This window comes from Pinus tabuliformis, chromosome 1_1 (genome assembly GCF_031772625.1).
Source record: "Pinus tabuliformis cultivar Carrire ecotype Pingquan chromosome 1_1, CPIR1, whole genome shotgun sequence".
Lineage (NCBI taxonomy): Eukaryota > Viridiplantae > Streptophyta > Pinopsida > Pinales > Pinaceae > Pinus > Pinus tabuliformis.
Window position 1 is genome coordinate 281,014,661 of NC_142297.1, and position 144,179 is coordinate 281,158,839.

Sequence of the window (144,179 nt, forward strand, 5' to 3'; positions counted from 1 at the left end):
TTTCCTTCCAGCCGGCAACTCCACCAGATCCCAAGCCTCATTTTTGTGCAAAGATGCCATTTGATCAACCATGGCCTCTTTACAGAGTTTTCCATCCTCTGAATCCACTGCTTCCTTCACAGTTCTGGGATCATCATCAGTAACAGACAAAGAAAAATTTGAATAGAAAGTAGATGGACTATACCTTTCTAGTTGCCTTCTTTCTCGAACTGATCTTCTCACAGCTGGAGTTTGTGGCTCTTAATCTTATGATTCCTCCTCTACTACAGAGTCTGATTCTTCCTCCTTTAGTTCAAACTCTATCTTCATAGGTTCCTTTGGTTGGACTTCATGTTTAATAACATCTTTCACCTCTCTGAACACCACATCTCGACTATATACAACCTTCCGTGTGACTGGGTTCCAAAGCTTATAACCCTTTAAACCATCTTTATACCCAATAAAGATGCACTTTTCAGATTTAGTATCCAACTTGATTCGTTTCTCCTTTGGAACATGTACATGTGCATCACTTCCAAAGACCCTCAGATGTGAAGGAGAGGGTTTCTTACCAGTCCATACTTCTTGTGGAGTCTTATCCTCCAACGCTGATGAAGGTGACCTGTTGACCAGGTAACATGCAGTATCCACCGCCTCTGCCCAGAATTCCTATCCTAACCCGGCACCACTGAGCATGATTCTTGCCCTTTCCATCAACATCTTGTTCATTCTTTCTGCGACTCCATTTTGCTGAGGCGTATATGGAGTAGTCTTCTGTTGTGCTATACCACACTTCTTAGAGAATTCTTCAAATTCCTTGCTAAAAAACTCTCCACCATTATCTGTCCTTAGCACCTTTATCTTCTTCTCTGCCTGATTTTCCACCAGAGCCTTAAATTCTTTAAACCTGTCAAAGACTTCAGATTTCTTCTTAAGTAAATATATCCATTGTTAAATAGGGAATCCATACAGGTGAAGATGGTTTTAGATAGAGGAGGAATAACCTGTTGAAGAGTTTTGTGAACCCAACGTTTCGGACTACCAAGTGAGTCCATCATCAGGGGACGCGACAATAGATAATCTTCAAATAATGATGTATCCATGAGCTGGGAAGCTCTGGACAATCTTAATTTTTCGAAATCTGATGCGTTATCCATCATATCCCTTCCATGGTAGGATTTGATGTTGTTAAATAGGGAATCCATACAGGTGAAGATGGTCTTAGATAGAGGAGGAATAACCTGTTGAAGAGTTTTGTGAACCCAACGTTTCGGACTACCAAGTGAGTCCATCATCAGGGGACGCGACAATAGATAATATTCAAACAATGATGTATCCATGAGCTGGGAAGCTCTGGACAATCTTAATTTTTCGAAATCTGATGCGCTATCCATCATATACCTTCCATGGTAGGATTTGATGTTGTTAAATAGGGAATCCATATAGGTGAAGATGGATTCCCTATTTAACAACATCAAAGCCTACCATGGAAGGGATATGATGGATAGCACATCAGATTTCGAAAAATTAAGATTTTCCAGAGCTTCCCAGCTCATGGATACATCATTGTTTAAAGATTATCTATTGTCACGTCCCCTGATGATGGACTCACTTGGTAGTCCGAAACGTTGGGTTCACAAAACTCTTCAACAGGTTATTCCTCCTCTATCTAAAACCATCTTCACTTGTATGGATTCCCTATTTAACAACATCAAATCCTACCATGGAAGGGATATGATGGATAGCGCATCAGATTTCGAAAAATTAAGATTGTCCAGAGCTTCCCAGCTCATGGATACATCATTGTTTGAAGATTATCTATTGTCGCGTCCCCTGATGATGGACTCACTTGGTAGTCCGAAACGTTGGGTTCACAAAACTCTTCAACAGGTTATTCCTCCTCTATCTAAAACCATCTTCACCTATATGGATTCCCTATTTAACAACATCAAATCCTACCATGGAAGGGATATGATGGATAGCGCATCAGATTTCGAAAAATTAAGATTGTCCAGAGCTTCCCAGCTCATGGATACATCATTGTTTGAAGATTATCTATTGTCGCGTCCCCTGATGATGGACTCACTTGGTAGTCCGAAATGTTGGGTTCACAAAACTCTTCAACAGGTTATTCCTCCTCTATCTAAAACCATCTTCACCTGTATGGATTCCCTATTTAACAACATCAAATCCTACCATGGAAGGGATATGATAGATAGCGCATCAGATTTCGAAAAATTAAGATTGTCCAGAGCTTCCCAGCTCATGGATACATCATTGTTTGAAGATTATCTATTGTCGCGTCCCCTGATGATGGACTCACATGGTAGTCCAAAACGTTGGGTTCACAAAACTCTTCAACAGGTTATTCCTCCTCTATCTAAAATATATCCATGTATTTCTTGAGAAGTCATCTATAAATGATACATAGTACACAGACTTACCCAGTGATGGAACCTTCACAGGTCCAAACACATCACTGTGCACAAGCTCTAATATTTGTTTCGTCCTCTTACCACCAGAGGGGAAACTCAACCGATTATGCTTCCCATATACACAATTTTCACAGAAATCAAAATCCAGAGAGCTATTATTCATACCTTCTACCATACCTTTACCATGAAGTATTCGAAGGCCATTCTCCCCAATATGTCCAAGCCTTTGATGCCACAACATGGTCTTCTCTCCAGAGACCACTAGATTTTCTACTCCATTTTCAGGAACCATAGAACTATTGCACCCATCAACAATAGTGCTACCTTGCAGCTTGTATAGAGTTCCAATCCGAACTCCCCGCATTAATATCAGTGCTCCTCGAACCATCTTGCAGGTATCTTTCTCGAACACTGTCTTTACACCTGCATCATCTAACTTGCTTACAGAAATCAGATTTCTGGCCAATGCAGGAATATGCAGAACACCCAGAAGTGTTCTAACCCTTCCACCTTGCAACTTCAACTTTAATTTTCTGTGACCAATGATTCTAGCCTTCCTATCATCTCCTAAGAAGACATCACCACCATCGTATTTCTCATACTCACAGAACCACTCTCTATGGGGAGTGAAGTGAAAGGATGCACCTGATTCAATCAACCATGCCTCATGATCTACATGTGTACTTGAAGAAGCCAAGTACACATCCCCACCTTCATCTGAGGTTGTTTTCACCTCTGCAGAAGGAGCATCATCAGATCCCTTTCCTTTATCAGGAGCTTTAGATTTACAATCCCTTCTGAAGTGCCCTTCCATTCCGCATTTCCAGCACACCACCTTTGTAGGTTTTCCTGGAGATTTAAATATTCCTCTAGATCTAGATCTCCCACTCAATGACTTATTTTTGTTTATGTTTAGGGACCGTCCTCGTACAGACAATGCATCACCATTCTGGCTCTCCATATTTTTTCGTCTCATCTCCTCCGTCAGCAAGGCTGAGACTATTTCATCAAACTGCAAAGCAATTACATTGCTAACTATTGCAATAACCAGACTATCCCACGAATCTGGTAGAGAACACAACAAACTGATGCACTTATCTTCATCTGAAATTTTAATCTCAACAGATGATAACTGACTTACCACAGTATTAAACGCATTCAGATGCTCTGTCACCGAGTCTCCATCTTTCATCCTCAGGTTATATAGTTTTCTCCGCAGGAACAGTTTATTCACCAGAGACTTAGATTGGTACAAAGTCCCTAACTTGTCCCACAAAGCCTTCGTCATAGCTTCCCCTGATACATTCAGCAATACTGAATCTGAGACACACAATCGTATTGTTCTCTTTGCCTTCCGATCCAACTTCTTCCATTCTTCATTGGTCACTCCCGTTGGTTTAGTACACGGATCTACCGTGATCCATTGATCTTTATCCACCAACAAATCCTCCATCTTGAGTTTCCACAACTCAAAACTCTGACCATTGAACTTCTCAATCTCTATCTTTCCACTACTCGCCATCTTCCTTCACCACCCGTATCGATCTCGCAGATCTCCCACTAAACAGGGTCTACCACAGGCCCGAGCAAAAAACCCCTCAGCAACAAAGGCGTCCCCTTGAATCCAAAATAACTCTGATACCAAATGTAGGTTTTAACCCTGTACAGAAATTACCTGCATACGAATTCTTAAACAAAGAAAATAAACAATGCGAGAGCATAACACATAAAACACATATGCATAGAGATTTTCCCCTGGATCCCAAAACTGGGACTACCATCTTGATTTTTCATTATGTTCCTTTCAACTTTACAATACATATTTATACATGCCGAAGCATCCAATACCATGGACCGAAATCCATCGCGTCCAATACCATGGACTGAAAACCATCGCGTCCAAAAATCATGCACAGAACCATAGGTGGGCCCGCCCAATCTAACATAGGGTCCAAAACCAAAATTTTCCGGGGCGCTGCCCTGGACCCCATAAAGTGGGGTTATGGGTGCCCTTCAAACCCCCTATTAACTATGTGGAAAGAATATAACACAACCCAACACTCGCTAGTAGATGAAAAACTACCAGTAACTTCGGAAAATGAAATAGGTTGTTGGCTTTAATCTGCTACTAAGGCTTGGTAATCAGGATGTACCACCAAAGAAGACTCTCCTTCTTCAGGTGACCCTTCTCTACTATCACTAGGAGTAACAAGGGCTCGTAGCCCTTCTAGCTGGCTTGGTGAAAACTCAGGAGGTTGGCCCCGAAGGCGACGGGACTTTCTCAGTAATTTAGCCACGATTAAAAAAATTTAACTACTTCACACACAAACAAAGTAAAATCTCAATGAAAACCACCTAAAGCTTCTAAAGAACCAAACAATTTTGAAACACACGCCTAAAGAATTTAAGGAGTCAAACCACTCACAAACAGTAACTTTCCATACTGAAAACACTAGTTGGTGATGAAATCCAACGTCGTAGAATTCAATACAGAAATGGCGGTTGGAACAGTTACCCCAGCAACCTGGTTAATTAATAGACTGGCACAAGTTCATCCACAAAACCGTCTCGAATGAAGAGAACCCCCCAGAAAATCCAAGTGAGTCTAGCCGACGTCTGCTCCAGGTACAGTGGGATCTTCCCTCCACCGTCACCTTAGGAAGAATCCTATAGATTATGGTCACTATGGTTACCAACGGAAACAAATATACTTGGGGGAACAGTCTACGATCTGATACGCATGCAAGGGTAGAGTAACAAGCTCAATCCCCTTGAAGGCTCCTTGACAATAATCCAAAGTTTACCAACAAGTGACCCCAGGCTCCTCAACAATGGTTAATCCGAGTTTTACCGTTTTTAATACGTGAATATCTGGCGTCATTCCCAATGGAGGAGGATTGATTCCCTCACTGGTTCGGACACGATCTCGTGCTTCTCCTTTAAGAGGAGCTTTCCCAGAGCATAGATGTAACAATTGGATTTAATCCTATCGCAAGATAAGCTACTTGTTTGTTTTACTATCTTGGATTGTTAACTAAAACCTATTCCAAGGCACTAGCCTAATCTAGTTGGTGATAAAAAACCCTAAGAAATAAAAGCTTACTAAGTTGATTTTACTTTAAGCGTTAATTGTATTGGGTTTTCTTTAAGCCAAGATGTGGCAAGATGAAACTCGCAGTGTAAAGACTCGACTCGAAATCACTAAAAAATATGCACTTAAGATGAAAAGCAATCTTTTTCCTTCAATGAACTTCTAGCTAAGAGAGAGTTTGAGAATGCAAAAATTTGTAAACGCAAATGTTTCCTTAACAACGAAATTGAAAGAAGAGTTTTCGTCTTTTCCAAAGCACTCAAAACGAGACGACTAGTTATTTTCACAAAAAATTTCCTTTTCTTATCCAAAACTCAAATACTACAAAACAAACCTTTTCTTCAAAAGAGATTTTTGTATTTTAATAAAACACTCAAAACTATTAACAAAACTAATTTCGAGATCTATAAAAAACTAAGAAAAATGTTATTGAAGTAAAAGCTTACAAAAATGACTTTCAAGGATGTTTTACTTAGCTATCATCAAACTAAGGACCAATTTGTCCATAATCACAAATCAGTCAAAAAACAATCAGATGTTGTTTTCTTTCCTAAAAATGAAATCCAAACTTTGAACACAAGCTTTTCGAAGTTTTGCAAAAGAGAAAAACAAGATGAGATTCCTCAACAAGGGCAGACTTTACCAAACGATCAGATTCATAAGAAAGCCAGTCAAAACCCAGGTAATGTAAGGTATCTATGGCTCTCAAGCTCTAAGCTACTACAAGACCAAGATGAAAATCAAAGCCCACGCACAAAACTTCTATGAATTTCACCTAAAACCCTAATGCCAATGAAATCAAACCAAAGAAAGTTTCTGACAAGTAACATGCAGGCCTGGGCAGTGGCCGAAAACCTATAAACAAATTCTAAACTGATAAAAGGAGAAAATTTAAGATTTTTCAAAATTTTGACAGGGTATGCAGGCACCCAGTTTACACAGGTACGGTCCCGCTCTGTACACAAAGCAAAAGTGTGGACAAGTCTGCACTGTGCTTCAAGCAGAGGCTGCGATCCTCTCCCAAAACTAAGAAAAATAAAAAATAATTCAAAATCAAGTAGATCTACCCATTGCCACAATCATCAAGCCAAAAACTAGAAACAAAGAGATAGTTTCTCAGGTCAAACTACAAACAAAGGGAGAAATCAAACAAATCCGTTCCCTAGCGGAGTCGCCATTTTGTCACACGGAATGAGTCGTTCTTGCGGACAAGATCGACCTCCCTAGTATCTAAAGATATCTAGCGACAAACACACCAATCAAACCCTATCTTTCCCTAAATATGAATTTTATTAACAGAGGCAAACAAGAGTTCAGGCCTACCTTGGATCCAGTGCAAATTTGTAGAAACCAAGCTTCTTTGATCCAAATGAGCTCCTTGATGTAGAATCTGCAGACACAAACGTGCACAAAAATTAAATAGCACCTGAAAATCCAATATAATAAAGCATATCCATCATAATGATCAAAGAATTTATGAAACAAATCACATAAGACAACTTGTTGAGAAAAATGAGCTTGATTGTATTAACTTAAATCAAGAATAACTTTACAACCTGTGCCTTGATGCTGTACAAGTTCCTCCCAGGGTCTAGCAAGAAGTTTCCTCTACTTTGACAAGTTCACTCACTTCCCAATGAAGCCAAAATGTGTGTAATCTCTCCTCTCAAGCTTAACTAGGAAGTCTTAATTTCACTGGCATTTACCCTTAGAAATGTTCAGCTTCTAACCTCTTCAGCAACCAGCCCAATGCCTTAATTTATAGTGCAATGGAGGGACGTTACTAGGTCCACCTTCAAAGGGATAATCTCCTTATTCAAAGGGATAACTCCTCTCATCAAGGGATTAGCTCCTTTAATATTGGGATGCATGAACCACCTAGGAGCGAACCATCCACTTCAAGAAACCTTCTAGAATCATCCAGAATCAACCACAAGTAAGTTTTTTGAAGTTAAACTTGCACCTTTTGACTTTTACAGGGGTCCGCACCCACCCCTTTATAGACAGAGCGGGAAGGTCCACAGGTAACACGAACATGGGGTGCGGGACCGCAGACAATACTAGGAGAAAGTGCGGAACCAGAGATTTATTGATTTTAAAGGACTTTCTCTCATTTTCAAAGCTTGACATGAGGAGCTTAGGTATGAGACTTGCCAAGGAGGATAGTATGGTTGACGATGAACCTATACTAACTGTAGATAGTCACAGTGACAATATTTTGTGTAACAAGTTGCTAGATCCCGCTCTTCCATGCTTTATCTTTGCCTCCATTTTCCTTCTTTTTCCTTCCTTTTCTTTCCTTGATCCAATTCTAGAATGGTCCAAGACTACTCTAAGTTTCTAAGACTGTTTGAAAGAGGGAGAATAGAGAGAGAGCTCCAAAATTGAACTGAAAAAAGGTACTAACTGATCATTAGAAGCACTTTTATTAATTAGGCCTCTATATTTCTTCATTTTCCATTATTTTCCTTCAAATACAATACAATATTCCAATTGATATAGGAAAAAAAATATCAGTTGTATTACTATGACAAAGAGGAAAGTACAACCTTCGCCTTAACATTGCAGCTTTCCTTTGATGGGTCTCGATACCAAGCATCACTCTAACATATCCTCAAACACCTCAATCATGGGAGTTTAAGGTCTCTTTCTCCTTTTTCACACAAAAACATTCTACAAGCTATTCTCTCTTTTACAAGCTCTTAACAAGCATGAACTTCATATTATTCCAGCCCTTCCATTCGATAACTGAGGTTGGAATACAAGAATTGGAGCACCTGATAGTGACGAAGAGAGTAAAATAATCTAAAGGCACCTTAAGGTGTGTCGCAGATAGTAGATCAGGGTATTTCAAGAATATCATGTCGAGGGAACACCAACAGAGTGACTTGGGATGAGTCATGACTTTGTGTTGAGGGCCTGTTGGTACAAGGTCCCCTAGGGTGAATTTTTGTAAATTTTTGTCAATTATTGTAAATTCTCCACATTTTGAGGAGCGGAGCATGAGTAGCGTAGGTTGATATGAGTCAAAGGGGTTTTTAGAAATTCAAAGCCCCTTAGTTTGTTAAAAGTTAAGTTGTTTTGTGACCCTCCCAAGGTCCGCGGACCATGGTATTGTAATGAAGAATAATATAAAAGGAATTCATAAAGGATTCATAGGAGATATAAACAAGAGCATAGAAGGGAAACTTTTGGGTTTATTTTGTCTATTATGTACTTGGGCAAAGGGGAAAGTGTTGGCTTAGGGGGTCTTGACCCAGGTTCAAAGTTAGCTGCACCAACCAACAAAACCATACACTACTGGCCCTTTCGACAAAAACCTGTGTAGCGAAGTTTGTAATCTCACCTGAAGTAATATGGAGGGATGAAAGAACCAAGTTTCTTCATCCAGATACTAGTGTGATGTCTTTCAACGCCTTATATCTTACTTCGTGCAGATCGATAAAATATTAGGGCACATTGCTGCAACTTTGTTAAAACAGCCTTCAAACCTTTGAAAACGTCTATGATTAGTCCTTGCAGACCTCTAACCGTCAATTTCCCTACTTACGCGCATCAAAGTGCAATCCTAAATTAGCCTTCGCGCAAATATACTTAAGTAATTAGTAAACATAAGAGAAATCACCATAGTCTTAGAGAAAGTATTTAAACATGCATTGCATACATTATTAAGACTTATTTAAGAGAATCGTGTAACATTCAATCATATCTTATAAAAAAATCATTCATCAACAATATATAACAATAACAAAGATAAACAAAATACTCAGGAATTATTTGGAAAATTGTCTTTATTGATCTTCAATTCAAGATTACAGAATCAAACTACCATGTGCACACAGCTGTAGGGGTCCGCGCACTCAGCTGTGGACTCTATCTAGGCCTCCATGCATTCAACCGTGAAGCCTTTCTTTCCCTATATAAGCACAGGAACAAAATCCTTCCTACCCTAGCTCCTATCCTAGACTCTTCAATCAACTCAATTCTCTATATTTTTCCCTGTAGTTCTTCTCTGCTACTGCTTTATACTTTTTAAGACACACCTATTTGTAGACTTTTCATACAATTCCATGGTCCATGGACCATGGGTGAATCTCAAAACCGACTCAAAACTTTACATAGAACAAGGGACTAAGCCCCTTTGACCCCTATTCATCTACGCGCTCTACATCCACAAATCATGGATACTTTACATTATTTACAAAACTGTAACAAAATTTGTGTTCTCTTAACCCCAAACTAACCCAGGTGACCCCATCCCAACAGGCCCCCAAAAAAGATCGTGACTCGCCCTCAAGTCACTCTACTGGAACTGTAATCTTACTATGAAGATCCTCCAGCTCCACCTGGATTACTGCAACTTCAGCAGCGCTTTCTATCGTTGCCTGTTGAACCTCCTCGATCAATTTCTCAGTGAATGTTCCTTCTACTTCCAACCTCACCATTTTTTGTGTCAGCTACAGTCCCTTAAGATTATCCTGAATGGAAATCGTGACCTGATAAGCCTCCTCCAACCAAGGCTGCAGCCTGCCCTTTAGCAATGCCTCCTTCTTCTGCACTTCCTCTACATATGCCAGTAGTTGTTTTCCTTCCTGTAACTTGACAAGGTCTTGTGTTGATGCTAAGGTACGCACAGTCGCCCTGACCTCATCATATTGGCGCTGCATTTCCCTTACCTCTGTGTTCAATATCTACAGTTTTGAATCCTCTTATAGATTGGTCACTAGTTCCATAGCCTGCTCGAACAATGTCGCACAGTAAGTGACTATGGAATCCAAGCTAGCCATGCCTTCCTTTATTGCAATCCTGGACTGCTCTCAGACCTCAGGTGGAGTCGTGGGCTGCAACTTCAACTACAACTTTGTAATCTTCATGTTGAACTCAAATGTTACTCATCCAACTTCTACTTTAGTTTCACGCACACCAGCAGCTAGTTTTCTAATTTTGGCTTCTAGTTGTGCATCCTCCAGGATATGAAGCTCAAGCACTGTCTTGCATGCCTCCACTACTGCTGACTCCAAAAATGAAATATGTGCCTTAAGTGCCTCCTTTCCCTTCAGAGCCTCCGTATTTTCAACGAAAATTTGTTCATTGTTAACTTTGTACTCACTTATGAGGTTGAGGGCGCATTTCTCCCTGGTTCTCAATTCATCTGCCACCCCCTTATGCAGTGCGTGGAGGGTTCCATTGGAGAGCACCACTATATTTAGTCCTATGTCCTTGATTGTATTAAGTATAATGCGATCATCGACGAACTCTGCGCAAATGGTGTTGGCTTCAAGGGTCCTGACCTAATTTCATAGTTAGCTACGCCAACCAACAAAATGCTAAACTACTGGCCATTTCAGCAACAACCTACACAACGTAGGCTGCATTCTCACCTGAAGCAGTATGGGGGGATCCTAGAACCAATTTCTACATCCAGAGATTAGTGTGATGTCGTTTATCACCCTAGATCCACCTTTGCATAGATTGATAAGCCCTTTGGACATGCTACTGCAACTCTATTAAAAAAGCCTTCAGACCTTCATAAAGGTCTAAAATCAGTCTTTGTGGACCCTTAATAGTCGATTTACCCACTTACACACATCTGAGAACAACCCTAAACTAGTGTTTGCGCAGATCTACTTAGGTTATTAGTAAACAAAACATAATTCATCAAAGTCTTCGTGAAAGTACTTAACATGCATTGCGTACATTTATTACAACTTATTAAAGTGAATCATGCAACATTTGATCAATATTCCATAAAAACACATTATTCATCAATATCATAAACATTCAAAGAAATAAGTAGAAATACACAATAATTCTTCAGAAAACAGTCTTTATTTATCTTGAATTCAAGGTTATAGACTCAAAACTTCCCTGTGCACACAGCTGCAGGTGTCCACGCACTCAGCTGCAGACTCTACCTAGGCCTCTGCACACTTAGCTACAGAGCCTTTCTTCTCCTATCTGACCCACTTCTTGATGTTGTATCTTCTCTTCTATCTACCCATTTCATGTCAATTATTCCTTAGACTCTCTAAGACACACCGATTATAGCCTTTTTCATACAATGCTATGGTCCGAGGAACATGGTTGGATCTCAAACCTGACTCAGTATTTACATAAAACAAGGGGAGAAACCCCTTTAAATCCTAATCATCTACATGCTCCGCATCCACAAATCACAGAGACTTTACATTAGTTACAACAATGTATCAATACTTGGGTTATCTTAACCCCAAAACTGACCCATGGGACTCCCTCCCAATAGGTCCCCAACACAAAGATCATGACTCGCCCTCGAGTCACTCGACTGGAACTATGTTCTTGATGTGAAGATCCCCCAAGCTTCACCTAGATCACTACGACTTTTGCAACACTCTGTGTTGCTTCCTACTTGACTTCCTCAACTTATTTTTTTGTAGCTAGACCCTTGACGGCTAGCCTCATCATTTTCTATGTCTGTTGTAAGCCTTTAAGCTTATCTTGAATAGTAGTCATGACTTGATAAGATTCCTCCAACCATGGCTACAACCTGGGCTTTAGCAAGGCCTCCTTCTTCTATGCTTCCTCTACCTGCACTAGGAGCTGCTTCCCCTCCAATAATTTGGCAACGCGTTGCACTGGTGCTATGGAGATCACAGTATCCATAACTTCATCGTATTGCTATTGTAGCTCCCTTACATCCATGTTCAACATCTATAGGTTTGGATCATCCTGCAAATTGGTCACGATCTCCATAGCCTGCTCAAACATTATCACACAGTCAGTGGTTGTGGCATCCAATGTTTCCATGCCTTCCTTTATCGTGGTTCTGCACTGCTCCTAGACCTTAGGCAAAGTCGTGGGCTACAACTTTAACTGCAACTCAGTAATCTTCATGTTGAGCTCAAAGGCTACCCATCCAAACTCTGCTTTGGCCTCACACATACCAGTGATTAGTTTTTTGATCTTTGCTTCTCGTTGTGCATCCTCCGGGATATGAAGCTCAAACACTATCTTACATGCCTCTGCTACTGCTGACTCCAAATTTGAACTGCACATCTGAAGTGATTCCTTTTCCTTCAAATCCTACATCTTTTCAGTGAACATTTGCTCATTGTTCATTTTGTATTCACTAATAATATTGAAGGCGTGATTCTCCCTAGTTATTAACTCATCTACCACCCTTTCATGCAGTGCATGGAGAGTCTCTTTGGAGAGGGCCACTATATGTAGCCCGATGTTTTTAATAGTACTGAGGATGATGTGATCATCATTTTTCTCTGCGCGAAGGGACCCCTCTAGAAAAGATATGGTTCTGAGGTCAAGAGTCCTTACTAACTCGGCTACTTGGCTTGTCCCAAGTGCTAGGCTCACTTTCTCCATGCTGGCTCATTCAGTGCCCATCTATATCCTACTTTCTTGGATCTATAGCTCTCGTAAATATTTTTAGAAGCTTCCCAATGCCTACACGTACTGCTGCAACACCTCGGTTGTGGTATCCTTGATTTTATCCCCGATCTCATCAAGATCACCTTGTGTTAAGACCATGGGATACATTTGTGACTTATATAATTTATGCTTTTTCTTTGTACCTTCCTGCTACTCCTTGCCACATTTCTTCAAAATGAATGGGGTGTTATGCCCCTTATCTCCTCTGCCACATTGCCCTAAAATTTCTTCCTCCTATATTTCTGGCAAAGGTGACTTGTCACCTTTTTGTGACTCATGTTGTGCCTATTTCACCTACTCCTTGGTAATGTGTTCTTTCTCCATAAGAACCTTTTCAGCAGCTTCCTTATTTTCTATGCTATGAGGTTACGCACAACCTTCTTAGCTTCCTCCCTCCTTTTCTGTGTGGCAGAACTCTGTGCACCCATGCTTGTTGCAGCCTCTAAGTCTAACGGTGTGTGCCGCTGCGGTCCATTTTGATACAACCTCTGATACATCTATTTTAGTCACCAAATATGGAAACCCATGCCACTTCTTCTCTGAATCCTCCCGCTCCTGAATGTATGCCATATGGAAGTCAGCCTTGAATGTCATGTAGGCTGATAGCTACATGAACAAGGTTGGGAACAACCTCGAATGTTGATTAATGGCCATGAAGTAACACATTTCCATGAGAACTCAGAATATCTTTGTCTTTGTGATCCGTGCGGGATACTTTTTGGCCCATAAGGAAGTGAATTGCGCTACTTCCGAAAATCCTTCCTCAAGCAGAGGGAATTTGTTGTCCTCGGTAATTCCCATGCAACAAGTACGATCGACAGCAACAACCAAGCATAGTGGAATAGCCTGTTCTGATCCTCGGCTTTGCGACAGTTCGCCAGTAGCTCCTGATAGAGGTATTGTGACCAATTATTCTGGATACCTTTCATGCACTGCGCAGCAAGGGAAACTACAAGCGTCGAAACTTCATCTACGTGACATTTTCTTATTACTTTCCTGTCACACGGAATTTGTCAAGGGTGCGGACACAGCTGACCTTCCTAGAAGTCTAAGACATTCTAATGACAAACAAGACAAAATGGAGTGATCTTTCTCTAAATATACCTTTTAAAACATGAAAACTACAAGTGTTTAGGATTACCTTATTCCAAAACGCGGTTGTTGTAGTCCGTCCTTGCCGATCCGGATGAGCTCCTCCTTCAAGTCAATTCCTGCAACCACAAACAATCAAACAATTACCAAGCACTTGCATTTCATATAATAAAACATATATTTAACATGCAGACCAAGGAACACATGAAATAACTCATTAACACAAGCTATTGAGAAAAATAAACCAGTTTGTATTAATAACGAAACAAAGAAACTCTTACAACCTGGCCTTGGTGTTGTGCAAGTTCCTCCCAGGGTCCATCAAGGGTTTTCCTCTACTTTGACAAAGCTCACCCACTTCCAAGTAGAATCAAGCAAAGACAATCTCTCCTCACAAGGTTCTAAATGGGAGTCCTAATTCCTGCAGCATTTACCCAAAGAAAATGTATAGCTCCAACCTCCTCTCCTTCTGGCTCAATGTCTTTATTTATAGTGCTCTAAAGAGGTTATTCAGGTCCACTATCAATGGGATCATCCCCCTCTTTGGGTGGGATAGCTCCCTTATTGATGGGATAAGTTCCCCCTTAATAGAGATACATGAACCAACTGGAGGCGCATCCATTTCATCAAACCGACCTCTAGAATGTTCTAGAAGTAACCACAAGTAACTTTTTCAAGATAAAACTCGCGCATTTTGCCTTTTACAGAGGGACGCACCTGTCCCTTAACATACAGAGCGTCCATGGACGTAGATTTTGTGAACATGGTAAGCGTCCCCGCAGGTAAGGCTAGAGAGAACCTGCGACCCCAGAGATAAACATAGTTTTTACAAGACTTTCTCTCTTCTTTGAGTTTGAGATGGATATCAGAGGCATAAGACTTGCCTAAGAGGGTAGCATGACTATTGATTTGAGCCATACTAACTGTAAGTAGTCAAGGTGACATTTTTTAGTGTAACAGATTGCCCCCTAAAGTGCGAAGCCTGGAATAGAGTAGGGTTTTGTAATTCTAGGAAGGGTGAAGCGCTTTATCATTTCAAGGATTGTCTTGTGGATGGCCTGGTTGGAACCTGCAATTTTCAACACAAAATACATGGATAAGATTATATCATCACTGAGGTAGGCATCCCCATACTCAGATTCAAAACTTTAACTAATGGACTAACTATTCTGATACAGGAATGATCTTGCAGTACATCATTTTTATAGACTTTTGTAGACACAGTATGGACGCAGCCATCTGTTTATGATTAGTCTACATAGATAATGAATACAAAACTCCTCGCAGCCTGGATGGTAGAAACTAGATCCAGGGTCTTCACTTCTACTTCCTGAATTGGTACGATTCTAGCCATGTGATTAAATGATTCGATGTCGAACATGTTAGAAACCACTTGATTACCAGTCGATGATGCAAACTGTTAACAAGTGTGAGAGAAACCACCAGTAATGTCAATGGTTCTCAAAGTACCAAGCACAACCCGTGAAATGTGAATAGATGTTTTGATGTCGAACACTTCACGGAATCCTTTGATCGAAAGTCTATGATGTAAACTGACGTCAAAGGCGAGAAACCTGCCATTGATGCATGCAGACTTCAAGGTACTGTCGATTCCTAAGTCATATTTCTAGATAATGTGTCGATGTCGATAGAAAGCGACCCGTTGCAGGCAAGCCCACAACACGAAACCATTGTTCAAGTTGAAGAAATGTTGCTGTAAGGACTGACTCAGGGATGGTCAAATGGATGACAAGTATTTTGCAGATGAAAGTTTTTCTTGCAGACCTCTTGAACACATAACGACACGATAGATGGCTTGGTGATGAATAACTCAAAGTTAATCCCCGAAACCCGGTTAAAGACTTTCAAAGTGATTTGGTCAACTGTGAGGTAAAAGATCTCCCAACCCAGGTGAATGAAAAGTGTCGTGTTCAAGAGTGGTAATAAAGTTTCTTTTGAGACAAAAGGTGACAAACAGGTTCATTCTTCTCTCTTTTCCCCCACCATTTCTGGCAAGTACCTCTTTATTTTTAACAAGCTTGAGGAGGATAACATATGCTTGATTATAAGCTCATCCTTCGGACGAGTCCAACCTAGTTTAAATTCGAACCCTAGGAAGGAGTGGTTCGTTCATGTTTGTAATTGAACAGGTCCTCTACTGTAAAAGTTTAACGAGCCAAGTATAGGAGAAACTCGGCGTTTTTCAATTTTAGAGAGTCTGAAAAAACTAAAGGAGACTCCACATTGAACTTTTTCGTATATTTGTGTCCCTCAAGCCCGAAAAAGTATAAAATAATACCTGGGGGAACCGCTTGATCTTGCGACCAAGGAGTACTTTCATAATAGTGTCGTTGACCTGAAAAGTAAAAAGCGATCAAGGACACGTCGTTTTATTTCCTTATCGAGTTTGAAACGACAAAAACCCGGCAATCTTTTCCTGATTTTGCGGTCAGAAAAGAGCTAAAAGGGGACCGTCTTTTAATTCCGTTTTAACGAGTGTAAAAGCAACGCTCGGCGATCTTTTCATGTTTTAGGAGTCAGAAAAGGGCTTAAAAGAGAACTCCAAGGTTTCAATTTTTCGTAAGTTTTAACGAGTTCGAAAAAGGGATAAAAATGTACTCATGGTTTTCACTTTTTCGTAAGTTTTAACGAGTTCGAAAAAGGGATAAAAATGTACTCATATGACCGAATTTCAATTTAATTTACAAGCAGGAAAAGACGGAAAGAACTCGGCATTTTCATTTGTTTTACGAGAATGAAAAATAGCAAAATAATCTCGGGATTTTCATGAGTTTAACGAGTCTTGAAAATAACTAAAATTGACTCGAGATAGGTTTCATTTTTACAAAAGCTTGAAACAGATAAAAACTATGCTTCAAATTAGTTTCATTTTTACACAAGCTTGAAACAGAGATAAAACTGTGCTTGATGCCCCCTAAGCATAACTGTTAGAGCGCATGCCCCCCCAGCTTCATTTCATTCAACTACCGTGGATGAAATGAAGGTTCAAGTACGAGATCATTTGAAAGACTCGACCTAAAACTGTAAGAAAATTATGCAAAACACCGAAACAACTAACCTAAATATACAACTTAACATTTACGAGATCTAGTCAATCTTTCGACTCAAGTAGAGGAGGATTTGTTTCATTTTTTAAACGAGCTTGACACAGGAAAAGAACTATGCTCGGATTCGGTTTCATGTTTACACAAGCTTGAAACGAAAAACTATGCTTGTTACAAGTTCACATGCCCCCAGCATAATGATGCAAATCAAGGTACATGCCCCCCAAGCTTCATTTCATTCAACCAGTTGGATGGAATGAAGCTTTACTTTCAAGATCTTGTAAAGATTTGACTTGAAAAGGGAGTTGTTTCATTTTTTAACGAGCTTGACACAAGACAAAGAACCATGCTCATAACTATTCTCTACGATCTACCTAACAAAAACTCTACTCTAAAAACCTTGATTCATTTTTTAACGAGCTTGACACAAGACAAGGAACTATGCTCTAAAATCCTTGATTCATTTTTTAATGAGCTTGACACAAGACAAGGAACTATGCTCATGACTACGCTCTACAATCTACCTACTTAACCTACCCTTGTTTCATTTTTTAACGAGCTTGACACAAGACAAGGAACTATGCTCAAAAAGTTCGCATGTCCCCAGGATAATGATGCAAAGCGAGGTACATGCCCCCCAGGCTTCATTGCATTCAACCGGCTGGATGAAATGAAGGTTTACTTTCAATATTTAACTTGAAAAGGGAGTTGTTTCATTTTTAAGGAGGTTGACACAAGAAAAGAACTATCCTCATACCTGATTCATTTTTTAACGAGGTTGGCTCAGTAACAGGAACTATCCTCGTACCTGATTCATTTTTTAACGAGGTTGACTCAGTAACAGGAACTGTCCTCGCAACCCTACTTTCTACAATCTATCTACATATCCTAAAATCTACCTGATTCATTTTTTAATGAGGTTGACTCAGTAAAAGAACTATCCTCATGCTCACTGATTCATTTTTTAACGAGGTTGACATAGTAAAAGGAACTTTCCTCACTACATCCAGTTTCATTTTTTAATGAGGTTGAGACGGGAACAAACTATCCTCATGCTAGCCTATTTCATTTTTTAACGAGGTTGATAAAGGAAAAAACTATCCTCGTAAACACTGATTCATTTTGTAACGAGGTTGACACAGTAAAAGGAACTTTCCTCGCACTCCTTGTTTCATTTTTTAACGAGGTTGATACAAGAAAAAACTATCCTCGCACACACTGATTCATTTTTTAATGAGGTTGACACAGTAAAAGGAACTTTCCTCACAATCCTACTTTCTAACTATCTATATAACCTATCCTTGTTTCATTTTTTAACGAGGTTGACACAAGACAAGGAACTATCCTCGAACTAACTGATTCATTTTTTAACGAGGTTGACACAGTAAAAGGAACTTTCCTCGGACTAACTGATTCATTTTTTAACGAGGTTGACACAGTAAAAGGAACTTTCCTCGGAACTCCTTGTTTCATTTTTTAATGAGCTTGACACAAGACAAGGAACTATGCTCATGACTTCCAGTTTCATTTTTTAATGAGGTTGAGACTAGAAGAAACTATCCTCACGCTAGCCTGTTTCATTTTTTAACGAGGTTGATACAGGAAAAAACTATCCTCGTTACAACCTATTTCATTTTTTAACAAGGTTGATACAGGAAAAAACTATCCTCGTACACACTGATTCATTTTTTAACGAGGTTGACTCAGTAAAAGGAACTTTCCTCGCTACAGCCTATTTCATTTTTTAACGAGGTTGATACAGGAAAAAACTATCCTCGTTACAGCCTATTTCATTTTTTAACGAGGTTGATACAGGAAAAAACTATCCTCGTAAACACTGATCATGGCTTCCAACTGGAGGAAAGACATGTCAATGGACACACCTTGATCATGGCTTCCAAGAGGTCTTCATCCGAAGGAAGAATACTTCTTGGGAAGGAACACATGTCAAGGGACTCAAAAGGGATAAGAACATCGTGTTCAAGTAATCCCATAGAGTTTTCCATGTCAATTACCGGAGCTAAATCAAAGGAAGATGAGCAAGCAGTGAGAGGCTCACTTACATCGGTAACTGAAATCATGGGACCGGTTGCCACATAATTAACCCGTGGCAGGGTAGATACCACTTTAGAATCAGGAACATTTAGGGGTGTCATATTATTAGTAGTTGAGACAAGACTAGGGAACGAAAGCTGGTCTATAGTCACAATACTGCCATTGTGAGGGAAAGACATCACGCGAAAGAGTGTTGATACGACAGCTTTCATTGCATAAACATAGTCTCGCCCAAGGAGTAAATTGAAATCCAAGGGACCTCGAACTACCATAAGATCAACACAAACAGTTTTACCTTCCAAGGTAATAGAAAACTTAGGAAGGATCCCTAAAGGTTCACTAATTGTTCTGTTAAAAGCTTTCAGATTCTGCGTAATAGGCGCAAGTTGAGGGGAACCCAAAGCTTTCCAAACAGCTGAGGATAAAATACTAACAGAAGCACCTTCATCTACCTGAGTACGATGTATGTCCCTACCACCAGCCTTGACAATGATTTGGAAAGGGATGGAGGAAGGAAGACGAGGTTCTGTCAGTCTATTCCAATCAAAGGAAAAGACCTCAGTACTTGGAGGGGGTTCTGTAGAAACAGGTGAAATGCCCCCCGGCATAGAAGAATCCGATGTAACCAGAAGAACATCAGCGGTATGAAATTTACTCTCGAAAAGGAGAGTGTGATCGACCGAATGTGAAATTGAATCGACCACTTGATCAACTAATGGATCATCAACCTGAGTGACATGAGTTTCACTCTCCAATGGGAGAGTGTGATCGACTGTACTTGAATTTAGATCAATCACTCCGTCAGTTGACGGTAGGTTGGGAGAAAGTTTACGGTAACCAGCTGGAAATTCTTGCTGTGGAACAGTAAGGTTTTCCAACAATGTTGAGGCTTCATCCATGTGAGGGCAAATGTGAGTTTGATGACCCCCTTTGCATAACTTACAAGGAAACCTAACTTTACCCTTTTTCCCAGGAACCTGACTATCACTGGTCGATGGATCAATGGAAAGTTGATAAGATTTTTCTGACCATACTTCCAAGACCTTTGGAATACCAGGACAATTGACAAGGAAGTGGTCACCCTTACAAAGTCTGCAAGGGTATTTGGGTTTACGATGCATGTCAGAATTTTCCTCAACACAACTAACACTTACAGCCACGGTTGGTTGGTTGACTTATTTCTTATCTTGCTTCTTCTTCTTCTTCTTCTTCTTCCCTTTCTTCTTCTTCTTAGCCTCCTAGTTACTAGCATCAAGGCTTTTACCAGGTGAAGAGAAAGAAATGGAGGAAGAAAAATTAGGCGAAGAAGGTAAAGGGTCAACAGAAGGTTGGTGATGGTGAGATGGTGAACTCTGTTGAGGTGAAGCATCCGGTTGAGATGGAACAATTGGAGTATTTTGGGCCAACGAAGTTGAAAATAACCATATTGGTAAACCTATTGTAAATCCAGGTAATGACAAAGTAGCCATATAAGGAGGACCAACATTTCCAAAGTAAGGAAAAGTACTAGGATTCTCATTAGGAGGGGTTCCTAGGTTGATAAATTCCGGAACATTTGCCATTATATTCAACTTCAGTGAATTTTATTAACAATTTAAAACTAAAATTAACAATTCACAATTCACACTTAACAACTAAAATTCACAATTCACACCTATGGTCTCTAAAAGTAAAAACAAACAAATTAACACGCGCTATCAAATCTAGGAGTCAAACCACACACAAACAGTAAGCTCTCCGGACCGAAAACACTAGTTGGTGATGAAGCCCAACCTCGCAGAATTCAGTACAGAAATGGCGGGTGGAACAGTTACCCCGGCAACCTGCTTAATGAATAGACCGGCACAAGTTCCTCCACTTTAACCGTCTCGAAGTGAAGTGAACCCCCCGGAAAATCCAAGTGAGTATAACCGACGTCTGCTCCAGGTACAGTGGGACCTTCCCTCCACCGTCACCTCGGTAGAACCCTAAAGATTATGGTCACTAAGGTCACCAACAGTAACAAATACACCTGGGGGAACAGTCTAAACTCCGACAGCACGCAAGGGCAGAGTAGCAAGCTCAATCCCCTTACCGGCTCCTTGACAACAATCCAAGGTTTACCGATAAGTGACCCCTGGCTCCTCGACAATGGTTAATCCGAGGTTTACCGTTTGTAATACGTACTGTCTGGCGTCGTTCCCAACGAGGGGGGAATGATCCCCTCACTGGTTCGGACACGAGCTCGTGCTTCTCCTTGAAGAGGAGCTTTCCCAAAGTGCAATTGAAACAATTGGATTTATTCTACTCAAGATAAACTATCTGTTTGGTTTTGTAGTCTTGGAGAGTTAAGTACTCACCTACTCCAAGACCCTAGCCTAAGCTATGTTGGTGTTTCAGAGCCCTAGAAATGTAAAAATTACTAGATGAATTTTAATTAAGCGCTGTGTTATTAAGGCTGTTATTACTCAAATGGGTAAATGGAGATGAAACCAATGGTGTTATGACCCGACTCAACTGAATGCAATCGAATATGATAATGCAATCCTTTCAATTCGATGAATCCTAACTAGAGTAAGGAGAGAGTTTCCATTCACTTCCAACAATGCAAAAAATTGATCATTAAGAGAAAATTTAACAAATTCTCTAATGCACTAATTTCATCAAGAAAAACTAATGCAAATCAATTCCAAACCAATTTTTATTTTTATTTTTGTGTAAATTCAAATCAAAGAAAGCTGATCTAAATCTACGATTGATTTTTCAGAATGTAAACTATGCAATTGTAATCTATGCACAATTCACATGAAAAGTATGCAAATGTAATCTATGCACATTTTTCATTCATATTCTGAAACTGAGAACTCTAATTATGCAAATGTGATCTATGCAAGAGAATTCTCAAACACAAGATGATTCTAATGTAATCTAAGAACCAATCAAGTGCAAGTCGAGAAAATTGGGTGAGAGTTCCAAAGATCAAAACATAAAAACACTCAAAGGCGATTAACACTCATACACAATTTAGCCCCCCCCCCCGGCGAATGAGGGGGAAATTTTTTTGCAAAAACACAAGCAAAAAGATGCAAAATTGTGAAAAGAACTGAGAGAAATCTCCAAGTAATGACCAAAGGAAAATAAATCAAGAATTTCTCAAAAAGAGACTCAAAACACCCAATTGATGAAAGCTAAGAGCAGGAACAAGCTTAGGTGAAAATTTTTGACAGGGTACTAAAGGATCTGGGCAGAAAACACTAAGAAAAAACAAAATCTAAAAGCAATTAAAGCAAAAAATGGAGTTTTCCTAAATTTTTACAGGAAGACGCAGGCAACCCGTTAGAACAGGCGCGGGCCCGCTCTGTGCAAACGGCAACAGCGCGTCCAAAGACGCACTGTGCAGTACTCAGAGGGTGCGTCCTTCTGGAAAAGTTAAGAAAAACCAAATCTAACTAAATCTAAAGCTAAGCCACCCAAATACTAATTCTCACAGTCAAAAACCAGAAAATAAAAATGATTTTCTCAGAGCAAAGTTCACACAAAGGAAAAGACTTTCTCATTAATGGATTCCCCAGCGGAGTCGCCAATTTGTCACACGGAATTTGTCAAGGGTGCGGACACAGCTGACCTTCCTAGAAGTCTAAGACATTCTAATGACAAACAAGACAAAATGGAGTGATCTTTCTCTAAATATACCTTTTAAAACATGAAAACTACAAGTGTTTAGGCTTACCTTATTCCAAAACGCGGTTGTTGTAGTCCGTCCTTGCCGATCCGGATGAGCTCCTCCTTCAAGTCAATTCCTGCAACCACAAACAATCAAACAATTACCAAGCACTTGCATTTCATATAATAAAACATATATTTAACATGCAGACCAAGGAACACATGAAATAACTCATTAACACAAGCTATTGAGAAAAATAAACCAGTTTGTATTAATAACGAAACAAAGAAACTCTTACAACCTGGCCTTGGTGTTGTGCAAGTTCCTCCCAGGGTCCATCAAGGGTTTTCCTCTACTTTGACAAAGCTCACCCACTTCCAAGTAGAATCAAGCAAAGACAATCTCTCCTCACAAGGTTCTAAATGGGAGTCCTAATTCCTGCAGCATTTACCCAAAGAAAATGTATAGCTCCAACCTCCTCTCCTTCTGGCTCAATGTCTTTATTTATAGTGCTGTAAAGAGGTTATTCAGGTCCACTATCAATGGGATCATCCCCCTCTTTGGGTGGGATAGCTCCCTTACTGATGGGATAAGTTCCCCCTTAATAGAGATACATGAACCAACTGGAGGCGCATCCATTTCATCAAACCGACCTCTAGAATGTTCTAGAAGTAACCACAAGTAACTTTTTCAAGATAAAACTCGCGCATTTTGCCTTTTACAGAGAGACGCACCTGTCCCTTAACATACAGAGCATCCATGGACGCAGATTTTGTGAACATGGTAAGCGTCCCCGCAGGTAAGGCTAGAGAGAACCTGCGACCCCAGAGATAAACATAGTTTTTACAAGACTTTCTCTCTTCTTTGAGTTTGAGATGGATATCAGAGGCATAAGACTTGCCTAAGAGGGTAGCATGACTGTTGATTTGAGCCATACTAACTGTAAGTAGTCAAGGTGACATTTTTTAGTGTAACATTTCCCTGCTAAGATCTGGGTGGCCAACTGAACTACTAGGTGTATTAAAGATAGTGTTGAATGTCCTCATGACTTCTTCACGAGGTTGTAATCTCTCTTCATTCATTCTATGAGGTCCTTTTCCCCCGTCTTTCTGCCAAACTCCTTGGACGGGTTCGTGCTCTTATAAGGCAGGTGTGTGATTCTGTGAATAAGCATATCAATGATGGGTATAGGCCCTCCTAGCCATAGACACCCATCTTGCACCAATGTGAGCAACTAGCACACACAGATTGTGTTAATGGGGGTGCGGTGATAATGGGGTACCCACAACAAATTGAGTAACCCTGAGTACTCCACACCATTGACCAATTGCAGCTTAGAGCCCAGATTTTGGTCAAATTTTGTAATTCCAATGTAAATACTCCGCATGTTGTGGGCGTGGAGCGCATAGTTTGTTAAAGATTCAAAGGGTTGTCTATCCTTATTTTGTTAATGTAATATCGGCTGTGGAAGATCTACCCATGGTTCATGAACCATGGGATTGTATAAATAGAGAGAAGCTCTAAGTAGTCAAGGCATCATAGAATGTCTAAGAAATAATGATGTATGCGAGATAGCTCTGAAGTGTAAAGTCTAGTTTTGGGTCGTAGCATACGAAGAGGCTCTATAGCTAAGTGCGCGGACCCCTGCAGCTGAGTGTGTAGGCCGAGTCGAGTCTGTAATTACCTGGAAGTATTAATAAAGAGAATTTTATATAAATTATGTGTTTATATTTCCTGTTTATGCATTTGTTACATTGGGTATGAATTTCACTTTGAATGCTTATATGATGTTCCAATGTGTATAATTGTGTTTGTTAAGTGAATGCAAGTTATAATATCTATTTACGCAAATATAATCAAGAGCTACTAATAATATAAGTAAGATACTTGGCGTAGTTTTGGAAATAACACAGTTTGTTGCTATAGCAGTGCGAAAGCATCTTAGCCCCTGGTTAGGGCTATGCGAAGACCTATCGTAACAGATCGCAAATGTGTTGAAGGTTATAACAGTGCGCGAAGCAACCTATGTGAAGACATGTATAGTTGGACTAAATCAACATTACATCCATCTCAAGGGTGTGGAAACTTGGTTCCAGCATCCCCCCATACTGCTTCGGGTGAGACTTTAGTCTGCGCTCTACAACTTGATGCCGAATGGGCAAGTAGTGTAGGAATTTGTTTGGCTAAATAAATCTGAAATTGGGTCAGGCTCCCATAAGCCAAGAAATGGTTCCTTGCTGGGACCAGAATCTGCATAAGAGATGTGTGATATCGTATCATTGGAATCCAACTAAGAAGGAAATTGAAGGCTGGTCGGACAGAAGAATTCACGAGTTCACGGTGCAGGAGAAATAAAACCCGCGACTATCAAAAGAAGAGTGGCTAGATAGCTACCTATATACAGATATCCATGAAATATTTTTCGCGTCCTTACCTACTGAGCTATACGAGTGGATCGCGAAGCTAGCAAATAGCCAAGGAAGGTGGAAACTTGATGGTCTTATTATGTGGACCCTAGAGCTAGTGCGAAGGTTGGAAGCATCGAAGGATAAGATCGCACACACCGTTGATCATTGGCTCGATTAGATTATAGGAGGATCCATTATTGAGTTTGTGGTTGACACCTGAGTTAGTTACAACAAGTCAGAGCGATGCTTTCTCAAAGGACCATGAGGTAAGTACGTAAAATCTTTGAATACTTGGATTAAAATTCTATTGTACAAAAAGCGGGTTATGAAATTACCTTGATGTTCAGGGCTAGTCGAAGAGGAAAAGTTTACAAGAGAGAAGGAAATAAGGGTCTAGAAAATAGACCCTTGATTTCACCTCCATGAGGGGATGAGTAAGGGCTCACAAAGGTCTCACCGCAAAGTGTTATTTAGCTGATAAGACAAAGAATTCTGCTAATACTGCCTCCACCGCGATTCAATATGGCAAGCATAGTGAAGTTGCCTGTGTTCAAAGGTTTGGGAAATGAGGATCCGGACCAATTCTGGTTCGCTGTAAGGGCTATATGGGAAGCACAAGGTGTTATAAATGACCATGTAAAGAAAGCGACAATGGTTAGCACCCTGTAGGATCACGCGTTGGCCTGATATATTAATTACTCCAATGATAATCCAAATGCGGGAGTCACAAATATCCAAACAACGCTAAATAAAGAATTTAGTAGGCCTAAGTCTGAAGCACAGTCGATCGTTGGATTTAAGGAGATTACGATGCCTCTAGGTGAGACTCCTTGGGAGCTGGATCAGAGGCTGAAATGTACGATTCGCGCAGCCAATATGAATCTGACAGATGGACAACATCGCAAGTGGTTTGTAGCTTCGCTACTACCACATTTAAGGAGTGCATTGTCGTAGCAAAAGATAACAACTCAGGTAGAGGCTTTGGAGATTTCCATGAGGCTACATGAGACCCCGATGCAAGATCATAACCTAGGATTTCAGTAGATCCACGTGGAGCCAAAGAATTTGTGCCTTGAGATGCAAAGTCTGAAACAGGATAGGACGGTTCGACTAGAAGTGCACAAAGAAGTGTGATGTGTGAAATGAAAGGGTCAGGGTCATCACAAAGACCATTGTTTGGTTTCTCGCAGGAGGAGGACCGATGTCTTTAATTCCGGAAGCTCAAGCAGGACCTAGCGCGGCACCTACTTTGAGGTGCATTATCTGTCAAATAGCAGGAAAACATGACACGGAAAATTGTCACTTGTTACAAAAGTATATGCAAAATTTGCAACAGTTGTTTTGTAACTTTTGTAGGTCGGTGGGACATGATGAGCACACTTGCGGAGGCTATGAGTTGATGATGGATAGAACTCCCACCTACAAATTTCAGGCCGAAAGCTGACCCCTTGACCAAAATGCAAGAATGACACGAACATGATTTCAAGGGCGTAGATGAGGCCGAGACAGAGGAGGAGATGGAAGAGGCCACAGACAGTTGATTTGCTACAATTGTGGAGGGTCAGGACACTATGTCCGTGATTCCACAAATCCAACGTGCCCGTCGTGCAAGTATTGCACATTGTTTGATCATGAGACAAAATATTGTCCTACGCTAATATCTAGGATATGCGACAAAGGAGCGCAATTGCCTCCCCTGACTCAGAGCCTGTAGATGATGAGGTCTGAGTCGTGTGAGGAAGATCCAAACATAAACATTATGCTCTGAAGTGGAATCGTGATGGGAGAGAACAAAGGAAAACAACCACAAGAGAGTACTTGGATTTGCAAAGCGCCGATGAAAGAAGCTGAGTTTGATTTGGAGCACGCTCGGGAAACTTTCATGGAAGCTAAAAAGAGCTCCGTTAATGCCTCCACTTTAGGAAGCAAGGATAAACAAGAGCCGAAAATTGACCCATCTATGCTCATAACATTCCTGGAAACCAGTGTGAAGCTATTGCGCAACAATAAGGTTGTGAAAGGGTTACAGGAACTCATCAACAGATGTGTTGGGACCGCACCAGGAGAACCATGTGTAGTTCGGAAGATCAAAAAGCATAAGACAAGAATAGGACAAGAAATGAGACTGACCGCACAGATCAGAGAATATGAGATGGATCAAGTCATCCTGGATTTGGGATCGGATGTGAATGTTCTACCGAAATATACATGGGAGCGAATGCGAAGACCTGCGCTGCAATGGTCTCCAATTCAAGTAAGAATGGCAAACCAACAGAAAATAATGCCCATGGGGCAATTGCAGGGAATAATTGTGGATATTGAGGGAGTGAGAACACTAGCAGAATTTGAAGTGATAGAGATTATTGGTGATAAAAATCCCTACCCCGCACTCCTGGGAATTGACTGGGCCACTAATTTGAATGGGGTAATTAATCTAAAGAAGTGAAAAATGATCTTTGAGAAGAAGTCACTATGCGTAATTATACACCTGGATCCTGTTGAAGGATTGTGCTAAAGGGAACCGGTCCGCGACTATGAAAGTGATGATGATTTGGATTGTATCTATAACATAATAGTGCGAGACCAAGATTGGGTGAATCCCACCGCGTATGGGCAGATTACATGGGAGCGTGAGAGCTGTTGTACTTTGGATTTTGATGAAGAAATATAATGATGGTAGAATTGGTTACATGAGGTAACTACGCTAAATTGCAATATGATGACCAGGTCACAACACTACGTGTCGACAGAAATAAGATATTTTCCTACTTATGATGGTTTGAATGAGGTAGATACATTCTTGGATTCATTTGAAAGGGAGGTGCTAGAGAAACAACACTTCTAAGCCTTGGACTAGGTACTGCGCACTACGCCCGTAAGATGGTGGGGTACGCACAACAGAAGCTTTAATGGTTGGAGCAAATGTAGGACAATGATGAGAAAATGCTTTGGGAAGCCTAAGATGTGATTAGAAGACAAATATGATGAACAGGATGACCCGCGTGCACATTTGGCTAGGTGGGCGCAGGCCTATGGAGAAAAGCCCCAATCTGTCGAGATTCACATGTACTCTACGCTAAAATACCTGGTCAATAAGCATGTGTTCGGGGGCGGCCTTGCCGATGGCTCTTAACGTTAGGAAGACATTATGCAAGAAGAGAAACCACGTAGAAGATTCTACACATAAAAGTGTTCAACAAGGTACGCAATGCGCAGCGAAGTGATTGGGACCTATGCGTACCTGCAGTGTTATGGGCTTATCAAATGAAATGTAAGAAACTAACATAACAGGCACCTTTTAGGATTGCATATGGAGTGGAAGTCATAATTCCTATGGAATACATCATTCCTAGTCTGCACATAGTAGCACTCACAGGTTTGATGGATCACGGAGCCCTGGAGGAGAGCCTCGCGCAGTTGGATGAGATGGAAGAAGAACGATATTTGGATGCATTTCACCAGCAACGCGAAAATGCATGGCATGATCGACATATTAAGTTGCACACACTCAAGGTGAATGGTTTGGTGTTGTTGTATGATAGTAAGTTTGATAAATTTCTAGGGAAGCTCAGAATGCATTAGTTAGGATTGTATGTTATTAAGGAGATTATAGATGGTGACACGGTGAAATTGGTAAAGTTAAATGGAGAACCCTTCCCAGGAAAGGTCAATGGCAGTCATTTGAAGCCATACACAGGTGGCCCCACCATCTGACTAGCTGACAAAAGCATAGTCTTAGCACTCTAGGCAGCTAAAAGGAGGTGCGGGACTATAAACTACTCTGCCTAGGAACTTTGCAATGACAAGATTGTGCGTACTCACGAAGTGTCAGAGGGTCCACGATAACACGAGGGTAGCTGCGCTGCAGCGTGGGTCAGCCAGAAAGTGAGCATCAAAGTCACTATTCACAATGTGATGCTTGGTTTGAGACCAAACGGAGTGGGCGACAGGCACTTAAGGTGAACTTTATGGGCTATATTCTTGAAAATCTTCCACCAATCTAGCATTAATGGACCAAATGTTGGGGGGACAGTCGAATTCAAATTCAAAAGGTGATATAAATTACAAAAAATTGTCCAGCAAACATCACTTGGAAATTTGAGAACTGAATTGTTGCTCGCTCAGATATTCATGAACCGAGATTTATTCAATATTTTGAAATTGAATTCGTTGCTTGAGAAATTTCCAGAGACACGGAGAGAACTGTGGAATCGCACTATGGCAGCACTCGAAGAAGTCATGGATACTAGAGCAATGACCGCCAAGGAAGCCGCGCAGGCAATTACAGAAGTGGAAGCCCCAAAGCACACGTCGAGACCCAAGAAGGACAAGTGGGCCATGGTACCAGTGCGTTTCTCACCTAAAAATATGCTAAGGACTAAGATCACCATGGAGGAAAAGGGGAAGGACATCAATTTGGAGGCTGATGAGGAGGATGAATTTGAAGAAATCCTGGTGGAGGAGGAGGATATAGAGATGGAAGTTGAAACCTAAGGTGCATACCCTCTCACTAGGTTGCTTGCATATGTTCTTCTACAGAAGGGTAAAGCTAAGGTGTCAAAGGATATAGATGAGAGCAAGAGATCTCTGCAAACTCCATTACACCCTGATGACATTATTTTCGAAGGAGCGCAGTTGAGACAGGTTCCTATATTAAAATTTGAATATTGGAACCTCACGGACGATGAGAAGTTCCCACATTTAGCGACCGTGCAGCTAATGTGCCAAAATAAAGTTGCACGAGTTGAAATAATAGAGTTGGAGCTGTGAAAATGGCTCAGAGGTGCTAAGAAAGCAAGATTGCTAAACCTGCTCTAGGTGCCACATTACCATTGCGCCCTAGTGACCATTTTTATCATCGGGCAGTTGCTCTGCTTAGTGCATGATGGGTGCTTGTGGCTGGAGGAGCCCATCCCCATCACAGACCATCTAATTCACAGGATTACATGGCTCCCTTGTGCAAGGGAGGACCCAATGAACATTTTATAAGGAAAGAGTGATGAATTGGCCATCGCAAAGGCCATGAAAAAGAAGTTTAAGTTGGAAAAGAAGAAGTGAAGGTATGATATTTCTAGAATCAACAACCCTACTGTCAAGGTCGTGACATAGATATTGGTAGGGAAGGTAATGCAAAAGTGCCACGCAGATGAGGTGCCACGCAAATGTTTTTCCAATTCAACTGGGAAAACTATCTATGCGAAGAGTTCCTTGGGAACTCTCGCGAGGAACAGGAGGAGGGAAAAACATTTCATTATGCATGGATCCTATTGTTGATAGTACTGGTGGCATGGGAGTTTCCTGAAGATAGCCAGTTCCTGTCGATTGCGTAGGACCTTCCAGAGGCATCAAAGTACACTTCGTTGTGGGAAACTAGGGACGCACAGAGGATAAGGGAGAGAAAGATCTTTGGGTGCTCATGATTATGAACATCTGAATGGGGATTAATTGTAAGGCGTGGTTATTGCCCACAGTCTACAACAGTCTGCAGATTTCACAGAGTTCAAAGTAGGCTTCCACCATGTCTTCATCAAGGCGCAGAAGGACCCCACCAGGACGTGGCATGAGCTACCCTACTTGGTGACTGACGATGTAATATTCGCGGTCCTTGAATATTGGCCGCCGGAGTGGAGTGCTCCATCTGGCTCCGTGGTGGAAGTAGAGAAGTCCACCACATAGCAGAAGAAGGAAGAGACCAAACTGCGTATGGCACAGTTGGCGAAAAAGTGTAGGAAAGAAGAAGCAACGGCTAAGGCCCAGGCGGCGCATGGCACTGCGCAGTTGGTAGAACTGTAGAAGACAATAGAAGAAGAGCGCGAAGGACAAAATTCTCCTTCTCCCAAGCCAAAGACTGATATAAAAAAATGTGGTGCTGACCCACAGACAATGTCCACCTAGCTAAAGTGTCCACAATCACGAGAGCAGGTGGGGCCGTGAAAAAAGACAAAGGCCTCAAAGACTTCATTCGACCCGATCACCCTCATTGAGGGGGATCTACATGATATTGGTGAAATGGTGAAGGATGTCACTACAGAGGCCCTCCAATAGTTTGAGGAGCAACACCAGATGGCGTTGGGGGGTCTCCAGACATAGATACATGAGTTGCAAGTGCGCACTCTGAAGGCTAGCATAGTGTTAACCAGCCTTGCAGTGGGAACTTCCGTAGCTGAGAAAATTTTGTGCGCCTGGATAACCAATACAATAGTGCTACGAGATGGAGCATTCGTCATAGAGAAGGAGGCTGATAGATATATGGTCAGCGGGTTGAAAGGGATCGAGTTAAACATGGTTGCGCTCCCTCAGGAGACACTCTATATTTTGCATGATGGAGTCACTACGAAACTACAGGTGAGGGAGAGCCGTGCACTACAGGTAATGAGCAAGCAATGCATCAACATTGAGTAGTTGAGCTTGCAGCGCAATGAAGCCATGGAACAGAATAAACATATAGTGCAAGCAGTGGAGGAACCCTGCGAGATGGTCTCGGAGTTGGCCATCCAAGCAGAGGAACTGGTGTAGGCACACGTCCGAAAGTTACCAATAGGGGTGCACGATAACAGAGAAGAAATGGCCATGGGTTCAGCTGGAGTTGAACCTTCAAACAACAGAACTACAGTTGAAGGCACAACCTTCAATGATCCAAGTGGATCTACAGACACCATGGCATTAACGCTCAAAAATCAAAGTCTTTGGAATGACTTCGAACCAAGACCAGATCGATGAGCTCATCTTCCTAATCTTGGAGGTGTAAACAGTTCGTCAATCCGAATCTGGATAATGAAGTTATTGTCCAAAGAAGGATCCTTTAGTCCTTAAGAAAATGAGGAATTTCCTTTGAAAGGGGTCTTAAGCCTTTAAGTCCAAATCGCAATCGAAGGTTGCATATGGGAAGATTTAAGCTTTGGGCCATGGAATGCCAATCATTGATCCACGATTAGATTAGATGGGCAGATCGAAGGTAATCGCAATTGGAGGACTTACATGTATATCAACGAGCAGACATGCGATCAATGATAATATCGGCAATCGGCGTTGGCAATCGGCATCGGAGATCGGCGTCGGCATATACCATGAATCGAAAAAGGACCCCGAACCGATGCGATAGCAATATGCAATTTAATCTTAGCCATCGAATCTGGAAACCGATCAACGGCCAAGATTTAATTGGGAGATCAGCGGGCGATGCGATAAGCGGGATGCGATTTAATCTGGACCATCCGATCTAGAACCGATCAACGGTTCAGATCTAATCGACGACATCGATGATCAGTGATATGCACCTTGTGATCCCGACTTGCAATATATCCTGGACCCAATAACTTTATAAGTCCGATTTTATAAATTTTTAAATCCGAACTGTCGAATTTTTCAATGATTTTCAGTGTTTTTCAGATTTTTGCCTAATCATTTAAAATGATAAAAAGGCCTAATTTCAGAGGTTTTTTGCACATCGATGCTTCTATGCAAACAACTTCCATTCTAATCCAACAAACCTCCAATTTAGATGCATCCTTGTCCCAAAACGTGTTATAAAACACGATGGGTAACAGAGAGCAGGTGGCGGCGTGCTAGAGGAAGATAGCCTGTGCTAGAATGCCCAAAAGCCTGTTAATGGTGCCCAAAGCATGGATGCAGAGAGTCAGGGAAGGCAAAAGACTGTGTAAACAATGGGCGAGAGTAGTATGACGGCAAGCCCGAGAGGCTGCGTGGAAAGGCTACGAGTAAGAAGCCCGAGAGTTTGTGTGCTAGAGAGAGCTTGAAGCTAGCACAGCGCTTGAATCCCAGAAAGCCATAGGTCCGATTAATTGATAGCGCAAATAACCATAGATGCCCAGTGCTTGAAATTCAGGCAGATCCAAAGTCGCAATGACATAGCTAGTATACTATGAAGCCAGATAGCCGAGAGCTACAGCAGCCGAGAGCCAGAGCAATTCCTCTCTTCATGATCAATTACTCTTCTTGTGATCGATTATTCTTGATCTTGGATCAATGCCTGTTTGATCAATTCTTATGATCGATTAATCTATTGATTAATGCTTCCTTGATGGATTCCTCTCTGATCACTTGTTCCTCTTGCATCGTGATGTCGTGAGATCAGTGTTTCTGCAAGCTTCAGCACTTTGAAAGTTACTTTAGAGTAGCGCTTCTTCATATGTCCATTCCTAGTGAGACCATGACAGATTGGGAGCAGATTGCGCCTACGCATTGATGATACGAAAAGATGTTCACTATGGATCGTTTTATCCACTTCTTCATTCATATCATTAGATGGCTTGTGGTTGGTGTGAGGTATATGATTATTTCATATATTTCTTATTTTACATTATGTTGCAAAATCCTAGATTGATATTGATGCAGGATCTTCTTTATTTTCATGTTGTCATGATTCCTTGCTTCATGTTATGAGGAATATTCATATGATGTACTTTATGCTTTGAGAACCCTTATTGTATGTTTCTTTGAGCTTGAAGCTAGCACAGTGGTTGAATCCCAGAAAGCCACAAAACCGATTAACTGATAGCGCAAATAGCCATAGACGCCCAGTGCTTGAAATTTAGGTAGATCCAAAGTCGCAATGACATAGCCAGTATACTATGAAGCCAGATAGCTGAGAGCTACAACAGTCGAGAGCTAGAGTAATTCCTTTCTTCACGATCAATTACTCTTCTTGTGATCGATTCATCTCTTTGATCGTTCTTCTTGATCTTGGATCAATGCCTCTTTGATTGATTCTTGTGATCGATTCATCTGTTGATTAATGCTTCCTTAATGGATTCCTCTCTGATCGTTTACTCTGCTTGCCTAGTGATGCCATGAGATCAGTGTTTTCGCAAGCTTTAGCACTTTGACAGTTTCTTCAGAGCAGTGCTTCTTCGTATGGCCATTCGTAGTGAGACCATCACAGATTGGGAGCGGATTACACCTGCACATTGACGATATGAACAGATGTTCACTGTGGATCGTTTTATACACTTATTCATTCATATCGTCAGATGGCCCGTGGTTGGTGTGAGGTATATGATTATTTCGTATATTTCTTCTTTTACATTATGTTGCAGACCCTAAATTGATATTGATGCGGGATCTTCTTTATTTTCATGTTGTCATGATTCCTTGCTTCATGTTATGAGGAATCTTCATATGATGTACTTTATGCTTTGAGATCCCTTATTATATGTTGTTGGGATACTCTTGTTGTCGTTGTGCACATGTTTTGCTTTGACATCCCTTTTTATGCCTTGTTAGCAGGATGCGCACAATGCGTGTTTTTGTATCATACTGATAGGAGTCTTTGGATTGAGATTTCTAGTTTTGGAATATCTCTTAGAGCCACTCCTACATGAGGGCCGTATTTCATGTATTATCGGGACAAAGAACTATTGCATACATCACTTTCATTGACAACACATAATGCGGCGGCCTACACCACCTTGAATGGGTCCTGAAGACATAGTCCCTCCTAGACGAACTCTGTTAACGACGACTTATGTTCCCTGTGCTGATGATTATATTTTTCCTCTTCTTTTCTGCATGCACTTCGATTCCTTAGCGTTATTTTAAAAATCAATTTTAACACATCACAAAAGTAAAAGGCCTTGGTAAGGTCCTTCTTCACACCCGGACCTGGATCAAGTGGTATCAGAGCAGGTCTTTGCATTGATGTGAATTGCAGCGTGAACAATGACAGAGAATGAAAGAGAAATGTATGAAACCATGCTTAACATTTCCAAGAAGGTGGAAATTATGTATGAAACTCTACAGAAAGAGACAAAGGAAAAAGAGCAATTACAACTTTAGTTAAAATCAACAGAAAATGCCATGAAAAAACTGAAGCAAGACAGACATAATCTTCAAATAGAGAATGATGAATTGAAGATGCATCCACATGAAGAGAAAAAGGAGAAGCAGGGTTTGCTACTACAACTGCAAGCAAAGGATGAGGCCTTGCAAAAGCTACAACGAGACCCATGTAAGTTAAAAAGTAGTTCTCCATCTTCATGTATGTTTCCTGATGATGATTTCATTGTGTTTGAAAATCATACCATAGGAATTGGCTCCAAACTGCTGAAGAGAATGGGATATCAAGGAAAAGGCTTGGGAATTAATGGCCATGGCATTGTCAATCCCATCAAAGTGGAGGAATTACCCCGTTAGGTAGGACTTGGGTATGTCAGGAAAGAAGTTGGGGAATGTGTTGAGACACCAAGCAAACTACCAACGACAGATGAGGAGCAACCCTCATCAGTTCTTTCCAAATCGAAAGAGAAGGAAAAAGATGTTGATTTCCTTTCGATTTCATATTTTGATAGTATGATGTTTGTTGGAGATTTGGAGATCCCAATTACAGGGACAAATATGAGGCTCTTTACGAAGACAAGGCATGAGGAGAAAGAGCTTGGTGCTAACAACCAAGGCATAACTCAACCTTTGAGGGTTGTGCATGAACCTCAATTTGTAGGCTCAAGGTAAACTAAAGGAGAGTGCTCAAAGGTGTCAGGTTTGTCTGAGACTTCATCAAGGAAAGAGAATGATGGGAAAACATCCCCATCATTCCATGGCAGTTTCCATCGCAAGGAGAGAGCAGAGGCAAGCTCTCATCGCCATACTAACATCAAATATAGCAGAGGAAGGTATAACCACTTTTTATCTTCGAATTTTCATTATGATCATATTGTTAATAATGAACAAAGACAAAGGCATCGAAAAACATGCACTTTTTGTGGTTTACCTAACCATACCTTTTCCAAGTGTTGGAAAAGAATGGCAGCACTCATGAGGCATGAAAAACCCTCTCGACAGCATGAAAAGAAACAGGTTAAGCAGGTATAGAGGAAGAAAACATACTGCAATCATTGCGACCGACATGGCCATCAGAGATCCAATTGCTAGAAGCTCCTTCCATAACAACACCTTAAAGACAAAGCATCGGTGTGTGAATTAGGAAGAACAGTTGTTTGACAAGAAAAACCACCTCAAGGAGGTGACCCATTCACATTGATAAGTGAAAAATGGTTTTTTGACTTGCTGTCGTTTCATGGTTGTTCTTTGTAAATCATTTGTTTCATTTTTAAAGTGTAAAAGTGATGATGAGTTTCCATCACTTGGTCAACAACAATGATGTCTGGTCATGTTTTGAGTCATATTTTGAGTTGCATGTTAAAACTTTGAAAGTGACGTTATGTTTCCATCACTTGTCCACACAATAGTGTTTGGCGTTATGAATGTAAATCATGTGTTGCAGTGATGATGTGTTTTTCATCACTTTTTGAAGCAACCATGATGAGTTGGACTTGCTGTCATATCTGTAGTATTATGTTCGTCTTGTTGTAAACTTGTCGACTGATTATGTGTCATAAACGCATGGCAAGTAGGGGATGTTTGGGTCTTTAGTTTGGTCATGTTATTCAAAGCATGCGATTTGCAGAAGTAGCAGGTGTTAGCTCATCGCTTAAGGCTCCAAAGAATAAAGGTGAAGGAGATGGAAGCGAGACCTTTCCAGGACATTTGTGATGCAAGGAGGGTACAGAGAAGGATGTAGATTACTTTTCATACTTTTGGAGGACCAAAAGCTCCTCAGTGTGGAGGATTGATCCAGGTGGATCTACAGACACCATGGCATTAATGCTCAAAAATAAAATTCTTTGGAATGACTTCAAACTAAGACCATATCGAAGAGCTCATCTTCCTGATCATGGAGGTGCAAACGATTCGTCAATCCGAGTCCGGATAATGAAGTTATCGCCTGAAGAAGGATCCTTTAGTCCTTAAGAAAATGAGGAATTTCCTTTGAAAAGGGGTCTTAAGCCTTTAAGGCCAAATCACAATTGGAGGTTGCATATGGGTGGATTTAAGCTTTGGGCCATGGAACCCTCGATCATCGATCTCCGATCAGATCGGATCGACAGATCGGAGGCAATCGCAATTGGAGGACTTACATGTATATTAACGAGCAGACATGCGATCAGTGATAATATCAGTGATCGGAGTCAGCATATACCATGAATTAGTGAAGGACCCTGGGACGATGCAATAGCGATATGTGATTTAATCTCAGCTGTTGGATCCAGAAACCGATCAACGGCCAGGATTTAATTGAGAGATCAACAGGCAAAGCGATAAGCATGATGTGATTTGATCTGGATCATTCGATTCAGAACTGATCAATGGTCTAGATCTAATCAGCGACACTGGTGATCAGCGATCAATGCCTTGCGATCCCAACTTGCAATATATCCTGGACCCGATAACTTTATAAGTCCGATTTTATAAATTTTGAAATCTGAACTATCAGATTTTTCAATGATTTTCAGTGTTTTTCAGATTTTTGCCTAATCATTTAAAATGATAAAAAGGCCTAATTTCAGAGGTTTGTTACGCATCGATGCTTCTATGCAAATGGCTTCCATTCTAAGCCAACAAACCTCCAATTTAGATGTGGCCTTGTCCCAAAATGTGTTATAAAACACGATGGGTAACAGAAAGTAGGTGGCGGCATGCCAGAGGAAGATAGCCTATGCTAGAATTCCCAAAAGGCTATTAATGGTGCCCAGAGCATGGATGTAGACGGTCGGGGAAGGTGAAAGACTGTGTAAATAGTGGGCGAGAGCAGTATGACGACAAGCCCGAGAGGCTGCATGGAAAGGCTACGAGTAAGAAGCCCGAGAGTCTGCGTGGCAGAGAGAGCTTGAAGCTAGTGCAGTGCTTGAATCCCAAAAAGCCACAGAGCCAATTAATTGATAGCATAGACAGCCATAAAGGCTCGACGCTTGAAATTCAGGTAGATCCAAAGTGGCAATGACATAGCCAGTACGCTATGAAGCCATATAGCCAAGAGCTATAGCAGCCAAGAGCCAGAGCGATTCCTCTCTTCATGATTGATTACTCTTCTTGTGATCGATTCATCTCCTTGATCATTCTTCTTGATCTTGGATCAATGCCTCTTTGATTGATTCTTGTGATCGATTCATCTCTTTGATCGTTCTTCTTGATCTTGGATCAATGCCTCTTTGATTGATTCTTGTGATCGATTCATCTGTTGATTAATGCTTCCTTGATGGATTCCTCTCTGATCGCTTACTCCGCTTGCCTAGTGATGCCATGAGATCAGTGTTTTGGCAAGCTTCAGCACTTTGACAGTTGCTTCAGAGCAGTGCTTCTTCGTATGGTCATTCGTAGTAAGACCATGACAGATTGGGAGCAGATTGCGCCTGCACATTGACGATATGAATAGATGTTCACTGTGGATCGTTTTATACACTTATTCATTCATATCGTCAGATGGCCCGTGGTTCATGTGAGGTATATGATTATTTCATATATTTCTTATTTTACATTATGTTGCAGACCCTAAATTGATATTGATGCAAGATCTTCTTTATTTTCATGTTGTCATGATTCCTTGCTTCATGTTATGAGGAATCTTCATATGATGTACTTTATGCTCTGAGATCCCTTATTATATGTTGTTGGGATACTCTTGTTGTCGTTGTGCATGTGTTTTTCTTTGACATCCCTTTTTATGCCTTGTTGGTGGGATGCACACCATGGGTGTTTTTGTATCATACTAATAGGAGTCTTTGGATTGAGAGTTCTAGTTTTGGAATATCTCTTAGAGCCACTCCTATGTGAGGGCCTTCTTTCTTGTATGATCAGGACAGAAAACTCTTGTGTACATCACTTTCATTGACAACACATAATGCAAAGGCCTACACCACCTTGACTGGGGCCCGGAGATGTAGTCCCTCCTGGACGAACTCCGTTAACAACAGCTTATGTTTCCATCTGTTGATGATTATATTGTTCCTCTTCTTTTTTGCATGCACTTGGATTCCTTAACGTTCTTTTAAAAAGTAATTTTAACACATCACGAAAGTAAAAGGTCTTGGTAAGGTCCTTCTTCACACCCGGACCTAGATCATTTAACTCCGCCAGAGGTTAAGGAACATCACACCACTGCGATCACAACAGCAATGGCAATGGTTAACGATGTAGTGATAGACTGCACGAAGCTATTTGAGCAGTCGTTCGAGGTCCTCACCACCCTACAGGAGGACCCAAACATAGAGTGCCTGGAGACAAAGGCACGCAAGCTACAGCAGAAGTATGATAAGGTAAAAGAGATCGTGCAAACGGTTTCCTTTACACAAAGGCTCACAAGGATGCAACAGGCAAAAGTGTTCAAGGAGCAGGTGGATGTTGCTTGGCATAAGGAAGCCGTTTTGAAGGCGTGACTACAATCATGGATTGATGAGGCATATACCATTACAGCCTCCATTGAAGAAAAGCTCTCACAACTGCAAGCAACATAGGAGAGGATTCAGGGTCGCAATTCAGCCACTCACTGAACAGCGCATAGACGAAGTCCAATAGGCAACCTCTTAGTGCGTTGTCAAACTTGCAGCGATCCAATCAGAGTTGGGAGGTCTTCGTGCAAAGATCTCCACACCTAAAAAGTGACTCAAGGGCAAGTCACGATGTTTGTGTCGGGGGCCAATTGGGTGTGGGATCACTGAAGTGAAGTTTTGGGGCTTAGAGCCCAAATCTTGGTCAATTTTGTAATTCCAATTTAAAGATTCCGCATTTTGTGGGCGTGGAGCGCCTAGTTTGTTAAAGAGTCATAGGGTTGTCCGCCCTTATTTTTTTAATGTAATGCTGACTGTAGAAGATCTACCCATGGCCTGTGGACCATGGGATTGTATAAATAGATCGAATCTGTAATTAGTCAAGGCATCACAGAATGTCTAAGGAAGAATGATGTATGTGAGATAGCTTTGAAGTATAAAGTCTAGTTTTGGGTCGTAGAGTAGGAGGAGGCTTTGCAGCTGAGTGTGCAACACGAGTTGAGTCTGTAATTACCTAGAAGTATTAATAAAGAGAAGTTTCTATCAATTCTGCATCTATATTTCCTATTTATGCATCTGTTACATTGGATATGAATTTCACTTTTAATCCTTATATGATGCGTGAATGTGTATAACTATATTTGTTAAGTGAACGAAAGTTAGAATATCTATTTACGCGAAGATAATTAAGACTTGTTAATAAGATAAGTAAGATACTTGGCGTAGTTTGGGAAATAGCGCAATTCATTGTTGTAGCAGCGTGAAAGAAACTCAGCCCCTAGTTAAGGCTATCCGAAGACCGGTTGTAACAGATCGCGAATGTTCTGAAAGTTAGAATAGTGTGTGAAGCGACCTGCATGAAGACAGGTCTAGTTGGACTAAACTGACATCACATCCATCTCAAGGGTGTAGAAAATTGGTTATAGCATCCCCCCATACTGCTTCGGGTGAGACTTCAGTCCATGCTCCACGAGTTGATGCCGAAAGGGATAGTAGTATAGGGATTCGTTTGGCTAAATAACTCTGAACCTGGGTCAAGGACTTATAAACCAACACTCCGTCTCTAATGTTGTTACATGCGATTCTGCATAACAAACCCTTCTCATATTCCAATCCATCGCCAAGTGTGGGAACCTAGTGTGATCTATGAAGTCCCAATCCTCCATCTTCAACAGTGGGATCTGCGTGAGCCGCGGACCTTCAAAAGGAACCTGTTCAAGGAGAAAGGGCATGGAAATGGTGAACTTCTTAGAATTTGGGTCCTTCAAGACCTTCTCCTTTCCCTTCTCTAGAGGGATAAACTTGGTTAGCTTCATTGTAGGTTCCACTCCTTAAGTGTCAATACCTTCTCTTCCCTGGCCTTCTTCTGCCCCCGGGTCAACTAGCTTCTATAGTCGCTTATCTTTCTTCGACTTCTCTATCTTAGAATGATTTCTTGGGGAAGCGTGGATTATCACCAGCTTCTTCTGCTTGTCCTTATTTGGTTTGGTTGTTTGCATTTCTCTGGTAGGCATAGGCTTCAGCCTAGGTGACCTCGGCACCGCAGGCACAAGAGCTGGACCTTCCATACAACTTTCGGGACGGCTCCCTTAGAGGCAAAATCACCATCAATACTCATAGTTTCGGCAAGACTTGGTCCAAGCATTCTCTCTAGAATAAACTTCTTATTTAGCTCAGACAACTTATAAAATGCAGGGCTCACAACTAAATCTTCCCAATATGATTGGTTCATAGGTGATAGACAAAAAATTTTACTAACAAGTCTGAGAGAACAAAGTGTTCTCTATTGGACCAGCACGTGTAATTTATAGGGGTTTTTTAATTCAAATCCAACCTTTCCCCCAAATTTCTGATAATAAATGTTGTTTTGGTGGTAGATCTTCAAAAAACATTTCCTTAAACGCCACCATCCTGCTCATCTTAACGGTGTTCTAGCCATCAAGTCATGAAGAATGACTCCAATGGTCACTTTTATGTTGTGTTGTGCGGTACCTCCCTCTATGGCGCAACTTTCTGTGAGCAACTTCATAGATTGCAACTTCTTCACTTTCCATGTAGCCTTCTCGTTGCATTGTCCTCCAAACTGGGCAGTGTAATTTATAGTCCTGCACTCCCTTGCAACTACATGTAGCACTAAGACTATCCAACTGCCATCTAGTCATTGTGGAGGATCCCCTGTATACAATTTCAATCTGCTCCCATTCACTCTTCCCAAAAAAGGTTCCCCATTCAGCTTCGTGAGCTGAAATACACCTCCATCTGTAATTTCTTTGATGATATATGGCCCTAGCCAACACAACTGGAATTTCCTCAGAAGCTTAGTGAATTTTACTATCATATAATAAGGTAAGATCATTTACCTTGAACATGAGAAGCTTGATATGGTGCTCATGCCACACTTTTTTGTGCTCCTTCTGTACTTGTTGATGGAATCCTACCAAAAATCAATCCTCTTCAAGCTCCATCAGCTATGCAAGTCGTTCCTCCAAGGCCTCATGGTCTACCATTTTTTTAGCACTACTATGCACAGACTAGGCACAATATGCTCCATCAGCATTACAGCTTCAACCCCATACACTAGTCTGAACAACGTTTGCCCTGTCAGCTTCTTACAAGTATTCCTATAAGCCCATAGTACTCTAGGTATGCACACATCCCAGTCATTTTATTGCACGTTGCAGATATTTTTCAGCACGTTCTCAAAAATCTTATTGAAGGCTTCAATAGTTCCATTTTCTCATGGATGATACAATTTACTCTTCAGATGGTAAACCTAGAACTCTTCCATCAATGCGCTGATCATTTCATTCAGAAAGTGCATACCTATGTCGCTCATCAACAATTTCGGGAAGCCAAATATAGTTAAGACATATTGAAACAAAAACTTTGTTGTTGTAGATCTTGTAAAATCCTTAACCAGCTATGCTTCCACCCTTCTAGTTAGATATTTGATCATGGTGATGATATAGTGCACACCTGTTTTCTTTCCTAGGGGCTGAATTGGCCCAACAAAATCAATTTCCCATTTATCAAATAGTTGTAAAGATACTTGAGGTTGTAGTGGCAACTCATCCCTTTGCGATGCTTTTCCAGTTCTTTAACGTGCATCGCATGCCTTACAATACGCTTTGGAATCCTTGTGCAAGTTAGGCCACCATTGCCCTGCGCACAAAATATTTTGCGCAGTTTCCTTCCCTGCGTAATGGCATCTCGCAACTCCCCCATGAGCTTCAACGAGAATCCTATCCTGCTCAAAATATAACATATATCTTTGTAATATTTGATCTGCACCCATCTTATACATATGTTCCACAATAACTGAAAAGTCTTTTGCGCGCAATGCTAATTCCTTTTTCTGTTGACTTGTCTATCCTTCTGGTGCCATCCTTGTAGTCAAGAAGTGGATAATAACCGAAAAATGGTTTTCTACTACGTGCACCAAAAAGAGCTACACATTTGGCAACCCTTCCTCCATATTGGTAAGCTCCTCTCCTATTTCGATCCACGAAAAATGGTAGGGTCCCACATTTAACCTTCCTGGCCTCACAATGACTTCAAAGTCATACTCATGAAATAATAGCAACCATCTGCAGATCTTCCCTCCCAACATTGTCTTATTGACTAGATATTTCAAGGAAAAATGATCTGTGTAAATCTTAAAATGCCCTCCTAAAAAATAATGTCTGAACATTTGTAGCGCGTAAACCATGGCCAAACCTTCGCGCTCAGTCGCTGAATAATTCTTCTCAGCCTTAAATAATTTCCTACTCGAGAAGGATATAGGATGTTCCATTTCTCCTTCACTGACGTGTGTTAACACTGCACCAAACGTAATGTAAGAGGTGTCCACATGCACATGAAACTCCTTCTTCTAATCTCGGAATAGCAAGATTGACACAGTGACCATCTTATCTTTCAACACATCTAAGTTGCACTGACATTCTTCGTCTTAGCATAATGTTGCGTCCTTCTTCAACAATTTCTCCATGGGCGCAGTAATCTAAGCATAAGCTTTGATAAATTTTCTATAATTTTCTATAATGGAGCTACTTAATGTTCCTCGGGGCCTCTAGATTCACTATCATCCTAATCTTTGCAGGGTCCACCATCAATCCTTGTTTGCACACCACGTGACCTAGAAAGATCCTAAAAGGAACACAAAATGTGCATTTATTTAAATTCAATGCGATCCGGTATTTGTGACAGGTATCCAACATCAAGCGTAGATTCGCTACAGGGCGCTTTACTATTCCAAACATTGTCCAGTCGTCAAAGTATACTTCTAAGAACTTATGGATGAACTCCTTGAATGCTGCTATGACTATGCGGGAGAATATCGTAGGCGCATTCTTAAGCCCAAACGACATCACTGTGTATTGAAAGCATTCCCATTCCATTGCAAAGGTTGTTTTTATCCTATCTTCTAGCGTGATATTGATCTAATGATACCCATAAGATCCATCAGTGAAGGAGTAGGCCTCTTACCCTCCAACATTTTATAACACTTCATCTATAAACGGCATCGAGAATGCGTCGTGAACACATGCATCATTAAGCTTCTGCATATCTACGCAAATCCATATCTCACCATTTTGTTTCTTCCCCTGAACCACCATCTGGCTCACCCAATCAGATTCCTCAACAGGTTCTATGATGCCTGCCTCCAACATCTTATCCAACTCCTGGCAAACATTTTCCTTGTATTTGGGGTTGAGGTGATACGGTCTTTGCTTAATTGGCTTCATGTCCAGCTTTAGTGTGATTTTCATAATGCCCAAATCACTAATTATTCCCTTCAAATCCGAAAAATTGGTAGGGAAGAGATCCTGGTATTCGCAGAGTAACTCAACAACTTTATCCACTGTGGCATTGTCACAGTAATCTCCAATATTCACGAAATTCGGTTCTGCTTCAGTTCCAAAATTTAGACAAATTGAATTAAAAAATATACCAAAAAAATATTTCAAAACTTAAAAAATTTAATATTTTTTCATAATGTTAAATTAAAATTTTAACCTTTAAAATACCAAAAACAAATGTCATATTAAAATACTTATTAAACTCGTCATAAGTGGAATATATTGTGAATATATTGTAATTACAGTTGGTTAAATAAATTTATTTTTTAATTAATAAGTTGAAATAAAATATATCAACTATAATTTTATAAAAATTCTAAAATAAATCGATATTAGATATTTAATAATTTCAAAATATTGATGACTAATTTTCTCATTTTTATGTCAATCTATAACACTCGTTTAACCAAAGGTATCCACTATTGAAACATGTGATGTATACTCCATCTGTGGGGGACCCACTAAAGGTAAAGGTAGTCGGTTGTGAGATGCTTAATAAAATACGGCATTTAAATGAACCCTTGTCATAAAGAAAAGAATTTTTCAAAATAATAAACTTATAACATTTACAAAAGAATTTATGGAGAACACCTCATGTGTCATCTTTATATCAAACTATGCCACTGGTCATCCATGATATCTTAACTAGAAGAAGAAAAGGTAGGTTCATGCGGACCCACATACAGGTGGTGTGTACTAAAATGGAATGGTAAATTAAGTATACCATTCATTAATTTTTTTTTAATTAAAATGTTGATTTTTCAAATTTTACAGTGTTTAGTTTTTAAGATAGGTTTTAACTCCTTAAAATTTTAATATGGATTTAATTTTTATCAATTCATTCATATATACATTCTGGTTTAGTGGTTGGGATGGAATTTTTCAATGGAGACAATTTAAGTTTAAATTTTAATAGAACCATTATGTGTGAGGGAATTATGTGTGAGAGGGAAGGTGTTTGATTTTTTAAAATTGGATTTTTTTTACTAAAAAAAATTCACACTTCTTTAACATTCTAAATTAATAAATAAACATTCAAATATCTTATTATTATTTTATCACAAAATCCATTTAAAAAATTTATAACTAATCTCCAACCAATAAATTATATTTGGAAAAGTGTAAAGTGTTTCACCTCCTAAATTTAGTTTTCTTCCCTAAAATAGAATTCACAAACACTTTAGTCTTTATTATCATTTTATTAAAAAACTAGATCCAAAAAAGTATAATCCAATCCAAAAATGTATAATCTTCAACCAGTAAAATATATTTAAAAAATAAATAATTTTAAAATAACTATTTAAACACAATAAATAAATAAAATGCTTTTTATTATTTATAATACATAACCTATGATAAAGATGGGGAAGTCGAACATACTCTTTTCCATCTTCAAATAATTTTGTATTATTATTCGTTTATGTCTAAATAATGAAATATCTTATGTAAGATGATTAAGAGAGTTGAACATTAAAAATTTGAAAATGATAGTGAATTCTTTCAAAGATTGGTTTTAATTTAATATTTTGTATTATTCTTTGATTATGTTTTTTCATTCAAAAAATGAAATAATTTTGTGTGAATGGGTGGTATCACTAATGTTAATGGGGACTCTTTGTGAGATGTGCCCCTCAACAGATGGATCAAACATGTTATGGCATGGCAGAAAATTGGTGGAGGGTGTTGAAAGATGTACTACAAATCTCATCAATTTAAATGCAGGCTTGTGTCTTTGGAATGGTGAGGGTACATAACTTGTGGGAAAGGATTTGAGGTTGTATGCTTGCCCTCCTTCTCCTTGGCTTGGGTGGCGTCATTGTTATTTGTGGTTTTGTGGAGTGTGGGTGAAGTTTGTTTATCTAAGGAGTTTGGCTTTGCAATATCAGTTGCATCTGCACTGGGTAGGGTGATATGGAGCAACGTGTTCTGCCATGTTAGAGTATGTTTCCTTTCAGGTGGACCTTCTCGTTCGATTTGCATGGCACAAAGTGTTGACACTCCTTGGCCTACTTTTGGAGTTTGGGTCACGCTATCTCTAGACGATGAATCTCTATGGTCTGATGGCTCAATCTCGGTAATTGCTCATCGCACGTTTTGATTATGGCATGAAGGTGATATTGATTGGGAGGGTACCACGGCCAGTTTTGAATCTCTCCCTTTCTGTGGGCTTAATGGTTATTCTGGGAATTTTGGCATGCACTCATGGGTTTTTTAGTTATTGCTTCTTTTTGTTTTACTGGCAGTTTAGTTGTTTCTCTTGTATTTGGTAATTCATTCTTCAAGTCGTTGCGACCTCAAGTAGTTGGCATGATCGTTATCGAATTTGGTACATGTTTGTTTTTATTTCTTATTGTGTTTATACTCGCCCTGACCAATGGCGAGCTTTTGGTGGCGTGGTCGACTGCAAAATGATAATGGTCAAATTTTACCTTTGTAATGTTGTCCTTTAGGTTGCCAATGATTCTTCTCTTTATGATAGGGTTTGTATTGATAATGTGTATGTGTGATGTACCTCCTTTTTTATTAATAGAAAGCTTCTTGCCGCAATTAAAAGAAAAATTTGAAATATTTCAAGTATGATTAAAAAACTTGAACATTAAAAATTTGAAAATAAAATAAAAATTTTTGGAGCTATGGTTTTAACCTAATTATTTAAAAGAAGTAATATTGATCAACTCTAAACAAGTGTGTTTACCTTAATTTAATTATAACTCTACATTTACATATTAGTGTTATAATATTTAATGGGATATTAATAATATAATTACTAGAATAAAAACATTACTTTATCTTTCAAATATAATTATAAATAAAATATAATATAACGTAGAAAAAAAAAAATTATTAAAAAAGTTTATACCATTTAAAACAAGTTTTTATTAATTTATAAGAAATGTTTTTACTTTTATGAAATACTTTTAGATAATTAACATATTTGTATACATTAAAAAATTACTCTTAAATTTATATATATATATAAAATATTAAAAAAAACTAAATAATAAATTTAAATTTAACATTAAGGAAAGTAGAAATTTATTTATTAAAATAAATATATTTTAAATTGCAGGTAAATACAAACCAACACTTACGCATGCCAAGTAAATAAAAAATGAATATATATACTAATTTCAAATTGAAGGTTTACCCCTTTAAAAATCCAAAAAAATATTATTAAAACAATGGTTCTCAACATTATGTCAATCCATGGGAGTTCTTCTCCATAGTACGAGGAAAAAAGGTTTCGGAGACCAAAAGAATCCAACTTTTGAAATACGTGATGTCTACTCAATCCAAGGTGGGATCCACTAAACGTGGTTGGTGCACTAAAGATAAAGCCTCAGTAAGAGTGCTTAATGCACTACATTTTCATTGTCATTTTCCTTCCACTTTCTCCAAAAAATCAATGCGAGGAAAAGAATTTCTCAAAATAATCAACTTATTAGGAAAAGAACGTTTCATGACACATCTAAAATGAAATTTCAAACCACTTACCTCGTCATTTTCCTTTTACTTTCTCAAAACAATCTAGATTAAGAAAATAATTTCAACATACATTTAAAATGAAATTTTAAATGGAGTTGTTTTGAGTGTGATTTTTTAGATTTTTGAATTCGATGGAAATATTTGAGGTGAAATCTTGATTTGTGCTATTTAAATTGGTTTTTTGATTGTATATATGGATTTAGCATCCTGAAAAATCTCTAAACCACTTTGATTGTGCAAAGGTTACCCATCAAACTTGTGAATTCAATAAATTAGATAAAAAACAATAATAACTCAATTTCCAACCTTACACAATTATTTTCCTTCCCCTTTCTCAAAATTCTCAAAACAATCAAGATTAAGAAAATAATTTCTCAAAATACGTTACGAACATCCTGTTAGGGCTCCAGGAAACTCTCCTAGGTTGTAGCTCGGAGATGCCTGGTAACATATAATCTTCAATAGAGTTCTAGGAACTTATTGGGATAGGTGATGGTTTGGTTCAAGCCAGATAACCACTTCCACTCTGTTTTCACTCCAAACATGCATGAACACCCTCAGACTACAAGGCTTTAGACCACCATTGCTCAAAATTTTGTAGATTAAGTGGATGAATGGAGAATACTAACAATACCAGCAGATGCATACACAAATGTATGATGGCCAGCTGCAACTAATGAAGAAACCTGCAAATCTAATTTATCAATGTAGAGATAAGATGATAGTTGTCTGGTGTTAGATACAGAAAAAACCCTGGTGACCTACTCAACAACACATCCAATTTACTAATACAGAGATAAGATGATAGTTATCTAGCATTAGGCATAGAATATATCATGAATAAAACACTCCAGGTACAAGTTTAGAGCAGAAAGGAAATGGACATTGAGCATGTAACAGCAAAATAAGCTTGCATTTTCTGAAAATGAAGATGAGAAGCTGCAACTTACAGAGTATCTACAGTCTCCAGAAGTTGAACCCTCATTACATATTGTTCTTGGCTATTTATAATCTATCATTGCAATGGCTCTTAGCATTTTACGGATGGAGGGGTCATAATTGACCACCTACTACCATTAACTGTCTGATAGTGTCTTTGAATGCAGTTGCTTTCTCCACTACAAAAACCTGATCAATTCTGGTACCGTGCTGTCCTACCAGGTGATTGGATTGATCGTGCAGTGGAGTTCCATGACTGTTTAATTCGGTTATTGAGTCGTGTTGTGTCCTTTTCTCCTTCGGCCATGCTCTTCTTTTAATTCAATTTCATTGGATCATTGCCAGACTGACAGAGTCGGCCATCTTCTTTTTCATGCAACAGATAGGACGTGGGGTATGGAGTGCATGGGCGGATGGACGGTCATGAATGATCATGAATGGTGATCATTAGATCAAGGGAGGTGTGCGGTGGAGATCATTTTTGGAGGCTAGCGGTCATGATGGGAGCGGAATATGTCCAGGCCATTGGATCTTCAGGCAGGCAGATCGGACGATTATTGGGCGGTGGAGATGCATGGATGGTAACGTGCGGGGTGGATTGATTTAAGTGGTTATGGTTTTTATCGAAAGGGTCTCGAGCGGTAAGTGGGAAGTGTTAGAACTCACCCGATGCCATTCAGGGGACGACACGTAGTGGAGGAGGAGGGAGAAAAACCGCCTTCATTGGGTGAGTACTTATCGTGCTTGTTGTCTATGTGATATGGGCAACAGTCATTAGATCTGGTGGGGTTGATCTAATGGCGGAGAAGTGTTAGACAAGTTGGTGTATCAGATGGGACGTGGGCCGTTGGATTGGCGGGGAAACATCAATGGTGAAGATGCAATGAAGGTATGAGATGTCTTCGAGAAATGTGCTATAAGCACATAAGGCATATGGGTGAGGTTTTATGGCGATTTTGGCTATTACGCTTAGGGCTAAGGCTAAAGAGGAATTTGTTAGGGCACGAAGGTTAAGTTAGGAAAGAGAAAGGGTAAAGTGGGAGCAGATTAAGGTAAGGAGTAGGAAATGGCATGTGTGGGACCCTTTTTACGAACAAAAAAGCATACCAAAACTTCTCGTTGACCTTCAAAAAGTCAGCACTGCACCTCAGGGCTAACACTGGCTCCTTCTGGGGATGAAATCCTCCCTGTGAGGTTTCAAGAACCATAGACCACTGCCTTTTATATAAGAAACAAGATCAAGAATATTACCTAGTGTTCCATTGGGCATGGAGTCTATCTAAGCCTACACTAAAACTTTAAAAATAGCATATTTAAAATATTGAGGCCTGAAAGCCTTAGACAAAATAATCTTTAAAAAACCACCCATTGACTGGGCCATCAAAAACAGTTTCTCCTTCCAAACTTTGCAACCAGGAAGTATTGTTCCCTTGGACCTGAGAGATGACAAATGGTCCGGTCCATAGAGCATTGAATTTACCATGATTTCCCTTCTTTTCCTTTGGTGCATCTCATTTGAGAACCTAGTCACCAACTTGAAAATTATCCATTTTTGCCTTTCTATCAAAGGCTTCCTTGATTTTCCTTTGATGTATTGCAAAACTTTCAATTTGTTGATCTCTGATCTGATGAACTTCAGCCAAGTCACTCATCCTCCTTGCCATGTCACCTTCCTCGTTCTTCTCTTCTTGCAAGAATCTAGCCACAAGAAGAATAAATTGGATTGGGAAAACAGCCTCATTGCCATATACCAGCTTGAATGGAGAATTCCCTGTGGATTTCTCGGTGGTAACCCTGTCAACCCACAGTGCAAACTTCAGGTTGGAATCCCAACTCTGTTTATTGTCCTCCAGTAGCCTTGTTATTATCCTTACTAGGCTTTTATTGGATGATTCTGCTCGGCCATTTCCTTGAGGATAATATGAGGTGGAGTGCACTAGTTTTATGCCCATTGACTCACTAATGTCCACCAATTCTTTTGCCCTGAAAGCTATTGAATTGTCTGTAACCAATTTGGTTGGGTAGCCAAACCTAGTGAGAATGTTTTTGTTAAGAATTTCATCACAACCTGGTGATCAGCTTTCTTAGTGGGGATGGCCTCAATCCATTTGGTAAAATAATCAGTGGCTACTAAGATCCATCTATTTGCCCACTGGAATGTGGATTGATCTCCCCTATGAAACTTAAACCCCACTGCTGGAAAGGGCCACTGGTGTGTATTGGCTTCAGGGTTAAAGACTTCAGCTGTCGTTTTCCTGCAAATCTATGGCACTTGTCCTAAGATTTCATAAATGAAAACATATCAGAGAATAGGGTGGGCCAATAATACCTAGCTCTTAGGATCTTGTGGGAAGTGGTTTTCCAAAAGTGATGTCCTCCACAGATGCTAGAATGGAACTGGCACATGACTTCCACAGATTTTTCTTTGTCTAGACATCTAAGGAAGATTCCAGATGGGTCCCTCCAATAAAGCAGGTTTTTATTAATACAAAACTTGGCTGCTCTAAGCTTAAGGGTCCTAGCTTGGCTTGAACTAAGGCCTGGAGGGACTTCTAGCTTCAAAAAGAAGTGAGCTATTTCAGAATACCATTCACAATAAGCCAGATTTTCATCCAAAGACTAATTTTTCCCTCATTCCATTGTTTCTTCCCCTATCTGTCCAACATCTGAATTTGTACCCACACAATTGATGTCCAACATTCTGTAATTTTCTTCAGCCATCAGCTGGGCTAGGCCCTGGCCTTTGACAAGCTTGGTGGGCTTCAATTTTATGTCAAACTCAATGAGCTTTGCAATCCATTTGGCCCTTCTTCCATCAACATCTGGTTGTGTCAGGACATCCTTTACTGAGGTAGAAGGTACATAGACAATCACCTTGGAGTGCAGAATGTAGATTCAGAATGCCTTCAAAGACTTAATAATAGCATAAGCCTGTTTTTCAATAATGTCATATCTTAATTCAACATCCCTTAAAGTTTTGTTGAAAAAGGCCATTGGGTGCTCTGTACCTTCATCGTCTTTCTGCAACAAGACTGTTGCAAGGGTGTCACAGGAAGAAAAAGAGAAAATATGGAACTCCTTCTTATAGTCAGGGCTGATTAGAGTGGGAGCTTCCATAATAGCTCGGTTGATGGCTTCATAAGATTTCATTGTCTATCCACTTGATCTCTGATCCCTTTTTTAGCATGGAGGTGATATGCTTCACTAGTTCTGAAAAATTGGGAATAAACCTCCTTACAAAATTGATCTTACCCAAAAAGGATTGAATGTCCTTTGACCTTGGAACAGACAATGTTTGTATTTATTTGACTCTTTTTGGGTCGATCCTGACGCCTGTAGCAGAAACAATGTGCCCTAAAATTTTTCCTTCTTCCAGAGCAAACTGTGACTTCTTGGGATTTACTGAAATCCAAAACTTTCTGCACTTCAAAAACACCCTATTCAGATGTTGCAAGTGATCTTGATGACTGCTGGAGTAAACTGTAATATCATCAAGGTAAATCAGGACAAACTTGTCCTTTTCTCCCACAAAAGCTATGTCCATGGCCCTCTGAAAGGTGGCACCAACATTCATCAGTTCAAAAGGCATCTTGGAGTACATAAAAGTTCCCCAAGGAGTGGTGAAGGCAGTCTTTTCTTGGTCCTCTCAATGTACAGCCACTTGGTTGTACCCTGAAAATCCATCCAAGAAAGACATGACTCTAGCCCATGAAACCTTTTGCAGCATATGTTCCATTTTGGGCAAGGGGTAGTTGTCTTTCTTAGAGCATTTGTTCAGGTTTTTGAAGTTGAATCACAACCAGATTTCCCCACTTTTCTTCCTCACTACTACCAAGTTAGCTACCCACTTCGAACACCTCAGTGGAACTATGATCTTGGCAGCGAACAATTTCTTAATTTCCTTTTCAATCCAAGGAAGTAGTAGAGAGCTAATGGGTCTCAGTTTCTGCTTAAAAGGGATGGTGTCTTTCTCCAGTGGAATCTTATGATGAATGATGTTTTTTTCATAAGTCTTAAGGTCACTATACTCCCAGGAAAAAACATCAGCAAATTGCTTCATTAGGGTGTTGTAGTCAGACTTTTGGGCAGCAAACAAATGGGTGGACAAGTTTATATACTCGGGATGGTCTAGGCTCCCTATGTTATGTCTATGGACCGCAGACTCCTTTGCTTCTTGAGCAAGCTTATAGGGCACATCATTATGGTCAAACAACTTTTCCAGAGGCACCAACCCTTTAGGTATATGGTTACTAGGCAATTGTACAACGTTGTCCTGCCCGATTTTGCTCCTTCGCTGGGACTAATGACACTCCTCCATGGCTTCATTCTCTTGATCAATTTTCATTTTAGAGAATTCATCAATAACTTGCAAAAACCTATTGACTTCATCATCATCCTCAAAAACTTTCCAATATTTGACATTATCAAGCAGAGATGGTCTATATTTTCCCTGAACTTGATAAGTCAATTTAGGAGGCATGGGAGGGATGAACATGCTAGCAGACACAGAAAGGGAATCAGCAAGCTGATTTTTGACTCTGGGAATATATGAGATACCAAAGCTACTAAAATAATCTTTGAGCCTCCATACTTCATCTCTGTATGCTTTCAGCCTTGGGTGCTTTTCTTGGAATGTTTTGTTTACTTTTTGAATGATAAGATCGACATGTCCAAACACATTGATGTCTCTGATTCCCATTTCTTTAGCAGAATTTAAGACCAATATCAAAGCCTCATACTCTGCTATATTGTTGGTGACCTGAAAAGTCAGCTTGAAAGACAGATGTATGCATTCTTGAGTTGGGGATATCAACACTACACCTACTCCTGCAGTGTCCCTAGAGCAAGCTCCATCAAAGAACATGTCCCATATATGTGGACCTTCTTCCTCCATGATCTGGCCGACTGGTTCCTTGAGCTGGACTGAGACCAACTGGGATTCTTCAATTTGGAGAATACATGCTCCAAAATAAGTGTCCACAGTATAAATGGGATGATTAGTGGGATTCTTTTCATCACTGATGATATAGGCCAGCTGGACTTCCCTGTATAACATTCTGACTTCTCCCCCAAAAAACAGGACAGTTGCATAGGACAGGTCATTTTGCAACGTCCCACCCAACCTCTTAATCCATCCTCTAGAAAGTAACATGCCAAACTTAGGGGGCACATCTGCCACCACAATATCCATCACCTTGCTCTTCATGGGTAGCTGAGACAAGGTGATGGCCAAGTCTTTGATTAACCCCAGACATTTCACCTTTCTGGAATCAAAAGAAAACAAGTCATGATAAGGTCTGGTGATATCAAAGCCTAACTCATCCATGATAGCCTTAGTCATTATATTATGGCAGGCGCTTGTGTCCAGTAGGCAATTTTGAAGGGTTTTGTCATGAATGGTCAAGGAGACAGAGAATGAAGGGGAATTTTCATCAGCAGGTTCAGTCATGTTAATAAGAACAACTGGGGGTTTATTATCTTGCAAATCGACACAGCCATTTGATGCTTGTGTGGCTTTGAGCTCAAGGGCATCAAGGATGGTTTTCTTAGAGGCCTCATTCTTTACTAGTTTTGTCAGAGGTACAGATATTTTCAACTTCTGGACTTCTTATTCAAAACTGAAAGAGGGATGGGACTTGTCAGGTGTCGGCATTATGATACATATGTTGTACTTGATGGAAACCCACTCATCTCAGATGATAAATTATAGTGCAGCAAATTTCACGCACTTTCATGAAGATAAAAGTTTATTTCATGTAGAGAAAAGTTCACGCACTTTTATGCAGAGAAACGTTTATTTCATGTAGAGAAAAGTTCACACACTTTTATGCAGAGAAACGTTTATTTCATGTAGAGAAAAGTTCACGCACTTTTATGCAGAGAAAAGTTTATTTCATGAAGAGAAAAGTTCATGCACGTTTATGCAGAGAAAAGTTTATTTCATGTAGAGAAACATTCACGCACTTTTATGCAGAGAAAAGTTTATTTCATGTAGAGAAAAGTTCACACACTTTCATGCAGAGAAAAGTTCTTTTCATGAAGAGAAAATTTCACTCACTTTCATGGTTCACTCATGGTATTAGTTCGACAGTTTTTGATCCTATGGTTTTGGTCTATGGTATTACATCCAAAAGTGTTGATCTCACGCATTTTCATGGTTGGTTCATGGTATTAGTCCAATAGTTTTTTTGATCCTATGGTTTTGGTCTGTGGTATTGCATCTAAAAGTGTTGATCGCATGCACTTTCATGGTTGGTTCATGGTATTAGTCCAACATTTTTTTGATCCTATGGTTTTCGACCGTGGTATTGTGGAAGGCCTAAGACTATAAAAGAGGAAGGAGATCATTTGGCAAAGTATCATCGAATGAATTGAATATCTAATAAGTGCTAGATCTGAAATATTTGTGATTGGTTTATGGTGCAGATCTGGATCTGAATGAAGGAGGAACCTCAACGCATAAAGAAGGATAAGTTTTATTGATGGGTCATAATCTTTAAGCTTGAATAATAGTATCTTTTATTCTGGGTTCAGAATTTGGTGTGTGGTTACTGTTACTGTGTTCTTGGTATAGCTCTCAAAGAAGTGTTTTCTTGATTCAGTTCTAATTGGGAAAAGGAGATTGTTTGATGCAGATATACTTGATGATTGATTGATGTTCATTGATTCAGTCTGAAAATTTATGAAACGTGGTCCATGGAAGAAAGAGAAGGTTGTAGACTTCAGTAGGCCAGCACCTACATACTAGTATCTTGGCTAGTACAAGAGCTAAGGGGTTTGTAGCTCCCTTCCAGGAGAAGCTGGAGAATGAGAGAGGGTTGTAGCTCTCTGTAGGTTGCAGCCTGCGTACTGGTAAAGGACTGCACTAGTACATTGTAAAAGGAAGTTTCTAATTAAAAGAAGATAGAGATGAATTGTAGCAGGTGGTTTTCACCCACATTGGGTTTCCACCTTATATCTTGTGTTCTTGTGTGTGATTGTCCTCTACTCTATTTTACTATTTTTGGTTACTGGTTATTTGATTCTGATACACAGATTAATAATCAACATCTGAAAGATAAAGTAAATTATAAGTTTGCATTGTATACACGGGTTTCCTTCTACATAGTTGCATATATACGCGGTTTTAATTAACTGAAGTAGCATATATCATCTGGATTTGAAAAAGGAATATTTGACTTGATAATACTGATTCACCCCCCACCCCGCTCAGTATTATTTCCAACAATTGTTATCAGAGCAGGTCCTTTTGAAGAAGCTTGATCGCTTGGAGGAAGATCCATCATCATGAACAACTACGGGAGAGAAGCATCTATCAGGCCACCGATTTTCGATGGGACAAACTTCGTATATTGGAAGGTAAGAGTTGCTGCCTATCTTCAATCTCTTGGTACAGAAGTTTGGGATATCATAAATACAAGGTACTCTTTTCCATCAGCAACTCCTACAGATCCGGCTGAGAAGAAGAAATATGAAATAAATGCAAAGGCAGTACCTTATTAGGATGTCTATCTCAATCAGAATTTGTTAAGGTTATGCAGTATAAATCTGCAAAAGAAATATGGGACAAGATTTTTTTGAGCTATGAAGGAGATGAACAAGTAAAACGAGCAAAACTTCAAACCCTCAGAATTCAGTATGAAAATCTTAGAATGCACAATGATGAAAGTGTGGCTAACTATTTCCTTTGTGTAGATGAGATTGTTAATTGTATGAAAAACTTGGGTGAAGAAATAAAAGAGGCTATTGTGGTTGAAAAAGTTCTAAGATCTTTGTCCCCTAGATTTGAATCTAAAGTTTCGGCAATAGAAGAAAAGGAGAATCTTCGAAACCTTACCATGTCACAGCTACACGAGATTCTAACTGCTTATGAAATGAGGAAAGGAGGACCATCAGACAGGAGAGAAGCAGCTTTCAAGGCTTCAGGCAAAGGAGACTACTATGAGTTAGGACATGCATCAGAAGAGGAAGAAGAATCAAATTTTGTCAAGAATCTTCAACGGGGTACTAGAAGATTCAGAGGTAAGTTACCCTTCAAATGCTTTGCTTGTGGGAGAGTCGGTCACTATGCTGCCAAATGTCCGCATAAGGATAAAGGGAAGGAACCTGTTAGATGGAACAAGAAACAGAATGCAACTAAGAAAAGTTACTACACTCATGAAGATAGTGATGGTCTTTCAAATAGTGATGAAGATGAACGAGGTAATAACTATAAACTTTTAATGGCTTTTGAAGATGATGATTACATGGATGCTATAGATGTAGATGGTTTTCATGAAGAGATTTCTAGACTCAAAATATGTTTAGAAGAAAAGAATATGATCATTGATACTCTGCAATTCCAACTTGATGAAAAGGAACAATTTCTTGAGAAGTTAGAATGTGAAATTGTTGGGCTTAGAAAAGAAATTGAGAAAACAAAGGCTCTTAATCTTAAATTTGTTAAAGGATCTGAAACTCTGGATGAGATCATCAATGTACAATGCTCTCCACTAATCAAGACAGGTCTGGGGTATAATGGAGAAGCATCTCAAGCATCCACCTCAAAGAGTTATCTTGATGCAGCAAGGAGGTATGAGCAAAAGCCCAATGGAGATCACCAGGTAAAACAGGGACGAATTCCATCAAGAATAAACAAAGACTACCAGGTAAATCAGGGGCAATCCACCTTAAGGGTGAACAAAAGCTACAATCAGCCACAGGTAAGATCTTCTCAATTTGCCTCAAGGATGGATGACAATAGAAACTACAATCATATGGCTGGTAGACTTGATAATTGCAGAAGTTTCTTCAATGGCCAATGTTTCTCTTGCCATAACTTTGGCCACAAAGCAACTCAATGTGTTGCTTATAAGACAATCATGACTAGAGAAGCTAAAAAACAAAGAAGTATGACTGGGATTACGAAAAGGACCTATAACAACTTTTCAGCCCTTGAAAATGAAATTGAATGTTTTATTTGTAATAACTTCGGTCATGAAGATTTTGAATGCAGGAGCAGGTTTCGATAGACAAAGAAACAAGTCTTAAGCACCAGAACATGGGGAATAAAGGAACCACAACCAGAAAGATGTGGGATAGCTTTTTATGCAGAAGGACAGGAAAATCAATGGTACATCGACAGTGGATGTTCGAAGCATATGACAGGTGACAAAGAAAAGCTTGAATCATATAGTATTTTAGAAAATGGAAAGAAAGTTTCTTTTGGAAATGATACCCCTGCAATCATAAAAGGAAGAGGCACTGCTCAGTTGAAAGAAAAGGTCAAAGCTGGAAATGTTTTGTACATTGATGGCTTGAAGCATAATCTACTAAGTGTCAGTCAGATGTGCGATCAAGGAACTGAGGTAATATTTCGATCAAATGGATGTAGTGTTCGTGATCTTGATACAGGGAAAATAGTGATCAAAGGCATAATAACTCCAAATAGCTTATACATATTTGAAGAAGGACAACAACAATGCTATTTGAGCAAGGATGATGAACACTGGTTATGGCACCAGAGGTTAGGGCATCTAAGCTTTTCACAAATAAGGAAAGCATGTAAATACCAGGCAATTTGTGGTCTTCCAGATATCAAAATTATAGACAACACAATATGCAAATCATGTCAGTTTGGTAAGCAAACCAGAACTAACTTCCCTGAGAAGGAAGGATCAGCTAGCAAGCCTCTTGAGCTAGTCCATACAGATGTATGTGGTCCTTTTAGGAAAATGTCACCTCAAGGAGAAGGATACTTTATATTATTCATTGACGACTTCTCCAGGATGGTTTGGTTAGGACTTAAGAAGCACAAAGACGAAACATTCGAAAAATTCAAATCTTTCAAAGCCTTGGCTAAAAACAAATCAGATCACAAAATTAAGTGCCTCAGGTCTGACAGAGGTGGGGAGTTTACCTCAAATGAATTTTTTGATTTCTGTGAAGAACACGGTATAAGAAGGGAATTCTCTACAGCTAGGACTCCTCAGCAAAATGGAGTGGTGGAAAGGATGAACAGAACGGTTCAACAAATGGCTCGTAGTATGCTTGATGAGTCTGGAACTCCTGCAACCTTCTAGGGTGAAGCTGCATTTGCTGTGGTTGTTATTCTCAACAAAAAAAATGTCCTAGTGAACAACACTCAAACTCCTCATGAGCTCTGGTATGGTGAGACTCCTTCGGTAAAGCATTTCAAAATTTCTGGAAGCAAATGCTATATTAAGAATAATGATGAACAGCTTGGCAAACTTGAACCTAGAGCAGATGAAGGCATTCTCCTTGGTTATTATCCCCATAGAAAAGCATATAAGTGTTACAATAAAAGACTTGGAAGAAATGTTGACAGCATTGATGTAGTGGTTGATGAAAAAGGAAACATTCCTAGGCAAGTAAATTATGAAAATATCGAAGAGGATGAAGACTACCCTCCAAATCAGACTAATGATGAAGAAGAACCTCAAGCGGCACCAGAGGAACAGATAAGGATAGAAGAGAAGACTCCATCTAGGTGTGTTCAGAAGAATCATCCAGAATCTCAAATTTTGGGGCAAAAAGAGGCAAGTATACAAACAAGAAGAAAAATTGCAGAAGCCTCAAGCTATTTGGCTTTACTCTCATTCACTGAACCACAAAATGTAAAAGAGGCATGCAAAGATGAATGTTGGTTCAAGGCAATGGATGAAGAACTTGAGCATATAAAAAAGAACAACACTTGGGAGTTGGTTCCTAGACCAAAAGATAAGAATGTCATAGGGACAAAATGGATCTTTAAAAATAAGTTGAATCAAAATGGAGAAGTGATTAGAAACAAGGCCAGACTTGTTTGTAAAGGGTATGCTCAACAAGAAGGAATAGACTTGTTGTGAAGGTAAATCCCCTCTGCGGACAGAGGCAATCCCTACTAGCCCAGATCGGGTCTAGCAACAATCAAACAATGCTAACACGTAGGTTTCTAATTGCAAACAATAAGTAAGTGATGAGAGATTACTTGGATTCCAATGCTACTATTGTAGAAGAGTCGATCCTTTTCTCCGGCCGGTCACGATCCCCACGATCTCCGTGAATGGACACCTGCACATGCAAAGAACAAGACAAATACAAGCATAGAAACCAATAGATGCAACTATATATCGGTCAGAAAAGATATAACTCAAACATCATTATAATGAACAACGAGAGTGGAACCATAATGATAGTCATCTATTATTGATAATCAACAAAGAAGAATACAACCATAGTTCTGACGTCAAATCCTCCTTTGGCTGGGTGATCAGGTACACATGCCTTGCAAAGCTTGTTGTGAGGGGGAACAAGCCTCTCTCTCTTTGGTTACAAGAATCTCCTTATCCCTTGCAGCAATCTCTTAGCCTTCTGAAAGTATGATTCTCCTCCTGCTAGAACCGGGACCAGAGCTATCGCTATCCTTCAAAAAACTCCCATTACCATTAGCTTGTCAAAGGCAACAGAACAAGCTTTTGTAGATAGGGGAAAGGAGATGGGATAGGCTTCATCCTTAAGGAGATAAGATCAACGAAAACATCGATCGAGTTGGATCTATCCTCGATCGAGTTGGCTTTACCCTCGGGAAGTGTTCACGGATAGAGTTCATGAGTTGGAAAGAACTTTCCCGTGCCTGTTTGTTAAAAACTTTACCAAATTGGGTTGGCGCGGGTCCGACATTAAGACAGAGCGCCAATTGGTGCGCCCTCTTTGTTGGATTTCCCCCATTGGCGCGGGCAGTACATTGGGAAACTGCGCCAATGGAAAAAGGGGCCTTTTTAAGGGTATTTTGCAGGAGATGTCTTCAGGGCATATGAAGTCCATACTTAGGGGAACATGATGCAAGCGTTTTCCAGTTGTGTCACTTCTCACAGGTCCCGGAATGAGTCCTCCAAAGTGTGGGAGAGGGGTAACTAGGACGGTGACAAACGGTGACAAATTACTGTGTAACAGATGCCCCCTAAAGCATGAGGCCCGAAAGAGAGAGAGGGGTGAAATGCTTTACAAGAACATGCGCAACTGAAAACGCTGCCGCCGGAGAACCTGCATAGAGAAGTACAACTGATATCTCAAGTACATGATATATGTGGTATGGGCGCAGCCATCCATAACAGAGTACATAATAATCTAGATCCAAGGTATGGGCGCAGCCATCCAGTGAGGATCAATGAATAGACTCAGGCATGGTCGCAGCCATCCAGTGAATGAGTCATGTAATAATCATGATAATCCACAAAATCGCAGCCTGGATTCTAACAGACAAAATCCAGGGTCTTGCGCTCCATCTCGACCCGAACAAAAGTACAAGTTCAAGCATGCGAATACAAGAGTTGAAGTCGAACATGCATGAACATCGTCTGATTACCAGCCAATGATGAAAACTGTTAACAGACGCGAGAGGTACCACCAATAATGACAATGGTCCTCAAGGTACTATAGGTGCAATCTACGACGTGCGAATCAGTGAGCTGGCGTCGAACAGTCGTAGAATCATTCGATCGGAGGCCAATGATAAAAACCTCACGTCGAACACGAAGAACCTGCCATTGAGGCATGCAGGCTCTAAGGCACCGGAAAGGAGTCTCTAGATCAGCTTCCTGGATAGTGAGCTGAAGTCGACAGGAAGTGACCTTGATCGAAGGTGGGCCATAGTGTTTCCCACATCATCGACACGAGACAGAGGGAGAATATTGTGAATCAAGATTATGTGAGATAGTAGAGGGAGGTTGTTATTCTGCAGAGGTCAACTTCTCTTGAACATATCGGCGGCACGACAGTGGATTTGGCAGTATTTGACATCAAGGGATCAAAGGTCATGGTGACGAGGCAATGAGCAGATGAGAGGTCAAACAGGATCACCCAAACCCACAGAGGCAAGTGAAAAATGAGATGAGATGTCCCCACCCAGACACGAATGCAAACAAGTGCCATGTTCAAGAGCGACATACTGCCGACACGACAATAATTATGGTTCCATTTTCCCCACCATTTCTGGCAAGTACCCTAGTTATTTTTAACAAGCTTGACGGGGATAGCATATGCTTGTGAGGTGTCATTTCAACGGGATTCGATGTCATCAGATTTTAACGAGCCTGACAAAGGAAAAACTCGGCGCCTTTTCATGTTTAGAGAGTTTGAAAAGACAACAGAAATGAAAACTCCGGGGGTGTCCTTTTTCGTAAAGTTGTGCCTCGCGAGCCCGAAAAAGTATAAAACAATGCTCGAAAGAACCGCCCGACCATTACGATTGAGGAATACTTTTCATGTGTAGTGACGTCAACCTAAAAAGGTAAAAAAGCGATCGATATCACGTCGTTTCGTAACCATTAACGAGCCTAAAATGACAAGGGCCCGACAATCTTTTCGTTTTTTACACGGTCGGAAAAGAGTTTAAAGACGACCGCCTCTTATTTACGTTTAACGAGTCAAGAGGGGTAACTCGGCAATCTTTTCGTCTTTAACCGGTCGAAAAAAAGCTGAAAGTAGACCTCCATTTTTATTCTCTTTAACGAGTCAAAAAGGGAAAATACTCGGCAATATTTTCATATTTTACGAGTCAAAAAAGAGCTTAAAGGAGACTCGTCCTAGAGGAACAAGTGGTATAATAGGTAGCAACTGGTTTCGGTAATGGTGGAACTACTCAAAACATGTAATGGTCAAGAGGCTGGCTAATAAAACCACTCATTGTTCCGGTTCCTCAGGAAAGGATAAGCAACCAAGTGAAAGCATATGATCAGCCAAAGAGATGGTGGCGATGGAATGAAACAACCAAGGCTCATCTAGCAGAATTTAGCGAATAAAGTGGCAATCACGAGATGTAAATCATGTATGGGTTCATTTTTACACAAGCTTGACCCATGGAGAACTCTGCTTGGATTCAGTTTCATGTTTACACAAGCTTGAAACGAAAAAATATGCTTTTTGTATGTTCGCATGCCCCCAGCATAATAACGCAAATCGAGGTACATGCCCCCCCAAGCTTCATTGCATTCAACAAGGTGGACGGAATGAAGGTTCACTCTCGAGATCTGTGAAAGACTCGACTTGTATTTTACGAGATCTTAATCAAAAGACTCGATTTGGAAAGGGAGTCGTTTCATTTTTTAATGAGGTTGACATAGTAAAAGAACTATCCTCATAACCCTTGTTTCTTTTTTTAACGAGCTTGACACAAGATCAAGAACTATGCTCGACACACGTTGTTTTGTTTTTTAACGAGGTCCATACAAGATCGAAACTATCCGCGGTCACCTAGTTTCATTTTTTAAGGAGATTGACACAGGAAAATGAACTATGCTCCGACCATACCTAGTTTCATTTTTTAAGGAGCTTGACATAGGAAAAGAACTATGCTCCGTCAGGACCTAGTTTCATTTTTTAAGGAGCTTGACACCGGAAAGGAACTATGCTCCGTCGGGACCTAGTTTCATTTTTTAAGGAGCTTGACACCGGAAAAGAAATATGCGCCGCCCGAACTTCATCATAATGAATAGGAAGTTGGTTCTTCCAAAAGTGCCACTCCCGGTGGAAGGAAAAAATCTCAGAAGTCAAGACCCAATGCCCCCAGGACGCTATGCACGACGGCGGCATCACTGGATACAGGCACGGGATAAGCGGCCACGTAGTTGATCTGTGGTGGGGCAGATTCAACTAGTCGATGATAACCAGGAGGGGATGACAATTGCGCAGGAGGGACCCGTGGAGGAACGAACGATAATTGATCGATAGTCACGATTCTTCCATTGTGTGGAAAGCAAACCACATAGAAAAGTGAAGAGACAAGGGTCCCCATGGCATACACATAGTCACGGCCAAGGAGAAGACTGAAATCTAAACCGCCTTGGGTAACCGATACGTCTATATAGACGGTTTTGCCTCCCAAAGTAATAGGGAACTTTGGAAGGATCCCTAATGGTTGACTAGTTCCTCCGTTAAAAGCCGTCAGATTCGGTGCGACCGGCACAAGTTGTGGGGAACCCAAAGCTTGCCAAGTAGTAGCAGGCATAAGACTGACAGGTACACCCTCATCCAAAAATGTGCCAGGTATCACCTTATTATAGGTGTGTACTGTAACCCAGAAAGGCACATGGGAGGGAAGGCGGTAGGTGGTCAAATGGCTCCAGTTGAAAGAAGTGACCAAACTACTTGGAGGGGAAATCGTATGATTGCCCCCCTGCTCTAAAGGAACCGAAGCAGGACGCTCGGGAGTAGCCGGGATAGGAGAGTCATTTCCGGACTCAGGAGAATCTGAGGAGACGAGAAGAACATGGGAATTGTGCTCTTCCGAAACAGAGTGATCGATGGGAGGGGAACCCGAGTCGACACTTTTTCCGACCAATGGTTGGTCCGGAACAGGCTTGGCATAGCCAGGTTCAGGAAGAGGAGGCTGGACAAGAGAAGAATTTAAAGCAATCTCTTCGTCAACAGGGGGACTATCTGTAGTTGCAGAGAGACGTTGATAACCCTCTGGAAGTTGGGGTGAGGAAGCAGTAAGACTTTCCAAGATAGCGAAGGCTTTATCCATGAGCGGACAAAGGTGAAGGGGATGATGGCATTCACAAAGTTTACAGGGGATTCGAATCTTCCCTTTCTCCTTACCATTGCGAGTCGACAAGGTAGCATCGCCATGAGCTTCAGAGGACGATGAGGGGCGGGCCGGATTGCGAGACCATACTTCTAAGATCCTGGGAATGCCAGGACAATCACGAAGAAGGTGGTCATCCTTGCACAATCTACAAGGAAACTTGACCTTCCCCGGAGGAGCAGAAGTTGGCCCGACTTCAGGTGTACTCGAGGTAAGAGCTACACTTTTAGCCTCTCCCTTAGGATACTTCTTCTTTTTCATCTTCTTCTTCTTCTTCTTAGCCGTCTGGTTACTTGAATCCAGACTTTCACCAGGCGAAGTAGAAGATGAAGACGTAGAAGCAGGCGAAGAAGGGGAGAGGTCCACCTTAGAATCAACATGATGTTGTTCTGGTAGAGGGACCGATTGACCAGTAGGTGAGATGACAGGGACCAGAGAGGTTGAGAACAACCAAACAGACAACCCAACAGTTAACCCTGGGAGGGACAACGTTGCCATATAAGGAGCACCAACATTCCCAAAAGGAGCGAAATGACCAGGATTCCTATCAGTGGGGATCCCTGGGTTGGTGAACCCTGGAAAAGTTTCCATCGAGAATGAAAAAGAAACCTACTCGAGCTAACACAAACAAGATCTAACCGGGTAAATTTGAATCGTGGCCGAATAAATTTTAAGACAAAGGAACCGTACTTGACCTTTTCATGTTTTAAGAGTCGAGAAAAGGACAAAAAGGTGACTCTAGTCTCCTTCGAATGTTTAATGAGGTTGAAGTGACAAAATGCTTAGCTGAGCCTTTTCTTTTAGGGAGTCCAATTGGCGCGACTGTCACGCAAAAAAGAGCGCCAATTGATAATTGGCACAACTGTCATGAAAAAAAGAGCGCCAATTGAGTTTTCTATGCTAAAATAAAAAACAAGCAATCCAAGACTAGGCCAGCAATACCCAGACAGACCAAGAAGCAATAGACAAACAAAGAATCAACCTAGAAGGTCGATCAAGCAAGAAAAACAGGAAAAACCAAAAAGGCAAGACAAACCCCAAATTGTTCGGTTCGTAAAACAAACCAGAAATCCAAAGTTTACAAATCAAACAACAAACAGCCTTTTCCCCCGTATGGTCACCAAATTGTTGTGAAGTTAAATCCCCTCTGCAGACAGAGGTGATCCCTACTAGCCCAGATCGGGTCTAGCAACAATCAAACAATGCTAACACGCAGGTTCCTAATTGCAAACAATAAGTAAGCGATGAGAGCTTACTTGGATTCCAATGCTAGTATTGTAGAAGAGTCGATCCTTTGCTCCGGCCGGTCACGATCCCCACGATCTCCGTGAATGGACACCTGCACATGCAAAGAACAACGCAAATACAAGCATAGAAACCAATAGATGCAACTATATATCGGTCAGAAAATATATAACTCAAACATCATTACAATGAACAACGAGAGTGGAACCATAATGATAGTCATCTATTATTGATAACCAACAAAGAAGAATACAACCATAGTTCTGACGTCAAAATCCTCCTTTGGATGGGTACATGCCTTGCAAAACTTGTTGTGATGGGGAACAAGCCTCTCTCTCTTTGGTTACAAGAATCTCCTTATCCCTTGCAGCAATCTCTTAGCCTTCTGAAAGTATGATTCTCCTCCTGGTGGAACCGGGACCAGAGCTATCACTATCCTTCAGAAAAATCCCATTACCATTAGCTTGTCAAAGGCAACAGAACAAGATTTTGTAGATAGGGGAAAGGAGATGGGATGGGCTTCATCCTTAAGGAGATAAGATCAATGACAACATCGATCGAGTTGGATCTATCCTCGATCGAGTTGGCTTTACCCTCAGGAAGTGTTCACGGATAGAGTTCATGAGTTGGAAAGAACTTTCCCGTGCCTGTTTGTTAAAAACTTTACCAAATTGGGTTGGCGCAGGTCCGACACTAAGACAGAGCGCCAATTGGTGCGCCCTCTTTGTTGGATTTCCCCCATTGGCGCGGGCAGTACATTGGGAAACCACACCAATGGAAAAGGGGCTTTTTTAAGGGTATTTTGCAGGAGATGTCTTCAGGGCATATGAAGTCCATACTTAGGGGAACAGGATGCAAGTGTTTTCCAGTTGTGTCACTTCTCACAGGTCCCAGAATGAGTCCTCCAAAGTGTGGGAGAGGCGTAACTAGGACGGTGACAAACGGTGACAAATTACTGTGTAACAAAATTAGTGTGTAAGAATGTCATAGGGACAAAATGGATCTTTAAAAATAAGTTGAATGAAAATGGAGAAGTGATTAGAAACAAGGCCAGACTTGTTTGTAAAGGGTATGCTCAACAAGAAGGAATAGACTTTGAAGAAACTTTTGCTCTCGTTGCTAGACTTGAGGCCATCCGAATGTTCCTTGCTCTCTCAAGCTTTCAGAAGTTAAAATTATTTCAAATGGACGTGAAATCAGCCTTTCTAAATGGAGACTTAGAAGAAGAAGTGTACATTGAGCAACCAGATGGTTTCATTCTTGGGAATGATCCAAATCTTGTATGCAGACTAAAAAATTCTCTCTATGGTCTTAAATAGGCTCCAAGGGCTTGGTATTACCGTTTGGACAAATATCTTCATCAACAAGGATTGTCAAAAGGATCAGCAGATAGTAATCTTTATATAAAAATTGAAAATGACAAATTGCTAATACTTGTTGTGTATGTAGATGATATTATCTTTGGTAGCAACAAAGAAGCTATGAGTCAAAGCTTTGCCTTGGTGATGCAGAAAGAATTTGAAATGTCTTTGCTCGGAGAACTGACATACTTTCTTGGATTGCAAATTCAACAAAATGAAGGCGATATCTTTTCGTCTCAAACCAAGTATCTCAAGCAGATCTTGAAGAAATATGGCATGGAAGATTCAAAACCAGTGTGTACCCCTATGGTTACAGGATGCAGCCTCAATGCAAATGATGAATCTGCAGCAGTGCATCAACCAACCTATAGATCCATGATTGGAAGTCTTCTTTATTTGACAGGTACTCGAACAGACATCATGCATGCAGTGGGAATAGTTGGAAGATTTCAGGAAGATCCTAAAGAAACCCATCTTCAGGCAGTGAAGAGAATTTTCAAGTATCTTCAAGGAACTCAAAACTATGGCTTATGGTATCCTAGAGATACAGATCTCACTCTACATGCTTATACAGATGCAGATTGGGCTGGAGGCATGGATGACAGAAAGAGCACAAGTGGTGGAGCATTCTTTATGGGTTCCAGATTAGTGTCTTGGTTCAGCAAGAAACAGAGTTCGATTGCTTTATCTATAGCTGAAGCGGAATATGTGGCTGTTGCATCCTGCTGCACTCAACTCCTTTGGATGATGCAAACCTTGCAGGATTTTCAAATCACTTGTACACCACCTATCTCCATCTTATGTGATAATACAAGTGCAATCATCATTTCAAAGAACCCAATCATACATTCAAAGACCAAGCACATACCAATCAAGTACCACTTTCTCCGGGAACAAGTGTTGGAACAAAATGTCAAGTTGGAATATGTTCCCTCTAAGGAACAAGTTGCCAATATACTCACCAAACCACCGCCCAAGGAGACATTTGAATACCTCAGACAAAAGCTGGGAGTATTTGATGCATCATCTTGTTGTTAAAACGTGTTTGTTTTAGAGGAAAATGGGTGTACGTGAGTTGCCTAAGGAGGATCCGTGTACATACGTCAGTTTGTGCAGAGACAGTCGTGTATATGGACGATTGATGGATATCAATAGGGACAAGCTCTGGTTGAACATAGTCTGATATGGGTGTGACAAAGACCATCTAGCACAGGTTCAAGGGGAGCAAATAAACATCTAATGATGCATTGTTGGCATTATCTTAGAAGCTTTTTGTTCTAGTTCACAGTTGTTGTTGGTTTCAGGTGGAACAAATGCAGAGGGAGAACAGAAGGAAATCAGGGTTGCTAATCTGAATGGTGATTGTCAGATGCTGTTGCTATCAATTATTGGTGACTTTCATAAGTCTTGCTCTAGATATTTCGTCTCTATGTCATGTATCTCTTTTATGGTGTCAAGGTCATGTAACGGCCTATCTTGGTTTCCCCACTATGCCTGGGATGAAGATGTTCCTGTTTTATCATGTGTAAACTTTTGATGTATCCCCACTTGGTTGGGTGGATGAGTCAATCCCCACTTGGTTGGGAAATGGATGTATGTATGAGTCCTTGGTGATAGGAAGGTCATTTATGATAAAGTCATGTTCTTCTTGTAAAACATTTTTTTTTTGGCAGACCTTGCTTATAGTCAGGGGGAGCATGAACAACACACTTCAGCAGAGCAGAGACTTCAGCATGTACTCAGAGGAAGCATGGACAAAGTGGTACACCTTGGCATATACAAAGGGGGAGCTCTTTCAGAGATTCCAACAGGTACTCAGGCGGAGTATGGGCAACAGAATGTTTCTCTAGGAAAGAGATTATCTTTGTTTTCCCTTTGCTCTTGATGTCAAAGGGGGAGAGTGATTGGTTGTTGTTGCCATCAAGTCCAAAGGGGGAGATTGTTGGAATTATGATACATATGTTGTACTTGATGGCAACCCACTCATCTCAGATGATAAATTATAGTGCAGCAAAGTTCACGCACTTTCATGAAGATAAAAGTTTATTTCATGTAGAGAAACGTTCACGCACTTTTATGCAGAGAAAAGTTTATTTCATGTAGAGAAAAGTTCACGCACTTTTATGCAGAGAAAAGTTTATTTCATGTAGAGAAACGTCCACACACCTTTATGCAGAGAAAATTTTATTTCATGAAGAGAAACATTCACGCACTTTTATGCAAAGAAAATTTTATTTCATGTAGAGAAAAGTTCACGCACTTTTATGCAAAGAAAAGTTTATTTCATGTAGAGAAAAGTTCACGCACTTTCATGCAGAGAAAAGTTCCTTTCATGAAGAGAAACGTTCACGCACTTTCATGGTTGGCTCATGGTATTATTCCGACAGTTTTTGATCCTATGGTTTTGATTCGTGGTATTGCATCCAAAAGTGTTGATCTCACGCACTTTCATGGTTGGTTCATGGTATTAGTCCGATAGTTTTTTTGATCCTATGGTTTTGGTTCATGGTATTGCATCCAAAAGTGTTGATCGCACGCACTTTCATGGTTGGTTCATGGTATTAGTCCAACAGTTTTTTTATCCTATGGTTTTGGATCATGGTATTGTGGAAGGCCTAAGACTATAAAAGAGGAAGAAGATCATTTGGCAAAGTATCATTGAATGAATTGAATATCTAATAAGTGCTAGATCTGAAATATTTGTGATTGGGTTATGGTGCAGATCTGGATCTGAATGAAGGAGGAAGCTTAGCGCATAAAGAATGATAAGTTTTATTAATGGGTCATAATCTTTAAGCTTGAATAATAGTATCTTTTATTCTGGGTTCAGAATTCGGTGTGTGGTTACTGTTACTGTGTTTTGGGTACAGCTGTCAAAGAAGTGCTTACTTGATTCAGTGCTAATTGGGAAAAGGAGAATGCTTGATGTAGATATACTTGATGATTGACTGATGTTCATGGATTCAGTCTAAAAATTTATGAAACGTGGTCCATGGAAGAAAGAGAAGGTTGTAGCCTTCGGTAGGCCAGCACCTACGTACTAGTAACTTGGCTAGTACAAGAGCTAAGGGGGTTGTAGCTCCCTTCTAGGAGAAGCTAGAGAATGAGATAGGGTTGTAGCTCTCTGCAGGTTGCAGCCTGCGTACTGGTAAAGGACTGCACTAGTACATTGTAAAAGGAAGTTTCTAATTAAAAGAAGATAGAGACGAATTGCAGTAGGTGGTTTTCACCCACATTGGGTTTCCACCTTATATCTTATGTTCTTGTGTGTGATTGTCCTCTACTCCGTTTTACTGTTTATGGTTACTAGTTATTTGATTCTGATACACAGATTAATAATCAACATCTGAAAGATAAAGTAAATTATAAGTTTGCATTGTATACACGAGTTTCCTTCTAAATAGTTGCATATATACGTGGTTTTAATTAACTGAAGTAGCGTATATCATCTGGATTTGAAAAAGGAATATTTGACTTGATAATACTGATTCACCCCCTTTCTCAGTATTATTTCCAACAATGGCCTCTTACCTCTTGAGTTGGTGCTTTGATGATGATGGGATTAGCTGCTGGTCATTTCTTCTTGCTAATCTGCTGCTCTACCAGGATAGCAGCTCTTTGGACAGGGCTTTCTTTGACATTACTCATCATTGACCTCAGGTTATATCTTTGCTGATCTTCAGTTTGCAAAACAGCTTCATCGTCCCACTCTTGGCTGACTTGGTCATTGGATAATGACTTCTCATAAGAAACTAAGGTCACAAAGGGAGCACTTCCTTTGTCTTCCATACTGTTATCACTAGGAAAAAAAATTGGGATAGCTTGTATGGTTCCAAAATTGTAAGTCAGTCATGGTCAAGTCATTTCTATTGTTTTGTTTACGGATTCTAAAACTTTGAGTAGAGTCTTGTTCTCATTGTCAAATAAGGTCAAAATTCTTGTTTTAACTATCATTAGTCTCACATTGGTTCATAGGTGTCATGTGTTAAGACTATTTTAAAGTTGACATGCGCTACGAAATCAACTAGGAGTTTTCGTAGCACAAACTCATAAAAATACACTACATGCGCTACAAAAACAGGGATTCATAACTAGGAGATTTCGTAGTGCAAAAACTAGAATTTGCATTGGCTGCGCTACGAAATCGGCGATTTGTGCTAGATCTTATCTAGCTATCTTTTCCATCAAAATCCATTAATGTTTCATCACTATGTGTCAGTCCATGAGCCATGCTTATCACATGCAGCCACTCATTCTCATCGTTAGATTCGTTAGAGGTCTTGTACGTACTCTTTCAAATTTCAAAAAAGGTAAAGTGAGGTGAGATATTCTTGGTTTTTTCCCATGTTCCTTTCATACATAAGAAGACAATTGGCAAGATTAAGGACGATAGTCATCAAAAATTTTCGAAAGCTCAAGTGAGGCAGTTCTCAGTTTTAAAATTCAAGCGAGGCAGTGTTCAAATCAATATAGTGCAGGTTTATCTTCAAGTTTCCTTGCAAGGATTTCATAGACATGTCTGAAGAAAGGAAAAACCATAGATTAGGCCAGTGTCTTAGAGCTGAACCTGAAGGTTTAGATGTGCTCATGAGAAACAGAGAGGTTGAACATGCATTCAAATAGGTGGGCTGTTGGAAATTCTACAAAAAACTTTAGGGTGGTCACATTCAAGTAACCAAAGATTTTTCTTTCAATTTCACTGGTTTGAATTCAAGAGTCAGAGTGTTATAAATAGCAATTTCTCCTAAGGTTATATCTATAGTCACCAAGATACCAAGAGGCTAGGAAAGATGGTTCAAGAACTTTAAATTTGAAATGGCACCTTGCCAAGAATTTTTGAAGCCATAATTCATAGGCTCGGACTCAACAAAATCAATGCCCAGAAGCTATGTTAAGGATTCATATGCCAACTTGCTGACATGCATCCAAAGATATTTTACCTATGAGGGAAGATATCATAAGGTGTACTCTTACCATGTTAAGCTCCTCAGACTAAGTCATCAGGAAATTTCTAAACTAAGGCTAAGGAAATTTCTTCACCAGTAGTAAGTCATTAAGAGGAAGCAAGATCAAGTAGGTTTGTGAAATTGAAGGCTAGAAAGCAGGTGAAGGAGCCCATGGCACCACTAGTAGTTCAAGACACCCCTAAATAGTCACAGAAGAAGAAAGTTCAGATTAATGAAGTGGTACAAGAGCAGTATGTTAATAAAACTATCCAAAGAAGAGTAACAAGAAGTCAATTAGCCAAGGAAAAGGGGAAGATTGTGATTGTTGATGAAAGCCCAGCTTCAAAGGGAAGTTTGAAAGATCTTCTCCAAGCTATCTGATACGGATTGAAATAGGAACGCAATAAAATACAGAGATAACCATAAAGACAGATATGCAGCGGAAATAATACTTCATTTCATTACTGTAGAATACTAAAATATGCTTACAAATAGAAATGGAAATAACCCAGCTAGGGCGATGGTAGCTTATCTCTGAGAAGAGATGTGTCGGCTACATGCCTCTGAACTATTTTACAATGAGGCTCGAAGGCCTATTTATTATTGAGAAACAATGGAAAACCCTTCACATTCCAAAATCTAACCCTAGAAGATGAAACGCCAAATTGTGGGCCCCGTTTTTGGGTAAGTTGGTACATCAACTTCTCGGGGTCGTGAATTGCTCATATTATCTCCGTTTGACGTGCATGATAGCTCGTTGGAAAGAGCTCTCCAAGGACTACGATGAAAAAGACGGTTTTTTTTACAGATATGACGCTAGTGGTAGATTTCCCAAAAACGTCGTTTAGGGCCTCAAAATGGCTCCGGAAGTTTAGGACCCAAAAAACTGCTAAAAATAGTAAACTATGCTATAATTAAGGAAACTGAAAATGCTGAGAGAAACAATGGTGGGGGCCGAGGTGGAATTGGCAGGTGGCCTCCAATATCCACCTGAATCACTATCGACATAGAAGAGACTCCTCTGGTCCAAGCAGATCTACTTGAAGCAGGCAAGAACAAAACAAAAAGAGATAAATCCTCTAAAAAGCTTCAATTTGATGATCAGGTCTCCGAGTTTGTGTTCAAGCCAAGAAGACCTGTGACTAGAAATTTAAGAAGAATACAAGAGGCACAACCAGAAGCAAGTGAGACAGGGGAGGTAGCAGAATTACATGAAGAGCCTGTGGTTCCATCAGAACCATCATCACAACTGCACAAAGATGACAGAGGTAAGCAGTTATCACTTAGCAAGAGGAATATGGTTTTGAGGAGGTAAAAAAGAAATTGGTGTCTACAAATCTTTAGATTGCCCAACTCAAGGAAAGGGCAAGAAAACATGCAATTGAAAAGGCAAATTTCAAAAGAGAAAAAGCTAGTTGGGAAGATGGGAAAGTTCCAAGATATGAAGTAGTGAGCAGTCATGATCAATACTTCACTTGGATTGTTCCTGCAATAAAAGAGGCAAGATATGTCAAAAGGGTAAATGGAAAATTAAGAACTAAAATCTGGATATTGAAAAGACAGGTTGAAGACTTAAATATTCAACTGAATGAACCAGAAGAACAACCTCAACATAAATGAACCTGACAGTAAGTGAAACAATTTTGAGACAACTTTGATATGAAGTCTACTTTTTGAAGATTGAAGGTTATTTTGGATAGATATTGCCAACTTATTTGGCTCATAGCATGTGAATAAGCCATCAAAAAATCCCAAAAAATGACAAAAAACTGTGTTCCTGAATCACACAGCAGTTTCATAGCGTGCTACGAAACTGCTAAAAATGACATATAATGCATGACAGTTTCGTAGCGCGCTATGAAACTCCTGAAGCTGCTAGTTTTGTTTTTTTGAATCAATTTTGAAATGAAAAGGGGGAATCATTATGAAAGAATGTTGTTGTAGAATACACAAAAGGGCCACCTCAGAAGTTTTGAATACTAAGCAAAGGAAAATTCAAATAATGAGAGGCATTTAATAACTCCAAACTTTGTGCTATGAAAACAACAGTTATTTCATAGCTTAGATAGTTGCCATGCTTCAACCAGCATCTAAGGGATTTTGTCTTAGAACGAGTATATGAGCAGGACATTTGGACTAATTCAAGGCATCACATGTTATTAAAGGGGATAAAATGGTTAGCAAAATTCGAGGGACGACTTTGGAGACCAAAGCAGAAAAAACAGTGGCAGTTTTCCTAGTATCCATGGGCAGTTAAAGGACAAGCAATCAAAGGCCAACATGAAGTTTAAAGTCATCACTCAAGCCAAAGATGAAGAGGGACAGATTTCAAAGAATGAGTTTGTTTTCATAGTTAAGGCTGTTGCCAGCATAGATAAGGAGTTACACTCCTAGTCAAATTAGGTTTCTAAGACTGCTAGTTTACAGTCAGTTGTAATTAATAGTTTGTTTAAAGTTCAATAGGTGTCAGGTCTAGATAAATTCAAATTCCCCTCTTGCTGGAGGAAGGAATCCAAGCTTTTAATTGACTCAATATATGACAAGAGGTGTAATGCACCAGGGGTTGGAAATTTTCAGAGAAAACACTCATATTGTGTCATTGTAGAATATTATGTTTTTATGAATACAGATTTTGGTTTTACTTCTCAGGATTTAGAAAGAGTTCAATGGTATCTTGTTTTATGTTTGTCCTCATTTCCTTATTTGCAGTAGTATGAATGTATGATACTTAGAACTCATTGGCAATGCTCTAACTTCTTCCATGCATTTGTAGACTGTGTTTCCTACATGTTCCTATGTGTTAACTGATATATTGAACTTTTGATGCCCTGACTTCCATGTTCAACTAATATTGTTGTCATACTAAGCATTTTCTGACTCCATAAGCCCAATGGATCTTTATTGACTGTGTTTCAACCATTTACACTCTTTCATTGTTTCATAGAGTTAGCCATCTAATCCATTATCAAAATATTTAACCTAGTGAGAGAGCCCTCTCTGGTTGAGGAGGCTAAGCCTCAGCCAAAATTTGGTTTGAAACAGTTACCCAAGGTCTACCTGATCAACAGCCTGTCAAGGTTAGGTTTTGTGATAACACATACAGTGGATCTCATCATCTTCATCAAATTGCTCCTCTTCCATGACTACATTTTGGAAAGGGGTCTTCACTCTTTGATCTTCATTTGCATCTTTTCTCCTTTACATAATCTACAGTTGTTCATTTTCTCTTCTATATGGATTCAGATTTCTAGGAGCAAAAGTATTAGGAATTCTTCCTTTCGTAGGATACTGCTCCACCTTTAATTTGGAGATTTTAGAAGCTAGTGACTTTATCATCTTGGTCATCTTATCTATCTTGGGGTCTGAGGATGAAGAAGATTCACCCCTCTGTCTCCTTCTGTCAACATGTCCCTTGAGTTTCTCTACAGCCATGATGTTGGATTCTACCTCCAAGGCTGCATCCTACATTTTAGCCAGAGAAGCACATCTTCTTTCTCTCAATAGTAGGAAGAAGTCAGAATCAAAGGCATTGGCATAGGTGAGCTTGGCAGAGGTGGGAGTAGGTTTCACTTCAGCTGGTATCTTGTTGTACATGCGGTTGAACCTTTTATTGAAATTAGACAATGACTCCCCATTTTCCCTTTTTAGGTTGCCAAACTCAGTATGATAATAGAGCAGATATTTCTTATCCCCCCAATGCTTTAGGAAAACATCATCTAAGGCCTCAATGTATGTTATAGACTTAGAGGTCAATTCTCTGAACCATTTCCTAGCCTCTCCATCTAGGCTTTGGACGAATACTCTCATCCATACATCATCTTCACTAATATCTAGATTATCAACATAGCTATAGAATGACTGAAGATGTTCTTCTGGTGTAACTCTTTCTATCCCAGTGAACTTAGGCATGTACTTATGATATTCTCCTATAGGCATGGAATTCAAAGGAGTAGGAAATACCAAGGGCCCATACCTAGCAGCCATGATTCTTTCCATTTTGGTGGGTGCTTGTGGGCATGCCATGGCTGTTGTAGATGAAAGAGTGCTAGTAGTTTGAAAGGTAGGGAGTTGAGAAATGACTGACAGGGTTAAAGGAATATTATGGATTGGAGGGGAGCTTTCATTTGGGCTGAAATCCAAAGGAGGACCTACAAAATAAGGAGCTTTATGAATCTCTGAAAATTTTTCTTCACTGCTAGTGCTAGAGGCTATATTCTCAACATGTATATGTCCTGTTACAAGCCTTTCTTGAAGAGATGCATAAGATTGTTTAGGTTTACCTAATCCTGATGCGCCCTTTTGTGATGTCTTTCTTTCCTTGATAATATTCTGAGGGTTAGGCACTGGGTTAGCTGGTGATTTCTAAGGATTTCTCCAAGTGTGCCTTACAGACTGAGCCAAAACTGTGATGTGGAGTCGCTAAGAGATTCGGCCTCCAGCAGAGTCGCCAAATAGATGGTTACAACCAAAAATGTGTCCAGACTTTGTCTATACTCAAAGATGGATCTGTTTCATCTCCCAAAGAAGCTGAGCTTCAATCTCCTCTCCCCGACAATGGCACCAATTATGTTAGGGCTCCAGGAAACTCTCCTAGGTTGTAGCTCAGAGATTCCTGGTAACATATAATCTTCAATAGAGTTCTAGGAACTTATTAGGACAGGTGATGGTTTGGTTCAATCCAGATAACCACTTCCACTCTGTTTTCACTCCAGACATGCATGAACACCCTCAGAATACAAGGCTTTAGACCACCATTGCTCAACAGTTTGTAGATTAAGTGGATGGATGGAGAATACTAACCACACCAGCAGATGCATACACAAATTTATGATGGCCAGCTGCAACTAGTGAAGAAACTTACAAATCTAATCTATCAACGTGGAGATAAGATGACAGTTATCTGGCGTTAGATATAGAAGAAACCCTGGTGACCTACTCAAAAACACATCCAATTTCCTAATACAGAGATAAAATTATAGTTATCTAGCATTAGGCATAGAATATATCATGAATAAAACACTCCAGGTACAAGTTTAGAGAAGAAAGGAAATGGACATTGAGCATGTAACAGCAAAAGAAGTTTGCATTGCTGAAAATGAAGATGAGACGTTGCAAGTTACAGAGTATCTACAGTCTCCAGAAGTTGAACCCTCATTACATATTCTTCTCGACTATTTATAATCTCCTATTACAATGGCTCTTAACCGTTTTAGGGATGGAGGGGTCATAATTGACCACCTACTACCATTAAATATCTGATAGCGTCTTTGAATGCAGTTGCTTTCTCCACTACGAAAACTTGATCAGTTTTGGTATCGTGTTGTCCTGCCAGGTGATTGGATTGATCGTGCAGTGGAGTTCCATGACTGTTTAATTCGGTTACTGAGTCATGATGTGTCCTTTTCTCCTTCGACCATGCTCTTCTTTTAATTCAATTTCATGGTCGGATCGTTGCCAGACTGACAGAGTCGGCCATCTTCTTATTTGTGCAATAGGCAAGATGTGGGGTATGGAGTGCATGGGCGGATGGATGGTCGTGAATGATCACGAATGGTGGTTGTCGGATCAAGGGAGGTGTACGGTGGATATCATTTATGCAGGTTAGTGGTCATGATGGGAGTGAAATATGTCTGGTTCATTAGATCTTCAGGCAGGGGGATCAGACGGTTATCGGGTGGCGGAGATGCGCAGATGGTAACGTGCGGGGTGGTTTGATTTGAGTGGTTATGGTTTTTATCGGAAGGGTCTCGAGCGGTAAGTGCGAAGTGTCAGAACTCACCTGATTCCATTCAGTGGATGACACGTAGAAAAACGGCCCTCATCGGGCGGGTACTTATCGTGCATGTTGTCTATGCGATATGGGAACAGTTGTTAGATCTGGTGAGGGTGGTCTAATGGCGCAGGAGTGTCAGACAAGTTGGTGTATCAGATGGGATGTGGACCATTGGATTGGTGGGGAAGGATCAACGGGGAAGATGCGGTGAAGATATGTGATGTCTTCGAGAAATGTGCCATAGGTGCGTAGGGCATATGGGTGAGGTTTTATGGGCATTTTGGCTATTGCGCTTGGGGCTAAGGCCAAAGAGGAATTTGTTGGAGCACGAAGGTTAAGTTAGGAAAGAGAAAGGGTAAAGTGGGAGCAGGTTAAGGTAAGGAGTAGGAAATGGCCCGTGTGGGACCCCTTTTGAGAACAGCAAAGCAGACCGAATCTTCCCGTTGACCTTCAAAAAGTCAGCTCTGCACCTCAAGGCTAACACATCCACTGAAGCATCCAATAAAAGAAATTTACGCACACTATGGCCCAAATACATTATGAAAAATTTCAACATTGCATGAGAGTCTCTCTTTCTTTAATATGAAATGCAATTAAGATGATAATTATAAACTTGCCACTTACAAATATTTTCTATGTTTATGATTTTAAAGTCTAATGTGATTTTACAACACACAATCTACATTAGAGCCATCAATTCTAACATTAAACATATGCATCTATATATCTTTGTTTAATATGAAATGGAATACAAACTATGGTTCTTGACACAACTTGTAAATCTTCTGTATTTATCTTCTATATTTTCAAATTTGTAGTGTATTGTAGATTTACAACATTTGCAAGTGTGATGAAATTTGAAAGGGACAAAATAATTCTATGTTGAAAGGTATAGTTTTATCGAACTTTTCTATAATGAAAAATTGAAAAAAAAAAAATAGTTATACTTCAATTAAAATGATATATTAAATATATTTTTTATTAAAAAATGTTAATTAAAATGTTGATTTTTAAACTTTCAGAGTGTTGAATTCTAAGATATGTTTGAATTTTTTTAGAGTTTAATATGGCTTTAGTTTTTATCAATTTATATATACATTGTGGTTGGGATGGGACTTCACCATAGAAACAATCTAGATTTAAATCTCAATAGAGTCATTATGTATGTGTGTGTTATGGGTGCTTTACTAGGGGAGCAATACCATACCACATGCATTCATATTGCGGGATATATATTGAGGAAAAAATGGCATAATATATTGACCATATTTTTTATATTGGCTAATATAAAAAATGAAGCTCAAAGTTAATGAAAAAATATAAAGGGGTAGAAAAATGTTAATGAAAAAATGGATTCCTACAATATCTAGTAAAACTAGGAGTATTTTATTGGGAATTTGTAATGGGTTCGTATTGGTAGGGGGTTAAATAATGTGATTTTTATAGCCATTTTCCAATATGTAGTCAAATTATAGGTATTTTTTAGTATGCCACAATCACACGTGATATATTAGAGGTTGAGTGAAGCCATTATGGTGTGTGTGAAGGAATGTGTTTAACATCCTGAAGTTGGTTTCCTTCAATAAAAGGGAATACACACATCTCTAACAATCCAAATTGTTATGTGAATATTAATAAGATACTTTAAATGAAGCATGCTTAGAAAAGTGTGTGAGAGAAAGTGTTTCACCTCCTTAAATTAGTTTCCTTCCATAAAAGAGAATTCACACACCTCTAACAATCTAAATATGTATGTGGATATTAGTCAAATACTTTATTGCTTATTATCATTTTATCAAACAAAAAAACCCACCCCAAAAATTTATAATAAATTGTCGATAAATTTGAAGATGATAGTGAACTCTTTGAACACTTAGTTTTAGCTTATTAATTTGTATCACTATTTGATTATGTTTTGTCATTCAAAAAATGAGATATCTTGGGTACGATGAAGAAACTTAAACATTGAATCTTTGAAGGTTTGGTTTTAACCCAATCATCTAAGGGGAGCAATATGGATGAACAAGGAGCAAATGTGTTTACACTAGTTTTTTTGTGACCATTCATTTACATGCTAGTGATTTAATATTTGGTTCAATTTATTCAATAATATAATTATTAGAGTATAATTATTACTTTATCTTTCAAGCATAATAGGTAAAACGCAACACACATTGAAAATAATTATTAAAGAAAATTACACCACTTGGAATGACTTATTAGTGATGTATAAGAAATACATCTTCACTTTTGTCAAATACCTTTAAATATTAGATTTTTAACATATATATATATATATATATATATATATATATATATATATATATATATATATATATATATATATATATATATATATATATATATAGATATATATATAGATATAGATATATATCAGTGATGAGAAAACCTACATTTGTTGATAACAGTTAGTGATGTTTGTCACCATTGCTTGTTTGACAATTGTATTATGATAGGTTTCCCACTATTTAAATATAAATACAAACCCTCACAAATGCTAAGTAAACAAAAAGTTACTATTTTTCATAATTTTAAATTAAAGATTTAACCCCTTAAAAAACCAAAAACATTTAAATCTCATTGTACAAAATAGTATCACATCAAAATACTTATTAAAACTTTAATTCTCATCTTTATGTCAATTCCCTTGTCATTTCCTTCTACTTTCTCAAAATAATCAACCAACTTATAACATTATGAAAAGAATTACACAAAATAATCAACTTATAACATTAAGAAAAGAATTTCTCAAGAAGAATGTTTCATCTATAAATTATGTATGTATTTATGTCAAAGCATGCTAGTTGTCATCTATGATATCTTTACTACAAGAAGAAAACATTCACGCAAACCAAAATTTGACGAATCTCACTAGTCCTTAATATGCATATTGTTAAATGTTTACAATATATTTGTAAAAATATTTAGATTTCTAATGATTTTATATTAGTCTACATAAAATTTTGGTGATTTTTAAGGTAAAATAATTTTATAAGACAAATTTTTGACAAATCATTTTTAGAAAAAATGCAAATTGGCGGATACTTTTTTTGGAAAAAAACGTGGAAAATTAACCCACTTGTGAATATTAGCCCCTAAAATTTTCCATGTTGAGGACCATGATTACTAGTGACAAATAAAGGATAGACTAGGGCAGATGACACCAATGGTTAGCAATTTATGAGCTATCTCTATGATCTCATTTTTATGGGAAAAGGATGGTGATATGAGAATACATTAGGTGGACAACTACCTAGTATGAGCATAATAAAATGATCATGCTCACCTTGGGAGGGTAGTAGGCCTTGGGGAGTTTCAAACCTAAATTAATGTTTGGAAAATACTAACTAAATGTCAATATGGATGGGTTGAGAAGGTATCTCAAAAGCTCAATGGCATTGAATTGAACCATAATGTCTAAATCCCCTTTTTAAATATCTTTTATATATAATTGGTGTTGATGATGTCCATAGAATTAGTTATGATTCATTTGAAATTGTAGTGATGCCCCTCTTAGTGGAAATTGATTATAACTCGCTAAAATCCAGGATGATGAGAACTAATGTTCATAACCATTCAACACCTGACACTATATCACAACCACCCATTTCAATAAAAAATAGTTGATTTTCAAACTATAAACTCGCCCATTTGAAAATACATATTTTCATAATGACCATTGCATTTAATGGAACCTCCATTAATAATCATGATCAATAGGTTGTTCACAACATGGCTCTATCGATGTACCTCCTCGGCTACACATTGATGTATGAATTTATGGATTCTACCATTGTAAATTAAGATAATGACCATACGATGTTTGATGTAGCCAACCAATATAAGGATTTGGGAAGTAGAATATCGGTTGAGACACTGATGGACATATGTGGTTCCACATCCTATGGATTCGATGGGAGAATGTCTTCAACAAGTGGAGAGATAATACATGGAGTTATAACATCAATTTCTCCAAAAAAGCCATAAAGAGTTTTTCTCACCTTACATTTATGTTTAATTTTCTCATGATCGTTATAATAAATACCTTTAAATTTGTACTGTGAAATTTTTCTTTATGAGAGTTAACATATAGATTTATAAGGAATGGGGAGAATACATGGGGATTAATAGGCAAGAAATATTATAACAAGAATGAGGAATACATGTTATTTTTCATTTAAGCATTCAAGACATTTTGGGCTTGTTGGGCTCTTTGAGGGACTCCCAACTAAGTAGTAGGATGAACCAATAAGATTTTTAGATATATATATATATATATATATATATATATATATAGACATTGATAATTAACTTCTCAAAAATAGTATCAAACATACTTTTTTTATATATGGGAGTTTCTCAAAAGAATATATGAATTCTTTAACTGTATTATTGTTTAATCTTAGACAATTATCATAAATAATGAATCTTTGTTTCAAAGTGTTTACAAAGGTCAAAGAGAAACTGTGTATATGTAAAAATTTAGTGGTATATTTTATATCATTACCAATGTTTAGGGTATATATATGTAAGGCACCCAAATGAAGTTTCATTAATTCATTTGTGATGGTGATGCCATGTAATTAGGAAAACTAATGTTCCATTTGAATGACTCTACTTATGGGGTCAAAAACATCAAATTGTTGAGATCCACTTTAAGGAGTTTGTGCAACATTTAAGTCATAGGGTCATTGAAAAATGGGGTGGAGTAATGGATTGGATGACTTAGCTCCTTATTTTTGGGAGAATTGGTCCTACCATTAATAGCTCGTGATTTGAGTTTGCATTACAACAATTTTTGACAACTACTTGAGGATTAACTCTAGGTTGGAAAGATTAAGATAACTTGTGATACATGACAAAATAAGAGTTGACAATGCTAATGTAGAGAAAGTGTGGCCATGATACAATATCAACATATGGATATGGTAAATTATCACATGCTAAATGGTTATGAAGGATTATCCTTTAGGCATCAAGTTATTTAGCATAGTAACAATGTTTTGAAATTTATTTAAATGTCAAAAATGTATGTATAAAGTTAATTTACTTATTGTTAACGTAGATTAATGTTCAATCTAATTGATTTTGGCTTTGACTTGTGTGCAATTTGTAATTATGCTAACATTTATGCATCCTTGTATGATTATTCTTAGTAAATGACAACCACATAGACACACCACACGAGATATTTAAATGTAAGTTATGGTTTATGACAGGTGTGAGAATTATATGTTATGGTGTGTATCATATATCAGACATGAGAAAATGTTATGGTATCTATTGTACATGAGAAGAGTATATATGATATGTTGTGTGTCATACATCATGTGAGATAATATGTTATCATGTGTGTTGTACATGAGACATGATTTTGGTCATGAAAATGACATGTGGGTCATGTATAGACACTGGTATCTTGAGCTTCCAATGCAGATTTACACACATTATGGTCAAAATACTTTGTTACGAACATTTTAATAAACAAATTTTAACACTTCATGAGAGTGTCCCTTTCTTTAATATGAAATGCAATACAAGTGATAATTATGAACTTTCCACTTACAAATATGATGCATGTTTATCTTTTAAAGTATAGTGTGACATACAACACTCACAACCTACATCAGAGTGATTAATTCTAACATTGAACAAAATAATTTGTATCTCCTTGTTTGATATGAAATGGAATATAAACTCTAATTATTGAGATATAACTTATGAATTTTCTATGTTTTCATATTTGTTGAATGTATTGTAAGCTTACAATGCTTGCCAGTAATGATGAAATATGAAGGGAAAAGTTTCATTTTATGTTGAAAGGTATATTTTCATCTAATCTTTTCATAACCAAAAAATTCAAAAAAAAATTATACTTCAATTGAAAAGTTAAATACCTTTCATTAAAAAATTGTTAAATAAAATGTTGATTCTTTTCAAATTTTATAGTGTTCCACTTATAAGATAGGTTTGAACTCCATGGAAGTCTAATATGGGTTTAATTTTTATCAATTCATATATACATTGTGGTTTAGTGGTTGCGATGAGGTTTTTCCATGGAAACAACCTAGGTTTAAACCTCAATAGAACTATTGTGTGTGTGAGAGAGGGAAGGTGTTTGACTTCCTAAAGTTGGTTTCTTTCCATAAAAGGGACATAACACATTTCTAAAAATCTAAATTGATAAGTGGACATTAATAAGATACTTTATTATCATTTTATCAAAAATGTCCAAGCCAAAAATCTATAATCAATCTTATTCCTCAAATGAAACATGTTGGGAAATCTCATGGAGAGATGGAGGAAAGTGATGGCGATGAGGGCACCTGACGAGGGTTTCAGTGTAATAGCATGGTAATTTCTTTCTACTACAACCCTACCCTCGATGGTACATTTTGTGCTGGTAACCGTACTCATTACCCGTTACCCTACCTACTCTCCTGCATAGACCTGTTTCAATTGTGCTATAGCCTTGCTGCCGTAGTTATCTTCCCCCTCCACCGACAAGGGTTTACCTTCCATTTTCTTGTTCTACCACTTCTGCCCCCAGTCACCAGTGACGAGCTCCCCAAGGACTCTGCAGGCAGCTGGCGCGGGAATATAGCGATGGTTATGGATGAGCTCGTGGATTATTCAGAGGACCCTTTAGAGGGAATCCCCATTTGGTCCCATCCCCAGAAAATTCCTGTATGTGGTTACCCTTTTGACAGTGTTCTCTCAGATGTCGTAGCCTCTTTACCCTCGATATTAGGTCCTTCGAACTCAGTGGCCACACTCCTTGAAGCCACCCCGTCACTACCGAACCTCACTTCTTAGTCGTTGTCACCATCTACCCTAACTTTTGTGGACCACTCTTTGGATCATGGCTTGGAAAATCTCTTGGTGGGCATCACACCCTTTCCACCCTTTGGTGGCTCCTGTGTCCCTTTTGTCGCTCATTCCAATGAGCCCATGCCTTCCGCTTCGGAAAGACAACCTATGCTGCCCTCCACCCCCCCCGCCCATCTGGTAATTTCACAAGGATCTCACCCATTTCTGGAGTTTTCTCCGCGAAGCCTCCTCAAGACCCTCCTAATTTTGGGGCTCATCCTCCTCTGAGTGAACCTCTGCAGCCCATAGATGAAGATAGGTCGTGGTCGACTAAAATACAGCGATGCTTGAAACCCAAAGCTTCTGAGGCTTTTCTGAGGCTAGGGGAGGACATTCATTTGAGCGATACTATGGAGACTGCTAAAAAGGTCTTGGTTGGCAGAGTAAGGGGGAGGAACTTTAGTACAGCTAGGCTAAAGCAGTGGACATCGGAGATTTGGGGACAACATCGCGTTGGTCCTCCTTTCATCCAGACTTTTTTTACGGGATGGTTTTCCCTCCATTTCGCAAGGGCCGAACACACGAATTGGGTCCTCTCTACGGTTCGGCACATAAAACAGGCGCCAGTGCTCCTACGTAGATGGATGCCCCTATTTGACCCAAAATGCGAGAAGCTAAATGCTGGTCCCCTCTGGGTCTGTCTCCCAGGGCTACCTTTACAATTTTGGTCTAAATATGTTTTCAGGAGACTTGGGAATGTCATGGGCTCATACCTCGATCATGAAAAATCCTACCTTACAACAAGTATGATGGCTTATGCAAGGGTATTAATACATTTGGATACTAGTGATGGCTTGCAGGAATACATCATAATTTAGTGGAGAAATTTTTCTCGGAGACAGACATTGGATTATGAAGGGGTACCTTTCAGGTGCAGATGTTGTCACAAGGTCGGGCATCTATTTAAGGATTTCCCACTCAATAATAAGGTAAGATCAGGGAAAGAGGCAAGGGCAATCCCATCTAAGTCAGCACAGGAACAAGAGGAACAACCTCCCATCGAAGACCCAGGGATACAAGCGGATTCGGTGGATGCAGGAAGGACACCCTCCAAAGAGGTCCCGAAGAAACACAGAAGACCACCTCTTCAGCCACCCTCTCCTCCACTCACAAGGGCCAGAGCGGCTGTCGGGGCATCATCATCATCAAGTAAGAATTCATCCTCCTCTTACCCCTCTCATACATCTTCTATTACTAATGGTTTGGCATTTCCTCCATTTGGCATCGAACATGGGACTACTTGAGTATCTCACCCCCCTTATCTTGTCCCCCTCATCCCCCCTCAACCACGTTCTCCATCACCCCCTCTTCTATCCTGGAGTCCCTTCCATTGTATTCCCCTGTTCCTGAAGACGGGCCTCCCTCCCCAAGATACCAGACCAGGTCTAAGGCCCAAAAACAGCAAGATGACCACATTGGTCTTGACCAGGTACTCTCCGCTACTCCCCCTAAAATCCCTTGAGGACACTCCTCTTCCCTATCCAAAGCATAGAGTATGACCGGAGACGAAATCACTTCTAGTAGGAAATCTACCATCCTAAGGGCTCTTAGAGCACGAGGCCCATTACCTTAGCCCCCCTAATGAAGATTGTATCATTCAATTACAGAGGGCTAGCTAGGCCAGATAAAAAGCTAGCTCTTAGAAGATTGTTATCTACCTCTCCTATTGATGTTATTTTCCTCCATGAAACCCTTGGATCTGCTGAAACTATCTCTCTATTATTGCAATCGATGCTCCCAGGGTGGTCCTTTATTGGCCTTGATGCAAGTGGTCCTTCGAGAGGCATTGCCTTGGGGTTCAACTTGCGAATTGTCAATCTCTGGAACTACTTGTGGGGCTTGGGTTATCTTGGGGCAGACTTGTTCTTGGCTGACCTAGGGATGTAGATACATGCTATTAATGTCTATGGGCCATGCCAACACACGCTTGAATTTTGGGACCTCCTTCTTAACTCTAAACTTTGTCAAAATGATTTTCTAATCATGGGAGGGGATTTAAACTTCTCCATAGGACATGCAGAATCATGGGAACGGAGAGCAAAAATTGATCCCCTTTTAGTCTATTTTGAGAATTTACTGGGAGCCCACAATCTAATGGAGATCCCCATCACAAATATGTAACCCACATGGCGAAACAATAGAACAGGGGAAGACATTCTAGCTCATAGACTCGATAGATTTATTATTAATGAAGGCCTTCTCAATCAGGTTCTAATTCACAGGCAATGGGTGGGATCAAGGGGCATCTCTAATCACCTGCCTATCTATATGGAAATCAACGGGGGGCAGGGGAAACCTAAGGGTCCCTTCAAGTTCTGTGCCACATGGTTGAAGGACCCTTCCTACGCTTGTATGGTCACAGATTTCTGGAAGGCGCCCCCCCCCCCCCCCCCTGCTGCAGCAGGTCATATTGCGGTAGGGTTTGCTCAAAACCTTAACAAGTTGAAGAGACTCTCCAAAATTTGGGCTCACATCAAGAGGAGACGGGGTGATCAAGCCCTCAAAGAGGCTGAAATAGAAATTGAAAACTTTGAGAATAACTTGGTAAGGGTGTATAGCTCCAGTGAACACAAGGATAGAATCTCATCTCTATATGCCTCTAGAGGGAAAATCTTAAAGGATCGCGAAGAATCATGGAGGCTGAGAAGTAGAGCGATCTGGATGCTTAAGGGAGATGATAACACTAAGTTTTATCATAAATTCGTAAATGGGAGGAAGGCAATCAACACCATCTAGCAGATTCTGAATGAACAGGGACACCCTGTAAACACTTTCCCCCAGCTAGCAGCATTGGCATCCTCTCACTTCAAGCAAATATACAGAGCACCCCCCACAATGAACCTTGCCGAAATAATACAAGTGGCACAACTATTCCCAAGTTTTATGGATCAGGAGGAAGGCAGGGAACTAACTAAGGAAGTCACCTTAGGAGAGCTGGAAGCCACCCTTAAATGGTTCAAGAAAGATAAGAGTCCTGGGGCGGACGGTTGGACAATGGAATTCTACTTAGCATTTTTTAGGATTCTGGGCTCAGACCTCCTTAAGGTAGTGGAAGACTACAGAGTTAATGGCAATATGTGTGAACCTTTTAATGTTACATTCATTGCTCTCATCCTGAAGACTAACAATCCAAACTCCTTCGACGACTACAGACCGATCTCTCTTTGTAACTGAATCTATAAGATCATGGCTAAAATTATTGCCAATCGCTTAGCGCCCATTCTATCCACCCACATCTCACAAGAGCAATTTTTCTTTCTTCAAGACTAACAGATCCACGAAGCGGTCGGAACAACCCAAGAAGTTATGCACTCATTGCATTACAAGAAAATCAAAGGTATGATCCTCAAGGTCGACCTCTCTAAGGCATTTGACAGAGTTTGTTGGTTGTATATTAGAATGCTTTTAACCCACCTTGGGTTCCCATTTGTCTTCATTAAATGGATTATGGATTGTATCACTAACACTCCATTCACTGTTTTGTTTAATGGCGCGGCCTCTCCCTTCTTTCATTCTGAAAGAGGTCTTCAATAGTGTTGTCCACTCTCACCAGTCCTATTCCTCCTAATAGTGGAGGGGCTCAGTAGACTCATCAAAGCAGAGGCCAGAAGGGGCAGAATGCAGGGTATAAAAGTCACAGAAGACTGCATCTTAACACACCTGTTATTCGTGGATGATGTCTTAATTTTCTTCAATGGAGGTATAGGGGACTTGACCATCATAAAGAACAAAATCTCCCTATTTCAAGTGGCTATAGGCATGATGGTCAATTGCAGTAAATCCACCTTGAGAACAGCTAGATGCACCCAACATGAGATCCACTTTGCCCTACAAAGATTTCAGTTCACTCTGTTGAAACTTGAGGATGGGTTAAGATACCTTGGATATAAGCTGAAGCCTTTGGGATACAAAATAATAGACTGGACATGGCTTATAGTGAAGATGGAGAGAAGACTCAATATCTAGTACTACAAATATCTATCCAGGGCAAGTACACTTATCCTCATCAAGATCGTTCTGGAGGCTACAATGGTCTATTGGATGTCCTTGGCATGGATCCCAAGAGGTATACTCTCAAGGATACTGGCACTTTGTTGTAGATTCCTTTGGAAGGGCAATCAGACAGGAAAAATTTATGCTTGGGTCAAATGGGATGCACTCAACCTTCCAAAGAAATGGGGTGGATGGGGCATCAAGAAATTGGAAGATTTTTCCTCAACCCTGACAACAAAACTTGGATCGCAACTTATATCATCTAATAGCTTATGGACCAAGGTGGCAGTCTCCAAATACATTGCCCTTCTCAACGTGATGGATTGGTTAAGGTAGCAACACAGATACTCCTCTGGGATGTCGATTATATGGAAGGTTGTTCTTAAATCATTAGACATCGTTAGAGTTGGCATCACATGGAAAATTCAATCTAGTTCGGCTGTTAGGATAGGACAAGACCCCTGGATCGGTTGTCGAGATGCCCACAGACTACCTATTGAGATTAGGAATCATTTCAGTACAATGAATAGTGCTCATATCAATCACATAAGAGATTCTGAGCACTCCACCCTTTTCCAGCAAGCTTGGAAATCAACCCATAGCTTAAATATTCTTCAGCGGTGGGTGCAGATGTGGATGGAATACATTGGGGATCTCACTACCACCCACATCCGATTAGGGGATGGCAAAGATGAGATCATCTGGGCACTATCGAAATTTGGGTCTTACACACCCAAGGAGGGCTACCTGGTATTAACTGATGCTCGAAGACCACAAGTCATTGAACATTGGTGGAGGCACTTGTGGAAGCTCAAAGCACCCCCAAGGTGCAGACTTCTCATGTGGACCATCCTCAACAATAAAATCCCCACGGGGGACAACCTCCTCAAGCGAGCCCAAAATGGTCCATTTTGGTGTTGTCTTTGCAAGAGCAGTGATGAATTTGTCTCGCATCTGTTCATAGATTGCAGAGCTGCTCAAGAACTTTGGCAGACAATTACTACATCAGTCTCTACATATATTAGGTGGCAGGGCTCTAATCCTGTGGAGGCCTGGACAAAATGGTGGACAAGGACTATCCCGCCTAAACATCGCAACCTCCCACTTCTCATCAGCTATGCCATTTGTATTGTGCACAACAGACTCATATTCCTAAACGCGTCCCCTCACTGGCCTTCAATTGCTACCCAAATATTGTTTGATTATACTCTTATCCCAGAAGATGATAATCCCCTGCAGGCTCGCACTCTTATACCTGAATCCATTAACCAATCACTTCCTTGGGATTTCTGTGATGGTTCTGCACAAGAGGGGAGGTGTGGGGGGGGGAGCCATCTTGTATCTCTCTGACCTCCATCTTTTCAATATATAAATGGGCCTAGGAGGAGGCTCGAACAAGTTTGATGAACTATCCATTGTTGAATTCCTTATTCAATTTACATTGGAAAAACATTATAGAATATTGCAACTGTTTGGGGATTCACAAGTTGTATGTGACTGGCTTAACCAAAAAACAAGATGTTATACTTACACATTGAGACATATCCTAGATGAGGCTCTTCGAATTTCTTCACATTTTGATTTTTTCATATGCCATCACATTTTTAGGGAAAGGAACGCAGTTGTCGATCGATTATCCAAAGAGGTTGCGAACGGGCCTTCGGGCACTTGGATGATCCAAGAACAAAAGGAAGGGGCCCATTATCAGTATTATCACAGGCCCTTCATGGACATAGCTGCTCAGTAGGCTCATTGGGAGCCTGGATATGGGGTTTTTCTCATGCTTTTACAGTGTCCATCTGTAAATATACATATGTTTATTTTCTTTTATCTCAGAACTCTAATGCAGTTTACTCGAGCATATATTTTTATTGAAAAAACAATCTGAAAAATATTTTTTGAAACTGGGCCTCCCTGCGTGGACTCAAGGCACCAAATTTTGAACTGATATAGGTGAACAATATTCATTTTTGACAAGCCATGCCTCACATATAGCATATGCATTTTGCATACAACATGTAATTTTCATACATAATGAAAATTACAATTTTTCCAAGGGGAAGAAAAGAAACATGCTAGGAAAAGTGTGTGAGAGAATGTGTTTCACCTCCTAAAATTAGTTTATTTTCCATAAAAGATAATTCGAACATCTCTAACAATCTAAATTTATATGTAGAAATTAATCAAATATTTTGTTTTTTACTATCATTTTATAATAAAAGCCAACCCAAAAATTTATAATCTTCAACAAACAAAATATATTTAGAACATGTTTTTTTTTAAATATTTGTTTAGACATTAGCTAAAAAATGTTATTTTTTTCTAATTATAAGATATAATATATGATTTGAGGACATTAAACACATGCTCCATAATCAAAGGTTTTTTTTAGATAATGTAGATTCTCGTTTGGCTTGACTTGAGGGCTTTCTTGAGATTGATTATGCTTCTGGGGACCTCACAAATCCTTTGGGTTCTAGTGCTTAGGCACTATCTACAATATCCTCTTTTGATCATGATTAGATATGGTAGGCTTTCATATCCTTTTGCAGTCAATTTTGGTATGTGGCCAGTAAGTTTGGATTATAATGTGGAGATTTGTTTCTCTGGTATGATTTTTGAACATGGTTGTGCATTTGATGATATTGTTAGTGGCTCTATGTGGTTATGGATGAGTCTATGTTCTTGTGGTTGGTTATGAGTTTGGGAGGCAAGGTTATGGTTCTCTCTTATGTATTTTGATATGGATGGAGGCTAATTGCTATTATATTTGGCTTCGTACATAGATGGTTGGCTCTTTGTTCATGTTGATTACTATGGGTTCTAAATTACTCAGTGGATGGTGTCTTCTTGCTTATTAGTACTCGTTTCATGTGCATTATGTTGTCTCCCATCACGAGGATTGTAGGTTATGTTTTTATTTGGGTTATGATCTTAGATGGTGATGATATATGCTCTTGGTGGCGTGTTCAGCATTGGTTAACTGAAGATTATGCTTTATTATGTTGATTTCAATTCAATATGTTTGCTTCAACTCTATGGTTTATAACTTAGTGATCATAGAAGATATGTATTTTGTGAGCTTGATTTCATTCTTCTACTTATGTCTATATGGTGATAATGGGTTGGTGGTATTATGCTTTGTTGATATGGATTGAGCATTTTTCTCTATGTTTTATGTGGTATTTCATTTTCTAGGTTATTTCAGTTTTATGATATATAATGGTAGGTGAGATCTGAAACATAAAACTCTGTAATCTTGTTTTGTTAATAAAATATGAGTATTCTAATTTACAATAAGAGACCAACTGTGTTCTTTTTCATTATCCAAATAATTTTGTATTATTATTTGCTTATGTCTAAAAATGAGATATCTTAAGTAAGATGATTAAGAAAATTTAACATTAAAAATTTGAAGATGATAGTGAATTCTTTGAAAGCTCAATTTTGATTTAATGATATAAATTATTATTTAATTAATGTTTTTTTCATTCAAATAATGAAATATTTTAGATATGATTAAGAAATATGAACACTAAGAATTGAATCTACTTAGTGATTTAATATTTAGTTGAATTTACTTAATATATCAATATTAAAGTAGAAATCTTATTTTATCTTTAAAATAAAATAGGTAAAACATAATGTATAGCGGAAATAATTATTAAAGAAAATTATACCACTTAAAATGATTTGTCAAGGGACTTTCACTTTTATCAAATATCTTTGAAAATTAAATTATTAATATATTTACTTAAAAAAAAAAAACTTTCTTATATTCTTTATATATATTAAAAAAAAAAAAAAAAAAAAACAACAACAACAACTTTGATTTCAAGCTTTAGTGATTCATCTTATTCTTGAGATTGTTTTTCTGGGTTAATCACATAATCAGTTTGGTTGGAAACGTTTAGCAATAAACGATCTTGTTGGTCAGGTAAATCCCCTCTGCGGACAGAGGCGATCCCACTAGCCTATAACAGAACTAGCCACAATCAAACCACGCTGCTACGCCAGTTCCTAGTTATGCATCAAAGGTGAATCAAGAAGACTAACCTGGAGTCCAACGCTATGATTGAAGCAGAGTTGATATCCCTGCTCCCTTGCTCCAACAGATCACAAACGAACACCTGCACATGCAAAGCAAGAGACAGATACCAACATAAAAACTACCAAGGCACAACTATATTTCAGTCAGAAAGGAAATAAATCAACACATCACCATGATAGATAATGAGATTGGAACTATAATAGCAGTCGCTCATCAATTAATAAATAGGAAAAGTTACAACCATTGTTCTGACGTCGACCCTTCTCCTGGCTGGGCGAGTAACTATATGTGTCTTGCAATGCATCTCCTCTCCGGCAGCATAACCTCTCTAGTACTCACTAGCATTCCTCCAAGAACTCAAGAAGTCAACATCTAACACTCCATGACCGATAATCATCACTACTATCACTCAATCACTAAATCACTAGCACTCCTATCACTAGCTTGTCCAATGCATAATGACAAGCTTATATAGATGAAGAAGGGAGGAGGATACGATGAACTGGGACACCTTTTGCGGATTAGCATTATCCTAAAAAGCCATAAAGATGGATAAAGCTCGACAAAAGACTGATTTTTTATCCTCAGAAAAGCTCCATGTAATGAAGGAAACAACAGTCGGATGTGCGTTAAGGCAAAAAGCACGACTAAATTTGGTTGGCGCGACTGTTGCTCTAAGACAGAGCGCCAATGGTCACGCCCTCTTTTGAGGATCTCCACCATTGGCGCGGGTAGGATACTGCGGACCTGCGCCAATGGAAAAATATCACTTTTCAGGGATAATCTGCAGAAGATGTCTTCAGGGAACATGGAGTACATACTCAGGGGAACATAATGCAAGTGTTTTTAGACTTTGTCACTTCTTATAACTCCCGAGATGGGTCCTCCAAGGTACGACAAGAGGAGCAACAGGGATGGTGACAAATTACTGTGTAACAGATGCCCCCTAAAGCATGAAGTCCGAGAGGTGGAGAGGGGTGAAATGCTTTACAAGAACACACAATAACACATAAGAGCACATATAGTTACTGCCGCCGAGGATCTGTATTAAGAGACATGACTGATAGTTCAATTACATGATGTACGTGGTATGGTCGCAGCCATCCATAAGAGAGTACATAGATAATCTAGATCCATAGTATGGACGCAGCCATCTGGTTAGGATCAATTGACTCAGGTATGGTCGCAGCCATCCAGTGAACGAGTCAAGTATCAAGAATCACGCCTGGATTACAACAGACACAATCCAGGGTCTTGCGCTCCATCTCGACCCAAACAAGAGTACAAGTCCAAGCATGTGAATATATGAGCTGAAGTCGAACATGCATGAACATCGTCTGATTACCAGTCAATAATGGAAACTGTTAACAGACGCGAGAGGTACCACCAATAATGACAATGGCCCTCAAGGTACTATAGGTACAATCTACGGCGTGTGAATCAATGGTCTGAAGTCGAACACCCGTAGAATCATTCGATCGGAGGCCAATGATGAAAACCTCACGTCGAACATGAAGAACCTGCCATTGAGGCATGCAGGCTCCAAGGCACCGGAAAGGAGTCTCTAGATCAATTCCCTGGATAATGAGTTGAAGTCGACAGGGAGTGACCTTGATCGAAGGTGGGCCATAATGTTTCCCACATCATCGACACGAGACAGAGAGATGAAGTTGTGAATCAAGATTGTGCGAACTATCAGAGGGAGGTTGCTTTGCAGAGGTCAACTTCTCTTGAACATATCGGTGGCACATTAACGGAATTGGCAGTATTTGACATCAATGTATCAAAGGTCATGATGACGAGGCAATGAGTGAATGAGAGGTCAAATAGGGTACCCAAGTCCATGGAAGCAAGTGAAAGATATGAGATGAAATATCCCCACCCCGGACATGAAAGCAAAAAGTGCCATGTTCAAGAGCGACATACTGCCGTTACGGTAATAATTATGGTTCAAAAATTTTCTTTTCCCCCCGCCATTTCTGGCGAGTACCCCAGTTATTTTTAACAAGCTTGATGGGGATAGCATATGCTTGTGTTGTGACAAAATCTGATGTCATTAAGTTTTAACGAGTCTGACAAAGGAAGAACTCGGCGTCTTTTCATGTTTAGAGAGTTTGAAAAGACAGCATAAAAGGAAACTCCAGGGATGTCCTTTTTCATAAAGTTGTGTCTCTCGGGCCCGAAAAAGTATAAAATAATACCCGAAAGAACCGCTCGATCATTACGATCGAGGAGTACTTTTCATAATTAGTGATTTCGACCCGAAAAAGTAAAAAAGCGGTCAAAACCACGTCGCTTCGTAACCATTAACGAGTTTGAAACGACAAAAACCCAGTAATCTTTTTATGTTTTAACAGTCGACAAAAAGAACTTAAAACGACCGCCCCTTATTAACATTTAACGAGTCAAGAGGAGCGACTCGGCCATATTTTCCTCTTTAATTGGTCAGAAAAGAGCTGAAAGCAGACCTCCATTTTTATTTTCTTTAACGAGTCAAAAAGGAAAAATACTCGGCAATCTTTTCATATTTTACGAGTCAGAAAAGAGCGTAAAGGCGACTCGTCCTGAAGGAACGAGTGGTATAAAGGATAGCAACTGGTTCCGGTAATGGTGGAACTTGCTCGAAACATGTAAAGGTTAAGAGGTTGGCTAATAAAACCACTCATCGTTGCGGTTCCTCAGGAAAGGAGAAACAACCAAGTGAAAGCATATGATCGGCCAAAGAGATGGTGGCGATGGAATGAAACAACCAAGGCTCATCTAGCAGAATTTAGCAGATAAAAGGCAATCACAGGATGTAAATCAGGTATGGGTTCATTTTTTTTACAAGCTTGAACCATGCAGAACTCCGCTTGGATTCTGTTTCATGTTTACACAAGCTTGAAACGAAAAACTATGCTTGCTATAAATTTGCATGCCTCCAGCATGATAATGCAAATCGAGGTACATGCCCCCCAAGCTTCATGGCATTCACGGAGTGGATGGAATGAAGGTTCACTCTCGAGATCTGTGAAAGACTCTACTTGTATTTTACGAGATCTTAATCAAAAGACTCTATTTGGAAAGGGAGTGGTTTCATTTTTTTAATGAGGTTGACACAGTAAAAGAACTATCCTCATTCTCTTATTTCATTTTTTAATGAGCTTGACACAAGATCAGGAACTATGCTCGGCTAGACCTAGTTTCATTTTTTAAGGAGCTTGAACTATGCTCCGCCACCTAATTTCATTTTTTAAGGAGCTTGACACAGGAAAACGAACTGTGCTCCGCCCGAACTTCATCATAATGAACAGGAAGTTCGGGCTTCCAAGAGTGCCACTCCCGGTGGAAGGACAACATCTTAGAAGTCAAGACCTAATGCCCCTAGGACACTATGCACGACGGTGGCATCGCTGGATACAGGCACGGGATAGGTGGCCACGTAGTTGACCTGCGGTGAGGCAGATGCAACTGGTGGATGAACACCAGGAGGGGATGACGACTGCGCAGGGGAGACCCGTGGACTAACGAACAATAATTGGCCGATAGTCACAATTCGTCCATTGTGTGGAAAGCAAACCACACGGAAAAGTGAAGAAATAAGGACCCCCATGGCATAAACATAGTCACGACCAAGGTGAAGATTGAAATCTAAAGCACCTTGGGTAACCGATACGTCTATATAGACAGTCTTGCCTCCCAAAGTAATAGGGAAATTTGGAAGGATCCCTAATGGCTGGCTAGTTCCTCCATCAAAAGTAGTCAGATTCGATGCTACGGGCACAAGCTGTGGGGAACCCAAAGCTTGCCAAGTAGTAGCAGACATAAGACTAACAGATGCACCCTCATCCAAAATAGTGTCAGGTATTTCCTTGTCATAGGCGTGTACCATGACCCAAAAAGGCACATGAGACGGGAGGCGGAAGGTAGTCAAACGTCTCCAGTCGAAGGAAGCGACCGAACTACTTGGTGGGGGAATCGTATGATTGCCCCCCTGCTCGGGGGAGAGCGCAGTAGGTCTCTCAGATGTAGGGGTATTTCCAGATGTAGGAGAATCTGAGGAGACAAGAAGAACATGAGTTTGATGCTCTTCCGAAATAAAGTGGTCGGCGGGTGCTGAACTCGAGTCGACGCTCTTTCCGACCAATGGTTGGTCTGGAATAGGCTTGGCAGAGCCAGATTCAAGAAGAGGAGGCTAGACAAGAGAGGAATCTTGGTTGATTTCTTTGTCAACAGGGGAACGTTCTGCAATTGCAGAAAGACGTTGATAACCAGTAGGAAGTTGGGTTGAGGGAGCTGTAAGACTTTCCAATACAATAGTGGCTCTATCCATAAATGGACAAAGGTGAAGGGGATGATTGCCTTCACAAAGTTTACAAGGGATTCGAATCTTCTCTTTTCCCTTACCGTTTCCAGGTGATAAAGTAACATCGCCATGATCGACAGAGGACGATGCAGGGTGGTCCGGATCATGAGACCATACTTCTAAAACCCTGGGAATGCCAGGACAATCGCAGAGAAGGTGGTCTTCCTTGCACAACTTACAAGGAAATTTGACCTTCCGCGGAGGAGCACAAGGTGGCGCGACTTGGGTTATAGCTTTAACCTCTGGTTTAGGGGTCTTCTTCTTCTTTGTCTTCTTCTTCTTTTTCTTCTTAGCCACCTGGTTACTTGAATCCAGAGGTTCACCAGGCGAAGTAGAAGATGAGGACGCAGCAGTAGGCGAAGAAGGGGAAGGGTCCACCTTAGAATCAACAAGACGTTGTTCAGGTGGAGGAGGTGGTGGCGGAACAGAACTGAACGGAGGAGCACTAGAAGGTATCTCAGGCTCCTTCCCGGTAGATGGCGGGTAATATTTTGTTTGAGTACTGATATTGATGGGTATCGTTCCAGCCATAAACACTTGAGAACCAAAGGAAGAGGGAAGCTGAGATGGGTCAGCCACCATTTGAGTTTTTTGAGTGTGTTGGGTGGGAAAGGGCTCTTTGGGCACCGCAGGAGTCCCAGGGGTGCCTTTTAACAAACGAATAACTTCGGACTGCCTGGGGCAGTCCTTTGTATAGTGATCCTCATCACAGATAAGACAAGGATACTTGGGTTTGCGTTTGGCACCCTCATCGGGCGGAGGGTTAGGGGCTTCCTGCTTGGGTCGATTTGGCTTATTCTTCGGTTTCCTTTTCTTCTTTGCTTTCGAGGCTTTGTTTTCCGTGGTGGTTTGGACGGCATTGACCTCGGAAGTAACATTCGAAGTGGGTATTACCTGGGAGGTGGGTTCATTCGGAGCAGAAGTTATCACACTCGAGACCACCGAGTTTGAAAACAACCACACGGGCAAACCGATGGTTAACCCAGGTAAAGACAAAGTTGCGATATACTGAACACCAACATTTCCAACAGCAGGAAATGGATGAGGGTTTCCATCAAGGGGAACACCTTGGCCGGTGGGCACCGGGAAGGCTGCCATTGAACGAGAAATAATCCTACTCAAGCTAACGCAAACAAAATCTAATTGGGTAATGTTATCGTGGCCAATAAATTTTAAGACACTGAACTTAACCTTTTCATTTTTTAAGAGTCGAGAAAAGGATAAAAGATGACTCTAGTCTCCTTCGAATATTTAATGAGCACGAAGTGACAAGACGCTCACAGGCACCTTTTCGTTTAGGGAGTCCGAAAAGGATCAAAAGTGACTGCTCTGGAATTCTAGGTATAGGGTGTGCCAAAATTTTTGCAAAACCACAGAATACTTTTTAGGGTACGGGTGGTCGATCTTCGTGAATGCAGTGTTCACTGCATTGCGAATCGTAGGGCGGCTGACATGGCTTCCTATGGATAAAGGCTTTATTCCTATAGGGGTCTCCCAATATATACTCGACGGTACGTGGGAGCACAGTCCGTATTGGCACCTATCGTTTCACCGTGGAGGAATCACCCAACCACTCGACGATAAACTACCAGGTTTAAAGACGCCGGAACACGTCTCTAACCTAGACCTTTAGAGTGTTTGCGTTATGTTCCAATGCGTTGTTATGTTCATTGAGTTCATTTTAAGTTTTATCTTTGATTATGTTTCAGTTTTTTGGTCCTACCGTATGTGATATCTCAAAAACTTCTTACATGCAAACTATATGCCAAAATTAAATCATTTGATTCGATGAATTCTATCTACAGGAGGGTTGAGATCTTTTTCACAAACGAAATGATCACTTCAAAAACCAACAAAGATCCTAATGCAGCTAATAACAAGAAACGAAATTTTGTCTTTTTCTTTTTAATAGCAACAAATAACAATAAATGCTAACTACTATGATGCAAGAGATTTTTTGTTTTTCTTTCCTTTAAGATGGCATGATGCATGTAAACAAATTCAAAGAGATATGCACAATCCAAGTTCAGTCAATGAAATAGAACCAATTCTGAAACACTAAAATGAACCATGCAAGCAAGGAAAAACACAAAGACTAGTGAACTCCAAAGAGGCTAGAAGTGAAGTATTCAGAGTATAGAAGATCAAGCTTTAACAAACCACTAGATAGGTGCAGAACACAACCAACAAGCTGACTGGATAATCAAGAGATCGAAACTTCCCACAGAAGGCTAGACATGCAAAGTCACTAGATATCCTAGGGCTGAGACGAAAATCAATAGAAATGAGCAAACAGTTGAGGGATACAGGCTAAGACCAATCAAGCAGAGGTTCAACACAGTTCCAGAGGCTGAAAGAGATATATAAAGAGACTGAAAGAGCTTTCCACCCACACACAGGCAAAATTTACAGAGCTGGCGCGACTGTCAGCCTGCAACTTGCGCTACCACAGGATTGGCGCGACTGTCAGAGAAATAACCGCGCCAATTAAGCTTGCCAACTAGAAAAATAAATGATACGACCTCAGGTCGGGTTGACAGTGCTCAGATGGGTCAAACAGTAAAGAATAAACTCAAAACTGACTCAGGAAGCTCATTCACTCAAGCAAACAAAAGAAAATTAACATGCAAGACAAAAATCAAATAGTTACTCCCCAGCAGAGTCGCCAATTTGTTGGTCAGGTAAATCCCCTCTGCGGATAGAGGCGATCTCACTAGCCTATAACAGAACTAGCCACAATCAAACCACGCTGCTACGCCAGTTCCTAGTTATGCATCAAAGGTGAATCAAGAAGACTAACCTGGAGTCCAACGCTATGATTGAAGTAGAGTTGATATCCCCGCTCCCTTGCTCCAACAGATCACAAACGAACACCTGCACATGCAAAGGAAGAGACAGATACCAACATAAAAAATACCAAGGCACAACTATATTTCAGTCAGAAAGGAAATAAATCAACACATCAGCATGATAGATAATGAGATTGGAACTATAATAGCAGTCGCTCATCAATTAATAAACAGGAAAAGTTACAACCATTGTTCTGATGTCGACCCTTCTCCTGGCTGGCCGAGTAACTATATGTGTCTTGCAATGCATCTCCTCTCCGGCAGCATAACCTCTCTAGTACTCACTAGCATTCCTCCAAGAACTCAAGAACTCAACATCTAACACTCCATGACCGATAATCATCACTACTATCACTCAATCACTAAATCACTAGCACTCCTATCACTAGCTTGTCCAATGCATAATGACAAGCTTATATAGATGAAGAAGGGAGGAGGATACGATGAACCGAGACACCTTTTGCGGATTAGCATTATCCTAAAAAGCCATAAAGATGGATAAAGCTTGACAAAAGACTGATTTTTTATCCTCAGAAAAGCTCCATGTAATGAAGGAAACAACAGTCGGACGTGCGTTAAGGCAAAAGGCACGACTAAATTTGGTTGGCGCAACTGTTGGTCTAAGACAGAGTGCCAATGGTCGCGCCCTCTTTTGAGGATCTCCACCATTGGCGCGGGTAGGATACTGCGGACCTGCGCCAATGGAAAAAGATCACTTTTCAGGGATAATCTGCAGAAGATGTCTTCAGGGAACATGGAGTACATACTCAGGGGAACATAATGCAAGTGTTTTTAGACTTTGTCACTTCTTATAACTCCCGGGATGGGTCCTCCAAGGTACGACAAGAGAAGCAACAGGGATGGTGACAAATTACTGTGTAACAGATCTCAAAAATAAATAAATTTAATTTAAAGATTTATTTACTAAAAAAATCTTATATTTTGTATAAATGGTAAGGAAATACAAACATTTACACATGCTAAGAAAAAAATGTCATTGTCTAAACATGCTACAATTTTTAAGTTTTTGGCCAGAGTATGGCTAATTGTTTTTGGCCCAATAGTAATTTTTGTTGTTTAAAATGAGTTTTTGACTACATATATAGATTCAACACCTTGAAAAAACCATATCCACAGTGCTTTTGTTTTGGAGGTTCTTGTTGTTTATTATATCCTCTTGGCACAAAAACACTTGCAAATCCTAGGTTCTTAATGGCATGTTGTATTCTTTTATGGTTATGTGCATTTGATGGATGCTTCTTCTCTTGTTTGTATGGAGTAATGTTTATTTTTTGAAGACGTTGATTACAATTGTTTGGATAAGGATTTTTAAGTTCTTGTTGGATATTATTTTCCTGTTCGCAATCCTTGAATGAATGTTATGTGGTTTCAATTATCATGGATTTCTAATTTAGTTGGTTCTATGTTTTGATGGTATAGATAGATTGAGATTTCTTGTAGCTTTGATCTTTATTGAACATAATGAGCATATTTTTTCTCTAATGTATATTTGATATGGGTGATATTGGTTTTATAGGTTTGTTGGAGAGGTAAATCCCCTCTACGGATAGAGGCGATCCCTACAAGCCCAGCAAGGGTCTAGCAAAAATCAAACAATGCTGTTATGCATGTTCCTAATTACAATTAAACAAGAGGTAACGAGCACCTACTTGGATTCCAACATTGTTGTTTAACGAAGAGATGCTGCCTTCGCTCCTTCGCTTTGGCTGGTCACAATCCTCCGCGATCCCCGTGAATAGATACATGCACACACGAAGAGGAAACAAACGCAAGCGTGAAATCTAGTAAAAGAAACCATACATCAGTCAGAAAAGATGTAATTCACATTTAACCATTGCATAGACAAATGAGAATGGAACAATAATAGCAGTCATCTATTATTAATCAAGACAGAGAAGAGTACAACCAAATGTTCTGACGTCGGTATCCTTCTCAGGAGGGGCCAGTCAGCAAGCGTCTCGAGCATTCACCTTTGGAAATGATTCTACCAAGACAAGAAACTCTCTCTTACACAAGAAACACAAAACAACCTTCCCTAAGCTATCAATCACTTCCACACTTAGCACACCAAATACCTATAGTAGCAGCAATCTGAGCACTATAAGCTCTACACAATCCAAGCTATTCCAAACTAGCTGCTCATGGCAATGGTAGAGGTTTATATAAGAGAAGGATTCTCCATGAAGGGTGGAAGGATAAGCTTATCCCCAAGAAAGGTGGCCCATATGACAAACAGACATGCCATAGAAGGGAGGCAATACTCACAAGGCCGACACCAAGTCTGGAGTTATCTGGAAGGTTGGTTGTTAGAACAAATTCGCCCAAACAGGATCAGTGCGGATTATAACAGGACTGGCGCGCTGACGTCGCACCTCAATAACTGAGAAGGCCATGTCAGCGTGACTCAATACAAAGGCAAGACGCGCTGGCTCATGAAATTCGATCAGCGCAGAAAACAGGTGTACTTCTGCACTGGCAGCGCATTTGGTCTGTTATGGAGGGCCCATCAGCGCAGTTATTTGGACAAAAGTCACGCTGATAGCAAAAACTTTGGCAAAGTGGGTTATTTGGCCAATTCAGAGAGCATGGGCTTGATTACTTGGAAACCCAGACACAGTAGAGAGAATGACAAGGAGACAGTGACAAATTACTGCGTAACAAGGTTCATTTGTATTTCTAACTAGAAATGATATTGATGCTTTAATGCCTATTTGATATGGGTGATACTGGTTTTATGGGTTCGTTTGTATTTCTAAGAGGTCTGGAAATGATATTTAGGTAATTTATTTTTTTTTCCTGAATATGGCTACTTCTATATTAATACAAAAATAATTTACACTGAGGCCATGACCTCGTAGAGCTAGCCCAAAAATGTGGCATGATTACAAGCATAGCATATCTGTATGCAAAAATCTAGTAGAGTATTTCCCTCAAGAACTGTAGAGAGCTTGATCATGATTAAGGCAAAAATACAGAAAACCCCATAGTTGTACTTGGAATTGAGAATTAAACCAGAGCTATGCGACAACCAAAATAGTAAAACTAGACTTGGTAGTTGTGACCAGCTACGCGACTACCCATTACTGAAAACGGAGGTAATTGTGACTGCGACCGAAACTAAAAACTGAAGGCTAGAAGAATGCCCCTTTCGCATGAAAAACTGGCAATATAACTAATGCATATGTCGTAATATCTAGGACAGTGATGAGTGAACCTTCTTGAGCTTGCTGAAGTCCAAGAAAACTAGAAAGAACCAACCTGTTTAAGCATCAGGAGAGGGATTAGGCAGCTCCTCGGTGATGTGACATCCATATTTGTAATCATCGTCGTCATCAGAGGAGCCCGCCTGATTCTTCACGCTTTGAGAAGCTTTGCCTTTGCCAGAGCTTGAAGCTTTGCTTTGTTCGAGGTTTTTTTGGATGGGGCCAGGTCTTTCTTCCGCCGACCTGTCCATAGTCGCTCTGAGGGAACCAACCCCTTGACTTGAATTGAGCTCACTAAGCTCAATGGTGATCGTGGCCATAAAGGAAGAAGTGCCATGATTGCAAGGGAATCATAACCGAGTGGCGTCAGTCATGGATTGGGAGGAGCTCAGTGCGACAATTTGTAACCCTCTGCCCCTACCCCGTCCACTCCGAGTAGCTAGGTACTTATTTGAGCGGAAGTCCGGGCAGGAGGTTGAGGAGTTCATCGTGGAGGAGACAACCTGGCGTCCAATTTTCCCTCGAGAGTTTCCTTTTATGCAGCTCATCCACTGTCACAACTTCGGAATAGCTAGAGGAGCAAGGTGATCCAGGCTTCTTGGAAGATGATGGAAGCAGTAAAGGATGAAAACAAACTTGGCTTCAGGACTCAGGGCAGCAAGTGGGTGGCAAGCAAAAGATCAGGGGAAATAGAGGATGGCTTCAGGGCCAAGCAAGAAGCTCCTCCAGCGAACTAAAGCATGGTTTACTCCTGAGAGAGGATGAGAGCAAACCACTACAACTGCAAAGGAGGAGGAGCTAGAGCAGAGGGGAGAAACACGATTATGGCAAGTTGATAGCGCCATGATCAAGAAATTAACTGGTAGAAATGGATGTACAGGCGTCATTAACATCTCATTAATTTGGAGCAGAGGAGGAGTTATGACGGGAGTTGTGAGAGGATGTGTGGCAGTGAGGATAAACCACACGCCTGTCCAAACCGCAAGCCACGTACTTGTGCTGCTGTCAGACACCCGGATCCAGGAGGGATAGATCTTGTTGCACCAGGAATGTGCAGTCGCTTTTGATTTGTGGATCATTGGAGCAATTCAACAGACCAGAGAAGAAGGGGAGCTGCTGATCGGCCCCTTGATTAGCCAGTCTATCTGCAACCTTGTTAGCTATTCACCGGATGTGCTTGAAGGAAATGCTGCAAGGAGTTTTGAGCCATTCTTTGATTTGTTCCAGTCTACTTAAAATCCTCCAACTCGAAGCTATCTTTGCAGCTGAGGATCCTGATTGTATCTGGATGGCAGCTTCTATGAGAATTTGAGAATCCCGTTCAACCTCTAAAGGGAGCAAATTCTTTGTTTCTGTTGTGCGTAACCCTTTCCATAAACCTTCAATCTCGGTTGCGTTGTTGGTGTCTCAACCCATCGAACTATGATACATATGTAGAACAGAGCCCTCCATGTTCCTGATTATGCCACCATATCCAGCCGGCCCAGGATTGCCCTTAGCCGATCCGTCGAAGTTCAGCTTGTAGGGGTGGATGGTCGATGGAGACCAAGAGTGTGCAAACTCAGACTGGATAGAATTACTAGCCTTGATGAGATCTACAGTGGTGATATCTAAATTCCAGTTGGCAAGAATGAGGCATTCCTAAGGAGAGACTGGAATGTCTAAGTCTTGCCATTGTCTGAGAGCTAGAGTTTCTTGAAGATTCTGCTTGAGAAGAAGCCAAAGAGTGTCCAAAGGTGAACTGTGATTTTTGAAGATCCTGTTGTTTCTTTCCTTCCAGATTATCCAATAAATGAAGCCAGGCAGGAGATTCCAGAGAGCGTTGAGAAAGGACTTTGGAAAGGCTTCCATGGCCAGGTTCTGATAGTGTTTACGATATCTCCCTCTCTTCTACCTGTTCTTTTGTTACACTGTGTTGTTCTCTCCCACATTTGAGTTGCTAGAGGGCAAGTGTCCAAGAGATGATTAGTGTCCTCTGAGTGAAGATTACAGTTGAAGCATCTAGAAGGCCCAATAAATCCTCACTTTTGTAAGTTATCCCAAGTGAGGATCCTTTTTTTGCTGAGAAGCCAAAGTAATGTGGAGACCTTAGGCCATATATTTGGTTGCTAGACTTGATCCCATAGTTGATCTTTTATTATCTGAGTGGGGTGATGAAGGATTTGATATGCTTCCTTGGTAGTGTATCCCCATCTCAAGTGGTATTTTTTATTAGAGAGTTTGATTCTCCCGAGTTTGAGCTCTTGATCAATCTCATCATAGGTTTCCTCCTGCCAATTGGCCTGCCAAGTGTTTGCCCGTTTCCAAAGATGAAAGCTTTGGGGAGATTGTTGTTGCCAGAATTAATGAACATGGATTTGTTCATTTTGATGCATGGTTGCTTGCCACTTGGGTTCGTTAAAGAGAGAGGCAAGTTTGGGAATTTGTTGCCAGGAATCTTCCCAAAATCTCGCAGTGGTGCCTAAGTGAATTTCCCAAAAGTTGTGTGCTTGAACAAAAGCACTATGTATCTTGGCAACATTCCAAATTAGTGAGCCAGGAGTGGTTGGACTGGAATGGATTAACTCCTCTTTTGAACTTCCTGGAGCATATTTAGCCTGCCAGAGATGACCCCAGGAAGTGTATGGTTTAGAGATCCAATTCCATCATATGCGCACATCATTGATGTTGTTGTTGTGAAGGGGATCCCTTAGGCCTAGTCGCCCAGCTGATTTTGGAAGACAAACTTCCGTCCATTTGACCAGGGCCCATTTTTTGTTGTGGCCCGAGGAACCCCAAAGGAAATTTCTTTGAAGATTGCGAATATTCCTAAGAACCCATTTTGGGGCAGCCAAAATTGAGAACAGATACAGAGGCATGGCTTGAAGAATAGATTTGATGAGGATAATCCTGCTAGCAATGTTGAGGGAGCATAAAGTCCAGGAGGAGATCCTGGTTTCTAAGTTGTCAAGGAGGGTCCTCCAAGAAGCATGTTTGATAGCAAAGTTGAACAGGGGAGCTCCCAGATATTTTGAAGGAAGCTTGGCTATAGAAATACCCAGAATCCTGGCTATGTTCCTCTGAGTGAGAACGGGAGTGTGGAAGAAAAAGAGTTGGGATTTGTAGGCATTGATGGTAGTGCCAGAGGCTTCTGAAAAAAGATTGAGCAGGAGTTTAAAGGCAGAGGCTTCTTGTACTGATGGGTAGCCAAAAGGCATATTATCGTTGACAAACTATTGGTGAGTGATGGGGGATTGGCCATGCAATGTAATTATCTTTAAGGAGTTTGAAGAAGTGGCAAATTGAAGAAGGCAGCTTAACCCTTCAGCCATGAGAACAAAAATGAATGGGGAAAGAGGATCTCCTTGAAGAATACCCTGAGAAGGTTGAAAAGGAGGGGAGGGGGATCCATACAGAAGGATGGAGAAGCAGGGGGAGGAAATGAGATTCATGATCCATCGTGTCTAGGTAGCATTAAAACCGAATGCTAGTAAGATGTGTTTGATATAGGTCCAGCTGAGTTTGTCGAAAGCTTTGGAGAGATCTAGTTTGAGAATCATACATCGTTTTTTTCAATATCTTGAGTGAGTGGATCACTTTGTGGGAGAGAATTATGCCATCCAGAATCTGGCGCCCTTCTACATATCTTGTCTGCTCTGGCGAGATGAGGAGAGGGAGAAGAGGTTTGAGTCTATTCGCCACTACTTTAGATATAAGCTTATAGATGACAACACATAATGCAATCGGTCTATGTTTGTCAGGAGTCTTGGATTCTTCCGCTTTAGGAACAAGCGCTATAAAGGTCGTATTTAGGGAAGGAAGAACCCAGTGCATTGACCGTGATTCATCCACTAGCTCCCAGACCTTTGTTTCGATAAGCTCCCAGAAAGCATGAAAGAAGTTGGTTGTGAATCTGTCAGGGTTGGGTGCCTTACTTTCATGCGGAAAGAGTCGACAGTGCGGACACAACCGACCTCCCTAGAAGCAAAAGCTTTCTAGTGACAAACAAGACAACTAAACACTACCTTTCTCTAAACATGCATTGAGAATACAAGTAATCAGGGGATCTTAACATACCTTTAGTCCAACGCTTTGTAGTAGTCCAGTCTCGCCGATCCGGATGAGCTCCTCCTTCTCTTCGAAACCTGCATTCACTAACATGCCAAAAGATTAAATAGCACCTGATAAACTCATAAAACAATACATATCCATCATACAGACCAAGGAGCATATGAAACAAATCATGAATAACAATCTGTTGAGAAAAATGAGTTCATTTGTATTAAGAGGAAACAAAAGGAACCATTACAACCTGAGCCTTGGTGTTGTGCAAGTCCCTCCTAGGGTCCAGCAAGAGTTTTCCTTTACTTTGATCAGCTCACCCACTCTCAAATAAGGCTAGGAAAGGATGGGAATCTCTCCTCTAAAGCTTTACAAGGGAGTCCTAATTCCAACGGCATCTACCCTTAGGAATGTTTAGCTTTCAACCTCTCCTCCCTTTGGCCCAATGCCTGTATTTATAGTGCTCTAGAGGAAGTTATTCGGGTCCACCATCAATGGGATAAGCCCCTCTTTGGATGGGATAGCTCCCCTCTTGATGGGATAAGTTCCTCTTTGGTAGGGATACATGAACCATCTGGAGGCGCTTCATACACGCCAAACAAGCTTCTAGAATGCTCTAGAAATGACCACAAGTAACTTTTTTGGAGTGAAACTTGCGCCTTTTGACCTTTACAAGAGTACGCACCCATTGCTTTACAGACAGAGCGTACAAGTACGTAGGTATTGTGAACTTGGGGTGCGTACACACAGGTAAGGTTAAGAGAAACTGCGTACCCAAAGATATATAGATTTTTAATGACTTTCTCTCTTTCTTGGAGTTTGACATGGAGAGCAGAGGTATGAGGCTTTCCAAGGAGGATAGTATGACGGTTGATGGAGCCATACTAACTGCAAATAGTCATGGTGACAAATTTTAGTGTAACAGATTGCCCCCTAAAGTGCGAAGCCTGTAGTAGATAAGGGTTTCATATCATCTAGGAAGGGTGAAGTACTTTATCATTTCAAGGATTATCTTGTGGAGAGCCCAGTCGAAACCTGCAAGTATTCAACACAAAATACATATATAAGATCATATCATCGCTGAGGTAGGCATTCCCATACTCAGATTGAAAACTTTAACTAATTGACTATCTACTGCTCTGATACAGGAATGATTCTGCAGTACATCATAATCATAGAGTTTTGTAGACATAGTATGGACGCAGCCATCTGTTTATAGTTAGTCTACTGTATAATGAATACAAAACTCCTCGCAGCCTGGATGGTGGAAACTAGATCCAGGGTCTTCATTTCTACTTCCCGAACAGGTACGATTCTATCCATGCGAATAAATGAGTTGATGTCGAACATGGTAGAAACCACTTGATTACGAGTCAATGATGTAAACTGTTAACAAGCGTGAGAGAAACCACCAGTGATGTCAATGGCTCTCAAAGTACCTAGTACAATCCATGAGATGTGAATGAATGAGTTGATGTCGAACATTTCACGGAATCCTTCGATCGAAAGTCAATGATGTAAACTGTCGTCAAAGGCGAGAAACCTGCCATTGATGCATGCAGATTTCAAGGTACTGACGATTCCTAGGTCATCTTTCTAGATAATGCGCTGACGTCGATAGAAAGTGACCTATTGCAGGCAAGCCCGCAACACGAAATCATAGATCAAGTTGAAGAAATGTAGTTGTAAGGACTGACTCAGGGATGGTCAAAATGGATGACGAGTATTTTGTAGATGAATGTTTATTGCAGAGACCTCTTGAACACATAACGACACGACAGATGGCTTGGTGACATTTGACCCAAAGTTAATACCCGACTGAAGACTTTCAATGTGGTTTGATCAACTGTGAGGCAAAGGATTTCCCAACCCAGGTGAACGAAAAGTGTCGTGTTCAAGAGTGGTAATAAGGCTTCTCTGAGACAAAGGATAACAATTCAGCTCATTTTTCTCTCTTTTCCCCCACCATTTCTGGCAAGTACCTCTTTATTTTTTACAAGCTTGAGGAGGATAACATATGCTTGATTATAAGCTCATCCTTCGGATGAGTCCAACTTAGTTTAGATTCGAACCCTAAGAAGGAGTGGTTCGTTCCTGTTTGTAATCGAACAGGTCCTTTACTGTGAAATTTTAACGAGTCCAGTATAGGAGAAACTCGGCGTTTTTCAATTTTAGAGAGTCTGAAAAACTTAAGAAGACTCCAGGTTGAACTTTTTCGTAAATTTGTGTCCCCCAAGCCCGAAAAAGTATAAAATAATACCTAGGAGAACCGCTTGGTTTTTTACGACCAAGGAGTACTTTCATTGTTAGTGTCTTTGACCTGAAAAGTAAAAAGCGATCAAGGACACGTCGTTTTATTTCCAATATCGAGTTTGAAACGACAAAAACCCGGCAATCTTTTCCTATTTTTACGGTCAGAAAAAGAGCTATAAGAGGAACATCTTTTAATTCCGTTTTAACGAGTGTAAAAGAAACACTCAGCAATCTTTTCATGTTTAAGGAGTCAGAAAAGGGCTTAAAAGATGACTCTGATGTTTTTGTTTGTGAAAAATGACAATTTTCCCTGTAAATCCTTTTATCCTGCACAAAAACCGACTCATTACTCATACCTGTTTAAAGATAGATAAAAATATATTGAAAATACCTTTTCATGGTGGAAAATAAACAAATTTACCATTCATTTACTCAAAAAACCTATAAAAAAGGGTTTTACCAATTCATTTTTACCGTTTTACTGTTGAGGTGAGAAAAAGGGCTTTTGGCAAGCAATTTCCCTTGGACATTGCGGAGAATCCGACCATCGAAATCGAACGCCATCTCATCAGGTATTCTACAACATCCTTCTCTTAATTTCCATCCGTTTAGAATTCATTTTTAGGTCTTTATTTGATTTTTTGGAGGTCTTGGGGTTTCAAGGTGCGCCCTTTGGGGTACGCAGGTTCTGCACTGCTGACCTGCGTACCCCGATATTTTCTCAATGGGGAAAATACCGGGCGTACGCACCTGGCCTTAAGGCCAGCTGCGTACATATGCTCTGTTCCTAAAAGCCGGGGTGCGTACCCCGTAAAACGCGTTTTGTAACCCCCATTCCTCCAAAATGGACCAAAATTTTAAAAATTTATGGACTCTAACAGGTGTTTTATGATGTGTAGAGTGCACACCATGCTTGATTGGCGCGAAAGAGAACACGAGGATGTCGATTTAGCCGCCATAAATCATCAACCTTCCATTGATGCTTTGAAGGCATGCGGACTATACAAATACTGGGCCATACCTGGCATGAGGGCCCAGGTGAGATTCTTGGAGTGGCTGGTCGAAAGGTGGAATGTTCAGGATCAATTCTTTTACATTGGAGGGCACCAGCTCGAGATAGAGCCCTCAGAAATTTATTTTCTCACTGGTTTGCCCAAGAGGGGTGAACAATTGACTCTATTCGGGACTAGGCCGGGTGGCCAGTCCATCGCTAGTCTCCGACTAGAGTGGTGCAACACGCAGAACCAAGAGAAGGGGATAGATATCAAAACCGTATCCCGACCTGAACTCATGGTAATTGCCTTTACAGTTACCAGACTCTGCGGCGCAGCCGCTTTGCATATTGCCACCGAGTCCCAAATGCGGATGGCGATAGATTGCTACCGAGGCACCATTTTCAACTGGTGCGATGCTGGGTTGGCCAATATGAAAGGCCAACTGACCAGGGCAAAGAACGGGCAATTAAAGACTTTTGGGTATGGGCCTTTAGTTGTGAGCTTTGCCCTAGAGAGAGTTCTGATGTTGATCCTGCAGCATCTCACCGTTGCAGTTGGGCTTCCTCGGGAGCCAAAGTTGATGCGATGGGTTGCGGTGATGGCCCGGCATCCTGATGAGGGAGCGGGAGTTGTCCGATTTCCTATGGGTTACTTTCACTGGTTGGAGAACCAGGTCTTTGCGATCCAGGATTTTCCTTATGCCGGAGTAGATTTTCGCGGTGATCCAGACATGGTTCTTCCACAGGGAGAACAATGGGACGACAGAGGTACTTCATTTTTCACAAGTTTTTAAATTATTTACTTTTTTGTTTGTTTTTATATCGTCTCAAAACTGACAGTGACAATTTTCAAAATGCAGATGTAGGTCCACAGCGTACGGCCAATCTCCGGCCATTCGAGAGAAGAGTACCAGTTGCACCAGCACCAGCCCCACAGGATGCGGCCGCAGAGACCTTAGCCGAGTTGGAACAGGACCTAGAGCGTCTCACGGCGGACATACCAGAGACGACTATAGACGATATTCCTATCCGACTTTAGCGCTATGTGGTCGCAGTCCCAGGACCTTTCAGAAGGTTCCTGTGTAGGGTAGCGCGGGCAGTGGTGTCGTATAAAGAGCACCACCAGTGATTGGCTAGTCACTTTTTGTAGACACATGTGACATTTTTGGTTTTTTGTACTTATCATTTTTGCCGATCATAAGGTGTTTTTCAACCTATGATCGAAGACGATGTATTTTTTGACACACTCCTATCTATATATATCATTATTACCGGCTTATCTTGTTAAACATGTGTGATGAAATGTTTTTAAATTTACATGTATGATTATCGCAAATGTCTGTCTAACATTCGAGAAGCGATTGCATCTGCTAATGTATTTAGAGACCTTGGAATATGCTGAACTCACGTTCCAAGAGACGCACTCGCAAAAATAACCTTAATAACACTGGATTTCTAATGGAATAAACTCTATTAAGCTGTAATACAATGAGTTCAGAATCTAACCTCACTATCAAACTCCGAATCCCAAATGAAATAGATTCAGATAATAACTCAATCACTGCACTGTATTCTGCAATGTTGTTTGTTGTTTGACCAAGTCACCCCGTGCATAGAAACTAACTCGTCAGAGGGCGAATAGATAACCCAAGGTGCGGAAGAGATATTCCGTGTACTACGACAAGCACCATCAGCAAATCCAATGTACGTTTGGAGAGGCGTCGACATCTGCAATATCAAGAGTAAAACCAAGATAAGCCAGAATAACGATGAAAAACACACTTTCTAAGCTAAGTACACAATCTAAACTAACAAACACACCAGCTAGAAAGAAAAACCTAATCTAACTAGATCTCCATACCCATCATTTAAGTATAATACCTCTTTAAGTAAAGTCCATTTCTGGGTTTACCCAAAGAGTCCCCATCAAAATCTACCAGCTCATATGCCCCTTTTGCTAGCTTTCGCTTGACAATGTAGGGCCCATGCCACATAGGAACGAATTTTCCAGCACCTAACGTATCGTTAGCTTGATCATATAATAGCACTAGGTCTCCTTTCGAAAAATTTCGAGGGGTCACATTTCGATCATACTGAGCTTTCATTCGTTTCGCGTGAGTCTCGATTGCCAATGTAGCATCACGACGAGTCTCATCTAATTTAGCCAAGTATAATAAATGCTTCTCCTCTTTGGAAGTAGCTGGAAGTAATTCGACAGCCATTTGAATTGATGGGATTTCGCATTCAATGGGCAGCACAGCTTCCAAACCATAAACTAGCTGGAAAGGAGTGAACCCTGTTGATGTTTTCACTGAGGTTCGGTATGCCCATAGCGCTGAAAATAACATGTTGTGCCAATTCGACTGATGAATACCAATGATTCGTCGGATCATGATAACTAGAACTTTGTTGATGGACTCAACCAAACTGTTTGCTTGGGGATAATAAGGAGTAGAACTATCATGACGTAAACCAAGTTGGCTTGTAAGTTCTGTCATCATAATGTTTTGAAAATGGCACCCATGGTCAGTGATTATCGCTTGTGGGACACCAAACCTAGCAATAATATGATTGAATACAAAAATCGCAGTTGTCTTGCCGTCTGCCTCGAATGTAGGCATCGCCTCGGCCCACTTAGTAAAATAATCAACCACAAGGATGATATACGCATGCCCCCCGGCCGAGTGAGGGTTACATGTAATAAAATCGATACCCCATTTAGCAAAAGGACCAACGGAAATTATAGGGTGGAGAGGAGCAGGTGGTGCACGCATCTTGCGATCAAACACTTGACAGTTGTGGCATTTTCGGACTGCAATGATACAATCTTTAAACATGGACGGCCAGAAGTAGCCAGCACGCAACACCTTCTGAGCTGTGGCATACCCAGACATATGACCGCCACACGCTCCAAAGTGACAGTCATTCAAAACATTCTCAGCCTCTTCGTGAGTTAAGCAACATCGAAAAACCAAGTCTGCCCCACGGCGATAAAGAGTATCTCCAATAATTTTGAACTGTTCGGACTGGAATCGAATTTTTCGACGCTCCGACTTTGAAGCTTCGGGCCGAAAGGTTTGGGTCTGGAGATAGATGATTATATCCCCATACCATGGATCTAAAGTGCTGATGAGAAGCAAAGATTTGTCCGCAATGGAATCCTCTACCACAGTGTCTGTGTCAGCACACAGGAAATCACACATTAACTCCGCGAAAACTAAGGATTTCTTAGACTTGGATTTCTCAAACTCCAAATCAAACTCTTGCAGGATAACGATCCATTTAGATTACTTGCCCCCTAGCAATTGTTTAGTCAAGATATAGATGATAGGGTTGCAATCCGAAATAACTGTAGTTTTACGAAGTAAAATGTAGTGACAGAAACGTTGGACAGCTTGAACGGCTGCCAAGGCCAATTTCTCCACATGTGAATATTCGAGCTCAGTTGGATTTAAGGGATGACTAAGATAATATATCACATGTTCCGTTCCGAATTCATCTTCCTGGACTAACACCATTCCAATGGTGGAATGCGAAGCTGCGAGGTATAAGAAGTAATCCTGGTTGTAGTTGGGAGGATGCAGCAACGGTGCATGGGTCAACACGTGCTTGAGCGCATCAAAAGATTTCTGAGCTATCTCATCCGAGGAGAATTGAGCGTTTTGTTTCAACAACCGGGTAAAACCCTTAGTGACCTCAGCATAGTTCGGAATGAATCGGCATAAAAAGTTTGCTTTCCCTTGCAAACTTTGGAGTTGGTGAAGACTCGAAGGAGGAGGCAATTTGATGATAGCTTCGAACTTCGAGGGATCGACGCGAATGCCGGCTTTTGAAATAACAAATCCCAGCAATCGACCCGCTTCTATACAGAAGACACACTTGTGCGGATTCAACCGAATACGATAATGCCTACACCTCATAAATATTTCTCGTAAATGGACAAGGTGATCAGCTCGATGTAAGGAATGAGCAGGCAAATCATCGAGGTACGATTGCACAATGTGTTTGATGTCATGAAATGCATAAGACATCGCCCTTTGAAAAGTGGCTCCGGCATTCTTGAGCCCAAAAGGTAATTTGCAATAAGCAAATGTCCCCCATGGACAAATTAATGTCGTTTTTGGTTGATCGACAGGTAGAATATTAATTTGATTATAACCGGAAAAACCATCCATAAATGAAAACATTTCACTTCCAGCACAATCGTCAATGATTTGATCGATATAGGGCGTGGGGTAGTTGTCCTTGGGACAAGCACGATTGATATCCCTATAGTTGATGCATATTCTTATTGTTCCTTGTTTCTTGTTAACCGAAACAATATTCGATACCCAATCCGTTAACGGGATCAGATAAATGAAACTTGCTTTCAACAGCTTCTCAACTTCTGCTTTTATTGCAGCCGCTTTTCGTGGGTGAATCTGACGCAAACGTTGCCGGACGGGTTTAGCGTCCGGGTAAGTCTTGATCTCATGGACAACAATTGCGGGGTCAATTCCTGGCATTTCCTCATAGGACCAGGCAAACACGTCGCGGAATTCTTGGAATAGGGCCTTGTAAGTTTGGATTTCATCATCTGTACACGAGGCACCTATATGAATGTTCTCAACAATTCCGGGCTTCACTGAAATGTCAATGGGAACAGTTCGAGAAATATTCCCCAAATTCAGCTCTGAATCAGGATGTTTCATTGGATTCTGAGCTTCTTTGACATATTCAGCGGAAAATATTGATGAAAAATTATTTTCAAAACGATCATCCTCAAGTAAAAACGAAGATCTGGGATGAAGATCTTCCCATGGTAAATCGTCTACACACAGGACTTCACGAAGCTGTTCATCAGATGACACAACTTCGGGAAACGCAATTAACTCCGAGGGTGACGCGAAAAATGAGTCCTCATGGACCACATTCATTTGGTCGATTTTGGTTGAACACGGGTCGGTAAAAGACTGCACGGCTTCATAAGCAATTTCATATGGACTCAAAGGCATAGCATTACCGAATGAGTCTATCTCAGATTCAGAAGGAACGATCCAAGGATCGTCGTAAATAATGGCGTCTGACGTAATCATATGAATAAATGCAAATGAAGACACAGCGTTGATTGGAGGAAAAGGAAAAGTTCCCAGTAAACCGGCATCTTTAACTAATCCTACACCAACATCCTTATAAGGGATAGTCGTTTTACCGACATGCTGGATACTCTCTGAAGAGGCTGGGTCGGACGAAAAGTAAGCCAGCTGGTCTATTGTCATGATCTTGCCATTATATGGAAACTTTATTACTCTGAAGACCGATGAAACGACCGCTGTCATAACGTAATACCAACTTCGACCCAAGAGAAGGTTGTAGTCCAAAGGGGCATCAACCACCTCCACATCTAGACTAACGGTTTTTCCTTCAACCTCTATAGGAAAATCCTGAAGAATTCCAAACGGACGGAACCCACGGCCATCAAAGGCCTTAAGGATGGTCGGGGATTGGTTCAGCGAAGGAGAACCAAGCGATCTCCAACACTGAATCGACATAATACATGTGGAAGCTCCCTCATCAATTACAGTCCGATGAATAGGCTTGTTTTTTACTATCACTGGGATCTGGAAAGCCATTTGATGAGGTAAACGCGGTGTACTATTTTCTAGATCGAATATTATCAGGTTCGGGTCCTGAACATCAACAACTCCGATAGCTGACAAAATTAATTTTCGCTGTGCTGGGCATGATTGCAGCACTTCTAAAGCCGACATCGCTGAGGGTGAAACAGCTAAGTCCTCAACGATGTTGTAATTCTGAGCCGCTCTCGCATGTGGATTGAAAGCAGACTTTCGAAGTATACCCTTGGCGGGCGGTTTGATTACTAAGTCCGGGTTAGGCTTCTTGATCTGTAGTGGATCGGAGCCGGGAGCTGAGGTTGATGGGTTAGAACGAGAATATTCTACTTCCTTTCCATCAACAGGACTTTTACTACCATAATCTTGCGATCGAGTCGCAATCCTCACATGTGACATCATTAATATGGGTTCTTCATTGGCACTCGAGGAAGAACCTATCATTTTACTCTCCTGCTTTGGAAATGGATCTTTCAAAACAGCAAGAGTGGGGGAACCTTTGACTATTTTCACAACCTCGGCCCGATGAGGGCAATCTCTTGTAAAATGATCCTCTTCACAAATAAGACAAGGATATCAAGGTTTGCGCTTTTCGTCATTGGTTTCCGACTTTTCTGTTTTCTCCCTTGGAGCCTTGTCTGCTTTATTCTTCTTCTTACCTTTCTTCTTTCCACCGTTTTTTGATTTGGCCGTAGATGACTCTACAGCGTGAATATCGGCGGAAATTTCAGGAGAAGACTCTCCTGTCGGGGAATCAGGCAAAGTGATTATAGGAGAAGAATTCTTGGAGGATTTATTATTGTTTTTAGTGTTCACTGTACCGATCATGCCATTAGTAGCATGAGATCCCGAAGGAGCAGCAACGATTTGATTCGACTTAGGAAGATCTGGGATCTTCTCGTGTAACGTACCCGACTGAGTATAAACTAAGTCAAGGTACTGCGCTTGAGCAATGACTTGCTCCTCAGTAACTACACCAGCCTTAGCCACATCTTCAGTAATCTTCGGTAATAATGATTTAACAAACCATTCAACTAAGATTTGGTCCGGGATAAAAACTTTCACTAACCTTCTGCGACGTCTCCATTCATGGATGTGATCGGAAATATATGTAGACGTCGATTTTTTTAGTGAAGTTAATAACTCCGTTCCGTTATCGTATCTGACCGGCAACTGAAAGTGAGTTAAGAACGAGATAGCTAAGTGGCTAAAATTGTAAAAAGAGGCCCGTGGTAACTCAATGTACCACTTGGTCGTGAGACCAATGAGTGTACGCTGGAAAAGACGTAAGCGGATCGAATCATCCGAGATGGAATTTGAAGCACACCAGAGGTGGTAAGTCATCACATGATTCGACGGATCCTCTCCAGACTTACCTTCGAACTTGGGAATGTCACTGGGCAACTTATTTGGCATTTCCGGCCAAAACGGAAGATAATTGATTGGATCGTTCGTTAGGCGCGACAAGTCTGGTAAATCCAAAGTTGCAATAAATGGCAATTGTCGGTTAGGATCCCTAAAACTCTGGGTCACTATACCAGCCCAGGAGGAGGATATCCAGGATAACTTGGAATAGGAATCGCGTTCGGGATATTGCATCCTCCCGGAAAACCAGGATTAACCAGACCGTACTGGGGTTGTTGAGGTTGTTGATAAGTGTACCTAGGATACGGTTGATACTGGCCCGTATTGGTACTGTCCCTGGTACGGTTGATAAGTGTATTGTGGTTGACTAGTGACAACCGTACTTAAACCAGGTTGACCTACGGGCATCTGAACCGTAGTCTGAATCGTAGATCCAGTCAGTGGTAAAGATGTCTAAGGAGTGGTTGTAGAGACAGTAGAAACCGGAGCTGTCGATACTCCAGAAGTAAGTGCGGTTGACGAAACATATGTTGCGATAGTTGCAGCAGTCGTTTGAGATGGAGTACTAGGTGTAATTGGCGACTGAGTAACTACCGAAGGTACAGAAGTTTGAACATTTGACTGGACTGGTTGCTGGGGTGAACCAGAAACTAAGGGTTGTCCAGCTTGAGATGACAACTGTACGCTTGGCTGCAACACTTGTTGACCTTGCGATGGATCCCACACTATATTCATTCCGGGGTATTGACCCATAACAGGTTGAGGATATTGAGATCCATAACCGACTGGTTGAGGGTAAGATTGATAATTGACAGGTACATTTCCCATACCATGAATGTAAGATTGACCTTGGGGTGGTTGATAACCTTGACTCGAGTACTGACCTTGAGGGAGATACCCTTGAGGTAAATACTGATACTGGGGTTGACCTTGAGGCATAAATTGATACTGAGGTCGACCCTGAGGTACATATTGAGGTTGGGGTTGACCTTGAGGAATGTATTGCACCATGGGTACATACTGTCCTTGAGGTTGCCCCGCAGCCGCAACTTATGTACCTTGAGGTTTCCCCCCAGGCGTTAATTGAGGCTGCCCCCCAGGCGGTAACTGGCCACCTTGAGGTTGAGAACTGGGATTTGAACCTGACATCATGTAGATGTCTCCTACACCCAACGGTTTATTACCATTGTTTCCAGTTAATAACCCATGCTCAATGGGTTGAGGAGATGCTCCCACAAAAGTACCAGACAAAGAATGATACCCAGAGGGAACAGAAGGACCGCCGTACAACAATGATTCAGGCGATTGAGTAAACATTGACGACTGACCAGACATATTTACAGGAGTATTAAAACCTCCAGGTGGAAAAGGAGTACGAGGTGGAGAAAAACTTAACCCTGAGTTGTCTAAATAATTAGTTAACGAAAGATACCAAGTAGTACTTCTAGGAGGACTGTAAAATATGGATTCACGCTCTCGTAGATCAATTGTAGGTTGATATTCAAGGATAGAAACGATTTCTTGTTCTGGAGCAAGTTCTTCAATAGCTATCAAACCAAAAGGAATATTTTCGGTGATGACTCTTTCTACCCTAGGTGAATCAGGAACACTAGAAGTTGGAGCAACAGGTTCAGATATTTCAGGTTCTTCGCCTATATCACTAGTAGATGAAAAACTACCAGCAAGCTCGGAAACCGCAACAGCTTCAGGATTATAACCTGTTTCTAGACCTTGGTAATCTGGATGGACTACCAACGACGACTCTCCTTCTTCAGGTGAACCTACTTTACTGCCACTAGGAGTTACAAGGACTTTCAAACCTTCATAATGACCCGGGACATCTTCAGGAGGTTCACCCTGCAATCTACGGGATTTCCTCAACAAATCGGCCACGGTAAAAATCTCAGGAGACTTGCCCCGAAGTCTACGGGACTGTCTCGGTAATTCCGCCATAGTTGAAAACCTTTAACTACTGCACACGTAAACAAAGTAAAAATCGCAAAGCAAACCACCTAAAGTCGCTAAAGAAACAAACAAATTTGAAACACACGCCTAAAGGATCTAGGGCGTCAAACCACACACAAACAGTAAGCTCTCTGGACCGAAAACACTAGTTGGTGATGAAGCCCAACCTCGTAGAATTCAGTACAGAAATGGCGGGTGTAACAGTTACCCCAGAAACCTACTTAATGAATAGACTAGACCAAGTTCCTCCACTTTAACCGTCTCGAGTGAAGTGAACCCCCAGAAAATCCAAGTGAGTCTAGCCGACGTCTGCTCCAGGTACAGTGCGATCTTCCCTCCACCATCACCTTGGGTAGAATCCTAAAATAATGGTCACTAAGGTCACCAACATCAACAAATACACCTGGGGGAACAGTATACACTCTGACAGCACGCAAGGGCAGAGTATCAAGCTCAATCCCCTTGCCGGCTCCTTGACAATAATCCAAGGTTTACAGACAAGTGACCCCTGGCTCCTCGACAATGGTTAATCCGAGGTTTACCGTTTGTAATACGTGCGTGTCTGGCGTCGTTCCCAACGAGGGAGGATTGATCCCCTCACTGTTTCGGACACGAGCTCGTGCTTCTCCTTTAAGAAGAGCTTTCCTAGACTATAAATGCAACCGTTGGATTTATCCTACCACAAGATAAGCTACTTCTTTGATTTTGCTGTCTTGGAGAGTTAATTACTCTCCTACTCCAAGGCACTAGCCTGATCTATATTGGTGTTTCATAGCCCTAGTAAAATAAAAAGTTACTAAGTTGATTTTACTTTAAGCGTTAATTTTTATGGCTTTTCTTTAGGACAAAAGGTAGTGGAGATGAAACTGATGATGTGTAGACTCGACCGAAATCCACTAAAAAGATGCACTTAGGATGATTTATACTATTTTTCTTTTTCAATGAATTCCCTAGCTAAGAGAGTTGGAGAATGCAAACTTGATATAAAGACAACTTTCTTGGCAATGAAAAACAAAGAAACAAACTCTTTATCTTTTCAAAACATACGACACATGACCACTAATCACTTCACGAAAATTCCTTTTTCTTTCAAAGACTCAAAAGCTACCAAAGCAAACCTTCCTTCAAAAGATATTTTTGTATTTTTTCCTAATTAATAAAGCATGTAAAACTTACTTTAACAAAAATCAAAGTTAAAAAAGCGATGGCAATCAAATCAACTCGATTTCACTCCAAAGAAAATCTAAGAGAAAAGCACCTAAAAGTAAATCTAACGAGTCAAAAGCTTACTAAAGATGATTCCTGGATGTTTTACTCAGTCAAAATGTAACTAAGGACTAGTTAATGCAGAACCAAAAACCAGTCAAAAACAAAAATCAAATTCTTTTGTTCTTTTTCTCAAGAATAAAATTCAAAGTTCAAACAACAAACTTTTTCGAGATTCGCAAAGAGAAGACACAAAGGTAGGTCTCTCACAAGGGTGAATTCTATGACAGGCCTGACTCCTAAGAGGACTGAACAAAACCAAGGAGATCCAAAGTTTGACAACCTCTAACGCCAAAGTCACTACACGACCAGTTAAAAATCAAACCCTAAGGCAAAACCTCTATGAATTTCACTAAAACTCTCGACACTGACGAAACAAGCTTAGGTGAAGATTTATGGCAGAAAACTAGTGGATCTGGGCAGAAAAAACAAATTAAAAACAGAATCTAAAAGGAAAAAAGAAGAAAATTGAAATTTTCTTAATTTTGACAGGGTACGCAGGCGACCTGTTTGCACATGTGCGGGTACGCTCTGTGCACAAAGCGACAGTGCGTACAGGTATGCACTGTGCTCAACGCAGAGGCTGCGTACTTCTAGAAAAACAAAGAAAAAATAAAATCTAATTTAACCCTAAGCTAACCCACCCAAATACACAGTCAGACAGCCAAAAACCAGAAAACAAACGACTTTCTAAGATCAAAAGTTCATACAAAAGAAAAAACATTCACATCAATGGATTCCCCAGTGGAGTCGCCATTTTGTCATGCAGAAAGAGTCGACAGTGCGGACACAACCAACCTCCCTAGAAGCAAAAGCTTTCTAGTGACAAACAAGACAAATAAACACTACCTTTCTCTAAACATGCATTGAGAATACAAGTAATCAGGGGATCTTAACATACCTTTAGTCCAACGCTTTGTAGTAGTCCAGTCTCGCCGATCCGGATGAGCTCCTCCTTCTCTTCGAAACTTGCATTCACTAACAAGCCAAAAGATTAAATAGCACCTGATAAACTCATAAAACAATACATATCCATCATACAGACCAAGGAGTATATGAAACAAATCATGAATAACAATCCATTGAGAAAAATGAGTTCATTTGTATTAAGAGGAAACAAAAGGAACCATTACAACCTGAGCCTTGGTGTTGTGCAAGTCCCTCCTAGGGTCCAGCAAGAGTTTTCCTTTACTTTGATCAGCTCACCTACTCTCAAATAAGGCTAGGAAAGGATGGGAATCTGTCCTCTCAAGCTTTACAAGGGAGTCCTAATTCCAACAGCATCTACCCTTAGGAATGTTCAGCTTTCAACCTCTCCTCCCTTTGGCCCAATGCCTGTATTTATAGTGCTCTAGAGGAAGTTATTCAGGTCCACCATCAATGGGATAAGCCCCTCTTTGGATGGGATAGCTCCCCTCTTGATGGGATAAGTTCCTCTTTGGTAGGGATACATGAACCATCTGGAGGCACTTCATACACGTCAAACAAGCTTCTAGAATGCTCTAGAAATGACCACAAGTAACTTTTTTGGAGTGAAACTTGTGCCTTTTGACCTTTACAGGAGTACGCACCCATTGCTTTATAGACAGAGCATACAAGTACGCAGGTATTGTGAACTTGGGGTGCGTACACGCAGGTAAGGTTAAGAGAAACTGCGTACCCAGAGATATTTATATTTTTAATGACTTTCTCTCTTTCTTGGAGTTTGACATGGAGAGCAGAGGTATGAGGCTTGCCAAGGAGGATAGTATGACGGTTGATGGAGCCATACTAACTGCAAATAGTCATGGTGACAAATTTTAGTGTAACACTTACCATCCTTGAGTTGGGCCATTGCGTCCTCCACTTCCTGCATGGAGATAGGCTGGAGAAGCCTACTGTTGTGATCCTCATTAATGATTTTAGGAATGTGCTGCACTATATTTTGTATGGCTTGATTTCTGCTACCCAGCGGTTCTCTGAGAGTGTCCTGAAAGTATTCTTGGAATTCCTATACTATGTTTTCATGCACCTCCAGGCGCTCCCCTTGTTGATTACTGATGAAGGCGATCTTGTTGTGCATTCTCTTTTGAATGGTTGACCTATGAAAGAACTTAGTATTTTTCTCCCCGTCCTTGAGCCATCTGATCCTGGATTTTTGTTGCCAGAGAGTCTCTTCTTGCTGCCTGCGTGTTTCAATCTGATTTAGGAGAATCTACTCCTGTAGTGCATAATCCTCTGTTCGACCCTCTGATATGATACATTGTTGCGGCGTATACATTTGCTGCTCCAGTCCTTTCCTTTGATCAAATATGTTGCCAAACTGAGTGCGATTCCAAGTTTTCAGCACTTGTTTAAGGTATTTTAGCTTTTGTTGAAATTGAAGCATCTTGGCTCCAGTGGGGGGAGTGAAGGATTTCTAGGCAGCTATTACCACATCTTTGAAGTTAGGATGGGAGAACCAAAAGGATTCGAAGCAGAAAGGTCTATTGCTCTTTGACTCTGGACACGACCACTGAAGCATTATAGGCCAGTGATCTGAACCTGCATGAGGCAAAATGGAAGCATGGAAATCTATGCCCAGGTGAATGGCATTATCCAACAGGAGGAAATGATCAAGTCTGGAGGCTATGTGTTGAGATTCCCTTCGTTTGTTGGTCCAAGTAAACATACCGTTTGAGGTCTGAAGATCCATGAGCTGATTCCTAGATATGAAGTCTTTAAAGCCAATGTTGTCCCCTTCCAATCTTGCTCGACCTCCAGATTTTTCCTCCAGTGTCGTAATGATATTATAGTCACCACCACTTATCCATAGGGTATGGCTTCTGCCAGAGCTGAGAGCTGTGAGAGAGTTCAGCAAATCCAGCTTTTTTTGAAGATCTTGAGGAAAATACACATTAGCGAGAAGACCATAGATGTTGGTACCAATGAGGTGGAAGGTGGTTTGAATGAAGAAGTCAGAGGCATGGAAATATTGAAGGGAGAGGATTTGAGGGTTCCATAAGATTGCCAGCCCTCTAGAAGCGCCTGATGCATCCACAGAGACTGAGCGACAACCTATCCAAACTTCGTTTAGAATTTTCTCCAGTGCAATGCTATTGCCTTTGGTTTCTTGTAGAAAGACTAGTGTGGGCCTTTCTTGCTGAATCATGTTTTTTAGCATTCTATATTTTGCGGGGCTATTCAGCCCTCGCACATTCCATGAGACTAGCTTCATGAGGAACCGTGGGGAAGAGCTTTATAGAACTTGGTCAGCTTGGGCAATTCTCCAGAATCCACCAGCATTTCTCCAATAATGATAGTCCTTTGCAAATTGGTTTTGCGTCCTCATTTTTCATGTCTTTCAAAAAAAAATTACCATCCCGAGGACTACCTACTTGAATGTCGAGATATTTATTTTTCTATTCTCCGATCAGAGCTCCTTCAATTTTTTCGATATCCCTTGGGGGAATTTCATTGAAGTCTTTCTGTCGACACGCTGCTTCCAGTTTGAGTAGGTCCAGACCTACTAGATCTTCACTTTCTGGTCCCTCTTCCATGAGTGATAGTTTTTCCTGTTCCTCCTCATCTGACCATTGATTGCTATTATGGGCTAGAGAAGCATCAACCTCCATGGCAGAGGATTGTATCGTTGTTTCTGAAGCGTGATTTTTGTCTGTAGAGGTTGAAGCGGGACTGCAGATTGGAGCGGACTTAGAGGGCGAAGCTAAGGGATGTGGGGGAGGCACAGGGGTGGAGGGGGAAGGATCTGAATATGGGATGAGGGTATGATCCTCCATGAAGGTTGGAGAGGATAAGATTCCAAAGCTATTCCGAGTTTCATGCTTCTTGGGATCTTCTGGAGCTACTGGAGGCTTCTTGGTTTCCTTTCTACGGCTAGGAAATTTCGTGAATCCTTCAGCATCTTTACTTGTCTCTGATGCAAATGCTTTCAACTGAAGATTCGGAGGGCGATCCCTGAAAATATTGCCATGCTCATGGCACCTTCTGCAATGAAAAGGAATATGCTCGTAGTCTATAGTTTGTACCCATTCAAAATTGTCATGAAATAAACTTACCGAATCCGTGAGTTCTTTGGCTAGATGCATGTGTACCCAGATCCTGGCATAGGAGGTGTATCTTCGGTATTTGGTTTCCTCAGCTACTTTGATGAAGGCTCCTGGGCTATTGCCAATGTCCTTTAAAATATCTTCATTCCAATATTCCATGAGAAGAGAATACAAGTGTACCCATACCAGAGCCCAGGTGAAATTCTCTTTGTCTGGATCGAACCTTGCTTTCCATTCCGAATACATAGACCTGCAAAGTTGAAGAAATACAGACCTCCTTCGAAGATGCGAGTTTTTTCTTCCAGGTAGTTGAAGATAGCAGTGAAAAAACCTTTAGGGCCTAGCTTCAGGGAGACTTTACCCTTAGGTTTCCATTTGGAGGCTATCTAGCCATACAAGGCCTTTTTAGTTGGCCAAAATCCGAGGAACATTCCTATGAGTGCATGATCACTCATGTATTGGATTTTGGCGTTAATAGATCATTGGGGAGATCTATTTTTATTCTCTCTGCAGATTTACGAATGCATGTTGCAGAGAATGCTTTTGGTCGTGACATAGAGTTTTTCTGGTTTGTTCCTTTGTCTTTGGCGGCCATCTGACCTGCGGCAACTTTTCCATTGTTGTTTTTATCAGGATTTGAGTGAGGGCCATCAGTTGTGTCAGGGCCTTGACCGACTGGAACTTGTGCATTTATTGACTTGTCAAGAGAGGGATCTGATGAGGGAGGGGGGCCAGAGCCCACCCCTCCGGACGGCAGGACCATGGTGAGGAGATTAGTGGCGTCGTAGGCCAGAGAAGCCGAGGACACAAAGGAGAGGGATGGCAGGATTTTTCAGTAACCCTAGCAGGGGCAGCATCGATCACTAGTTCGATGAGTGCTCCAAGTTCCTGGTTGTCCTGCTAGAATAATAATTTTATACTATATACTAACCTATACAACAACCACATATTTCAAAAAAAAAATGTAATTTTTTGTTTTGATAATGAATACAAAACACAATAATTTAAACAAAAAAAGCACCTTAAAAACCCTTTGGGGCACTTGGATTATAAAGAGTTTATAAGGGAACTCAAAATGACACACTTAACGAAAAAGAGAGTTGGACTGAGAAAGGCGATGGGAAACTAGGGTTAGGGTTTGGGATCAGGCGACCCCAGGTGGACCTACTCCTGGTCAGGGTGCAGGGGATCCCGTACCCACATGCGGAATCACACACCAATACAACGACAGTTTAAATAAGGGTAGAAGGCATTGAGATCAGGCTAGTCTGAGAGGAAAATGAATGAAGCGAGTGGGGGGGAGAGATCCCCTCCTACAAGGAGATCACAGCAGGGGAGTCAAGTCAAATCGGTGCAAATGACAGATTTAGGAATCGAAGCAAGGACGCACCGGTGATGGGAGCGATATGGCAAGCCAGGACAGGGAACAAATGTTTACCGAGGGAAACAAGAAAACCCAGGTTCATAGTTCCAAATAATAAATTAGAGGAGTATAGAGGATATATGAAAGACCATGCACTTATTTGCAAGTTTGTAGGAACATGGCCGTCTGAGAAAGATTTGATGAAATGGATACAACAGAAGTGGAAACCCAAAGGGCATATAGATCTTAAACTGGGGGAAAAAGGTTTTTTCATAGTAATATTTGCTAATCTGGAGGATAAGGAGAGGATATTTGAAGAAGGCCCATACTTCTTCAACAACGCAGGGCTATTCATGAGGCAATGGGAAGAATGTTATAATCCAGAAAAAGAAAAAATGTTAGCAGCACCAGTTTGGGTCAGACTATTTGGGCTCCCAATAGAATTCTGGGATCCAGAGATTTTAGAAGGAATTGGGAACTCAATCAGGACCTTTGTGAAGGTAGCAGAAACCACAAAGAGAGGCAGATATACATCATATGCCAGGATCTGCGTCTACATGAATATCACAGAACCACTGCCAGATAATATTGAAATAGAATATCATGATGAAGTCTGGCAACAGCCAGTCGATTATGAACACATTCCTTTCAGGTGCAGATGGTGCCACGAGTATGGCCATTTGTTTAAAAATTTCCTGATGAATGAAGTCAACACACCAATAAATCAGGGGGATGAAAAGAGAAGCACAGAGCAGGAGAGAAATACGTATGAAGGAAACAGGGGAGGGTTTATAGAAGTACAGAGAAGAAGAAGACCCCAAAAAGGAAAAACCAAACTAAACCCCTCTTATCCAGAAGGCAATCAGAAAAGTCAGAATCAGTTCGAGGTCCTACGAGAATTAGAAATGGAAGCAGAAGGGGAAGAAGAGGAAGATGAAATAGGAGAGATCCAGAAAGAAAATAAAAAAGAAAATAAGAAACCAAATAAGATGGAATTGGAAAAAGAGGGAGGGAAGGGAGACTGGGCTCAAGCACAGATCCAAATGGAAATAGATTCTCAGCAGGAATAAGAAGCAGAGGAGGAACATGTCATGAGGAAACTTCTACAGGAATGGAAGCATCTGGACGAACGGTTCATACCATATGATCAAAAACAACTTTATAAAGATATTTTCCAAAGATACAAAGAAAAACAAGGGATATGGATAGCGAAGCAGCCAAAACAACTTGGAACACAAGGAGATCAGAATACAGAAATAGGAATCACAGGGAAGCCATTTTTGGAGGTTTTCCAACAACCCCTCAAACTATTGAAATGATTATTACAACCTGGAATATTAGAGGGTTGAATAGTAAGGGAAAAAATATATCTGAAAGAGAGACTCAAAAGAGATAAACCAAATATAATGCTAATCCAAGAAACCAAATTACGAAAAAGAAAACTAAAAGAAGTGATGAGCAATTTTAAGCCGCATTATGATATCATTGGTCAAGATGCGGCAGGTAGTGCAGGAGGAGTAACAATCCTCTGGAACCCAAAGGAAGTCCAATTTGAAGACTGGACCAGCATACCACGCATACTCTCAGGAAGATTCAGAATTCTAGGTTCTCAAGAATGGATCCACTTATCTAATGTATATGGACCCCACGTACAGAGAGACCGTAGGGTTTTCCTTCAGAACATGGCAGCAATGCGATCCTTGTATCCAGCTTCGCCTTGGATAGTGGGAGGAGATTTCAATATGTTAAAATCAATAAACGAAAACAAAGGTGGACTCAGAAGAACAGAGGTAGACACGGAAGCCTTCAGAGATTGGATAGCAGAACAAAGGCTTGTGGACATACAGACAACAAACAAGATCTATACATCGAATAACATAAGGGGAGGTAGACACCAGATTGCTTCCAAACTAGATAGATTTCCAACGTCGGAACAAATCATAAATTGGGACATCTTCATTGAAGTTGTGATTCTTCCTGGGATGGGATCGGACCATTGGCCGATTAAAGTAGAACTAGACATTAAAGCAAGCCCTAAGAGAAGTCCTTTATGTTTGAAGCCTTCTGGCCCGGGGATAAAAATTTCATGAAGAAAGTAGAAGATTGGTAGAAACAAAGTAGTCAGAAATGAAGAAACAGAATGCAGAAATTTCAGATGAAACTAAAAGAACTGAAAGGAAACATCAAGAAATGGAATAAGGAGGGATTTGGACATATACTCAAAGATCAGCAGCTTCTAGAGCAGAATATGAAGCAAATCCAACAAGAAATAATTAATACAGGTAGAAGTGAGGACCTGGCCAGAGAGGAAGGGATCCTGATAGGACAATTGGAAGAGAGACGAAAATAAGAAGAGATTTTGTGGAGACAAAAATCCAAGGTAAATTGGTTAAGAGAAGGGGAATGGAATACAAAGTTTTTCCACCAAGCAATGATTCAAAGAAGGCAAAGAAATAGAATCTTCTCTATTAAAGATGAAGCAGGGACAAGAGTTACACAGCATGAGGAAATAGAACAAGTCTTGGTGAAGCATTTCAAGGATCTCCTCACAGAACCTAATGTAGACCATGGAGAAGCTATTGAAAGAATATGTAGAGAGATTCCGAGTAGGATCACTAGAGAACAAAACCTTTCCCTAATGAGGGCAGCTACTCTGGAGGAAGTAGAGGAGGTAGTAAAAGGGATGAAAAAGAATAAAGCCCCAGGCCCTGATGGATTCACGGTGGAATTCTATCAAGCAGGATGGGACTTCTTGGGCCAAGACATACTGGATGTTGTGGAAGAATCAAGAAGGAACCAGAAGGTAAGTACAAGCCTAAACTCAACCCTCTTATCTCTAATTCCGAAAGAAACTAAGTCTGAAGTCCCCCAGGGCTTTAGACCCATTGCCCTCTATAATGTCATATATAAGATAATAGCTACCTTAATGGCTAAAAGACTCAAGCCTATCTTATCTAGCATTATTTCCCCAGAACAAACAGGATTCGTGGAAGGTCGGCAAATCCTGGATGGACTGGTGGTCTCCCAAGAAGTAGTGCACTCTTTGAAAGTTAAAAAGGAAGCAGGTATGATGATTAAACTTGACCTCTCAAAAGCTTATGACCGTCTGAATTGGAAGTATTTGAAAGAAGTTTTAAGGGCTTTTGGCTTCTGCAATAGATGGGTCGAATGGATTTCTACCATGATCTCCTCAACCAATTTCTCCATACTTGTGAATGGAACCCCCTCCCAGCCTTTTAAAGTGTCTAGAGGACTTCGACAAGGGGATCCTTTGTCGCCTTTCTTGTTCATCATAGTTGTAGAAGGCCTAGGTAGGTACATCAAAAAAGAAGTAAGAGAAAGAAAGCTCAAGGGAATACAAATATGGGGTAACAACCTTCCTATTACTCATCAGCAATTTGTAGATGACATTATGTTGTTTTGTAATGTGTCTCTCAGAGAAGCCCGCAGAATCAAAGCAATTTTAGACCTTTTTATGACAGCTTCAGGTACCCAAATCAACAACGACAAGTCTTGCACTTATTTTTTCAACACTGCTAGAAATATCAAAAAAAAATTAACAAGAACTCTGGGATTTCGATCAAGAGAACTCCCAACAAGATATCTAGGAACGCAGTTAGCCCTGAATCCCCTAAGGGTGTCAAATTGGCAACAAACCATTGAGAAAATTGCTAGGAAACTAACTCACTGGTCTTTTAGAACTTTGAATTTGATGAGCAGAGTTGTTTTAGTTAAGGCATTCCTTCAATCAATTCCAATATATCAACTATCGATAATGGCTGCCCCTAAAGGAGTGTGTACAAAGATGGTAGAAATCTTCAAAAGATTCATATGGGGGGTCTGAAGGATCAAAGGAAATGGTCTTTAGTATCATGGAAGGATTTAGTGAAAAGCAAGACAGAGGGAGGATTAGGACTTAGAGATCCCTATATCCTGAATCAAGCAATGGGTGCTAAGCTATGGTGGCATTGGATGAGAGGAGGAAACGATCTATGGAAAAGAATATGGACAAAAAAATATAATATGCCTACAAAACCAGAGGAAATATTAAGAATAAGGGATACATCGAAAGGGTCGACAATCTGGAATTTAGCCAATCTAAACAAAGAAATAATAACTAGGCATGCTTTCTGGGAAATCAGGGATGGTAGCTCAGCCAGGTTTTGGGAGGAGGCCTAGCAGCAAAGAGAAAGACTGAATGGACTACAAGCCCTATCGAATATATGCCAAAAAGTAGATGAGAGGGGAATGAATTTGGTAAGGGACTTCTGGAAAATGGGGAGCCAAGATGAAGTATGGAGAATCTAAAAGAATCCGGAAGAATGGATGGATCAAGTCGATGGGGAACAAAGGGAGTCATACCAAAAGGAAATGTAGACAAGGAGAATACCTATAAGATATGGACCAGACATTCTGAGATGGGGACACACAATAAAAGGAAATTTTTCAATTAAAGAAGCTTATCATATTTTAATTCCCAAAGAACCAAAGGATACGATAGTAAATTGGAAACAAATATGGAATAGGAATTGGTTGCCAAAAGTGGCACACTTCCGTTGGTTGGTAAGCAAAGGTCGCATCCTGACCTGGGACCAACTCCAAAAGAGAGGCATACACGAGTCCCCCAGATGTATTCTATGCAAACAAGAACAAGAAACGAACGAACACCTCCTAAACTCATGTAAAGAAACTCAACAACAGTGGGAAGAGGTCAGGATGCTCTTTAGAAAAACCCACAGAGATCAACAGAGCATTAAAAACACTATTAAAATCTGGGGAGGAGGACATTTTACGCACCTGGTGGTAAGATGAGCTTGGAGCCTAGCAGTAGGGATGAACATGTGGATGATCTGGAAAGAAGGAAATATAAGAATTTTCCAAAACAAAGAGATGACAAAAGACCAAATCTGGGGAAAAACCTTGAGCCATATTCGTGAGACTATACTTGCGGATACTTGGAATGGAGAAGATTGGGAAACGACGCCAGAATAAAATCAGATTTTATGGAAGCTAAACCTACATCAAGGGATGGTGGCCCCACAGATGTGGAAAGAACCCAGGAAAGGATATAATGGCACCATGCACTTCTCTCGCCCCATGGCTAGATTCATAAAGTTAAACTTCGATGGAGCCTCTAAAGGAAACCCAGGCCCAGTGGGATTGGAGGTATTTTTAGGGACGATCAAGGCAGGACAAAATGGACTTACTCAGATAATGGAGGCACTATGAGTAACAATGAAGCTGAATTGATGGCAGTACATCAAGGATTAAAGATAGCAATCAGAAACGGATATAATAACCTAGAAGTGGAAGGGGATTCCCTAATGGTCATACAAATACTCAAAAAACTTAACAATGGGACCCCATGGGACAAAGTTACGCAAAGTTGGAGAACGGCCAGTCTAATCCAAGAACTAGAAAGTATCCTAAGAATATTTGAATATATGATCATTAAGCATGTTAGAAGAGAGGCTAACAGAGCAGCAGATTATCTTGCGAACTGGGGTTTCCAGGAACAGGGAAGGAAAATGCATAATATATGGACTATGCATTCAGAGGACTTAGAATTAGAATAGCTAAGAACGATTCTAAACCAAGATAATCATGAAGACATGACTCAAAGGCAATAGAGACAGATGGCTCCCGATCGGGATGTGGAATAAGGTAGGTGAGGGTGGCAGGAGTGATTATGATCATGGAAGGATAGACGGGCATAACCATAGGTACGAAGCCGCCCTTCCAACCAAAACAATGATTATTAGGATAGTGCAAGTCTCAAGAAATTGGAGTGGGGAAGGTGGAATGCAGAAGATTAGTAGTAGTGGCGGCGGTAGTGGAAGAGTGAGAAGGTTGGTGAAGAGGAATTATATGAAGGTGGTGGAGTATAGAAGAAGGGGTAATCTAAGTGGGACGAAGGAGGAGCAGAGCACAGCGCAGCCAGGAGGAGCCATCAAGGAGGTTAGCAATTCCGGGTATGTTAAACTTGAGATCCCTGCATTCCTTTTCTCTGTGTTAGTAGGTAAAATGGAAAAATTTAATATTTGTGAAGCCCCTGAGGAAGAAAAGGGCTGGAGTGAGATCGCCCTTCACTCAGCGATACATTGTGAGGGGCAATTGGGTCAAAATCGGGGGGGGATTCTCGATGAATGGGGGAATTGTAGTCGGGAGCACAATCTAGGAAGAAACTTGGGAGACTATGTCAAACAATCCACTGTAAAAGCAGAGGGGAAGTCTGAAAAAGGGGATTCGAAAATCATGTCCTTAACCCAAAAATTGATCTGCATGACAGAGGGTCTTATACGCCTCCTGTATCCTCGAAATAACGAACAACGTCAAACCCAAAAAAAGGCTGGTGACTGTAGCAAAAGCAGAGGAACAACCATATCGAAAATTGTGGTGGAAGACATTGATGAGAAACTTAAAAATCTGACCCCTGTGATTGATAACTATCAACAGGAGAAGGTAGAAAATAGGATGGCGTGTCCGGGTTGTGGCAGAGGACATGGAGGCCGTGGGCGACCAAGGCAAGGGAATCAGGAGAGTCGGCCAACAGGTTCCCCAAGTAACCAGAGCAGAGGGAGAAGGTCCACCTTGACAGTAGTGCAAGAAGCGGCAAGAGTGTATCGAGAAGGTACGAGTGAAGACATTCACTGAATCATTCAAGACATGGAAACCAATGTATTGGAGGAACAATCTAAATCAGAGATAGAAGAATGGGTTGAAATGATTAGAGATCCGAGGAATATGCGGGGAAGGCTGACTCTGTATAGGAAGTCTCTAAATATCTATTGGGTATTAAAGCGCCTCCTGGAAAAGGCTCTAGAACAGGTGGCGAAGGAAATGGTGGAGATTGCAAATGGCATACCAAATATGCAGAAAGAAATGAAAAACTTCCAGGTTATCATGATCAAGCAGAACAACAAATTGGAGGAGATGCATCAGTTGTTGTCTCGGATGGATCGCACAGACCCAAGTAAGGATGAACAAATGGATGCTCCCATGGACATGGACCAGAATACAGGCATCAGGAAGGAATGATTCTCTTGAGTCCCTTAAGTGTTTTTTTGTGAACCTTTTATTTTCATAGTTTTATGCATGACAGTAGCTTAATGGGTAGTTTCAGTTGTATTGTGCATATAGCCAGAATGGAAAGACTCGTTAAATTCTATTTTTGGAATGCTTATAGCAAACTAAGGTGGCCAACAAACCTGATTTCCCTTCGAGGCAAGTTGAGGCCACCAAAACGATGTATTTGGTCTCGTTGGTTTTTATAAATAGAAAAGAAAAGCACTACCTATACTTACAAAAAATAAATAAAGAATTTATAAGAAAAAATTATAATTCCAAAATTTAGATAAATTAAATTATAAAATATACTTCAAAAAAATAATCATAAATTAAAATACTAAAAACAAATAAAAATACAATATTAAAATACTTATTAAACCCGTTATAGGAAAAATATATTGTAATTACACTTGGTCAAATAAATTTGATTTTTTAATTAGTTGATTGAAATAAAATATTTGAAATATAATTTTATAAAAAATCTAAAATAAATAGATATTAAGTATTTAATAATTTCAAAATATATATTTAATTTTTTTAATTATATTCTTCATTTTGTTTAAGTAAAAATATTGATATGACTAATTTTCTCGTCTTTATGTATATAGCACTTGTTCCAACAAAGGTATCCACTATTGAAATATGTGATATCTACTCCATTCGTGTGGGACCCACTAAAGGTAAAGGCAGTCAGTTGTGAGATGCTTAGTAAAATATAGTTTTTAAATGAAAATTCAAACCATTACCCCGGTAAGTTTCCTTCCACTTTCTAAAAATAACAAACATCAAAAAAAAGAATTTCTTAAAATAATCAACTTATAACATTTAGAAAATAATTTATGAAAACACCTCCTATGTAAATTATGACATGTCTTTATGTCAAACTATACAAGTGGTCATCCATGATATCTTGACTACAAGAAGAAAAGGTAGGTTCGTGCAGACCAACCTACAGGTGGTGTATACTAAAATGAAAAGGTAAATTAAGTATACCAATCATTAAAAAAATATTAATTCTTCAAATTTTACCATTTTACGGTGTTTAATTTTTAAGAGAAGTTTGAACTATTTCGAGTTTAATCTGGATTTAATTTTAATCAATTCATCTATTTAAAGTTTAATATGGATTTAATTTTTGTTTAGCAGTTGGGATGAGGTTTCTCAATAAACACAATTTAGGTTTCAATTTCAATAGAACCATTATGTGTGAAAGAAGGTGTTTAAGATTTATAATCAATCCCTAGCCAATAAATTGTATTTGAAAAAGTGTATGAGAAAAAGTGTTTCACCTCTTAAAATCAGTGTTCTTCCCTAAGAGAATTCACTCTTACTTTATTCTTTATTATCATTTTATTAAAAAATTCAATCCAAAAATTATAATCTTCAACTCGTAAAATATATTTAAAATTTAATTAATTTTAAAAATAATGGTTCACACAATAAATAAATAAAATGTTATTTTTATTATTTATAATACATAACCTATGATAAATATGGTGAAGCTGAACATACTCATTTTTATCTTCAAATAATTTTGTATTATTATTCTTTTATGTCTAAAGAGTGAAATATCTTATGTAAATTTTTGAAAATGATAGTGAATTCTTTCATAGATTGGTTTTAATTTAATAATTTGTATTATTTCTTTATTATATTTTTTAATTTAAAGAATGAAATATTTTTCTGTGATGGGTGGTATTGCTAATGTTAATGGAGACTCTTTGTTAGATGTACCCTCTGAACAGATGGATCAAACCTATTATGGCATGGTAGAAAATTGGTGGAGGGTGTTGAAAGATTTAATACAAGTCTAGTTGATTTAAATGAAGGTCTGTGTATTTGGGGTGGTGAGGGTACCTAATTTGTGGGAAATGAGGTGAGGTTGTATGCTTGCCTTCCTTCTCCTTGGCTTGGGTGGCATCACTCTTATTTGTGGTTTTGTGGAGTGTGGGTGAAGTTGGTTTATCTCGGGAGTTTGGCTCTATGATATGAATTGTGTCTGCATGCTATGGAGCAACATGTTTTGCCAAGTTAGAGGATGTTTCCTTTTAGGTGGAACTTCTCGTTTGGTTTGCATGGCACAAAGTGCTGACACTCCTTGGCCTCCTTTTGGAGTTTTGGTTGCACAGTCTCTAAATGATGACTCTCTATGGTCTGATGGCTTAATCTTGATACTTGCTGGTTGCACGTTTTGATTATGGCATGAAGTTGATATTGGTTGAGAGGGTATCATGGTCATTTTTGGATCTTTTCCTTTCCGTGGGCTTAATGGATATTCTGGAAATTGTGGCATGCACTTATGGGTTGTTTAGTTATTGGCTCTTTTTGTTTTGTTGGCAGTTTGTTATTGCTCTTGTATCTCGTAATTCCTTCTTCAGGTCTTTGTGGCCTCAAGTAGTTGGCATGAGCACTGCTGGATTTGGTACATACTTTTGTTATTTCTTGTTGTGTTTATACTTTCCCTAGCCAATGGCGGCATGGTCTACTAAAAATGATAATGGTCTAATTTTAGCTCTGTAATGTTGTCCTCTAGGGTGTAAATGGTTCTTCTTTTTATGATGGTGTTTGTATTGATAATGTGTATGTGTGATATACCTCCTTTTTTATTAATAGAAAGCTTCTCTTCATAGTTGAAAAAAAAATGAAATATTTTAAGTATGATGAAAAAACTTAAACATTAAAAATTTGAAAATAATATAAAACTTTTTGAAACTATGGTTTTAACTTAATTATTTAAAATGAATAATATTAATGAATGATGAACAAGTGTGTTTACGTTAATTTAGTTGTAATTGTCCATTTACATGTTAGTGATTTAATATTTAATTGAAATTTAATAATGTAATTACTAGAGTATTATCTTTCAAATATAATAAATATAATATAATAAATAATAACAATAATTATTAAGAAAAAGTATACCACTTAAAATGATTTTTTTAGTAATTTATAAAAAATATTTTTACTTTTATTAAATACTTTTACATATTAGATTATTAACATATTTTTATACATCAAAAAAAATATTAAAAAATAAATAATAAATTTAACATTTAAAAAAAAAATATTAAAAATTTATATTTTTAATTAAGTAAATACAAACAAACACTTACCCATGCCAAGTAAATAAATAAAATTAATATGTATATATTTTTTTGCAAATTTAAAATTGAAGTTTTACCACTTAAAAATGCAAAAACATTAAGTCTCATCCTACAAATAATTGTCCCATCAAAATACTTATTAAAACGGTTGTTTTCAACTTTATGTCAATCCATGGGAGTTGTTCTCCATAATATGATAAAAGAGGCTTTCGGAAACCAAAAGAATCCAACTTTTGAAATATGTGGTGTCTACTCAATCCAGGGCGGGATCCACTAACAGTGCACTAAAGATAAAGCTTGGGTGAGAATGATTAATGCACTACGTCTTCATTGAAATGAAATTCCAACCACTTCCCTGGTCGTTTTCCTTTCCACTTTCTAAAAAAATCAAGATTAAGAAAATAAATATTTTGAGAGACAGAGATAGAAAGGAAAACGAGTTCAACCTAGGCCAAGTGAACTCGTTTTCCTTTCCATCTATGGTGCAAACAATTTTTCGATGGGAACGAATTTATTTGAATTCTTCAATTATAGAGCATTCAGAAAAAGTTGGAATAAAATAATAGAGTTGCTATGGTTTAAAATAATAGAGTTATTATATTTGAAGCTTTGAATTTTTATTAAATAAATATTTCATTTATTTTATTTTGAATAGATAATATGGTGCATATTCTCTTTAATTTTCATTATTGTTTCTCATGCATCTTCAATTTCTATTTGTAATAAACAATTATACAATTAACCTTTAGAGGATCTATAAAATTAATGGTATTTTTTAACATATACGAAAGATACTCGAATTGAATGTTTTTTTCACATTTTACAAAATTCAATTGGTTTTTTTTTATTTCCAATCTTTCTACCAAGAGGAGTTTTTTACCTTTTTTTTCTTTTTTTAAATACAACTAGTTTTCCTCATATTTTACAAAATTGGATTGGGCCTTTTTATTTCCCATCTTTCTACAAATAAGAGTTTTTTTATTCTTTTCTAAATACAACTAATCATTGTTAAGATAAACTTTACAAATAAAAAATAAATAAAAATTAATATACATTTTGATTGCGTGTAATTTGCAATTTAGATAATCATTTTAGTATAAACACTTTTACTCAAATTAACCTAAATACATATTACAATTTTAGTGAAAAGAAATTCACAATTCTTTGCTTCTTGCAAAACAACTCACATTTTCTATGCATCTATTGTTATCACTTGACACCTATCCTTGGCCAAAAAAATATACCATGACAATAAGGGGCTGGCATAACATAAGTTGTAAAGTTAAATAAATATATTTATGCTCCATCATTATCCATTCAATTTATGCTTTGATTATTTTTTTCAAAACTCATTGAATTGATCTTGAAAAGCTTGACTATGCATAATATCTTGTATGACATATGCAATCACTCTTTTCTATTTTTAGTGTTTGTATTGTTAACTATTTATAAGGATGTTTTTCTTAATGTAGTTAATATTTTGGAACTTTATTGTATTATTTGTTTATGGTATTATAAGATGTTTTTTTTATTAGACAAGTAACATATCATTCTAACTAAACAAACTAAACCCTATATGCATAATATTCATTTATGCTAAAAACAGTGACATGCCACCATTAGTTTAAAAAATAAAATATCTTAAATAAGATAATTAAACATTAAAATTTTGCTAATCATTTAAAAAAGCATTATTGGTAAGTAAGTTTACCTTAATTTAAATTTTATATTTAAGCTAGATTTACTTAATAATATAATTATTTGAGTAAAAAATACAAATTATCTAAATAAAAAATTAATATATATATAGATATATATATAAATTATATATATATATATATATATATATATATATTTTAAATTAAAATTTTAACCCTTCAAAAAAATAAAAATTAATATATATATATTAACAAATAATTGTAGCATCAAAATATTTAATAAAAATCTTTATGTCAATCCTCTCCACAATACGACAAAAAAAATCCACTTTTGAAATATGTGATCTCCACTAATCTCTCCACTTTTGAAATATGTGATCTCTACTCAATCCGTGACGGATCCACTAAAAGTGATTGGTGGTGAGATGTTTAATGCATTAAGTTTTCATTAAAATAATACTTTCCTTTACATTTTCCTTCCACTTTATGAGAAAATAATACTTAAGAAAAGACAATAATCGACTTATAACACTCAGGAAAGAATTTCTCGGGAAAAAAGGTTCGTCCAGACCAAACTATAGGTCATGGGTCCTCAACGCGGGAATTGCTGGGCCCATGTCACTTCCATCGTTCAAATAATAAATTAAAAAAATTAAAAGAAAGAGGTGATAAGGTCATAAATTTCGTGGTCCCTATTTGCTGAGCCTACCAGGGTTCAGAGCGCTTTTGTTCTCAACTTATTGCCAAGTATTCAGAGACACAGAACGCAAGAAAAGGCGAGTGAAGTAGTCGTAACTTGGGGTCATCGGCTGCGAGTCACAGCGCAAGAAGGACCGAGTGGTCCATCTTCTGGTAGACATTTTGCAGTTGTTCAGACAATCGTATAATTCTAATCTTGTGGTAATATGGCATCCACTGGACTCTATGATAAAGTCCTGCGCGTGCTCCCGTGGGTTCCCTGCATGCTCTGCATATTTTATTTTAAATTGTTTTTGATATATATTTTATTTTAAAATAATTAAATTAATTAATTAATTAACGTAATTAATATTTATTTTTAAATTTTATCATTTTTCAAATTTATTCTTAAATAATTATAATTTTATATATACACAGAAATTATATTTTATAAAATTTTGTTTTCTTAATAATTTAATGTTTTCATTTTTATTTTTAAAGAATATATTAAAATGTTATATTTTCATTTTTATTTTTAAAGAATATATTAAAATGTTATAAGTAATCAATATTTTATATTTTAACATAAATTTATAATTTGATGCTTGAAAATACTTTTTTTAGTGTATTATATATTATTTTATTTTTTAATACCTAAATAATATATAAATAAATTTAATAGATCTTTATTTTTATATGGATAGTATTGTCTTTTTGGCAAGTTAGAATTCTCTATGTTTTGTGTTCCAAAATAGATATGATTGCAAATACAGATAAAACTAAATTCATAATTCATGATAATTAAAGCTCAAAGGAACCACTTATGATATTTTTATTTATGATAACAATTTTTTGAAGTTCTTTTATACAAATATTTGGGAATTGGCATTCATCATAAGCTCAATTAGAATTATGACATTTAGAAAATGATAAATGTAGGTTGGAAAGCTTACTATGGGCTTGAAAATAGTTGCAAGTGCCGGGGTCTTTGGATCTAGGATAAAAAAATTCTAATGTTTGAGACTCTTGTCACTCCCCTTACTTTATATGAATGCAAATTTGGGGTTGCAGTGTATGCAAAGAGCCGTGAAGGAAGCTTGAACAAATCCAAATACAGTATATAAGCTACAACCTCAAGATTAAAAGGAATACTCCCTTCCCTATCCTCCTAATTGAAACAAGCCTTTACCTTATTGAAAATATAGGTATGACTAGATATCATATGTATCAGAAGTTGTACAACATCCGATGTCAAGAAGCTTCTAAAATTTGCTTCTAACACTAGAAAAAACCTCCACTTTCAACTCAAGGGAGGGTGGCTTAAGGATGCCCTTCTTGCCTAGAACATTGAGGAATAAAGGAGGAGATCATCTCACAAAATTCAGATAATATTAAAAATATTATTACTTTCTAATTCAAGGAGGAATTATAGGAAAATAAAAAAGGAAATTAGTGTATTATAAGGAGACGATAAACCCAAATCTCCAAAACCAAATTTATCTCTATGTTAGTGTTAAGAAGAAAATGGACTACCAAGATTAGAACTAATTCTCATGAGTTTCATAGTGAAATTGAGTTTGGTCAATTTCCAAAACACCATGGGATGAAAGAGTTTGTCACCTATGTGGTCCTAGGAGGATTGAAGTTGAAAAATATTTTCTCTTAGATTGCATTGAAGATACAAAACACTTCCTCTTAAATTGTCCATCTTATACTCACATTAGATCTAATTTTCAAAATATGTGTTAAACTACCAACCTTCATGACCTTTTAACTCAGTAAGACTATGGTGATTTGGGAGGGCTTCCCTCACTTCTATTTTAGCATAGAAATAAAATATTAAATAATTTTAATTAATTTCTTACTTTCTTAAGGTCCTATATACCATATAAATATTAGTGGAAGTTAATCATGATCATCATCATTATATATCCTATTTTATATCTTATTGCGTTAGGGGCATTCTACAACCCAATATGACCCCAATGTGTAAGTATGTCTGTGCTCAAAGCTAAATTTTAGCTAATGTCGGCCAACATAAAAATAAAAAATTAGAAATCTAAAAATGTTTATGTCCATCCGTCGAATAAATAATAACAAAAATAGAAAAAAATAATGTCCGCCCTAAACAAAAATGAAAATAATCATATAGATAAAAAAAACTACAATACAATTATCTCATGCATTTAATAGTTCATTCTTTATCATATACATTGAATTTGAATGGATCATAAATTTACCTTCAACAAAAGAATTTACCACATTAAAATTCCAAATTATGTAAAATTTAAAACATCTATATTGTTTACTAAAGTCACTACCATTTCTTAAATCAAAGTAAAAAGGTTAATTCAACACAAAGAATCCAAAATCTTTTAGTATTTCTTTTCATTAATTATTTGTAAAATAAATCTTTAAAAGGAAAACTATATCCTATGCATATATTAAAATATCTATAAGCATAAATATTTGGTAATATTAAAATATTCATTTGATGTAGTTTTATTATAAATTTGGTTATCATGTCATGTAAAAAAATTATTAAATCTAATATTGAAAGATTAATATTCATATTAATATTATTTAATTTGAAAGATTAATATTCGTTCTCCACATTTCACTAGTTTCAATCCCACTTCTTCACCCCTGTGAGCATCACCCGATGCAATGAGTGCTAAGTGATCTATTCAAAAATCATGAGAAATTAGTCAGTTACGACTACCTCTCATGGAAATGGTCATACGTTTGAATGACTTACTTAACGCAGTTGAATCCCAAAAATGATATCTAATATAATGCACTGCGTAATCCCCCATACTTAAATTCAAAAAGAGTCAAGGGATCTCTAATTGAATGGTTCATGAGGCACAATACTTGCTAAGGTTTTGCAAATGGGGTAGCAAGCTAAGTGGGCTTGATTGTGGGAAAAACGCCACAGTTAAGCGCGCTTGAGCCAGAGGAGTTCTGGGATGGGTGACCTCCTGGGAAGTCCTGGTTACCGGGTGCAAGCCCCGGAAGTGATGATTGATGCTATGTGATTCGTTCTCCACATTTCACTAGTTTCAATCCCACTTCTTCACCCCTGTGAGCATCACCCGATGCAATGAGTGCTAAGTGAACTATTCAAAAATCATGAGAAATTAGTCAGTTACGACTACCTCTCATGGAAATGGTCATACGTTTGAATGACTTACTTAACGCAGTTGAATCCCAAAAATGATATCTAATATAATGCACTGCGTAATCCCCCATACTTAAATTCAAAAAGAGTCAAGGGATCTCTAATTGAATGGTTCATGAGGCACAATACTTGCTAAGGTTTTGCAAATGGGGTAGCAAGCTAAGTGGGCTTGATTGTGGGAAAAACGCCACAGTTAAGCGCGCTTGAGCCAGAGGAGTTCTGGGATGGGTGACCTCCTGGGAAGTCCTGGTTACCGGGTGCAAGCCCCGGAAGTGATGATTGATGCTATGTGATTCGTTCTCCACATTTCACTAGTTTCAATCCCACTTCTTCACCCCTGTGAGCATCACCCGATGCAATGAGTGCTAAGTGAACTATTCAAAAATCATGAGAAATTAGTCAGTTACGACTACCTCTCATGGAAATGGTCATACGTTTGAATGACTTACTTAACGCAGTTGAATCCCAAAAATGATATCTAATATAATGCACTGCGTAATCCCCCATACTTAAATTCAAAAAGAGTCAAGGGATCTCTAATTGAATGGTTCATGAGGCACAATACTTGCTAAGGTTTTGCAAATGGGGTAGCAAGCTAAGTGGGCTTGATTGTGGGAAAAATGCCACAGTTAAGCGCGCTTGAGCCAGAGGAGTTCTGGGATGGGTGACCTCCTGGGAAGTCCTGGTTACCGGGTGCAAGCCCCGGAAGTGATGATTGATGCTATGTGATTCGTTCTCCACATTTCACTAGTTTCAATCCCACTTCTTCACCCCTGTGAGCATCACCCGATGCAATGAGTGCTAAGTGAACTATTCAAAAATCATGAGAAATTAGTCAGTTACGACTACCTCTCATGGAAATGGTCATACGTTTGAATGACTTACTTAACGCAGTTGAATCCCAAAAATGATATCTAATATAATGCACTGCGTAATCCCCCATACTTAAATTCAAAAAGAGTCAAGGGATCTCTAATTGAATGGTTCATGAGGCACAATACTTGCTAAGGTTTTGCAAATGGGGTAGCAAGCTAAGTGGGCTTGATTGTGGGAAAAACGCCACAGTTAAGCGCGCTTGAGCCAGAGGAGTTCTGGGATGGGTGACCTCCTGGGAAGTCCTGGTTACCGGGTGCAAGCCCCGGAAGTGATGATTGATGCTATGTGATTCGTTCTCCACATTTCACTAGTTTCAATCCCACTTCTTCACCCCTGTGAGCATCACCCGATGCAATGAGTGCTAAGTGAACTATTCAAAAATCATGAGAAATTAGTCAGTTACGACTACCTCTCATGGAAATGGTCATACGTTTGAATGACTTACTTAACGCAGTTGAATCCCAAAAATGATATCTAATTAATATTATTATTAAATATAATATTAATATTAATATATTATAATATAAATATTATTAAACTTAATAAATTTTAATTAATACAATATTAAATTTAATGTAATATTAAATTTATTATATTATAATATATCATGATATATATTTACTCTAGATATATATGGGAGGGAAGAACAAAGACATAGTGATATAGGTGGAGGGATAGAGGGATTGGTAGAAAGGGAGAGAAAGAAAGGACGAGAGAGGGGATTTGAGAGAGAGGAGGAGAGAGGGAGGGATAGAGAGATGGAGTTGGAAGGAGAGAGAAGGAGGGAAGAAAAAAGACAAAGAGAGATAAAAGTGGAGAGAGAAAAAGAGAGAGAGGGAGTGACAAGAGAGAGTGTGTATGTTTGCAGGTGAGATAGAGAGACAAAGAAGGATAGATGGAGAGAGGGGGGGGGGGGGGGGGGAAAGAGAGAGAGAGGGAGGAAGATAATGAGAGGGAGATAATGAGAGAGAGAGAGAGATCGAGGGAGGTGGGAGAGAAAAGGGGAGAGAGGAAGGAAAAGAGTGAGGACGTGAGAGAAAAAAGGAGAGAGGAAGGGAGAGAGTGAGAGGTAAGAAGAAAGACACAACAAGAGAAAGGTAGAGAGAGAGAGGGGGGGGAGTGATAAGGGAGATGGAGAGAGACAGAGAGAGGGTATCAGGAGGGAAGAGAGATAGAAAGGGCGAGAGAGGGAGAGAAGGGAAGAGCGAGAGATAAGGAGAGGAAGAGGGAGGGAGAGATAGATATATATGGAGAAATATTGTGTATGTTCTGGGGATGATATAGAAATACAAAAGAGAGACAGAGGTAGATGGAGATACAAATAGAAGGTGAAGAGAGGAATGCAGAGAGAGATAAAGAAAGGGAGAAATAGATAGATATGGAGGGAGAGAGAGAGAGAATGTGTGTTTGGGAGGGGTGAGATAGAGAGACAAAGAAAGAGCGATGTAGGGAAATATAGATATAGATGGGGGGGGAGAGGGTAGAAGATTTTTTAGATTAGATGCATTGATTCTGGTGTATATGGTGATTTCTAATCCTACTTGATTTCTTACACTCGACGAGATAAACTAAATTAGAAGGGAGATGAGGAATGAAGAGAGAGAGAAGGAGAGGAATGAGAGAATGAGATAAGGCTAAGAGAGAGAGAGGGAGACACAAATATGGAGA